The following is a 144,179-nucleotide window of genomic DNA, read 5'->3' on the forward strand; positions in this document are numbered from 1 at the left end:
TCCATTTCTCTAGAGCAAAGGGCTGGGGGCAGGAATTTTGTTTCAGTGTGTGCTCTTGCCACTGGGAAATTACTGCCCACGCTGCAAGAAACAAGCTGCTCAGCTGGGGCAGTGGAGTGAAAGCTTCTCCTGTTCCTGCTTACCTGGGATTCCCATGATGCAGGGGAGGGCAATACCTGTATTTCCACATGAGTGAGCACCAAGAGGCAGATTACTGCATCAGGCATGTTCTTCCGTAGCTTTGCTTGCTTGCACAGAAATGTGGACTGAGTCACAGTTTGGCCATAAACTGCCCACAGTTCATATGCTGAAAAGTCAGTTAGTCGAGGTTTAAGTTAGTATAGTCAGCATGGTCAGCTGAGGAGTAAATTTATATTGAAACCGTCTGCACAAAGGAAGATTAGAGGTGAGCTGATGTTGTTTTGGACAATAGGTATAACACCAGCTGCTTTGAAGTCAATGGTTCACCTCTTGTTGTTTACAGCAGGGTCAGGATTTCACCGCCATGTTTTTTTTCAATTAAGGTCTTGATTTTTTTTTTTCTACATATTGACATGGTGTTAGCCTTTAATCTAGATCAATATATAACAAAGCAACACTCTCAAAGCAATTATATTAAATAGCAAAAGAGAAAGACAAACTCACTGACAACGGTTCTACTGCTGGGAAGGGTCTAGGAGACTTACAGCCATGGAAACAACTCCTCCTACTGATAGAACTCTGGTAAGGCCTATGGCGTGCTAAGCTGTAACTCAGTTTGTAGAAATGCCTGGCAGCACTGACCAAAAAGGACACCCAGCACCTAGATTTGGGGGCTGTCTCTGTCTGTACTCCATCTAAAAGCCAGATCAGCTACTGCAGTGCCAGAGGTGGAGTTAAGCATGAGCTGTGCCTTCAGGAGAGCCATGGCAAGTTGAGACCTGCCACCGCGCAGAGCTGCCAAGCTCTGGGAGCTTACTTGGGGAAAAGAGGGGGCCAGAGGTGGCCTTTCAACCACTGCAGATCTACCCATCCCTTGCAGTCAGGAGGGAGCATCAGGACTTGCCACTCTTTCTCCTTCCTTCCTGCACCTCAAAGAACCTCTCAAGCAGCAAGTCCCACTGCTCACACTCAAAGCACATCTGTGCAGGTGCAGGAAGCCATATGGGGCTGGCTCAGATGCAGATCATCTGTAGCCCCTGCTGATCGCTGAGGAAGGGGCAATCCTCCCACCCTCCCTGGGACAAACCCACAAAGCACTCCCATTGAATGTAAGATGTTAAATTACTCCCATAGGTAGGTTTGCATTTTTTTCCCTAGTTTTCTGGGTATTGTTTGGCAGCTATCTGATAATTGAGCGCAAAGGTTAAGATAACATAATTTGAATAACAGCTAATGAAACCCTCTTCAATTATTTCTGAATGTTTTATCTGTCTTCCCCTCTCGCATGGTAACTGTGATTGCTTCCCTCTTACAGAAGTCTCTAGGCATGTAGGTGATAATATACTAGAAGTGTACACTTTTCATTTTGGTTTCTCCTTCTCTCACTTAACATCTTCTTAATCCACCTCCCGTCCCTCCGCTGGAGCTGACCACCAGCTGTATCTCTGCACAGAGCCCGCTCCCCACAACAGCAGCCCATTTGCGTCTCTCCCACCTCCATTCAGCACCTGCACTATACCAGCATGTGGGTGTGAGAGATGACTTTAAAAACAGGCCTGCGAGAAACATGGACTGAAAAAAACAGCCTGAGAAATAGATAAAAGCAGGGGGAGTGGAGGCCCTCCGAGCTAAAGAAGGCCTCAAACACTCACAAGACGAAACTATAGTCATGGGGTGGATGGTGTGGAGGTTGAAGCTGATAAGGCTGCCCCAGTAACACAGGATGTAGCTGGAGGGGGGAGCCCTGTGGGGACAGGATGGCTCTGCTCTGGTGCACCTGGCCAAATTTCAAGGGCCATCTGTCCGGTGAGTGACCTTTGCTTCATTATCCATGAAATGCATATTAAAGTTAACACCCCTCAATATGCTAAGGAAGACTAACACGGTCATGCTAATTACATCATCCCATGAAACACCTTACCCCTCCCCGTACATGGGATATGTAGGTATGTGGGTCGACCTAGGGGACGGACCCAAGGGAAGTGTGTATAAACCGAGGGGGAGGAAAGGGGTGGGGAGGCCGGGAGAGCGCAGTGAAGCGAAGAAGACGGATGCCTCCTGTAACCCTCGCTGGTGGGATCGATGCAGAAACCCAGACCGGTGATCTTATTCCTTTATTCCCTCTATCTCCCTCCTTTCGTTTCTCCTCTTTTCCTTCACTACCATTAAGAAATGCAAGGCATACTGTATTGCTTGCCACAACTTGTTATACACTTAGCCAATTATCATGTGTCCAATTAGTACATTGTGGAAAGTTAATAAAAGTTTGGACTTTGAGACTTGTCTCACTGTTGTCTGCTCCGTTGGGGATTTACGGATCTAAGTCACTTGTAGCCCTCATCTGAGCAGGATGTGACAGTGGGGCTGATGCAGCAGTTCTGCATAGGAGCTCCCTATGGGAAAGGAAAAGAAGAAAGATTAGGAAGGGGGAGCCACCACCCTCACCTCATAATCTGAGGACAGACAGGAGGAGCAAAACTGGCTCGAGGATTTATGAAAGGATAGGAAGCAATGCAATTTGCTGCCCTAAGGATGAAGATGTTCACAGGAGCTCCTTCTCTCACACCTTCATTCCCAGACTTTCCCTCCGAGGCAGCAGCAGTTCCACAAATACTGTGTGTAAAATTATATCCTTTGCTGAAGCACCTACACGCTTGTGCAGACAGCAGTCCCTATCCTGAAAAGAAGCTGTGACTTATAGCTGTACCCTTGAATTTTTCACCAAATTTAATTTGAACTCAGTGTGATGAAATCCTTGCCCACAGAGACATCTCAATAATAGACAACAACATGGCTGGCAAAACATAACTCAGGTGTTTACTTATAACAGCTTCACAAAAATTTTTCACCTGCAGCTTTATGGGTTGTCTGGCAAAATGAGGATTTGACCAGCTGGACAAAGAATTATCAGAAAGCTCCATGTTTACACTCTTTAGTATAGAATGACCTGCCTGGTTTTAGCTGATCTGTTTAAGGTAGCCACATCAATTATTGATAGGAGTAAAGTTTGAACAGGCAATATGAGAACCACCAGCACAAGAAACTAATGTCCAGCCTGTCTGGAGGCAGACCCAGAAGAGAGCTTGTGTCCCCTCTCCACAAATGCTGCCATAAAAGTGGCAGAAGCAGCACTGCAGGAAGGGCTGATGAAGACCATGCTGAATGCCACCAAAAAGCTGGAGACGTTGCAGGTACAATCACAGCAAAGGAAAGGAGTAGATCAGGACAGTGTATTTTTAACTGAGTGTGTAACTTAGTTTTGTTGGGGGTTTTTGTTCTTTGGCTGTTTTTTTTTTTTCTTCCAGAATTTACTACTCTCTAGAAGGCAAAAGAATGGGAAGTGCCATCTAAGTGGTGGGAGAATGACACAAGACAGACTGAACTGACACAAATCTCTGCTGGCATACTTGGAAACATAGAAAAGATTTACTGGAAAAGAAAAGTAGCTGAATTTAGGTATGAGAACATGCTTTAAGCTGATGGCTCAAAAGCACTATTGGAGGCATATCTAGAACTCCGTAAGAAGCAGTAGGGTTTAATTCTGTAATATCCAAACACAACCCCAATAGCAGGCCTCACCACAAAAATCTGCTTCACAATGTCAGGGCTCTCACTTCAGCATGCAGTGAATTGTTTCCCCAGTACTTTTGGTTCACATCTGCAATTTGGTCACTAGTTTACCCTGTCTTTAGCTATCCAGTCTGTAGAAAGAGCCCATATAACTAATGTGTACTACCCAATAGCGTTTTCTGTAAATAGCAAACCCAAACTGGGAAGATGACACATTTCTGTATGACTCCACTGGATCTCAAGTTCTGACATGATCTACAGTTATGAGGAGCTGTTACAGATCCATCTTTATAGAGTTACTGACTGATAAGGCTGGCCTGTTCTCTAGTAAATTGCCTATAGTAAATTAAAATATTGACAAAGGCTTCATTAACCCAAATCTGCTAGTACTTGATGCTAACCTGTAGAGGCCAGGAAGGGATTTCTATTGCTTTAAAGAGAATTTAAAGCTGCTTATATGATAAAGCATACATCTGAGCAAAGGGCTGCAAGAGGATCCCACTGAATTTTGCAGCAAACACAATCAAAATAATGGGATATCATCCCAAGTACCATGAAATAAAATGGGTCCCACATGTCTATAGCATTTTGCCACAAGATCCTGGCCAGGTTCACTCACAGACAAATTTACTCACACACACTCCCAAACACCCCCTAGAAACCAGCTCCATTCTCCTACAAAACCATTCACTCAAATGGAGCGAAAGCTGTGACTGAAGACTATAAACACAGCTCAATGCTGCACAGTTTTTCACAAGAACTGCAAAATCAACACATCACAAACCCCTTGTCCTGGTTTTAGCCAGGATAGAGTTAACTTTCCTTGCGCTGAGAGGGAGCACAGCTAGAGGGCTGGGCCCAGATCGGTCATTGGAGTATTCCATATCATGTGATGTCATGCTCAGTGTATAAAGGAGGAGCATGCTCTCTCAGTTCCGTTTTTCTGGTCGTCGTGGCGGGATCTTTGGTGCAGTTGGGATCGCTGCTGGAGGCGGGCTGCGTACCGGTTGCCAAGTGGTGAGCAACTGCATTGTGTATTACCTGTTTGGACTTCCTATTGTTACTATCACTAAACTGTTTGTTTTACTCAACCTACAAATTCTCCCTTTTTTTTGTCCCTCCCCTATTTCACCGGGGAGGGGGGGGAAAGTAAGTGACTGGCTGTGTGGTGATTGGCTACCGGTCAAGTTCAAACCACGACAGTAATTTTTCACAGCAATGTGGGGCACAAGGGTTGAGATAACGACAGATCAGGTCATAATGTTTATTGCTTGGCTCCTTAAGTTTTTATCACCTCACTTGCTGTACGTAGTCCCTATGCTGCTGCTCACCACCTGTGAGAGTTGCATTAAGATTTTGGTTTTGCTGTACTATGTAATGCCAATCTAGGACACAATGCAGTTGACAGCCCTGGGACTAATTACAATTCTGTTTGAGAATTTCACGAATTTCAAATATCTTTGGAATGCTGACATTAACATGGTCGTCTTACTGCTAGGAGCCAGTCTGTTCCTGCATGTGGTTCAGGTTTTGTTCAGGGTTAAGCAATTATTTAAGAGTATCACCTGGAAATCTACCCCAAGGTTGGAGAATTATGAGTGGCTGGGGGTGTGGAGTAGCATGGGCAACATGCTACTCCACACAGTAGAACAGTGGATGAATTGGCTCGCCGACTACGACAATATGAAGAAAGTCTCTCTTCTTCCCTCATCACGGCTGTGGAGAAATTATCTCAAGAATTCCAGCAATTTAAAGAGGACATGTCCTACTCCTCACCTGCACCGACTAGGATCTCAGCTATTAGGAGCATTTGTTTCTGTACTCGAGAGAACCGTTACACACCACAGGGGAAGCTGTGGCATCACCTGCGTGACCGTGGAGAAGACATGAAGAAATGGGATGGAAAACCTACCTACCTCCTAGAAGAGCAGGTACGTGAGTTGGAAGGAAGAACAACTACAAAATGGGGTTCTTTTAGGAGACATGCTGCTCCGGTTTGCAGAAATCAAGTGCCCAAACACAGCAGAAAGGTTGACTTTGCTCACGATCCTATGAGAAGAACATATGATTTGTATTCACAAGAAGTGAGGGATCAAGATGAGACTCAAACCCATGCACACCACACTAACCCATTTGCTGTTAGCGGGTATTATGACCAACATTAGAGGGGCCCTGCCTCCAGCCAGGCGGAGGACAGGGACAATCAAGTTTATTGGACTGTGGTGATTCAATGGCCTGGCACATCTGACCCCCAGCAGTATAAGGCTTTAGTGGACAATGGTGCTCAATGCACCTTAATGCCATCAAATTTTAAAGGGGGATTGAGAAAGCAATTGGAAAGATGACACAATATCTCAGTCTCCAGAGGTGACTCCAGAGTGTGAGGGAGAGGTATCCCTTCAAAGAAGATGTTGTATGTCATCCAAGTAAGTGGACTACTATGGAGAGAAGTATTCAATACTTGAGGGAGCTAGCCACGGGGGAGATGGTTTCTATGACCCAGATAATGCACAGCTACCCACAGTTCCAGGTGAAGTCTAGTGAACCTGGCCCATGTGGCGGAAGTTTGTACGGAGCACACCATCATCATATGCCAGTGCATTAGCAGTAATGGACTGGAGAGACAAAGAGGGACCAACAGCAAGTAAATGGGTTGCATTAATCACACAACGAGCTCGAACAGGGAGCCCCAGCTGTCCAGGAATACTGGAAGTGATTACAAATTGGCCAGAAGGCACAGATTTTGGAATGGTGCCAGAGGAAGAGGTGATGTGTGCTGAAGAGGCCCCACCATATAATAAACTACTGGATAATGAGAAGCGATGTGCCCTGTTTACTGACGGGTCCTGTCGCATTGTGGGGAAACAGCGAAGGTGGAAGGCAGCTGTGTGGAGCCCCACACAACAGGTCGCTGAAGCTGCTGAAGGAGAAGGTGAATCGAGCCAGTTTGCAGAGGTGAAAGCCATCCAGCTGGCCTTGAATATCGCTGAGTGGGAAAGTGACTCATGGATGGTGGCAAATGTGCTGTGGGGGTGGTTACAGCAGTGGAAACAGAGCAACAGGCAACACAGAGGCAAACACATCTGGGCTGCTGAATTATGGCAAGATATTGCTGCTCGGGTAGAGAATCTGGTTGTGAAAGTAAGCCATGTAGACACTCATGTAGCCAAGAGCCGGGCCACTGAAGAACATCAGAACAACCAACAGGCGGATCAGGCTGCTAAGATTAAGGTGGCTCAAGTAGATCTGGACTGGCAACATAAGGGTGAACAATTTATGGCTCGCTGGGCCCATGACTCCTCAGGCCATCAGGGAAGAGATGCAACATATAGATGGGCTTGTGACCAAGGGGTGGACTTAACCATTGCTGCTATTGCACAGGTAATCCATGAATGTGAGACATGTGCTACGATCAAGCAAGCCAAACGGTTAAAGCCCATTTGGTATGGAGGACAATGGTTAAAATATAAATACGGGGAGGCCTGGCAGATTGATTATATCACGCTCCCACAAACTTGGCTTGGCAAACACTATGCACTTACAATGGTGGAAGCAGCCACTGGATGGGTGGAAACTTACACCGTGCCCCTTGCCACTGCCCGGAACACCAGTTTAGGCCTTGCGAAGAAAGTCTTGTGGCGGCATGGCACACCAGAAGGGATTGAGTCAGATAATGGGACACATTTCCGAAACAACCTCATAGACGCCCAGGCTAAATAACATGGCATTGAGGGGATATATCACATTCCCTACCATGCACCAGCCTCTGGGAAAATTGAGCGATCCAATGGATTGCTGAAAGCTACACTGAGAGCAATGGGTGGTAGAACTTTCAAACACTGTGACATGCATTTAGCAAAAGCCACCTGGTCAGTCAATACCAGAGGATCTGCCAAGCAAGCTGGCCCTGCTCAGTCAAACCTCCTACATACTGTGGATGGGGATAAAGACCCCATAGCGTGCTTTAAAAATATGCTGGGGAAGACAGTCTGGATTACTCCTGTACTGGGTAAAGGTCAACCCATGCGTGGGATTACTTTTGCCCAAGGACCTGGGTGCACTTGGTGGGTAATGCAGGATGGAGAAGTCCGATGTGTGCCTCAAGGGGATTTGATTTTAGGTGAAAATAGCCAATGAATCGAACTGTCAAATAAGCCTGTTATTGCAATTAGTGCCCTGCAACATCCTCATGTCACATCCAAAGCCTCCTGCTGCACCGACTGAGCCAACTCCACCTCATTCCTTCTGCCTTAAAAACTGTCATGACAGATGTTACCCAAAGTTATGGACTAAATGAACTCAGTAGACATTTTGGAAGGATGGCCCATAGATTAAGGGAATGATATCTGTGAGACCTGGGAAAGGGGTGGTGCTTCCTTAGAATGCATTTGGAACCTGAGCATGACGTCAATGGTATGGAATAAGGGTGGAGACTGCCCTGGTTTTAACCAGGATAGAGTTAGCTTTCCTTGGGCTGAGAGGGAGCACAGCTGGAGGGCCGGGCCCAGATCGGTCATTGGAGTATTCCATATCATGTGACATCATGCTCAGTATATAAAGGAGACACGTGCTCTCTCAGTTCCGTTTTTCTGGTTGGCGTGGTGGGATCTTTGGTGTGGTTGGGATCGCTGCTGGGGGTGAGCTGCATACTTGTTGCCAGGCGGTGAGCAACCATGTTGTGTACTACACATTTGGACTTCCTATTGTTACTGTTGTTTTGTTACTATCACTAAACTGTTTGTTTTATTCAACGTACAAATTCTCCCTTTTTTTGTCCCTCCCCTATTTCACGAGGGAGGAGGGGGGAAAGTAAGAGACTGGCTGCGTGGTGATTTGCTACCATTTGAGTTCAAACCACAACAACCTTCCACATGTGGAAAAGGACATATCTGTAAACTTAATGGAGCAGTGGGACACTTGCCTGAGGATGGGAGTTACCTTGAATGGGTATCAGTCAGTTGAACAACGGTTTGACCTGAGGCAACGAACTAGCCTGGAAAGTAAAGAAGTAAACACTTCCGATTTGCAGGAAGCGCTAGAGTATTGCAGGTTGCATGGTAATAAATCATGTCTTCTAGAGGTGGGTATTGAGTGTGATAAATGCTCTTAAGATCTCTAAAGCACCTGAACACCTTGATCTTGCTGAACCATGCTGCAACAATCAGTGAAACCTTGTACCCGTTACAGGCTGACCCGTGACCTCTGGAGCACATTTGAAAAAAATTGTCAGTCTTTAAAAAACATTGTATTTTAACAGTTACTTTTCAATGGAAAGCAAAATATAGCAAGTTAAAATTTAAGACAGTCCAGGGTCTCATAAAAAGCAGTTTTCCTAGGCCACAATGCCGGTATTATCAGTGCTTCCAGCAGTCTTTTTGGTCCCCTACACACTCAGGTCCCAAAGGCAAGTCCTGGTCACATATGGGATGCAGCATGTCAAGGATATACATTTAGAAGGTTCAAACAAAAATTGAAGAACTCCTAATACAAAATAGAAAACCTAAAGAATGGATAATACATGCATAAAAAGCTGATGACTAGAGAATTGGTTTCATTAAAAGGTAAACATCCCTCTCTCCTAATGACATTACTGTTAATATTTCTTCATCGATACCACCGAGCTTATCATAACCCCTTTATATGACTGCGGAGTCATGTCCTGCTTTCCAAAACACCCCCTGCCTTACACCTGCCTAGGAGAAAGATCAAAGAATCTTGTTCATGACATGAGCTCTTCTTAGCCAGTACTTTTCAGCATGGCATGTAAGTGACATATAGCTACCTCTCATCAGGAAGAACTAGAAAATTAAATTACATCAGAAAGAACAGTAAGTATTCAAAAAAGGGGGGTATATAGAGAGAACAAAAGAGAACAAAAAAGCAATAGTATGAAATACATTTCCCCCCATGCAGTAACACTAGGCAGAAAAAAAGGTTGAAAACCATTTCTTTATTATATTTGTTAGCTTCAAAAGCGATGTGAAAAATCAATCCTCTTCAGAAAAGTCCAAGACATGCAGGACAATGGAATATTTTGAGAGAAGAACCCGGTTAGACTAATATGTCTCTATGTGATGTTAAAGTCAGAGAAGAATACTTGCAATATCATGAGTATATAAAATATTTTAAATATTGGGAAAATGTTAACTATATTTTCATGAGATATATTTTCTCTGCTATTATAAAGGGAGGATACACAGACCTAATACGATATTCCCTTTATAACTGTGATTAATACTCCTTTTATCATAACTGAAAAATTATCTGTAGTAAAAACATACAAAATTTGCTTTTTATGCATTGAGAAAGCTTGTTTATAATCATAATTTGAACCACACTCCTCCAGAAGGCAGTTTTGTTAAGCAAGGTTAGCCAACCCCAGGCAAGGAAGCAGAACATGCCACTCTCACAGCACACATATACACCCCAGAAGTGTTACGTTCATACTCCCCTGAACAAAAAACCCTGCAAGAAAAGCAAGACAGCACTCGCAGATAGCGTTTTGTTCCAAAGAAGACTGACAGTTGTAAGACCTTGTTATGGTCTTAACTGACTATCCCAACTGAAAATTCCCAACAAGCTTTCACTACACCCCAGATTGACAGCTGCTAAGATGATGGACAGGAAAGCAGTAACTCTCAATTCCAGTGCTGCAAAACTGGGTAACTGCCTTTGCTGCTCTGGATGTACAAGGGTCCATAACGTAAGGTGTTCCCCTTAAAGATAGTCTAAATCTCATCTGACCAATACAAACACTTACTCTGCTTTTGCACGGTAGCAACAGGACTAAAATATGAAGTATCTCAGTCTGTATTTTTTGTAGAGATTTACTTGGTTTTGGTTGGTTGGTTGGTTTTCCTGTAAGAACATGGGAGAAAGCCTCCCAGCCTTATTCAGCCTTTATGTTTACTGGCACCAGTTCATGCTTGCCACATCTTGGGATGAAGGCATTAGTGGAGTGAGAATGTAATGAGTGTGGCCACATTATCATCAAATAATAACCTGATCAACACACGAGATAATCTAAAACCTAACTTCGCTCCAGCCACAGAATCTTGTGCTGTATTTTCTGTCTAAACATTTCAGTGCATCTCCAGCTGCTGAAAGATTAAATAAGCATCAGCAATGGCACATTTGTAAAAATGCCCCAGTTGATTTCAGAAGCACCCTATAGCCGCTGGTTCTTGCAGCACTCTAGCACTGTTGCAAGATGACCAGAAATCTGGTGTATTCTAAGCTTGTATGTTTTTGAAACAATCTTCATGTTCTGAGATTCACACCAGGGCAGTCACCATTGACCAAAAGCAGCTCCTACAGCCCCCATAGGTCCTTCCTAGCCATGCATAATTAAAACAATACTCCTGTGCCAAAGCCATTTCCTCAGCTGCAGAGTAGTACACACACAGATGTGATACTTTCCTATTATAGCACCCCTGTTTGGGGATGGCATGGAGGCTGTCACACTCACTGCAGTCATTCTGCCTTTGAAGTTAGCGAAAAATATTAGGCACTAAAAAATTCCAGCAACTCCTTCCCTCGAGTTACAATAAACTTGCTTCCAATTTGTTGTCCATCCATTGCTAATTTTATTATCATTTCACACGTGGTCATGAGACACATGCTGGTCACATGACGTTCCCCCTTCCCTCTGGGGCCTAATGAGTATCTACCATTTATAATTAAGGAGGGCCTGCTTTGGTATACAAATTCATTAGTGTTCTAATATAAACATGCACTAAAGGGGAATTAATGTTTCATGACAACTAAAATAACCTTTTTTGCTAAAAATGTGACCACACTGAAACCATCTATTTCTATATCTATTTTGTTTTCTAATGAAGTCACAGTATTTAAAAATCTTCAGAGCACACCACTAAAGACTGAGTATTTAGAAAACTATAGTGTACAGTTTTTGGCAGATTTCATCCAGATCTCATAATGTTTCCTAACACTCTGGCATGACTGACATGAGTTTCTCCTATTAGTGCAGAAATTTCACTCCTTCCAACAGTTTGTTATCAACATTTGACATGGAAGTTGTAGCTTCAGTTCAAATGCCACATCAAATAAGATGATGAGGCTGTCATTTTTTATTTTTAAGGTATAATTCAAGTGCAGCCTTATATCACTGTAGTAAGAATCTCTTTCCACATCATGTAAGGAATCAGCTGTTGATTTGGGCTTCTCAAATTTTTAGGAGGAAAAATGGAAAAGTGAGAAAAAGTCTGGAAAGTTGCAAATAGTGACTTTGCTTTTTAACTCTTTCATGCTTGTTATGAGGATCTCTTAATACTGTATTAAGTAGTATCACCTGCTTGAGTGTGTGCACATGCCTGGTAACACTGTCTGCATTCCACCAGCCCAGCACTTAGTGATCAGCAGAACTGTTTTGGATATGACCACCCCCACAGCAAAGGCTCAGGGTGGCCAAAACTCAGTCTGACTTATGACTGAAAACTGAGGAAAATGAGAAAGATTCAGATGCTTTCTGTGAAAATCAGGGCTAAAATCTAAACCTGGTATGTCAGCAGATTTTTTTTTTTGTACACTTGGAACTGGACACCCATCTCCAGCTTTGCTGGCTTGAATTCTATATACTTTTACATTTTCTCAAAAACACAGAGTCACACAGAATCAGCCAGACTGGAAGGCACCTCAGGAGACCAGCCTCTTGCCCCAGGATCAACACTGAATTAAGACCAAGTTGCTCTGGGTCTTCTAGTCAAGTCTGGGAGATCTCCAAAGACAGAGATCCACACAGCCTGTCTGGAATACTTGTTCTTGTCTTTACAGTGACTTTTTTCCTCCTTATCTCAAGTCAGAACCTTGTCTCTTCCAATTTATGACCATTGTGTTGTGTCCTCCTGCTAGACACTTCCATAAAGCACCTGTATCCACCCTCTCCCTAACCTCCCCACAGGGCTGGGCAGCCAGCTGCCAGGACCCCCAAAGCCATCTCCTCACCAGGTTGAGCCTGCCCAGCTCCCTCAGCCTCACCGCAGAGGGCAGGGTTGCACACCACTACGGGGACTGGCAGATTCTTCAGGGATCCTCGCTAGAACGATGACACAAGTAGTGTTGTTATGATCAAACGTGTATTTTAACCTGGACCCTCTGCAGATTGGATCATTTTAACACATTAACATTTAACACACACAAAGCTCACGCAGTCCATGGAGGAAGCAGCCACCAGCAGCGTTGGCCTGCTTAGCCCAGCCACCCAGGACCCGTTTAAAGGCGAAGCGGGTACATGACCAGCTCGCCCACAGCTAATGGCCGCTTGCCCTATGAGTTGGCACACCTGGGGCTAGGAGTTAGGGGTCCCAGCTGGGTGCTTCAGCTCCCAGCCACCCTTGTGGACCTCCACTGAACTTCTACCAGTTTATCAACATCTTTCATTTTAATTAATAACTTTTCTTCTGCAAGTGTTAAGGAATAATTGCTGAAGTCTAGAAGTTGTGATTAAGTCCTGCTGCCTGAGGACCCCTAATTCCCAAGAGGACTCTGGGCCAAGAGTTCACTGCTTTCCAAAGGTCACCTCCAGCTGCCTCTCTCACAAGAGGCTGCTGTTTTCCTCGGTCCTCTCAGCAGGGCATTACACAATGCAGGAGGCAACGAAAGCTGAACATGCTCAGCCAGAGGCACAGGATTTCAGGACAATGCAAGCTTGAAGCTGATTGAGCTGGTAAAATGTGTCTATAGTAAGACTGTGTGCTTCCAGTGCCTTGTTTCAGTGCTCTTGCCAGTCACCTAAAAGTGCTGAAGCACTATGGTGCTTCAGCACACTATTTTTGAAAGCATAAGCAGTAACAAGTTTTTTAATACAGGTTTATGAAGACATACACTGTTTGTCTGTTTTAAAAGAGCTCTCATAACCATTCTTCAAAAAATTTGAGTGCCTTTATGCTCTGCAGTAAGAAGATGAAATTTAAGAGGCTGGGTTCAAGCATGCAAGACATGTCCTTTGCTATCCCTGTAAAAAATATTACCCGGTTCTGACTGAATTCAAGCCTCACTCAACAAAGGCTCGGCACTTTTAGGCCAGCAGCTAAGTTTTCCCTGGGCTCCCTGTACACCAAGTGTCCCTGGCTCACTGATGCAGTGGCCAAGCGGGGCTTGCCCTCCTGTGCCCACTTGTCTCCTGGGGCACTGGACCTGCTGCAAGATCATCCCTCGTACTGTTGTGCCACTTGTGCAGCATGGAGGCTGGAAGAAGTGGGCTTCCTGGGATGGACAAAAGGCAAAATCTTGGATGGAAGGCTGGTGATAGAGGGAGTAATTTTAGGACAGAACTGAGGAAGGCTATGACTTCTTCAGATGAGGATAAGAGATCTTTGGGCATGGAGGCTGGAAATGGGATCAAACAGTAGAAGAGAAGATCAGACAATACAAACAGTGGCTGCTGTGTCGTAAAAGGGCAGGAATCAAGATGGGAACACAGGACTGGCCCTTATGGGCTTGTCCTCTTCCCCGTGGTTGTTTCATCTGAAAAGGTGCATCTAATCCACATATCCCCACTTACCAAAGGCCAGAGCTCCCAAGATCCTAAGAGAGGCTGGGAACAAGTGGTCAAGGATGTGAAGATTCAGATGGGTAAAAACTGTAATAAGGAACTGCACTGGTACAAGCAGATACTGCTGAGGTTGAGGAAACAGAGCCTCTCCTGAAGGCTCCTACCTCTGAAGTGGAAGCCAGGTCCCCAGAGCTGCCAAATGTATGAGCTACTGGCATGGCACCTATCTGTGAAACTCACTGCTATCCTGTGCCTACTCCAGCACCTCCCCACATATTAGATGACAGTCTGCTACTGCTGTTTCCTACTCACTCAAGCAGCAGATTCTGTAGTGTGGATCCAAAGATCCAGCCCTGCTGTTAAGGAAGGTAATGCATAACACACTTTTGTTTTTTTTTTTACCTGCTAAAGCTTTTAAGAATCTAGGTGATACAGAGAAATGATTACTTGTTTTGAGACTTATTTACTTATAGCAAACTGCCTAGCAACTTATTTACTTACTTATAGCAACTTATAGTATTACTTACAGTATTTTTGAATATTGCTAAGAATCCTGCTTGCCCAGACTGTTCTGTGGAATTTTACCAAGGACTACTGTGTTCATCAAAGCAAAGCAGTTTACTGTGAAAATCTACCAAGAACTGCAGTGTTCAGCAAAATATCATAGTTTTGTCCTTGGGAAACAGATGTGCTCTGACTAGTTGGGTCCTGGTAATGAGTAAAGATAGCCATATACGGACGGTAGAAGTTCCATTGGTTCTCTTAGATAAGATAGAATGAGTAAACCGGCTGAAAAACACTCTTGTTATTCAAGAAATTGGCCAAGAGAATCTGCGCATGCTCCAGGGAAAAGTACAAGGTGAGAAAGACTACGAGCCTTCCTCCCAAAGACCCCCAAAGACGACCACCAGGAGGCAATGCGCAGGTGCAAAGATAACATTAACTGCTGACACCAGCCTCTAGAACTAACCCAGCCTTACTCATGCATATGTATGTTTATGTTATGTAATCCAATGAATATGTATATCCACACTCTATAAGTTTTTGGTAAAATGTGGGGGGGGGGGTGCAAGCTTTGTGGAGAAATCCCCTTGCACCCTGGTACCAGAGTAAACATACCTGCTTTATAACTCTATTCAAGTTGTAGAGTCTGTTTTCCGCAAGTCATAGGGAAAAAAAATGGTGAAAAGTTGAAGAATGCATGGTAGGATCCATATTTTGATGCAAAGACGGCATTGAATACATTTAGGGAAAGCTGTATCACCTTTTTTGTTAGTGAGAAAGGATTAAGCATTAAAGACAGACACTGAGTGCTCTAAGCAAATACAACACACATCTATCTCCCACTAGGAGAATTCCAGCAGAAGCATCCACCTCCTGCTAGTAAACCTCATACATCTAGAAGAAAAATGATGTATGTAACTATGTTATAGTCATAGCACATAGTATTCATTCCACCTAACTTTGGCCAACTATATCCTAAAAGAAGCTGTTCAGACTCCCCTTCATGAATGGCAAAGAATTGACTGATCCTAATCCTAATTCTTCTGTTCATAAAAAAAAAAAAAAAAAAAGTATTAAAAATTGAGATTAATCAATCACTAAATTGTCCCATCAATTATAAAGGAAAAGAGGATGAATAACTAAAATATAGTTGGTCTAGATTAGGTGAGAAGTATTTTGCCACTAACCACTCTGGAACCACTATATACTTTCAGCTCCCTTGAAAACATATTTCAAAATGAAAACATATTTTAAAGTTATTGCAGAATTTAGTTAGAAACACACATTCACCAGCCACTTGTAAGGTAAACTGTGAGCAGAAAAGATTAAATTAATCCTGTTGGACGTACTGAGGAAAACAAAAATTAAGATGAAAAATAGAAACAACAGGGAAAAACAGTTCAGGCACTGGCATCAAAATACTCAGAGAAAAATTCTGCTACTTTAAAGTAGCAGAAAATGTATGATGCTTCCTTTCATCAAATTGCATAATACTTCTATGGTAGAGAGGGCCTGTGAAAATAATAATAATTAAAAAAAGACACCAACCACTCCATGAAGTTAATGCATTAAGTGGGAAAAGAATAGTTAGTAGCCTTTACCAGAATCTTTTACTCCTCTGCAAGTTCATGGTGTAACCCTGGCCTCTCAATAGGTGCAAAGGAAGACAAAAAGAGCAAGACGGAGTAAAATAGTCATGGGTCCAGAGGATGACAACTTTTAGACTTTTGCAATTCTAATAATGGGAGTGAAAAATCAGCCACCAAATGGGGTTTGCGTCATGGAGGATGTGAATCCAGTGGCAGAAAAATTTGTTCTTGGAAAGGAAATTATGTTGGTCCTATAAATAAAGAAACTGTCAATGAGCCTGAGCTAACATTCACATCTGCAGCAAAAAGCCACAAATGCCACTATGGAACCATGGAACGTTAACAGAAGACAAATTCAAGGTCATCCAAGTAGCAAAGCAGAAATAATGAAGCTAAAATCCCTCACCTATTGACAAACTCACCCACAGGGTTTATTTAACTGCTAAACACTTAAAAACTATGAAATATATTTTAATGGACTGGCTTGTGAGTTAATGAACCAGTGCATTCCTCTAGATAGAATCAGAACAGATTGGTTGATATTCCTAAGCCGTGATGGTTTTCTTTGACTCATGTGCCAGATGCCTGTACTTTCAGGCCAGGTACTCTTGCGGTTTCTCTGAACTTTTAAAAGCCATGGCCTGTTGCACAATGACAATTTATAATTTCCAAGAATCAACTTCTTTTTTCTTTCTGATTTCTGATTCTTTCTTAGAATAAAATGTATTTTTTAGCTCTGTTTTGCCTCTACCTCATGGCCTTGCTCTGCTCAATGTTTTTTCTCTAATAAAAATGCATCATTTTTTAATAAAGTACCTCTTCATGCAATTAGGGAGAGTGATATTATACTGCAGTTTGTTTCTCAGACTGCAGTGTGATGTTTTTACATGCTTACCTGTAAGCCTTAACCCATACTGATTTTTAACTCAGCAAAACCTTTCTGGTCAGGGTGACTTCACTGAAGAATCCCCTTTTGGTGCACACAGATACAACCGTGCTCAAATGGCTCTCAGAACTGGAGTTCATCCTGTGGGCCTTGGGCCATAAAAAGACAGCCCTTAGTTGCTCAGCCTGCGCTCTGCTCCTGGTGGCTTTTTCCTCAGGACAAGTCTTGAGAGTCTAAATGCTGGGTAGATCATCATGGCAGCATCAGCAACCTACCATAGCTCTCAAGGTTGTTTGGCTTCCTTTCCGTCTTCTTCCAGGGTGCCCTGGATTTAAATGTGAACACACAGCCAAGCCCACAATGCTCCAAGGAAGTGAGCGACAGAAATGAGTTGAGGCTGCACAGCAAAAAGTGGAAGTAGCAAAAGTGTCATAGCAAAAAGAGGAAGGCAAATGCTTTCCCATAACCTTAGAGATGTTACCCCTTAGAGAAGTTCAGTGTTCATGCAGGAACACCTGACTGCCAGCTTGCTCCTGTGCCAGATGTAGAAAGCCTCTCAGGCTTTCTTTGCAATTTGAAGAGAGTGCTAGTACCAGGCAGGAGACACTGTCAGATGCAGAAAGTTTTAAGGCAAACTAATGGTGTTGGATAGTCTCCTGTTCTAATCTCAATTTAAATTAGTAACTAGAGGCAACACACCGGGAGCTTTTCTAGTCTACTTCCTCAAGAAGTAAATCAAATCTGTAATAAAATATTCAGCATTTGGAGGCTGAGCATAGAATGCTGCAAGTCTGAGCACAGCCCTTAGTGCGCACTGAGGAAGCTCTTTTCCTAAGATGCTGTAAATGTAGGCAGCTCAGTTTGATAGCACGTCCAGTTGTATTTGTTTTAGAATATATGATCCTCTGGAGGCATGCAAAATGATCCACGGTGCTGCAGGGTATTTCACCGCTACCTCTCTTCACCCTTGTACTTCTCCTCTTCTTTTCGATCTGTTGCTATCCACCACCTAGGGCTGACTTCAGATGCTGTACAAGCCACTATCTGATCCATCCTCTCCTATCATGTTGGCCACAGCCAGCCCATCCTACTACACCCAAACTGTTGATACTGGTGACAGGTCCTAAGTCAACACTTCATAAGCCAGTAGCTTTTATCAGAAGGAGATAGGAACCCAAGCACTGGTAGCAGTGCCAGCCCTGGCCAAAGATGTTTTTACAATTATATTCTTGGCACCTTGCAGCATCTTTAACAAAACTGGCAATGACAGCTGAAAACCTGCCAGGTAGATTTGCCCAGAAGGAAATGGGATGTGGTAGGGTGTGGTGATGAAGAGAAAAGAATATTTCGGAGCATATTCACAGTTTCTCACACATATTTCTCACCCCTTAGTATTTGGGAAGGGAGGGACATTACTTTGAGAGGCATGCCCCATTCGAACAAACAAGACAGTGGTAATAGAACAAAGAGATCCTTCAGCCTTGTAAAAACCACCTCTTTTCCAAGTCTGACCTGACAGATCAGTGCAATACTTCGGGGGCACAAGTCCTGTCCAAATCAATAGTCTGGTAAGCTCATAGCAAAGGCAAAATGGATTGTGTACAGACAAAGGTTCACACAGAAGATCTGGATTTCTTATCAAGATCTACTCACCAGCTGTACAGCTTCAGATACATATATGTAAAGGCTCCATGCAAGTAAAGCCAGAAGAACACATACCTACAAGATTAAAGCTCTATTATACTTAAAAACCACATGCTCAGCTCCAGTAAAGACTAAAACCTAAAAGTCTAAAAACCCTCACACCACAGCTACTTGCTGAAACTCAGTGATGCTCAGATAAAAATACACTAGTCTTAAGGGGACACATCCCTATAACCATTAATTTCAGTTCCTGCTCTCTGTAAGATGTGGAGAACAATTGCTTTTTCTTCTAGATACTCTGAAGTACAGTGTTTTAACATTTATGAAGTACTTTGTGGTCCTCATGCAGCAAGAAGTGCTGCTTTGGGTATTACATTATTTTACCAGGCAAAATAGTTGTCTCTCACAGCCAGGGTGCTTAAGTTTCTCTGGGGTAAGAGAAAGCAATCATATAAATTAAAACGAAAAACCAAATGGGAAAACTTCATGAAAAAGATCAAAACCGTTTTTGTAAAAAGAAAACAAAAAACCCTTCTATACACTGTAACGTTCCCCTGCATTCCGTGGTTGTGGCTGGTACATTTACAGAAATACCTGGCAAACCAGCTATGCTTCCAGTGTTATTGACTGGACAAAAGGAGTAGGGGCTGAACCACAAAATAGCCTATTTTCATGTATTCTCCACACCAAGACAACATTCAAAGAAGTTTTCATCAAGAAGGCCATCCAAGTTCTTACAATCACATTTACCACATTTACCACTCTGGAACTGAATCCAGAGATTGTTTTAGCTACAGAATAAATTTCTGTAAATTCCAGGAAGTCCATAGAGCCTGGCATATCAAACACAGGCTTTGCATTTATACTTCCCCCAGCCCCACCTTGTGTCTAGCACTAAGGACCTCTCTTCCATGCAGAAAAAACAGCCATGCCCAGGGAACCAGTTACAATGTGGTTCTCCCTGACACTGACTCAGCAGAACTTTATTCTGCAAAGTAAAGGAAAACTAAATGTTTTATGGCTTTACCTCTGGAAAATACTGCCTCATGTACCACTTGCTTTTTAGGCCAATAGCATGAATTGCAGGCATAGTTAGAGCACAGTTGTGTCTGTTCTGCAAAGCACACCTGGTTTCTCTAGTAGCTGGGACCAAGTCCAAAGGACACAGCTATTTATGCAACCACCTTCTGCAGCTTCTGGTAGGCACGGTCACACTGGAGAACTGTCTAGGACTTCTTGCCCCAGACTTGGACCCAGTTACCACAGCGCATGCAAGGATCACCATGTTAGTAATCCTCTTTTTCTGTACCAACTACTGTAGCAACGATATACAAAAGCAGAGTGTGGTTATTCTGTTTCAGAATAACACCATCAGGGAACAACCAAGATGGCTAACAACCAACCTGGTTAAGGCCAACTGTATGAGTTTCAATAAGGCCAAATGCCGGGTGCTGCACTTCGGCCACAACAACCCCCAGCAGCGCTACAGGCTTGGGGAGGAGTGGCTGGAGAGCTGCCAGTCAGAGAGGGACCTGGGGGTGTTGACTGACAGCTGGCTGAACATGAGCCAGCAGTGTGCCCAGGTGGCCAAGAAGGCCAATGGCATCCTGGCTTGTATCAGAAATAGCGTGGCCAGCAGGGACAGGGAAGTGATCTTACCCCTGTACTCGGCACTGGTGAGGCCGCACCTCGATTACTGTGTTCAGTTTTGGGCCCCTCACTACAAAAAGGACATTGAATTACTCGAACGTGTCCAGAGAAGGGCAACAAAGCTGGTGAAGGGTCTGGAGCACATGTCGTACGAGGAGCAGCTGAGGGAACTGGGGTTGTTTAGTCTGGAAAAGAGGAGGCTGAGGGGAGAACTCATCGCTCTCTACAACTACCTGAAAGGAGGTTGCAGAGAACTGGGGATGAGTCTCTTCAACCAAGTAATGAGTGATAGGACAAGAGGGAATGGCCTCAAGTTGCCCCAGGGAAGGTTTAGACTGGATATTAGGAAGCATTTCTTTACAGAACGGGTAGTCAGGCGTTGGAAAAGGCTGCCCAGGGAGGTGGTGGAGTCCCCATCCCTGGAGGTGTTTAAGAGTCGGGTTGACATAGCACTTAGGGATATGGTGTAGTTGAGAACTGTCAATGTTAGGCTAATGGTTGGACTGGATGATCTTCAAGGTCTTTTCCAACCTAGACGATTCTGTGATTCTGTGATTACCTCATGGTCTCCAACCAAGAAGATGCCAGCATTTCATAGTGGGCAATAATGTTGTCAGCTGGGAGTGCTGCGTCCCTATGCCTGACTTGCCCCTAACATACATCAAATAGGGACATTCAGAGGATTTCACAAAGCCCTTCAACATTGGTGTCTGGACCACATGACTGCATGTATACATAAGGCAACTGAATATTTTTTAATTATTTATTTCACACCCCTAGGAAAAAATCATTGGAAATGTTCCAGGAGTTGACTGTGCAGAGGCTGGGGGAGAGCACCTACATGGGAGTGAGTAACCTCTCGCCTGGCTGGCGAGGCTGTGGTGCGCCAGCTCTGACTGCTGCCTTGCAGAGCACATGCAGTCACTGGCCTCTGTCAAGAGGAGCTGAGCAAGGAGAAAGATGACTCTGTGAGAGCGACACAAGGAAAACACCCAACAAAAAGGTCTTCTTCCAATGCAATCTTCAACACGCTGCCAAACCTTCTTGCTGCCACACGACAAGTAGACAAAAGCCTGTTTTAGCTGTAACATGTTACACAGCCCTGGCCAACAACAGCAGCTATCTCCTAGTGCCTTGTGGGGACTTGAATGCATGTGCTGCTCTATTGGCAGGCCAAGTGAAAACTAGCCTTAGCTCTTATCAGACGTACGGGTACAAAATGCTTGTTGCAGTACTGCTGGCACTCAGCATATGGTTAGCCTGATTTATTTCTGCTGAAACAGAAGCCAGTGTCTCTTCATGCTGAGTCCTGCCATGATTAAAATAAGGGGCAGTCTGTGTCCTGGAGAGCTTAATTCGGTGATAAAGATGACATTTTCTCCTTACCCTTTCTATCATTTCTGGATGCAGGCACTTGAATAAAAGGAAGCCAAAGTACTACATATTATACCTTGCACATTTCATTTCCTAGAAACTAAGTGGCAAGTGCTGCTTATGCAGCCTTAAAATGAAAACATGCTACAGGAACAGACTGACCATTTTTGTGTTTGTACTGCTCATGAAAAACATTTAAAAGGATTCACCCAGCAGCAAGACATTTTTCCCACAGGACTGCTGAAACATTAGGTTTCTATTCTGTCTGTATACATGTTTGTATTTCTCACAGACACTCATGGGAGCTATGGTTTTCAACTATGTGCAGAGGCAGCAAGGGCAAATTAGCATAAGATTAACATGCCATGCTTCAGACTGTAATCCACATGAGGGGAATGACAAACCCATGCTGCCTCTCCAAACCCTGACTAGATCCCCAAACTTGACTTCATTTAACAACAAGCAGGAACAACATGGGAGAAGCGAGGCTGTGATCAGACCAAGGGATGGGGGTCACCTCTAGGTCATCAGGGCTGGTCTTGCTCCACTAGACCCATTCACAGCAGGGAGAGGGAAAACCAAGCATTAGCTACGGTGGCATCAGCTGCCCGTGCACACAGCTCAAACAGACTTGCGCCACTCCTGAGCCAGACAGTGGGGACGAGGCAGCTGTCTCCCAAAGCAATATACATCTCAGAGCTTCGTCCCCTTGGGCACCCACTGCAACAAACCCACTTCTTCAACTCTGGCCACTCCTGCCAATGTGTTACTGTGACAGCATCCACCTGTGTTACATGCAAATACCTTCAAACAAGGACATTGTTTGAAGCAGCATTTTGCCAAGGTATCGGGCCAAATGATAATGCATTGCCTCATGCACTCCTGCAGTTTAAACCACTAAAGCATTACTCTCTGCTGCCTGTCCTGAAGAGTTATCATGCAATGCGAAATAACTGCTGCATTGTGCCCTTACAGGGATGAACTGTTCCCAATATATACAACATTTGAATGTCTGAGACCAATTGCGATATAAGGTATTATAGAAATAGAGATTATTAATAACAACAGAATGATATGTAAAATTCAGTGACTCATTGTCAGGATGTACCTCACAATACCAGTCAAGTTATAAAATTTAAACACAGTTACATGCTAGTTGAATATATTTGCCTTATTTTGCAGTATACTGTATATTAAACTTTCCCCTTCCTGACTGCATAATAAATCTGAATGGAGCTTTCTATTGCATTCACACTTGGATGATTGCTTTTGGTTATTTTATAGCACATGCTTTGAATAGAGGGAGGGAGTAGAATTAAATTTTATTACAAAACTGTAAAACAAAATTAAATGTGAATGTGTGCCTGATGTAGAAAGGTGATAACATACTTCATGTTAACTGATGTGGCACTTTTTATCACTGACATGTAACTGCTGATGATATTATTGTTACTGTTGTTATTATTTTGGGGTATGTTTTAGTACCAAAACATAGAACAAAATACAGTTCCACAGTTTCATTTTGCTGGAGGTACACATGCTATGGTGAGGCAGCCAGCCATGAGCATCCCCCATGATTTGCCCACATAATATGTTAAAGGAGATATTGCGGGTGAACCTCTCCTGTTGGCAGAAGGCTGCTCACGCTGGTGAGCAGGGTGTTAACCGCATAGGTCTACAGAACATGAGTGGATCATACATGACTCAGTTGTGGTGGTGGCTCTCAGGACGGGTTAATTCCACCTTCTTATTTCTATTCCCCAATTTTGCAAGCTTTGCAAATACAATTCCAGAAACAGCTGACTCACCTGCCAAAATGTCAGTGAATGATAAAAGAAAAATTTGGGCTTTTTCACTCTTGCAAAACAGGGATGAAGAACCTGGTCTTTACTGGGGGTCAAACAGATCTTTCAAAGCCTTTTGGCAAGCCACATATTAACACACCCCAAAATATACATCACTTGGGAAAAAAAACCCAACCAAACAAAACCAACAAAGCATTAAAGCAACTCCCTCCCACCTCCCCCAGAGAAAAGCTGTCACAGTAAACTGCAGAATAAAGAAGGTATCAGGAGTAAAACATTACACTTGAAAACACAGAAATCCTGTATAAACAAGAAAATTTAAAAAAAGGCACACACAATGATAATAATGTTGGGGGAAAAGAGAATCTTAAGGGAAAAAAAAGGCATAAAATCCCATACAAACATTTCCAAACACACCAGGGACAAGGAATGTGAGAGGCAATCTATAGAACCAGTAAAAGATCAAGAAATACAGAAAAACATGAAACACTAGAAGCAAATGTCCATCCAACTGAGGGTCCTGTTTCTGGCAGTGATCTGTATCTTGTAAGGTGAAAAACAGGTTAAGAGAAAAACCAGTATATTTCTTCTCACCTGGCTCTCTGCTGGTTAGAGACTGTCCAAAACAAAGCTTGCATGTGCATCTTCCCAGTTTTATACACCTTTGTTATGTATCCTAGTAATCTTTTTTCAAACTGAAAGCACCGAGTATGAAGAAAAGTATGAAAAGTGAGAGGATTAAGAAACTGGGATTCTTCAAGTAAGAAAAAATATTGGCCTGTGGGCTGCTGGCAGAGATGTCCATATGGTCTCAGGCAGGATGGAGGTGAACAAGGAATGATTAGTGATTCTTTCTTAGAATGCAAGAAGCAGGGAGCATTAAAAAGAAATAGCACATACATGTGTTAGAGGTAAGGAAAGGCAGTATTTTTTCAAGCCATGCATGCATTGGGGAACTCACTGCCACAGGATATACAAAGTATAAACATGTTCCAAAAAGACAAAACTCACAAAAGAAGAGCCTGTCAATGGCTACCAGTTATCAAAAGCTCCATTTCTTCATAAAGTCCCAAAAGCCATAGATAGCTGAAAGCAAGGAATTTGTGTCCAGGGAGGTACGTCTTTATATACCCTGGGTTTACATTGTTTCTCTAAGCAGGTGCTGAGCTGGAGGGATCCTTGGCCTTTCCCAGCACCCCCAGATTTACATGGGAGTAAGACTGTCCCATTAAAACACACATAAATGAAATATCACAGAGCTGTAGTGTTATGAAATAAGCTTGTGGATTGTAGCTAGGTCCCAGGCTCTATCATCCATACTCCAATTTTCATGCACATATAAATATTAAAATACCAAAATAATGCACTTGAATTTGTAAAATGTAGGCTCATCACCATTCAGAAATGTACCTTTTGTTAGTATGATACTGTGTTATCTGACAAGAGTCATTTATTTGCTCATAGACCATCATGGTTTATGCAAACCCAGTCAAAGCTATCATGCCATTGTTTGAAACAAACCCTAATCTCAGTTCTTGGTTTCATACAGATGCTAATTATTATAATTGCAGGACAAATCAACACAACATGACCAAATAAATAAATTTTGCTAGATACATAAAAGAAAAAAACACACATCCTGTACTGGTTGGTTCTCCAGAAACACAGTTGCACAACATTAGTACAGTACTCATGATCTTAACAGAAAATAATGCCTTGAAAATTAATTGCCACTAAACATTAATAAGCACTTTGTTAATTAAGCCAGTAAGCCAATTAGGCCCAAGGTGAACTTGAGGGTGACGAAGGGAAAAAGTTAACTAATCTGTACCTTTAAGACTCTGAGCCCTTTTGCCCACCTAGCTGCAGAGAACTGATAAAAACAGCAGGTCCTCGAAGGTCTGGAGCACAGGTCTTATGAGGAGCGGCTGAGGGAACTGGGGGTGTTTAGTCTGGAAAAGAGGAGGCTGAGGGGAGAACTCATCGCTCTCTACAACTACCTGAAAGGAGGTTGCAGAGAGTTGGGGATGAGTCTCTTTAACAAAGTAACAAGCGATAGGACAAGAGGGAATGGCCTCAAGTTGCACCAGGGAAGGTTTAGACTGAATATTAGGAAACATTTCTTTACACAACTGGTTGTTAGGCGTTGGAATGGGCTCCCCAGGGAGGTGGTGGAGTCCCCATCCCTGGAGGTGTTTAAGAGTAGAGTTGACATAGCGCTTAGGGATATGGTGTAGTTGAGAATGGTCAGTGTTAGGTTAATGGTTGGACTGGATGATCTTCAAGGTCTTTTCCAACCTAGATGATTCTGTGATTCTGTGATAAGGAAGATATAGCCACCCTAGAAGACAATGGGATTGTAGAGACCGGTTCTGACCACCCACAGCACACAGCTCAGCAGAAACTAGCAAAAGGTCAGAAGTTTACCAGTGAGGAAGACTTCAAGCCTTCATCAAACAACCATCAGAGAACACCCAATGACCACCATCACATTCTACAGAGCATGCACGGTTGGGGCAGGAACTATATAAATGATTTCTGGGAAACCATTTGAATACTCCAGCCTTTTCTCGGAAAACTCATGCATCTGTACATATACTATCTATATAGCATAAGGGCTTTTTAACTCTTGTGTGTGTGTGTTAGGAGGAGAGATCCCACACACACCCGGCGCCATAATACATGAATACCTGAATACCTGCTTAATAACTCTGGTTATTGAGTTTTCACTACGTCAAGGGCAATCAGCTCTATAAACAGTCTGACCTAAGACTTAGAAGTGCACTTTAATTTTTAAAAAGCCTCGTTTTGGAGACTGGATAGCTTGTGGGATTGCTCATTGCAGAACAAAGCAACTGCCCAAATTCAGCCCAGGTCAGGAGGAGCCAAGAGCCATTATCACCCAGCAGCTTATCTGTGTCTTCGGAGCAGCTGATCTAGACCTCATTTGAGACCTTACCAACTTGTAATTAATAGCTTCTTTAAGTAAACTAAATCAGAAAGCCAGCAAAAAGTAATTCAAAACTGCCTCCCAGGAAAGAGTTTTAAGCCAGGGCATGGTGTAGAGAAAGCAATTTATAGCTGATTCCCTTTGACTTTGGGTAAGCATCAGGCAGCTAGCTATGCCTCTGGTAGGCTTTTACAGACCACTGTGCATTCACAAAACCTGAAGGACTGAACAGAAATGGCTCAAGCCTTTCTGAGGAGATGTAAGTAGTTAGCAGCTCTTACACCTCCAAAAGTCCACATTGTGTGGCCTTCCTTATTCACTAGCCATAAGCAGAAGCAACATAAGCAGAATTGCAGATTCCTCAGAAGCCACCATTTCTACCTTTCCTTTACAACTGAGAGCAACAGAACCATTCCTGGGTTTCCATTCCTGCTCAGAAACCTGTTTCTCAACACACTGCAAACAAGAAAGCTGATGCAGAGCACTGAAAGGGCTCAAACAAATGAATTTCTGATTAAGACAAAACTGTGATGCATGAAAGTTTTGCTTGTGTTTGTTTCCCAAGGACTCCTCAACTGTTTTCCCTAGCCCTCTTTGTCTGTCTAGACACTCCCTATATAACTCATTGATAGCAGACTCAAAGCCTTCAGTGGGCACTTGGGCAAACTAAGATAAGGGGAACCTGAACAAAAGGACACATCCTCTAGGGAGGATGATCTTGCTGATTTAGGAAGAAGACACCTGGACTTCACAGCGCATGCTCTGGAAAGAAGGTCAACTAGTGAACATCATGGAGAAGACTACTTACTTCTTCCCTCGACCACCGAAGACCCTCACTCTATTTTTACTACGCATGCTCGAACTATGTACATGAAAAAAGGCCTTTGACACCGTTTCCCACAGCATTCTCCTGGCAAAACTGGCTGCTCATGGCTTGGATGGGCACATGCTTCGCTGAGTAAAAAACTGACTGGATGGCCGGGCCCAGAGAGTTGTGGTGAATGGAGTTAAATCTAGTTGGCGGCCAGTCACGAGTGGTGTGCCCCATGGCTCGGTGTTTGGGCCACTCCTGTTTAACATCTTTATTGATGATCTCGACGAGGGGATCGAGTGCACCCTCAGTAAGTTTGCAGACGACACCAAGTTGGGTGGGAGTGTTGATCTGCTCGAGGGTAGGGAGGCTCTGCAGAGAGACCTGGACAGGCTGGAGCGATGGGCTAAGGCCAACTGGAGGAGTTTCAATAAGGCCAAATGCCGGGTGCTGCACTTCAACCACAACAACCCCCAGCAGCGCTACAGGCTTGGGGAGGAGTGGCTGGAGAGCTGCCAGTCAGAGAGGGACCTGGGGGTGTTGATTGACAGCCAGCTGAACATGAGCCAGCAGTGTGCCCAGGTGGCCAAGAAGGCCAATGGTATCCTGGCTTCTATCAGAAATAACGTGGCCAGCAGGGACAGGGACCCTGTACTCGGCACTGGTGAGGCCGCACCTCGATTCCTGTGTTCAGTTTTGGGCCCCTCACTACAAAAAGGACATTGAATTACTCAAGCGTGTCCAGAGAAGGACAACGAAGCTGGTGAAGGGTCTGGAGCACATGTCGTATGAGGAGCGGCTGAGGGAACTGGGGGTGTTTAGTCTGGAAAAGAGGAGGCTGAGGGGAGACCTCATCGCCCTCTACAACTACCTGAAAGGAGGTTGCAGAGAGCTGGGGATGAGTCTCTTTAATGAAGTAATAAGTGATAGGACAAGAGGGAATGGCCTCAAGTTGCGCCAGGGAAGGTTTAGACTAGATGTTAGGAAGCATTTCTTTACAGAACGGGTTGTTAGGTGTTGGAATGGGCTGCCCAGGGAGGTGGTGGAGTCCCCATCCCCTGGAGGTGTTCAAGAGTCAGGTTGACATAGCGCTGAGGGATATGATGTAGTTGGAAACTGTCAATGTTAGGTTAATGGTTGGACTAGATGATCTTCAAGGTCTTTTCCAACCTAGATAATTCTGTGATTCTGTAATTCCGGGAACTTATTATCATGACACCCCTTTCCAGGAAATCTAATGAATATGCATCATTTGTATCTATGTAAACCGATGTCCCTTGCTAGTTCTTGGGAGCCCTTATGGTGGAGAATCCCTAGGGTGTACCCAGCACTGCTAATAAAGAATATCTGTTTAACAGTTATATTGAATTCTGACTGTTGAGCCAATTTCTTCGTTTCAGCACCTTGCTGAAACTGCTCCTCTGTGTGCATGGCTGAAGATTTTATTTCCCCTCAAACTCCTCCTGATGCAGTTCTTTATTGTATGTCTCTTCAAAGGTCTCAGCAAGCTCAAATACTTCAAGCTAAAAGCATCAACTCTTCATTTATTCTTAGCTGAAATGAAGGGTGTTTGTTCATACAGTTAATTTGGCACAGCACTGCAGAAAACTCATTCATTTCTCTAACTGACTGCATTTGAAAAAAGATGCCATTATACTTGCATGTTTGTTGACAGTAATAAATCTGCCCTAGGTTTTGAGCATGTATCATAACGTCTTACAGGTGGGGAACTCAGCTCTAACACCACAAACTTTCTCACTTTTTTTTTCAGCAGTATGTTTCTAAATTTGAACTGACACAACATTTCTGACAGCAATAGGGCAGTCCATTGGCTGGGCTCCAGTCCATTGTACATTCAAATCAAAGAGGATGGGGAATCAGGTTTCACACCTGGACTTTTCCAGAGGATCAGGTGTAGAATTTGTGAAGGAAACTGAATCCATCAGACAGTTGGTATATGCTGGAGGAATAGTGCTATGCCTTACACTTCTTCTGGGCTAACCATGCCTGCATTACTTCTTCATCCCCAGCAGAAGCACAGACTGCAAAACAACATATATGAGAAAGTAATACCTATGTAGTTAAAACACCTTGAATTCAGAGGATATAAATGAGCAGCCAATTGTTCTGTGAATAATGATGAGCTGCTAAATTGGAATATGTTCAGGTATGTGCGTACATCTCTATTATCATTTTTATTAATTTTTAAGAATGCTGGATCATCTCATCTGAAGCCAAAAACATTAATACTTGCATTAATTAGTGTTCATAATAGTATACATTTTGAGTTTTACTGCAGTCATTTGAATCTTTCCTTACAATGATTTTCTAAAAAATATTATCTTGATGAAGAGGGTTTAGGTTTGTTTTCAGCCTGGTGAAAAGTATTTTTCTAGAATAGTGGTCTGGTTTCTGCCTTTGTTTTTCTTTTCTGAGGTTTTTTTTGTCTCTTCCCACCTTAGTAGCATATGGGAATAATGATGTAGGCTTGACTATGCATATAAATTGAATAATTTGCAATAATGCTCTAAAATGCCACCGGGATGGAATTCAAAGGGCTGTTTGCAAAAACAATAGCTTTTTAAAAAAAATTAATTTCTAAAAAATAAATGCAGAAAGTCACTAGATGGCTCAGGGAATTGAAAATGGCATAGAGAGACTTTCATTTCCCAGTCACAGCCTCAGAACCTACTTAGGCTGAAGAGCAACTAGAAGCTATTACTATGAGAAAAATATTTTGTGTCTCTGCAAATTTGAACATAATAATCTGTGGTGAGGTTATGAGCAAGGTTGGAGTTCACTGAGAAGAACACCAAAGTCTCAATTTTACTACATATTTTGGAGAGTTTGTTTTTTAAGTCATTCTACAATGAAATACAAATCTACCTTTGTTTTTAAATAGGAATCATTTAATCACAGACACTGAAGCAAAACAGCATTCATATCCTTAGTCATAACTATAACTGGTTACCCTTTCTCAGACCTCTATACATTTTTTCTAGTGTTATCAGTGCTGCTGATGTATTTTCATGAAAGTAATCACGTGTCAAGTTGGTTCTGTAACAGAAGAAGGTAAAAGAGATTTAAGCCACTTAGACTGAAAGAAAAAGGAAATTACGTTTTCAGGATGGAATCGTGCTTCAATGATATTAAGAACCTCAGGCAGTTAAAGATAAATGCACAATCACTTTATACTCGATCTATTTGTAAAAAGATGACAAACCCTTTTCTTACGTAAAATTGCAATATTTGGATACAAATTTCTGTCTTCTGATTTCTTTTCAGGACCAGAACTAGCATTAGAAGCCTTAAAATGATCCACCTAACTTTATGAATCGTCAATCTCGACCAGGCATCAGGTCCAACCCTTCCACAGAGAGAAACAGATGCTTCAGAGAGACGCTTCACCAAAAGCAGGAATGCCTAAGAATGGGAGGATGCCCAGGCCACTTTTGTGGACAGGAACGACAGGCCATCGCCTACAGTTTTCCACATGCTATGCCTGAATTTCACAACCAAACCCTGTGCTGATTTCCAAAGCTTCCTATAAGTAAATTGAAAACATCTAGAGGAGCATGCACTTCAACACTCGCTAAGGTGCATAGTAAACAGCTTAAAAATGTGGTTATTTATTCCTGGTAATATCTACAATATCTTAAGAGATTTCCAAACAGAAAAGGAGGAATGGACTGTGGCCTAAACAACAAACATTGAAGATTTAAAGGGTGCGATGCTTGAGTGTTCAAAAGCTGCCAGTAGCAGCTTTCTAGTAACGCAGACACGGTGAGTGGCTACTCTAATGTCAACACAGAAATTGGTTATATTTTATTTTAAGCTTGAATAAACCTGTTCCCATATATTCACATAACTGTGAATACCTATCTGCTCATTTCCTACAGAGATGACCTGGCAGAGATGCATCTTCAGGATTTCAGGCTGGCCTTCTAGAAAGAGCAGAGACGATTGGGTTGAGCTTGAATCAAATGAGATCCAGATCTGAGCAGAGCCAGTGTATTCCCAAGCTCTGTTCTGCAGTTGATGCTCTGTGGAGGGTGGAGCACCGTGCACCCAGCATTTCACACAAGTTTACACCAGCTTCATAAGTGACTTGGAAAGCAAGCTCTGGAGCCACAGCTCCTGGCTGCTGAGGACAATGCTGTCACTGGAGCTGATCTTTCTGCTGTGGGAACAGCAGCTGTCTGCATGGCCATGACTGCCCTCTGACCTCCCCCAGACAGAGCAATGCTCTGCTACAAAAGTGGAATAGCAAACACTCAGAAAAACACAACCGCCCAGAGGCAGGTGGGAGAGAAGAACTCAGCTGGCTTTCCTGAATGCCTTTCATGATTAGGGAGTCAAACACTGCATGTTTAGTCATGATGAAGGATAATAGAGATCAGAGAACCAGGGAGGCAGCTCAACTAACTCCAGACAGTCTCTGTTAAATGCCATATGATATAAAAATGGTTTATAGATCATGCAGCATACTTCCCCTGGATAAGGATCATCACACACTGAAATTAAAAGTAATTAGTGTTCCTTACGGGTTGAAAGAGAATTGTATTTATAAAGCATTTCCTTCAATCTTTATATTTAGCAAATATATATATACACATACATATACAGGAAAGTCATTTTTATGCAGAGTGGCATTTGTTTATATTTAACACCTTTAGAGATCAGAGTTGACTTTCAGACCAATTATTACAGCTACAAAAAAGTTGCTGTTAAACTCCCTAAATGATACTATTGAGACTGAGAGGCCCACAATGTGTGAATGCAAAACACACTGAAACCTGACAGTCCCACAGTGGTTTCAAACTGAGTGCAGAGACTGGGGCTCCCACTGAAGACTCCCAATCTGCACTCGCACATAGAGTGTGTAACCTTTGACTTGACAGCCCAGAGCTGCTCAGACCTGGGAGGTGGCACAGCTGTGGGAGTGTGGGGTACAGCCTGCCTGTCCAGACCAGCAAGTAGGAACCACAGTGCCCATTGTAGTAGTTGCCAGCAGCTGGAAAGCCAGCACAAACAAAGCCTTCACTACAAAATGCAAGTGCTGCTGCCCATGGGAGATGCAAGCCTTGGAGGAGGAAGGGGATACCCAGAGGAATGGACTTGTGGGGATCACGTGAGCAAGAGATGACCCTTACAGCCCTCATTCCATGGTATCCATACCAGAGGCTGGCACAGGGGAAGAATTCCCTATGCTTGTGCTCCAGAGATGGTGGGAGCACAGGGGCATTACAACACATTTCTCAAGGTTACCCCAAATCACAGAAGAAAAAAAAAAAGGCTAATACTAACAATACTAATAACAATCTGAAGCGTGTTAAATTTCATTGAAGTTTCAAAACACTACAATATGTCCATGTGTACAGAGCAGCATTTTTTAAACCACTGGATTGCTCCAGAATTTCATGTTGATTGTTAATGAACTCTTTCCCCCTCATCAAAGGTTTTGATTCAGCCACCTAGCCCAGTATTTCATCCTCTGCTTTATTTGTCAATTAATCTAAGAACTGATTTCCATACTAACATTTAAACTAGCAGTTTGATGCTGAGAACACAATGGCCTATGTTTTGCAACTCAAAGAATGGTTGTTGTACTTTATTTATGAGCTATTGGTTTAGCAACTTATAAAGATATCCATCAAATCCACAGAGGTTAAATAACATTAAGAAATGAAGTACAACTTAATAAAAACAAAAGCCCTGATAGATTCCCACCCACATTAAACCTCACATCACCACTGTAAAACCACATTCTCAGATGAAGAGTTTGAAAAGGTACTGAAATTTCTTTGCCCTCTTTTTAATGCTTTATTAGTTTAGATTCTACCACAATTTGCAAGATTTATGACCAAATGCTCCAGTGCTGTATAACAGTATGATGTCTTCTAATGCTCCACTCTTGCAGAAACAATTTCTAATTGCTATGCTGTATGTACTGCCAAAGCAATACAATGAATTGAGCTGGACCCCATCTTGCAAGGCTTTCCTACAATTACAATAATATTTACTGATCTTTAAAATTGTTTAACCCCCAGAATCTTTTCTGAGGTTAAATTTTAGGAGCTAGCCCTGGAATAATGGCAGTTAGGATTTCTATAAATGCTACTAGATTTTCCAGCATGAGAAATCGTACTTAATCACAAAATATCTCAAGGGCAACAGTAATGATGTTTGCTTTACAGTAACTAAATGTGCTTCAACTTCATCTGATAGTTCAGTTTACAAGCTTGTTTGATCCTTGAGCCTGCTATTGAGAAAAGTAATACAGCTGCCAAATTTGATGAGGTCTTTGAATAAACAAACACACAGCCATAATGCTGGACAGGAGCTTGAGAGTTTACATTCCCCACCATTCCTCTCCAGGACACTATCAGCTGTGCCCAAGCCCTTCTTCAGGTGCCTGTCACATCACTCCTTAGCAAGCAACAGCACCTATACAATCTGCCCTTGCACATCTGTTTAACAATGCATAACTATCATTGCCATTTCAAAGCTTTTCATTCAACATCTAACTCTCATCTTCTTGCCTGCAGTTTTAGTCTATTACCTCTTGTTTTACCAACGGAGAAACAGACACGTGTGTTTCTTTATAATTGTGTTTGTGCTGAAATATTAATCTCAGGATTTTGAAACTACAAGATTACTTAATCTTCTAAACACTCCTTTACTTCATTCACAGTGTTATGATTGAAGAGAACCCATCAGCTGACTGCACACACACATGCACATGAGAAAAAGAATTATAAGAACAATATTAAGCAGCATATAGTAAACCCATTTATGTCTGTCTTCCTATGGCAGGTCAGGTACTGAATGGGACTCATTTCCCAGAGTCATTGTTGGCAGTGTGGAGACTACAGTGGTGGGTAATGGCTGGAATACTGAGTGCTCTGTGACTAATTGCATATTTTATTTAATATTTGTGAATGTGGTGGTTTAGTCCCTGCCAGGGTCTGAGACCACACGGCCACTGCCCCTCCCCCGCAAAGGGAGTGAAATACAAAACCCCGGGGCTGAGATAAGGAGAGGTTTAATACAACAGTGCAACAGCAACAAAACAGACAACAACAACAACAATAACAATAACAGTAATAACAATGAACAGAGCAAGATATCTACCGATAAGCAGTGAGAGCAGAGAGATCACATAACACACGCGTTAACCGACTCTCCCGCGCTTGGGCGCCAGGAGGTGATGTCATCATAGTATTGAATAATCCGGCTAGAGCTTCCCCCCCACTGCTGGGGAAACTTAACCCTATCCTAGCTAAACCAGGACAGTGAGATAAATTAATTAGCTGCTTGTTCCCTATGAATAGCCTGGATTCAAATAAAGCTCTCAGATGTGAGGTATGGTAGATGTACATGTGTTAAAAATAGCTCTTAAGGTGGGTGTATGTGTATATATATATATATATATCAGTCTGATACTACAAAGTTTAATTTAGCTTTGCCCTCAGCTAGGAGTTGCCTGGAGACAGGCTAATAACAAAAGCACTCAAGATATTTTTTTCCTTTTTATTTCCTTTTCTTTTTGAATATTTTACCCCTTCAGCCTTGATACAAAATAGCTATAAAAGCTGTTCAGCATGGCATCATTTATGCAAAACCTATTCTAAACAGTGGATGGCAAAAAAAAAAAAAAATGCTGTGGCTTTTACCTAGTGAACTAAAACTGCTCCTAGTTTAAGTCCCAGTGATATGATTTAGCTGACAACAGTCTAATCTGGATTGGCTCCAAGGTTGCTTCCTTTTAAACTGGGACCAGTCCAGTACTGCTGGAGTGTCAGCCTGAAGTGGATTTAGTTCTTGGAGACTTCAGAAATCCAGGCAGCTGCCCTCAATTTGCAAAATGCCTCTCCCTCTTCTGCTGCCATGTGTCAGGGCTGTGGATTAGAGTCACAGCTCCAGTGACACAAAAGGGCAAGCTGCTGCACCATGTCTCCTCAGCCAGGGGTAGATGATGACTGCGTTTTGTTTGTTGTGATTTTCCTGTCAACCCGAAGTCCTACAGAAACAAGGTTTGTAAAATTACTCTGTCTGCATGCATTTCTGCTTGTACCCAGTGCCCAATAACTTCTAAGGCTTTTGCTCAGAAACACTGAAATCTGACAGAGGATTACTAGTCTCAAAAGTGAAAGAAGTTTCTATAATTTTCCCCAAAATAAGTGGCCAGGGTAAAGGGTGGAAATCTTATTAATATTCTCACTCATGAAAAAAATGCATCTGCACTAGCTTGTTCCTTAGTAAATACTGGAGAACACACATGTGAGATAGGCTGGTCAACCCCTGCCAACCCAGAAGAAACATTCACAGAGGTTTTACATTCTCAGGTACCAAACTCTATTGCACTAAGATGTAAAAGCCCAAATGTAACTAAATCTTGTTAGTGCTGGGGCTTGTGTAATTTCTCAACTGCTCTTGCAGACCAGACTCCACCATTGTCCATCTATATTTGTTTTGCAGTATCTGGAGTTCACAGCCAAGGTGAGGGCCTTGAGATTAGAGGTGTAAAAAGGCTGTGAATTCCACACAGGAAAAGTTTGAGATATTAAATACCACAAACTGTTTCAACTGAAAAGGGGAAAATGTGTGATTGAGTGACTTTTCTTGACTCTGTGGACTGAAGATTGCAGATTATAGAAAGAAGTCCTTTCAAAGTCTTCTTCTCAAAAGAGGAATATTAGTCCTGAAAAATGTGTCAGTAGAATACATCAACACAAGATGAGTATAGGATTATTCCTCTGTAACTGAATTTCTGCACCACTGACATTTCATAAAACATTTCAAGTTCAGCTATACTCCTTTTTCCAACCAAAAGTGTTTCTAGAGTGGTTCTCCCACAGCCCTACCTGCCTGTGTAACTGATGGGATGAGCTTTATACTGTCTCCTGTGACTCCACTTGGCTCCCACAAAGAAGAAAAGTACTGAATGGGGCAGCACACCTGGAGTTTATCTGTCCTGCTTTGTGCTGATCTAGGAGGATCTGAACACAGCTGGAAATGTTTGCAGTGCTTAAAAATACCTCAGAATCCTGGTGGGAGGAGGGAGGGGGAAGGGAGTCTAGCTCTGCTCTGCCTGCCCCACTTACCCTGTCCCTGATGTTTTATACCAGTCTCCACAAATCCAGCCCACTTCTATGTACATGTGCCAGCATGAATGCTGTCATTAACACCCAGCAACCTGATGTGCTCAAACCAGATGACACCTGAAGAACAGAAATTTGCATGCCAGGATCTCCTCAATGAGCATGGATAGCAAGACTTCCTACAGCTGTGTCCCAAGGAGAAGTCTTCATTTAGCTGGGGCAGTGGAGAAGGGGGTATTACAACACACTGAAGTACAGCATCAGGGCTTGTCTTGGCTACTACCAGTCTTTAAGGATTATGGTAAACATAACAAACTGAAATAAGGATCATTACCACCATCATGAAAGGAAATCCTCAGATACATATTCTGCCTCAAAGCTAACCTCCAGGGTGCAAGGAGGATATTGTATGCCTCATATCAAAGCAAAACCAATCTTGTAGATATTCATGTTTTGAGAATAATCAAAATGTAAGAGGAGAAAGGCAAAGGGATGTCATTTAAAATTACCCTGACCCAGAGCTTCCAAGTCTGAGAGAGAAACTATAACAGTTCAGGCTTGGGGGCTCAGCTTTTGTTAGTGGGTTTTGTTCGTTGTTGTGCTTTTCAAAAAAACTAAACACTAATGAGTTTAAATAAATCCTAAATTACATAGATTAATTACTTTAAGGAAAGTTTGAAATTATAAACAAATGGCTTTTTAATTACACATTTATCTGAATAGAACATCAATTGTATACCTTGCACTTCAGAAAATAGTTCCCCTTAAAGTGATTATATCTTAAACAGCTTTATCTGTGAAATTCATGGCTGCAAATATATTCATATGCAGCATTTTCCAGATGCAGAATAAATTATTGGCTTCTCCCTTCAGTACCAGATTTTCATTACAAGAAATTTATATCAAGAAATCAGCTTAACCTTCTGTCCTGGTTCAGCTAGGATAGGGTTAAGTTTCCCCAGCAGTGGGGGGGAAGCTCTAGCCAGATTATTCAATACCATGATGACATCACCTCCTGGTGCCCAAGCGCGGGAGAGTCGGTTAACGCGTGTGTTATGCGATCTCTCTGCTCTCACTGCTTATCGGTAGATATCTTGCTCTGTTCATTGTTATTACTGTTATTGTTATTGTTGTTGTCTGTTTTGTTGCAGTTGCACTGTTGTATTAAACCTCTCCTTATCTCAGCCCCAGGGCTTTGTATTTCACTCCCTTTGTGGGGGAGGGGCAGTGGCCGTGTGGTCTCAGACCCTGGCAGGGACTAAACCACCACACCTTCAAAGAAAAAACATAATCTAAACCCAAGGCTTTATTTTCAAATTGTCTAATCCACAGGTTACTAAAATAAAAATACTCTTCTGTATTCACCTTTTCTCATTTCCTTTATTTTTTAAATACAGGATTAATATGCATAATATCTTTGCATATACAGTGAATTTATAAAATAATAATAAAACCACAGAGGCTTGCTCACAACATTGGATTGCATGACTAAGCACAGCAATATCAGAAAGTGCAAAAGTTAAGGCTGTACTCATACTTTAACTGTGCCCTTCCCTCTCTTCAGTACAAGTTACAGGATAATATTAGAATCTGATTTGGCATACAGGGGCTGCTCAGTGCTCAACACTGAGTATTTTAATGTGATATCTAAACTCTGGTCTTGGATACATAACATGAAAGTTTCATGTCTTATAGCCCTGGCCATCACAAACATAAATTCTTTGAAATACAGGTGCGCAATTCTTAAATCAGGGAGGCAGCAGAGTGGCTTGAAGTAATTCTAGTTTATGTTTTCATAAGATTCCCAGGCACAGCCCATTCTGGTCACCTCCTCTTCTCTCCTAGCACAGGACATATAGCACCTGCATAGGTGACAGTTGTTTTATATGCAGGGGGAGTCCAATATTGAAATAACCACAGATCAGGTCAGGAATGAAACAATCACTGGCAGACCTCCCATGGAGGTGCCTGGGCTAGGAAGTCACATGAAATTCTCTGTTTTATGAGCACCAAACACACAGAAAGATCAAAAGTGAAACCAACTCATCTCTGGGGACCTGAATCATCTGTGCAAGAAATGCTTGACTGGGAATTCTGTGTTTCCTTAAAAGCTAATAATATTAGAAAGTTCTAAGACGTATTTAGGAGGGGATTTCTTAGAAAATAAATTACTTTTTGCCCAAGGATAGTACACTATTCCCATGGTAAACACTTGTAGAGCCTACAGACAAAACCAGGATTTAAGTATCTTCTACAAAATGCCCTCCACTAACAGCATTTTCTGTTGTTCATACACTTTCTGCAAATCAAAACACATGAAACCATTGCGCTTGGTAGAATTACAAGAATGGACCTGAGGTTTTTCTCTATGCAGCTAAAGTTTGGGCTGCGAGATCTGCAAGGCAGAGGGAGTCAGGTAAGGCTTTGGAAAGAGACACTGGAGGATCGTGCTCTCTTCCAGTGCCACCAGATCTCCTGTGCAGCCCCACTTGTACTGTCATCTACTGTCCTCATCTTTATGAATAAACCTGTTATGTTACTCTGTTGCTTATGTACAAACTTTCCTGACTGACAGCAAATCTGTAGGTTATCCAGAAATAATACAAGTCATTCTCTTAGAGCACAGAATCGCAAACCTCTGTTTTAAGTATTGGCCAACCTTTTTCTTTTTTTTTTTTTTTCCTCCCCCCCCCGTATTATTTTCTTACTTTAATAAATACACTAATAAAAATAATCTAGGGTCTTGGCAAATATATTGCTTTTATTATGCCAAGCAAAGAGATCAGCCCATATTATTCTTCCACTTTCCAGCACCTTCATCTCACAAACAATACAAGAATCAGGGACAAAGACTAGTGCGTCCATAACACAGCCAAGACATGGTTGACATGTTAAGATGTCTGACAAAAGGGGGACTTGACACTGTGCTCAATGCACACTTGGATTTGCTACTTTTCAGGTGCTAACAGTAAATGCCATAGAATTCTGTTTAATCAGCTATACCTCCTGTTATCAGTGTTAATGCTCAGCACTTCAGCAATTATCTCTTGTTTATCCCTGGCTCCCTGGAAAGTTATGGGACTGCTGCTTTCCAGATGCAGGCTGTGGGGGAATGTTTTTTTGTGCAACACCTCTGATGGAGGCTGACCTGAGAGTAGAGCAAACAGGGGCCAGGGTTAGAAATTTTTTCTCCCACAAGATTTTTCTGAAATAGCTCTGCTAAAGACACAAGTCTTCTTGCTGGCTGCAGCTGGACTAAATTCAGAGGTAACATCAGTGATTCTGAGAGCTATGGGATTTATTCAAGTTGAATTTAGGAAACTGAAGGGTTTTTTACAGTGTTGTTCTCCTTTCATATCACCAAACTAAGGTTTTTTCCACTATATTTAAATGTATCGATCCATACTACTATTTGAACTACTACTAAAATGAGGAGATCCTTGAGGCACAGACCAGACTTTATTTTAATGTTGCCCAGCTTGGTATCTTGACTAATGAGCCAGGCTCCAAGATATTTTCACAATACAAACACATAAATCAGAGTATTTTCTCCTTTTTTCTTCCTTTTTGCAATCAGCCAAAATCATCCTTCCACTAATGAAGTGCTAAGGCTTGGACAACCGGCCCAAGCCAGAGTTGACCTATAGATGAATCCTGTATATTTTATAACTGATAACCATTGTGATAACAGGTATTACACTAACTCATAACAAACCACCTAGTTCTGATGTAAAAGGTGGAAGTGTTGAAGCCTGAGCAACAGGCCCTGAACCGAAACTGTTAACTCAGTATGTAATCCCTAATGAAATATGCATGGAGGATGTAGCTATCTTAAATGTATCTTTCCCTTCCTTTGTATATGAATAGAGTAACAGAGTCATGGAGGCAGGTGCCTGTCCTCGAGGCCTGGTGTGAGACCTTGCGCATAATCCGATCAGATAAGCAGAGAAATTCCCTTAGTTTCTTCCTTGAGCCCTGGCCAGGCTCTGGGGGGAACCTACTGTGAAATTTAAACCAGATAGTTCCGCTTAAAACAAAGGTGCCAGCTATGCTGGCTTGCTGATTTTTAGCATATAAGGCTGGACCTGCTCACAGCGGCTTTGGCACCGCGTTTCCCACTTGCTGGGACAGGCTCTCCAAATCCTCACTGTAACCGGGGCTCCCCAGCGACTGCGGATCTGGATGATGGTAAAGTATGCAAGTGGTGATGGATCTTTCTTAATCACTATTCTCTCTCTCAGGTAGTAATGATTTGATGCATTACCCTGTATTTTCCTATTTGTTTAAGTGCACTATTCTGTCTTTTCTTACTGTATGTTTTCTGTATTATTCTGTTACATTATTTTGTTATTTCTAACTGCCTGTTCTAAATGCCTGCTCTTTTCACTCTGGTGTCTGAGTTTAATTGGTATCCCTGATCAGCAAAACAACTAAGTACATAGAAACACAGAAGGTGGGACAACTGGTGGCCCAAAGGACGAGCAGTTTAGTTATGGTGGACTTAGTGCTCAGCTAATTCTCACTGATGCTGTGAATGCAAGCATGCTTCCCTTAAGGGATATGCCCACATTTTGCACACATTGTATATTTATAGATTCACATATGTGCACAAGAATAAATCTTACAGATGAAAGGCAACCACCTGTTGGGTGTAACACAGAAGCTGACAATTGCCACAGACCTTTTGCTTCTCCTCTGAACAAGCAGGAATGCCCAGGGTGCTCCTGCAGGGACACAGCTAATGCTTCACACAGTCAGTGACAAGGATGTCCCTCTCATCAATGGGACTATGAAGCAAAACTCCAATCCAAGTACAAAAAATGTGTCTGAGGCAAAATACACTGTGACCAATGCAACTTCCATTGAACTCTGTGGACCTTGGATGAAACCCTAGCAGTATTATGGTGTTTTTCACTGCTCATGCTAATTTTTTTCTACCATAGTTCCTTCAATACTTAAAATTGCTAATTCAATGAAATCTGTTCCTGTAGTTTATATGCCCAGCTCAAGTACATCTTTCAAAACACAGGACTTCTTCATAAACCCCTCCTACTATATCCTGAGATGAGGCAGAAGAGATGATCTAATGATACAGAGGTTAAGATGTGGCATTCCTACCTCCCTAAGAACAACTGCATGAAAGCCTGAAGAAACTTTTCTAGAAAGATGTGGGATGTGTTACAGGGTATAGGTCTTTTCTTAGGCTTAAAGAAACTCACAGCACTTTAAAAATATTGCAGATAAGTTCATCCCACTTTCATAGCATCACTGGGACCTACTCAACTGAATGAGTCACTTTTATTTCCAGAAGTGCTTCACAGTATAACAGCATGAGCAGGCTTAGAAAACTGTGAGTCACAGCTAACTAACAACTCATAACAGGTCAGTGAAATGGCATGAGATTGCCAAGGAACATTTCCAGAAAACAATTATTAACAAGCAGCTATTCACATTTGTTATCAGAGTGATTATATCAGAGAAAAAATACTAGTTTAATGGCTAGTTTAATACGGGGGGGGGGGGGTGTGTGTAATCAAAGAATGGTTAAAAGGGCTCATAAGGGGACATTGACATATGCTATGCTAAACCTGGTCCCACACACTACCCAGGCTTTGTTCCTCTGATCAGACTATTTTACAAGAAACAATATGTAGTACCTGGACTGTCAGCTGTGGTCTACCCATGTTGGCACCCCCCAATCAACCCATATTAACTACCACAATAGGTATGTTAAATAACAGTTGTATACAAGGTCACTATCTGGATGCATTTTTATGAGTCTGCCTGTGTTATCCTTCAGCCTGTCATGAGTATTCTAAAAAACATCAGTACATGAATCCACACTACCAAATCAAAACCTGATAGTCAACTACAAATACCTGGCCTGGGAGCCTGGCAAACCTGTATTTTGTTGCTGAAATTGCTATTTAGCAGTACTTACTATTTCAAAAGATAACTTTTCCCTTCGTCCTGCTATCATGGAGTGGTATCCTGGATACCTCAGCCACTTTCCTGCCACTCACAACAGGAAAACAACTGACAAACTGGAAAAGTACATCCTGGCAAGCATCAGCGAGGACGGTAACTACTGCGTATTCCTACACATCCTTTTACTTATAGATACTTGCATGAACAGATGTGTAAATTAAACATTGCATTGAGGAGGCCAACATTTCAAAATCAGACCAACTGGTCCATGCAAACTTATTTGTCTTAGCCCTACACATGCCATTAACTATTAATACCCAAGCATACACCATGGGAAAAGTCTAACAAAATAAAACCAATTGTTAAATCCACTAAATTAGGGCATCCATCACCCCATGCTAATCCACTTATACTCAGCTCTTTTTGTTAATTATGCACTTTTTTCAGTTCTTGGTCTAAAAAAGTATCTTTTTTTTTTCCTAGTAAATGAAAACATCAGTGTAAGGGAAAGAATGTTGTTTTCGCATGATAAGCCTGAAGGGAAGGGCAGGAGCGATTCACTAAACCAATCAATGAGACCAATTCACAACCATTGAAATCCCTGGCCTAGGGCTAGAAGACAAGTGGTCTTTTGTCAACTGTGATGACCCAGTACTTGGAACTGGCTTTAGATGGATGCAGATACCGAAAGACTTGGGGCAAACTTTTCCATCTTAGTAGGCTTGCGTGATGAGCTCATGCATATTAACTTCTCCGCCCTGGAGAAAGCCAAGGTTCATTTCCATGAACATGCGATGTATGAACACAGACATGAAGGGGCGTATCGGTAGGCGGTTCGGGAAGTCTGTACACCCTGTAGTACTCAGCCAATGAGGAATCAGGGGAGGGAACTGGCGGTTGGGAGAAAGGGATATAAACCATTGCATGATGGCTGGTAGGCGCGTCCACTTGATGGGGGCGCCCGGTCTTGCAAGAACGTAATAAAGAGTGAGTGCTTCACACCGCATCCTGTCTGAGCCGTGGATAATTGGCGTTTCTCACAATTTGGGGGCTCGTCCGGGATTTGGTTATACGACTAGGATTACAAATCCACATTTATAAGGAATGTGTATGACTATTACTATGAAATACTCTGACAGAGAAAGATGAGGTAGATATAAACCCCATCGTGTGAGTCAAAGAGGGTAATAGGGGAGGACTAAAAACCCCCCCTTTAAAAAAAAAAAAAAAAAAAATTATTTATTTGCCTTTGAATGGGAAGACAGACGCCCAGACAGGGCGCAAACAACAGTTGAGGTGGACTGTTCTACCTCAAGGATTTACAGAATCCCCTAATTTATCTGGGCAGATATTGGAACAAACTCTGGAACAATTTAAGCCACCTGAAGGGGTCATGTTACTACAGTATGTGGATGACATTTTACTCTCAGGGGAGGAGCGGTCTGAGGTAAAAATAGCCACTGATGGACTCCCTTAATTTTCTGGGAAAACAAGGGGTAAGGGTCTCAAAGGCCAAACTCCAATATATATAGAAAATGAAGTTAAGTATTTGGGCCATTTAATTACAGAAGGGAGACGAAAAATAAATCCCGAAGGGATTCAAAGGATAATTACACCTCCCTGGAACTAAGAAAGAATTAAGAAAGTTTTTGGGATTGACTGGGTATTGTCGTCTATGGATTGAGGCCTATGCACAGAAAACAAAGGGGTTGTATCTTAAACTCCTGGATGAGGAACCAAAACCTAGCGCTCCTTCCCCTCCACCAGCTAACCAAACCCGTAATCGAGAAAAGCAGAAACAATTAGAAAATAGTGGGGCAGAGGTTTGGGGAGGCGTTGGCGGCGGCGGGCGGCCCCTAGGACCGCGGCACGACCCCACGTCAGGACGCAGCCCCCCCGCAGTGCCGCAGGGAGGGGGCCCGGCCGCGGCTGCACCCCCGCGGGGGCTGCGCCGAGCGCTCCGGTCTGAGCGCGCTGCTGGAGGAGCCCGGCCGGGGAATAAAGCGGCCAGCGAGGAAAAAAAAAAAAAAAAATTGTTACAAATGTATTCGGGAGTAGACCCTGCATGCATCCCCGGTGGGGGAGGCTTTATTAAAAACTTAATTCGTGACCAAATTATGGGGAGATACTAGAAAGAAGTTAGAAAAATTCGATGATTGGCAAGAGCAGGGTCTACAGGAATTGTTAAGAGAAGCGCAGGAGGTGCATGTTAGAAGAGATGAGAATAAGTTTCAGAAACTAAAAGAAACACTGGCTGAGCCTCCAGTGTTAAGTTTGTTGGATGTTAAAAAGCCTTTTCAATTATTTATAACTACCTCAGATCAAACTGCTTATGGGGTTCTGCCCCAAGATTAGGCTGGAAGTAAGAAACCAATTGGATACTTTTCAAAATTATTAGATCCCTTAAGCAGGGGCTGGCCAACATACTTACAGTCTTTAGTGGCAGCAACCTTACTGATTGAAGAGGCAGGAAAGGTGACTTTTGGAGCGATTATCACCGTGTTTCCCCCTCATGATGTGCGTGGGGTACTGCAGCAAAAGGCTGAGAAATGGCTCACTGATAGTCGGCTATTGAAATATGAAATATCTTAATGGAAGCACCAGAATTAGAACTGAGAGTAACCGGTGCTCAAAATCCTACTCAATTTTTATATGGAGATCCTAGGGGTGAATTAAGTCACAATTGCATTGAAGTAATAGAATTACAAACAAAGATAAGACCTGATCTAGAACAAACTGAATTGAATTCAAAGGTTGTTTATATGTAATGAAACAAGAAGTAGATTATGGGAAAAAGATATATAACCCTCAGGCGTTAACCGAAATTCAAAAATTGGGGACCACTGTGGTAAATGGGAAGTGGATCCTTCTAGACAATAGGGATACAAGAATTGCAGAGGACTCTGCAAACCAGACCAGAATTGAAACAAAACTTTTGGGTGACAGGTACAGTGTAAAAGAGATTAATGAAAACCAGTTAAGTATTCGAGCCACAAACAATAAGAAAGATCTTGATAGCTGTTCAGTGCATACCATTAATGGCACATCATGGATAAAAAGCAGGCACTCTGATCTTTTACCTGGTGACACAAATGTTAATGAATATGACCCTAAAATCAATATGTTTGAGAAAACTGAATATATGTCATGTATTTCTACCAGCAAAACAATTTCTGCAATGAATGAAAGGATCCAAATAGATTTCACAGAACTACCGAAAGTTAGGAGATGCAAATATTTACTGGTAATAGTAGATCAATTAACTCACTGGGTAGAAGCTTTTCCTACCACCAGAGCGACTGCCCAGTCAGTAGCTAAAATATTATTGGAACAAATTATACCATGATTTGGAATTGTAAAAGTATTTGATTCGGATCAGGGTACTCATTTTACATCAAAAATTATAAAGTTAAATACAGAAGATCTGGGCATCACTTGGGAATATCACACTCCATGGCATCCACAAAGTTATAGACAGGTAGAGCAAATGAATCAAACCTTGAAACAACAGTTACCTAAATTAATGATAGAAACCAAATTCTCATGGATTAAATGCTCACCCTTAGCCTTACTTCATATTAGGACTATGCCAAATTCAGAGACAGGCCTCTCACCTTTTGAGATGTTATACGGGATGCCATATTCCCTAGGTATGCCTTTAGGGCATCCATTAATAGAAGACATGAGGATTCAACAATATATTAAAACTATTGAGAAAAACCTAAAAGAATTAAGAATAAAAAGAATGTTAGCCCAGACAACTCCTTTAGGATTTGCAGTACACAAAATACAACCTGGAGATAAAGTAATAACCAAACTTGGAAGGAGGAAAGCTTATCTCCTAGATGGGAAGGACCATTCCTGGTGGTGTTGACTATGGAGACAGCTGTAAGAACTGCTGAAAGAGGATGGACTCATATTTCCAGGGTAAAAGGACCAGTTACAGGTGAACCCAATTAGAAGATCGAGTCAGCACCTGGAGATCTGAAGCTTCGAATACGATGGAGCTAAAATAAGACTGGACTTATCAAAACAGACCGAGTGACACCAATAGTAGTGAGATCCTGAATCATCTACATGAACCCTGTGTGTATGTACATATGTTAAAAAGTTGTAATACCTATGATTTTTGGTTTTAGACTGTTTTGCATAAAAACATAAATCAGTTGAACAAAGGAATTAGGAGAAAAAAAAAGTAAAAGGGAGTGAAGGAAAAGCTGAGGATAAGTCCAAGTGAGGGCAAGACCGGGTTGGCCTCCATTTTTGCTGTTAAGAAGACACGAACTCGACCATTGGCAGCAACCCAATGGGTCCAGGGGTAAACAGAAAAATGTGCCATACCGGACCTCACTATGGTAGCTGGCTTTTTCTCCTCAATGTGTATGTTAGCCTCATAATAGCTAAAAGGAGTCAAAATGCTACCAACTCATATGACCCCTTTGAAAATAATGAGTTTGTTTTATTAACAAAGACTATAAAAACTTTGATTTAAGTCACTGCTGGGTTTGTGGGGGACCTTTGGGATTGTCAAGCTGGCCGTGGGTCTCTATACCGCTTCCCCATCACAGATAGCAAACATGGAATGGCTGGAATGGCAATTTATGGTCCTGGTTACCTGGAACACTGTGGGTAAAACAGCTCTTATTTTATCTGTTGTGTACATTTGCTACCCTAATGTTTACACCATGTATGATTCCATGTTTTATTAAATGGATTCATTTAGTCATTCAAGGGATAAATGCAAACACGAATCAATTTAATAAAATGCGAGGGATTGTGAAGAATGTGGTGATTCATGTTAAAAATATAGTGACTTTAATGTGAGGAGCAGGTATGCTGCTGGTATTTTGCCATGTACATAAGTTAAAGGAGATTTACTGTGGTTTTGTTTTTAAAATGGTTCGGAGTTCTTTTTCTGTAAACACAGACTCCTATGGACTGCTATTGCGCAATGGAAAAGTACTGGAGGGACCCCTGTCAGAAGCCCCTGGCAACACCAGAAAGCCCAGGAAAGTCGAGAGACTCTACTGCGCATGTGCGGATGGGGAAGAACAAGGATGTCAAGATACCACCTACTTTCTCCACTGTCTCTGGTAACCATACAGCTTGTCTCTCACGACAAGGTGGCAAGGCTACTAGATTTGTGGGAGAATTCAACTTGTGCACAAAAACCTTGAATGTGACTAATGATGGTGCAGGAAACTACTCAGCATTAAGTATCCCCAGAGCAGACCTGTGGTGGTATTGTGGAGGAAAGATCCTGCGACCCATTCTACCAGCAGATTGGAGGGGAACATGTGCAATTGTTCAATTGGCCATCCCATTTACCCTGGCATTTGAAAGAAAATTAGAGCCATCAGATAGACGAGCAAAGAGGAACTTAGGAGTATCATTTGATCGAATATACATTGACTCTATTGGAGTTCCTCGAGGGGTCCCAGATGAGCATAAGGCAAGGAATCAAATATCAGCAGGGGTTGAGTCCTTCCTATTTTGGTGGGTAACTATAAACAAGAATGTAGACTGGATAAACTATATTTATTATAATCAACAGAGGTTTATAAATTATACCAGAGATGCATTAAAGGGGATTGCCGAGCAACTAGATGCCACAAGTAGAATGGCTTGGGAAAATAGAATAGCTCTAGATATGATATTAGCTGAGAAAGGAGGTGTATGTGTAATGCTGAGGAACAAATGCTGTACCTTTATCCCAAATAACACAGCCCCTGATGGGACTGTCACCAAAGCATTACAGAGACTTACTACCTTGGCAAATGAACTAGCAGAGAATTCAGGAATAGACAGTTCACTGAGTGGTTGGATTCTTGGTTTGGGAAATGGAAGGGAATGGTTGTATCTATCCTCACTTCTTTGATTGTAGTAGCAGGTGTCTTAACAGCAGTAGGGTGCTGCATAATCCCTTGCGTCCGAGGATTGGTCCAGCGTCTCATTGAAACCACCTTGTCAAAACAGATGCCTCTGGAACCATCCCCCTATCTTGACAAGATGCTGTTACTAGAGGAAGAGGAAGGTGAAGATGCAAGAGGTGACTTGTCATCAGAGAAAAGATGTGAAATCTTGCTGTCAACACTTGAAAAATGTTCATAGGACAATACTCTGAGAATATGCGAAAAGCAACAAGAGTATAAATAAAAACAGGGGGGAATTGTAAGGGAAAGAATGTTGTTTTCGCATGATAAGCCTGAAGGGAAGGGCAGGAGCGATTCACTAAACCAATCAATGAGACCAATTCACAACCATTGAAATCCCTGGCCTAGGGCTAGAAGACAAGTGGTCTTTTTGTCAACTGTGATGACCCAGTACTTGGAACTGGCTTTAGATGGATGCAGATACCGAAAGACTTGGGGCAAACTTTTCCATCTTAGTAGGCTTGCGTGATGAGCTCATGCATATTAACTTCTCCGCCCTGGAGAAAGCCAAGGTTCATTTCCATGAACATGCGATGTATGAACACAGACATGAAGGGGCGTATCGGTAGGCGGTTCGGGAAGTCTGTACACCCTGTAGTACTCAGCCAATGAGGAATCAGGGGAGGGAACTGGCGGTTGGGAGAAAGGGATATAAACCATTGCATGATGGCTGGTAGGCGCGTCCACTTGATGGGGGCGCCCGGTCTTGCAAGAACGTAATAAAGAGTGAGTGCTTCACACCGCATCCTGTCTGAGCCGTGGATAATTGGCAACTGAGCGTTTCTCACAATCAGTCCAGTTGAAACAACAACAAAAAATTGAAATTTTTTTCTAGCAGCTTGACTGAGCTGGCCTGATTGATGGCTCTGATAAAGTGCTCCATGCAACAAGCAGTACATGTTAAGATGTTAGCCCCTGTTGGTTTCATCTGAGTAATTCTTTTTCATTTTCTTTTTAAATAGTCTCTTATCCTTTATATTTTTTTTATCCTACATTAATAGGATTTGTGCAAGGTTTTAAAACTTTGAGCTATCCACACAAAATGGAAAGACAGAGGGTTACAATGTAAAGCAGTATGTGAAAATATCAGTGCTACTGTCCTTGGGGTAAAAAGCAAACAGCAGCAACAGAAACTATCTCCTCTCAAAGCTTATAGGTAAAGACAAAGAATCGTGTGTGTGTATGTACATACATATATATACATAAAAACCCTCATATACATGCACATCCACACACATTTCTAATCATTACTGTTCTTTAAAGTGAGATGCAAATGAATGGAAACTGCTGTTGTCTTCTAAGCACAGTAAAATAAACAGAACAAACAGAAAATTACCACACAGGCTGTAAATGTTGCCTGAACAATAAGAGCAAATAAAATTGTCAATAAATGTAATCTTTCTTTTTAATCACATAATGACCACAACCAAAAGTTTTAATGTATCTATTTGAATTTGTTTATCCAATTGTTCTGAACTCAATCATGTCTCAGAATATGAATACTTGCAAACTCTATGCTATGAGAGTTTGATTTGCAAAACTAGGATAGTTCCATCTGTGTTGTGATTGCTTAAGCTGTTGCTGGGTGAGTTTTGTTCTTTGACTGGAGAACGTCAAAATGTTTGGAAAGGGAGAAAGGTGGTGGTCAGAAACTTATAAACAAATTTAGAATTCATTTTTGACAAATTCTACTTGTAAATTTGCTTTATGTAATCACCCACACTGGCTGAATTTGATTGCTGAACTAAACATTAAAGGGTCAGAGGAGGATGAAAGCATAAAACTGTCAGCAGCATTTGCTTCTGGGAATCTAAGTTCAGCATCACTGCAGTCTGGATCAGTCTTTAGGAAATGCATGGAGGTCCCTCCATTGAGTTCAGCACATTTGATGTCAGATCTTTCTGGAACACAGATGTTAGAGATTTGCGAATTAGATACAAATAATCTTCCTTCAGGCAACTCCACAAATCTGCTATTTACCACAATCTGCTATTGTGGTAAAGGCTGAGCTAGTTTTGCTTATCTGTATCAGCAGATTGTCCCTTCCCCCTTATGGAAAGGCTGGCTGACACAAAGCCAGTTAAACCCTATTATGTATTCAAGAAGATAACTGGAACAGCACAATGGAAGCTGAAGAAATACTCCCCAAAAATCAAGATTCTGTAGAAGGTAATCCAGAAGTCTGAACAGTCTGTTAAAACCAAACCGGATACATGCATCAGCATTTGCAGACTCAAGAGTTCTGCTGGCATTTGCCTTTCTGATGACTATGCATTAAAATTGGAACACCAGTCTCACAAATTAAAGAAAACTGGTGTTAAAAAAATAACTATATTACATACAGGATAGATTAAATAAATGTTGTGCCAATTCACTTTGGTCTCCAATGCAATAGTTTTAACAGAATCTTAGAGCATATCCATCTAAGGCTTTTAAAAAAGCAAAGATATGCAGAATTCCTCCTGTGTGCTTCTTATACAGCCTTTGGTGTGAAAGCATGTTGGTCTATAACTGGTCTAGCCAAGGTGCTAGGGCAATACAAGTTATTATGTTTACTACAGTTACTTTTATTTCAATAATGTAATATAAACAACAATGATAAATAGAAAGGACTTCTCCCAGCTTTTAAGTACCTGTGAAAATAAACAACACACACAGCAGCTTCCTACAGAAGTTCAGCTGCAGCCTCCTCCCACAGATTCCTGCATGAGCTCCTAATGCTGCAATCTGCATTGGAAGGGGATGTTTTCAGAAGTGTCTGTTGTGTTAATAGATAACAATATAATCAACATGGCTCTTCTCCTTTAGATAGTTCATATGCAACAGTAGCATACCCTGCTGCCTAAAAGAAAAGGCAGTAGAGCACAATTCTCAGACGAAAATGTCTTTTTACTTTTCTAAGACTGTGTTATTTCTTATTCTCTCACATGGAATATAGTAGATGGGATCCCTAAATTTTTATCACAGAGCAAGTGCTAGGAATAGGAAAGAAAAAGTGCTATCTTAATGAAAGTATGTTGTTAGAGGACATCAAGCTCTTTATCTAGACATCATCAGTTAAAGTGATCTTGGGTCAGCTCAACAGCCAGAGCAGAAGGTAGTTTGGTGACCCATTTTTATGCTACAGATGCCAACATCAAAAGCTTCTTCAGGTCCACAAATAGCTAGAGTCCTTCTCCCAGCACAGAGGGTAAAGTATTTACATACACTGATAAACTCTTGGGAGTATTCTTTACAAACCAAAAATGAGACCTATTTGCATCACAAAGTGGAGTAAGTTTGCTTCATAGAACCAGATCTACAGCTGCTCTACAAAGTATGCAAAAATCAACCCTGAAGACCCAAGCTCACCTCCTGTTCCCAGGGCATGAGACAAAGAGAACTGGAGAATTTAGAGAAGCACACTGACAAATGCAGTATTTTACTCCTAATACACACACACAAGCACACATGCTACAGCTACAACCCATGTGTACATCAAGTAAAACAAAACCACTGATTCCAGGCTCTTTCCCTTTCCTGTTTTAACAGCATTTAGGAAGCTTTCAGCAAGACCAAATACAGAGACCTGTCTATGTACGGGGCTGAGATGTTGGCAAACATGCTGGTTATGTTACTAAAACTCCTGTTTACAAATTCAAGACTTTGGTGCGGCTCAGCAAGCATTTACACTCTTTGAAGTATGTTCCTAAGAGCACCACTCAGATATAACATGGTCATGCCTGGACAAGAAAAGACTTTACTTCCTTCTCAAGGAACTCCGTTATGGAAGGGTGTAGATGCCTGGTGTCATCCTGCAGAGTGCAGCTTACTGTCTACCACAATGGTTAGCAAAACCATCTCCCAACGCTCACTGCGGACTCAACCAGGTCTTTAAAAAGCTCAAGCTGGAATGATGCATTTTCTGGAACATACTGAATCAGAATTCTAAGGAAAAGCTGGCGGCCTAAATCACACACAGACTTCACAGACTCATTCCACGGACCCCAGTTAACCTGCCTGCCCTTGTATCCAGACTCATCCTGAGGATATTGTTCTAGATCCAGCTTTTCATTGACCTCTGCCCAAAAGCACCATGAGGTGAAAGAAGATTACTCACACCTCGACCTGCGGCAGGGTGGTGGTGGGATGTGTAGGAGGAAGTCTGGAGACCAGACTGCACATCGTACAAAAAACTGCCTGGATGGCTGGGCCCAAAGAGTTGTGGTGAATGGAGTTAAATACAGTTGGTGTCCCACAGGGCTCAGTTTTGGGGCCACTCCTGTTTAACATCTTTATTGATGATCTCGACGAGGGGATCGAGTGCACCCTCAGTAAGTTTGCAGATGACACCAAGTTGGGTGGGAGTGCTGATCTGCTCGAGGGTAGGGAGGCTCTGCAGAGAGACCTGGACAGGCTGGAGCGATGGGCTAAGGCCAGCTGGAGGAGTTTCAATAAGGCCAAATGCCGGGTGCTGCACTTCGGCCACAACAACCCCCAGCAGCGCTACAGGCTTGAGGAGGAGTGGCTGGAGAGCTGCCAGTCAGAGAGGGACCTGAGGGTGTTGATTGACAGCCAGCTGAACATGAGCCAGCAGTGTGCCCAGGTGGCCAAGAAGGCCAATGGCATCCTGGCTTGTATCAGAAATAGCGTGGCCAGCAGGGACAGGGAAGTGATCTTACCCCTGTACTCGGCACTGGTGAGGCTGCACCTCGGTTCCTGTGTTCAGTTTTGGGCCCCTCACTACAAAAAGGACATTGAATTACTCGAGCGTGTCCAAAGAAGAGCAACGAAGCTGGTGAAGGGTCTGGAGCACAGGTCTTATGAGGAGCGGCTGAGGGAACTGGTGGTGTTTAGTCTGGAGGAGGCTGAGGGGAGACCTCATCGCTCTCTACAACCACCTGAAAGGAGGTTGCAGAGAGCTGGGGATGAGTCTCTTTAGTAACAACTGATAGGACAAGAGGTAATGGACTCAAGTTGTGCCAGGGAAGGTTTAGACTGGATATTAGGAAGTATTTCTTTCCAGAAGGGGTTGTTAGGCGTTGGAATGGGCTGCCCAGGGAGGTGGTGGAGTCCCCACCCCTGGAGGTGTTTAAGAGTCGGGTTGACATAGCGCTGAGGGATATGGTGTAGTTGGGAACTGTCAATGTTAAGTTAATGGTTGGACTAGATGATCTTCAAGGTCTTTTCCAACCTAGATGATTCTGTGATATATCAAAATCAAAGCAAATTAAGCAAATTATTCATTAGCAAATAAAGTAGTCTCTAGAATAGCACTTTAGAAGCACAGTAGGGACTCCCATAAATAAACAATGTGGGGGGTTTTTTTAAACACAAATGCACATAAAACCTCTCCATAGGGTAAAGGGAAAGCAGGTGAATCAGCCCAGTCACAGAGTTGGTTGTCAAAATGCACCTACTTGTTATTCCACAGGGAAAGACATATAGTTGAGTGGAGGCAGCATAAATTTATCTATTCCACCCGAGGAGGCATTTTGCAGTCTAGCCAGCCACTGAATCAGAGGTGCCTGAGCTGTGCAGGAGACAACACCACTATCAGGTATTTCAGAGGAGTCTGTGGGTGCTGGCATCAGCTTTGAGGCTGAGAGCAGAAACTGCAGCTGGCTGACTGCAGGAGAAGTAGGTCATCTTCTTGCCTCTATCCTGGTCTCCCAGGTCTTTGAGGTATCTCCCACCACAGTTTCCCTGCTTTCCAGGTTGTTCTCGTCTCCTTTTCCCTTCTCCTAGGAGTCTCACTTGTGCAGGCCATCCATAGGCATTTCACCCAGATCTCTTCCCACCCAGGGCCATATTCCCTCTCTAGGGGTGACTCCTGTGGCTGGGGTTTCCCATAGCAGTCTTCTTGCTCCTCTACCTCTGCCTCAAAAACCAGACCACCTCTGTTTGGCAGCCTGCCTTACAGGACTGCGTTTTCTGTTCTCAGGGCAGTGGGGAGGATTCAGGCAGATTTGTGCATCTGCTACTTTTTATGGGGCTGAGGGATGCTCTTCAGGATTTTTAAGCCCTATACCTCAGACAGCTTTTAGTTTGGTTTCCCCCCACCAGCTTTCTTGAGACAGATCTTACAAAGGCAAATTAGAGATACTTCTGCTCTTGTGGTTTTTACTGTATTTACATCAAAAGATAACTAGATCGCTGGTGAAATTCCCTGGCTAACTATTTCCCTTCGGCACCACATTTTCTAGGCTTATTTTGATGGTGTGAATCAAAATTGATTAAATGAGACAGCCATCTGAAAGGAAAACATACAGGTATGTAAATATGCACACACACCCCAATAAACATGCACTGTGTATAAAGCAGTAAGTAGGTCTGATGTCAAGAAGGTGATTGTGGGTAAGTAGTGGTGTGTAGGCTGGATCATACAGGGGTTGTGCAAGGACACACAGGATTCATAAAACCAGGACTATTATCTGTTAAGGATGTACCTAGACCAGAGACTACAGTAAGAGATAAGCCTATGATAACCTCTCCTGTGCTGGCAAGCAAAGGTCATATCATTCATAGGCTTTGTCTGAAGACAGTTTGGGTTGAAAAAAGGTTGGGCTAAAACCAAATAAAAGTACAAAGATGACAAATATAAACATAACCCAGGATGAAATCAGAAAAGACATATATCTGTAGAGACTGAAGACAACTGAAATCCTCTCATCTCAGGTTGCTTCAATCCTCAGATGTGGTTTTATTTTGCCAGTAAATTTTAAAGTGTTCACAAGTGTTTGTAGGATTATGGCCTTTGATAAACAAGATAATAAACTGTTCTAATTCCTAATGTAATGCCACTGAGGACCACGGTGCCATCAGGCTGGTGCATTGTGCTAAGCACACGATTCATTTAACAATAACCGAGCTTAACATCTAATCATATTTGATCACAGTGAGCTAGCTAAGGTAGAAAAAGAATAATTATGTCTTCTGCTATCAATCATCACCTCATAAATTACCACAATTATTGGATTAACTTTGTCTATTGCTCTGAGCCCTGAGGTGTATTTTTTCACTTCCTACAGTATGGGGGAGGGGATGAACAAGTAGTAAAGAAGGGGGAAAGGAGTTATTAAACTGTACTCCAGACATAGATTACTGGCTACAACCAGACCTCTGGATATGGCTTGTCTCACTCTCTGGAAAGAAAAACATAGCCTGGAAAGGCCAGGATGCACAGGCTCTGCCATTTCCTACGTTTGGAGCATTTGGCATGGGAACCTTTAATGTTCAGTTAGCATAGTTCCTTGAGATACAGTAGGTATTTCTTAAAATTGCCAACAGAAATGAAAAATACAGAACTAAGTGAGACCATCTTGTCTGAAATGCTTTCAAAGCCTCCAGCAGTATGATAATAGTATTAACATTTACTGACTACTGATCTAGTGTACACCACACTGCGATGAGTGAAACTAGGCTCAACTGTTTGTTGATGCTAGGGTATGGTTTGGTAGGGAATGCTGACTCTGCAATGCCTGGGCATGTGTATGTGCCTCAGCACACAGCCAACCATCAGGCTTAATAGAGATCTTTTCCTATACTTCACCTGCCTACTGCCTCATTTCACAGCAAGTAAATTCATGGTCTCGTATGAGAGGAGACAAATCATAAAATATGTAGGGAAAAGGCTTTAAAGAATCATTGCATGATCCAGTAATTAGAGAGGTCATCTCAACATACGCATGAAAGCCGCTGAATTAACCATAAATCTGCCATTGCCTACATTTTTAATGCTTAACTTCGATATTCGTTTAGCTGAATCTAGATGTAGCACACAGCATTTTGGTTCCTAAATAATAGAAGTAAGATTACATGCAATGCAGGAGGACTACCTTTCTTGAACAAATAGAAGGTGCAGTTTGAGCATATATTTTGGGAAAGAAATAACTGTGCCACCTGATTGTTAAACCTCTCATCAGAAAAGCCAAGTCAAGACCAATACTGAATTAATTTACCATGACACTTAGTGCAAGGCTCGGCTAGGGATCCAGTCAAGGATCCAAAAGGCCTGTCTGTAGTCTTGTTTCAACAGCTCAGTTACTCCTGATATTCTAAATAGCTTTATCAAGACATTGATCACGCTCAATTTTCAGTAAAACGTGTAAGATTAAAGACACTGACATATCCCAGGATCAGGCCCAGTAGAACAATTATTACTCAAAGAAAGAGCTTATTTTAATGTAAGCATAGACAAAGAGATGTGGGCAATTACTGTGTTTATGTGAAGAGGATAAAAGGAAAAATTTCCTGTCAGTAGGAACTACTTAACTAGCTTAACTAGTGCATGGCATACTCAGAGGGACTAGCATGAACAGAGAAAATCAGAAACTGCTTATAATGGATGCTTTGCATGCCTAGTCATACCTCTGGTACATGAGCATATATCTACACATACTAAAGATGCAAACAGGATGTGGTAGGGGCGTCAAAAGCTGAGGGAGGTTGTTAAAAGTAACTGTTGCAGACATTTCTGGCACGTGGTATTTCTTGTTCTTGCCAAATCAAAATTCTCAAAGGAAAAGCAGTGAAACCTGGATGATACATATCAATAGCTAATGGGGGTATTCTCATGGACTCATTTATAGTGGAAACCTTAGTTGCAGAAAAACATTGAATTCTAAGTCAGGCCATAGTGCCTACTTCACAGAGTTTTGTTTATTTTTCATGAGATGCAGAATGAAATAAAATTAGGCCATGGGAGACTTCATATTCCAAGCAAATGCACTTATTAGTGGAACAAAGATTTATAACTGTTTTAAAAACAAAACACACCACCAGCATGCCTCTGAACTGCAGGACATCTACCAGATTTCCATGAGTTCCTATAGCCTCTCGCTGTGAGCCAGATAACAGAAACTGTTGCCGAACATTCAGCTCTGGGGTGTGCTGGCCCAGGTGAAAGGCAGCCACATGCTCTGGCATGTTCAAGGTCTGAGATTGGACTCAGAGGAGGAATTCAATGCCAAAACAGGCTGCTCTTAGCCTAATGCCTTACACGCATTACAGTCAGTTCTTACTGAGAAGCAACCAGAGGGGCAAAACTGTGAGCTGTTTGATGCCCAGGGCCAGAAAAGTGCTGATGTACAAAGACAGCAGTAGGAGGGCACAAGAACACCACCCGTGTACAGCAGCCATCAGCAAGTTTTCTCCTAAAGCACAAAGACTGCACCCTTTTACTCTCTCTGCAGCACAAACTCAAATGCGTTAGTGAGGGTGAGCACCCACTTCCACCAGGCTGCTGGTGGGGAGGCAGCCAGCCAGCTACGCTCCCTCAAGGGCTACCCCGAGACCCCTCACAGGCTACACCAAGACCCTTCACCAGGGCTGAGCATCACTTTGCTCAGTGATCCAGGCTCTGTTCTCTCCTGCACAGGCACCAACCCAGCTGAGCCTTGGGCAGACATCGGGTAGCTGAACATGGGCACAGACAGGTAGACTGCTACCTGGGCGTGCTGTTGCCCTAAGCACCCGGTGGTGTCTGCAAGGAGGAAGCTCGTTCCTTCACTCACAGGTCTGCAGGGGCAACACAGGGCTGCCAGACACAGGGTGACTGATGGCACGGCCCCTCTAAGGCTCAGCTGGGCAGCAGGGGTCTGGCACTGACTGAAAACCAAGATTTACTGCTTGTCAGCAGCTCTGAAGTTATCCAGTGCTTTCTCTGGAAATCCAGGTCTATCTTTGCAGAAACAGTCTCTTGTTTGCTTCAGTGAAAAAGACAGCTTATGTTTTCTATCCACCTTTGTTTATTTACAAAGGAGATCCTGACCATCAACTTCCCTTCATAATGGAAAAAACCAACAAGACTTAGAATAACAGGACAACAGGCTTTGGACAAAAAGGGATAACGGTATTTGTTGACAATAGAAATGGATTAAGCTGCACTTTAAAGGGTAGCTGGCATGACAAGAGACAGCCCAGAGCATGAGAGTTTTATGGTTCTGAGTGTAGAGACTTATGAAGAAAAATCCAAAATCAAAGGGTCTTTCCACACATTATCAGACAGAGTAAACATATTAGTGCTTCTAATTATAATTGCAAATAAAACAAGCATCTCTGAGGAAAGTCCATTACTGTCACTGTTTTTTCTATCTGCACAGAAAAAGACCAATTTTGGGACCGAAGGGGGGAGGAGTAATTGAAGTGCTAAGGCTTGGACAACCGGCTCAAGCCAGAGTTGACCTATAGATGAATCCTGTATATTTTATAACTGATAATCATTGTGCTAACAGGTATTATACTAAGGTATAACAAACCACCTGTTCTGATGTATTGAAGGCTGAACAACAGGCCCTGAGCCAAAGCTGCTAACTCAGTATGTAATCATTAGTGAAATATGTATGGAAGACGTAGCTATCTTGAATGTATATTTATCTTTCTTTGTGTGTGGATTCAGCAAAACAGTAATACAGCTTTTTCTCCTTGGGCTGGACTCCACAGGAGGCTGCTGCCTCCCACCAATCTGTCAAGTAGAGATGCTCCTTGCCGGCAACGTGGCAGAAGACCCTGGGGCAGGGCTGGAAAACTGACGTCACACCAACTTCCCAATCTTCATTAAGATTTACTGCAATAGAAGACGGTAACGCACAGATCCTGCTCCTCACTATCCCCACATTTCTTTCAGGAAAGGAAAAAAGGATAGGACCTCTCAATATCAGCTTTAGTGAAATAGAATAATAGTTATCCCTTGCCTAGTTCCTCCTTCAAGGGCAGGGAAAATGAAGTGCAAAACCCACATACTTATGAGTCAAGGCCTTTTTCTCATGACTCGTTTAGGAGATAAAGCATAAGGAAGGTGACAGAGGATGAATGTGTAATCACCTTTGGCTTGAAACAAGTGGAAGAGTGTAAGGGAAGAAGAGTCAAGACAGCAGTAGGAAACAAATAATGTAACAAGAGAAAGAGCAAATTCATGTTTAAACTGCAGCAACATAGAGTCTAGCACCAGAATATTGTATTAAAATGCTTCATATGCATGTAAGGAAGTATGCCTCTGCAGAGGGAATGAAAACTAGAGAATCTGACATGGTAGAGAATGAGGTGGAGAGAGATGCAGGGGTCTCTGGGGTCTGATGGAAGCTGCAAAGAGCAGTCTGGGATGCTTATGCATGTGCTGAACCAGTTCTGCTTTTAGACTGCACGGCCTGCCAGGCTTGGCTGTCTGGGAGCACCGAAGTTTTAAATAGAACATGACTTGCCAAAGGCAGATTATAGTTAAATACTCTTCTCTTCTTTCTCCCCTATTCTTGCATAAAACCTTTCCCCTTGACTTGGAGGCAGGGGAAGACCTCTCAACTGGAGCAATCACACTGTAGAGTTCAAGATTTTACATGGAACAGACTTATTAAAAAGTGCAGCTGTAGCACCCATACTCGTTCTCCACTCTGTAAACAACAGCTTGATGCAGCTCAGGAGGGAAGAGAAAGGGCCATGCCTCAGAGCCGTTTGGTGAACATTCACTTTGCTTTGTGATAACAATACAGGGATAAGATGTGCTCTGCACGCTAGATTTTTTACAGTCTCCTAAAATCTGCCTTCTTTCTAACTGATTCTGCACATACACAAATAGTCTATTGAAATTTGAGGGGAATGTAAAGCCATATTTTTTACAGTACAAAGTCTTTTTGTATGCATTTTCTGGGCAAGGATGATAAACTGTTTAAAACCAAGGTAACCATTGTTGCCAGTTGAAGGTCCCTTCTAACAGCCTTAATTCAAATCACTTTAACCTCTTCTCTCCTGACCTCCCCTCAGTAAAGTAATATAGGTCCTCCTTTTACAGCCCTTTGCAAACTATACATAGTAAGTGCTATAAAAAATAAGGATCATTATTATTTTGCTTCCTTGTTATCGTCCAGAATACAGGTATATATCTAAGGTTGTATAATGCACAAGTTATAGCTATCTGAAAAATGAGATATGACCATGTGGATTTAAATCATAATGCCTGTGCAAAGACAAAGCAGGTTTAGGGTTACACAAACTTTTACTCTCAGCTCCTCAGCTCCTGAGGGGAAGGGGAACATGGGCAACTGGCACAGCACTTCAAGGCCATCACGACAAATAAACTAGGCAAGTTGTCCACCCCCACACCCACCCTTCCCTCCAGTTTGACCCACTCCAAACTGTTTCTCAGGTTTGGTCTATCACTTATATTACTATGGACAGGATGAATAAAACTAGGGAGTAGAGTGCTACCGTTGCCTTTGACAGAGGTACAAATGTCTATAAGGACTCTAGGATGGTAAGGAAAAGGTCCTCAACTAAAATTTAAATATAAATTTAGCATGCCTAGTTTTTAGAAAAGTCACAATATTATGCAGTTATGTTATCCCTGAGGGAATGCAGAAATGCTATCATAATCTCAGTTTAGAATCTCATTTTCAGTCTTAAATTTCAGAGGGCCTTTAGAGTCAGGTTTACAGTTCTAGTAGAAATCCACAATTTTACTAATCATATACTTGAAAAATAGTAGATAAATTGTAACCCAAACCCACACAGCAAACACCTATGCAGGACTATGCCCCTGCACATCCACCTCCTGTAGCTTGGGAACTGCCCCTTTTCTGAAGGACCTCCTGAAACTCCTGCCCATTCTGCCTTTGAAGAAGAGGACAAAGCCAGAATAACACAAAAGGGAGGAAAGCTAATTTGAAAGTGCAGCTCCCTCCTTTCTGTGACCTGCTGGGTTGTGTGCCTTTTGTAAATGGCTCTCAGCCCCTCAAGCTGCCACCTTCGAAGGGTGTGCGGGGCTTTGTCCTCCCAGCTGGGCAGCAGCCTTTCCAAACACAACCCTATTATTTCATGGGGTAAGTGCAATAGCTCATCTCATTTTCCAACAGGGATGAAAATTAACGGCTGCTGCTTATGTGCCACACTTACTAGACCTTACATAAGTGACAAAGACTGTTCTGGCTCTGGCTGAAAGGAAGCCGGGAGAAATCATCTGGATAGCAGGAACTAAATAAATCTCATGCATGCACACAAAGAGAAGTTCTCACCCACACTGAACACTTTTCTCCAAGCAAGGTGTCTGCTTTGTACTCCATGAACAGGAAAATCGTATGTCCTGAACTGTAGATAAAAAATGCTCTGGAGTAAGAGATGGGATAATCACTTACTCCAACTATCACAGTGAAAGCCTTGAAAATTAGCCCAATGACTAAATTCATCTGTATTTCTGGGAGGCCTAATGCCCATTCACTTAGAAACAGAATGGCATTTTGTAAAGCACCTTTTACACTGTCTGCGCTTAATTTTAAAGGGCTCATTCACTCCAAATTACCTCACCACCATTCTGAAAATTGTTGCACATCATTTTCTGCAGCCATCACTTTCCTCCCTTCGAGTACACGAGGACCCCATCCAGCAGCTATCGCACACATCTTCCACTGCAGCCAGACAACCAAGTGCTCCTCCCCAGCAGTAATCATGCTCCTGAGCCGCTCCCTGACAGTTTGACTGCATATGAACCATACATGGGATTAAACTCCACTCAGCTTGACCACTGTGATTTTACTGAAGCAGCACCATTTTGATGTAGCATTAGCAAGAACAAAATCCAACCATCGATACAAAGTTGTACTCGACCATACCAGGACAACTCTGTGGCTCTAGGCTTCAGCAGCTTACTCCCACCATGAGGGCTTCCTACAGATTCAGCTTCTAATGCTAGCACAACATTTAATAATTCTCTTACCAGAGAGAAAACTATGCTTTTCTGAGATCAGTTCAGAGGTAACAGTGTTATTCCCAATTCCCCAGCACTGGCTCTCTTTGTGACCTTATGCATGTCACTTTGGCTATATCTGAACAGCAGAATGACAATGTAGATTGGTGCCTACTTAGTTGAACTCCCATGCGTAACTGTAGTAGTGACAGCAGCTGGCACAGACTGTCCTACTCAGCTGGCACAGCCTTTAATATACACCATCTACCCAGGGCCCACAGAGGCTCTGCACAGTGCTTGCCAGCACAGGCTATTCTTACCCTTACGAGCATGGTACAATTAACACCGTAGCACATCACATCTTTATTCTGCAGTGTAGCCAGATCTCAGCCTCATCTATAAAATAGCAGTAACTGTACTTCCTACCCTGCAGGGATACCGTGGGGTTATATTTGTTCAGGGTGGTGCAGGTCTCAGATAATATGGTAACTAGGGCCATGGGACTACCCACAAAGGACAGATGTTCTTTATGAACAATCTAGTTCATAGATGCAGAGACCCACTGTATAAAAAGCAGATATAAACCAGTCTGGCAACGGCAATGCTGCTGCTATTTAAACTAGGTGTCATTTCAGGAAATAAAGTCTTTGTTGGAATTCATGATACTGAGTCAAATGCACACCTTTTAGCAGTCCATCAGCCTTCCTGTTTCTCACAGTGTCACAATTTTTTACAATGCAAGGAATGGATCATTGTGGAGAGAAATGTTTTAAGTAGGAGTCCAAAGGAGAACTCACTGTATGGGGAAGAGGATCTTTCAATACACACATCTGGCATCAGCTGTGAGCATCCCATCTCCTCTGGGCACTTCTAAATAAGACCTGAAAGCCAGGAGCTGAAAACTGACTCTAACTTTTCTTTGTGACTGCATCATCCCAGGAAAAAATTATGTTTCTTTGGAGACAACATTACACATTTGAACAGCTTTCAGAAATTAGTCACAAAGGCAACAGCAGTGTAATGGGAACCATAAAGTCAGGCCTGCGCTGAGCAACACAGAATTCAAGACTGGGTCTTCTGGTTAGCTGGGGTCCTCTGAAGAGATGCCTTCAGGTAGCAAAGCTCCAAGGCAGGCAAAGGGATGACTTATCAAACTCAGACACACTTCCATTATGCATCAGCCTGCTGAGACATAATACTGAATTTTGCCATGGTTGTTACTGCTTTAGCTTTATTAGCTCAAAATACACATTACATTATTATCCCGAGCATAAGAGTGTTTATCACTGTAATTTTATCTCCGAATTTCCTAAAACAACAACAAAATACCAAAAGACTCAAGGAGGAAGGGGAAATAAAGAAACATATTTTAGTCCAAAAATATATTATCTTTTAAACAAATGGCTCAGTACCTATTGTGAAATCCATTCAGAAGCTCAACCAAGTCCATGCCAGGGCTCAAGTCAGTGCTCAGAACTGCTTGGCTTTTATTCCTGTGTCCTCCCTTCCAGTGGAGGAGGATTGCATTCCTAGGTATCAACATCTGATCCAGACTCATTTCGAGACCAAATTGACATTTGGAATAGTTTGATGTTTATTGGATCTTTATCCAGAATTAACTATTTGAAGCTCTTGGTTTTCCTCCTGCTAATAAAGCAGCAGCAAAAATAATGCCAGTTGCCATCATAAGAACTTGTTTAACGAAGGTCATGTTAACTATTACTATACTTATCAGCTTTAAGTTCTTTTATTTACAACAGTGGAGTGATGCTCTCATTTCTTTAAACACTCTCTGGGATTCAAAGCCATATTTTCCCATCCCTTCCTTTAAAACATAATTTTACTGCCATCCTCAACATATCAGTCAGCTCAGGAATCAGAAAAGAAACAAGTTATTCTACATGATAATAGTAAAAATGAAACACGGGCTGAAGTTGAACTGCCAGGAGATTAATTAAAGTCAAAGATGCTACTACTCACAGGGTAAATTTCATGGGCATTCCCTTCCTTGTAAATCAGATGAACTGGTAGCCTCCAAAGAGAATTAATGCTAAAAAGATTAAAGTATTTGATCATATCATAAAATCCACTTTCCAACCCAAGTGCCCTAGGCTTCTAGTATATATGTTGAGGAATGGAAAAAGATCAATGGAAAGTTCTCAGTAAGACTGAAATGAGAAGAGCCTATTGGGGTAAAAAAACCAAAACAAACAAAAAAAGCAGCTGTAGGGGTACACTGTCCCTTTTCTGCTTTGCTTCCTGTTAGCTGGGAGATTCCTCCTTTTTAGCACCCTCCAACATGGAAGGAAGTTTTTGCTGGTCTCTAGCACCTTTTGCCCTGCTGCTCTTCCCACATCCCAGTCAGTTATTCCCTGGGTAGCAGACACCAGTCAGGTAGAACTGGAAGATTTATCTTTGAGAGGCTTTACCTATCGCATCCCCTGAAACACTTCCTTTTGGTAAGTGGCAAGGAGAAAGCTGCTTCTCCCTCTCAAAAGAAACGTTTCCATTCAGGATTTGGCTTTCCCTCTACCACATCCTTGGAAGATGTTCTTTTGCAACCTTTATGGTGTCTTGTAAGACGAGCAGCCTAGCTGGACTCTTCCACTGAGGCCTCATTTATTATTCAATACAGTTGCATGGACCAAATGTACTGCAACACACTGGCTCTTTCACATTGTCTAAATAGTGTAAAACAGATGAAACCACACGAATGAGTTACACTGAACATCAAGAAATACTCCAAGTCAGCTATATGACCACTTTGTAATAAGGGAGAAGTAAAGTTTAGCTTGGAGTAGAGATACGCAAAAGAAAGGATAGGGGTGGAAGAGAGTGTCTCAACAGCAGAAACAAAAGCCGGGGAGGGTGTAAGCCTTCACTGTTGATTGAAATAGGTTGTTCGGTCCAAAACCAGAAGTTGCATTTAATTTTCATCTTAAAATATTTTGTCCAATTTCTATTTAAAAAAAAAAAGTTCTTTTCACATGAAAATGTTTCATTTTTAAAAATCCTTCTACATTTTTGTTTTTTAAACAATTCTTCCGTCACAGCCTAAAACACCTTATCATTGAGCTAGACCCATATGAATAAATATTTTTAACAATTCTGAAATGCATAGCCTGGATTCACTAGAAAGTGTAGGTTGTTCAACAGGGAAGACAGACATTAGAAGAGAAGTGTGCTGGGATAAGTCTGGAATACAAAAAATATCATTGCCACAGAAGAACTACTGAGCTGGCAAGAATGAAATAAACTAGTAAGTGAAACCTACTCAAAATTTCTTGTTAGACTGACTATTAATAGCATTTATTTGTGCCCAGTGTGACTCAGGACATACCATCATAGTACAGTAAGAGAAATTTTCATGTCATCTTAAATTTTTAAGGCATGACCTATACAAAACCCTCTCAGCATTACTGGCAGCAACAATAGCTATTTATTTTGTAATATTTTACAAGAAGAGGGTCCAAGTAACCAGAAGCAGATGACAAGATGAAGACATGAGTGGCTGGAAGCAGCAAGCATCAGGAAATTGGCAACCACAGAATCTGAGATAGCAGCCTTATTTCCTGACACTTAAAATAGGATATAATGCTAGTATTTATGGAGTTACAATGCAGCAGCTCATTGCAAACATTGAACCTTTTCATAGCAATCTCCACATAAAAGGTGTCAACCACAGACTTGATTTTTAAAAGGACTAGATGATCACAGACCATGCCATCTGTTTACATTTTTCAAAAGACTTGGACCCTGAAAGGAAAGCACTGGGGCCAAAGCAGCCAGTAAGCAAACATCTTCCCACCTTCCCCAAGGGTACCTCAAAAGTTCTGCAGCAATGAAGCTTCTGCTGCAACCTAAGCAGAATTTTCTGCCTATTTAAACCCTATTCACAGCTTTATATTTAAGCTGCTCATATGGTACAGGTGAAGTGCTGTTTTATTACCTCATGACTGTAGTGGACTAAGAGAGATCAAGAGGAGCCATGAGAAGAGCTGAGCTGCACAACACCCTTGCCTGGGTGGGTACTCGGCATAATCCTGTTCACAGCGTGTCACAGCCTTCAGGGTGCTGCCAGGCCCAAAATGACTCACACATCAAATAAGAACCTGTCATCCTACTGGTGTCCCCAGCCTGAAGCAAGCATTCACAGCCACCTCACCCAGGAGCACCCCAGAAAGCAGAAGATGACCTACCTCTGCTAATTCCTCCAAATTCAAAAAAATATGTACCTTAGGTCAGCAGACAGTGCCACTCAACCAGTACCATGACACCTCTGGGTGATTTAATGAGCTGGCCACTACTGGTATAGTCCATATAGGTAGACCTCCACTATCTATATTTACACACACACAGAGATTGCTCATATCTTTGAACAGTGTATGAATAAAAATACAGGATTTAACTGAGGGCAATATTCATGAGTGCACACAACTCAATTGGTTCAGCAGCTAAACCAAGACCCACTGCTATTACAGGGCAAGTTAGAGGGATATCAGCTGCACTGGACTCATCCAGACACAAAAGCAGAGATCAGTATCAGAATCCAATAAGGAAAGAAGATTCATAAGTAATAGAAATAAATGCAAGTAGTCTATGTAATAGATCAGATAATTCCTTGGCTGCTATTTGATATAATGTTACTATATTTTCTAATGTCAATATTATTCCTATTTAACAAATTTCCAGATGGTTTCCCATCCGACTGTGTGAAGAAATTACAGTAGAGATTTTTTTATCAGATTGGCAATATCAGAGGAGATAATATGATGCCCCTGGCACCATAAAATATTCAACATTGTGAATAAAGTTCTTGATAAAAGAGCAGCAGAAAGTAGCGTTTTATTAAAGCAGTGTGCTTAAAGCATGCTTTTAAATGATTTAATTTAAAAATTAAATTGCATTTGAATCATTTGATTACTGTTAAATAACAATGTATAATTTATATCCAAGTGACTGCCTAAAAAAAACCCCAGATTCTGCTCTGCTACGCCAATAAAAAAAAAGGATTAGGAATTATAAATTTTCCCCTACAACCAGCCAATTCTAATACTGTATCTTCATCCTGGAGAGCTGCTTTCTTAAGTTGCATCTTAAAAAGTCAAGAACTTTTGCAGCTCTAAAAGGAAGCCATAGTTGGGCACCATGACCGACCTCCTGCCCCATGGAGCTCAGCTGTACACCTTCACTGAGTAACAAGCTCCTGCCTCTGCAGTCAGCAGCAGTGGCTCTGCTGCCTTTAAGGGCAACAAGTGAGCCCCGGCTACAAGGAACACAAGAAAAAGCCAACACTCAGCATTTCACAGCAGTGGGTGTTCAATGATCAGTCAGACACTGCACGCAAGACCATGCTGCATTTTGTGGCTGCTGGTGAGAATGGACGCTTTCCAAAGAAAAGCATCTTTCACTTAGACTAAAAAGAGCCTTCCCTCACCTGAGTCGCAGTACTGTAAGATTTTTACATTTAGGACAGTTGCCCATCTTCCACCTGCAGGGCAGGTTAGATGTCCCAAGCAGAGAACTGCATTGATATCTGTGCACCAGTGCACTGTATATCAAGACACTTCTAAGGAGAATTGCTCCAGCCTCCAACAAGAAGCAAGTCAGCCCTGGGTAACCACAAAGAACCAGGAAAATAAAAGGATGCTTTAAAAACTGCATTCTATTTCCCTTACTCTCATTTTTTATACCAAATTCATCTGACAGTGACAAATGTGATATATTAACCTATATTGAAATTAGTCCCTTTTTTTGTCACAGGACAAAGACAAGCATGGAATGGAAGAGAGAAAGATACGGAGCTCAAAAAAACTAGGCAAAGACATTCACCACTTAGTATCTGTTTCCCAGAGGCAAAGAACTGTTAGACTTGGTTCATAAGAGCCACCACAGGATTTCTGTTACAAACTTTCAAAGATAAATTTGTATTCATAAATAATATTTAAAACTATTCCAAAGCAAAGTACTGCAAGAAGAGTTTCTTTGATAAAATTTCATATGAAGTTTTGAAATACTACCATCTTAAAACAGGAAATAAACCCTGGGTTTGTTCTTTTACCTCTACCTACAGGCTGCCTCTTTTCCTCCATTTAAAAAAAAAATAATAATAGAGTGACAGAAAAAATGAAGATAAAAACACAATTAAAATACCTAAATTTAGAGATATAGAGGGAAGAAATGGTCCAGCTAGCTTCTAATGAAAAAAGTATTAAAAACCCTATAAATATTTTTGTTGGGGTAGATGATGACACACACCCCATTTAATCTTCGAAAACAAAAGCTGTCCCACTTATCTGGACTAAATTAGACTGTTTCCTTTCTGACAAATATCAGTGTTTTAAACTCACTGCTTGCAAGTTTGAACCATAGTTCATCTTTAGAGGTAACCTGCCACAGAACATAACTTCATAGTTCCCACCAAAGGGAACAACAACTTCAAGTCACATAATGCAGAAACAGCTATGCCTCCAGGCATTCCATAATAAGCATTGTTAAATATTAGCCAGCCAGGGTTATATAAAACTTCAAATATTCCCCTCCTGCCCCAGACTAAACCATATGTAATTCTATAACTGAAAGCACAACTTACTTCTCTTTCAGATTAACTAAAAAAATTGATCTATAACCAGACCAGCTGTCTCACAATTAAATCTGTCCAAAAAAGCATATAAATCTGTGGGGAAAAGCTGTCCCATAAAGTAAAAACACATGCAGAGAGCATTACTCAGCAGACTGGTAAATAACAATAAATGCTTAGGAAGGGTTTTAGTTTAATCCACTTCTTGCAAATACGCAGGCAATGAAAACATTGTAAACTCAAAGTATGAAATTTAAAGCAAGACTTTGACTGAGGAAGCTTTCTGGCCACTGAGGATATTTGAAGACTAACATCATCTACTCTGTTCAGGTTTTAGAGTTGGTTGATCTACATGTGTTTTACAGTCACATCTTCGGAAAAACTTAGAAACACTAAATGGGGATATAAACTATGCATTACAGATGCTCCCCCCACTCCCCCCCAGGAAAACAGCTTCTTGCCTTCAGTAGATGTGGGCTGATTTATGCCAGTCAGGCAGTCAGGATTCAGGCTCTTTGTATTTCTCTACCCCAGAAGACATTTGTACACTTAGAGAGGCTTTGTGCCATGTTATAAGTTCTTTAATTTATGGAAGTTTCTACTGTATTTTCTTTACACTTTCCACTTGAGAACATTTTTATGAAGAAAACATCATTTTGCATGGCTCCATATGATTTTTAATTATACTTCTCAAGTATCAGATAAACTTATAAAGGCACACTGTGCATGAGGGTGTTACCCTCCTCTCCCTTAATTAATTTTTAATGCTCAAAAATTGCAATTTTCAAAGAAACCAATTAAAATGATTCATCAAAAAAACCCAACAATGCCCTTTCTGGATGACTCAACCACTTGCACTTATTATATTAGCTCAAGTCAGTGAGGGGAAACTATTTTGGAAGCTGGAAGTCATGGAGTTATGAAATGGAAAGGGGATACCACACCTAAACAGCCCACATTGCTCAGCATTTTTAGAACCAGCAGAAAGAATGGCCAAGGCATGACATGTGAAGTACAAAGAAACCTGAGGGATCACTGAGAAAGCAATAACCAATAACAGGCATAGACGCATGGGAGTCATGGTGAGAATGAAGTAGAGTCAAAGGGATAAGCCAGTATTTTGATACTTACTCAGGCAAGCTGAACCAGGAAGATTTCCTCAGATACCCATCCTCATTACCCCTCTCAATGGGCTCTCTGGGCACTAACTAGAGACTGCTCCTTTCCAGCTGCTGCTTGAGTTGCAGCACCTAGCTGAGCAGGATGCTCACACTGACTCCTACTCTGCTTCAGGCACTGCAAAGTTGAGTCCCTCTTGGGTCTGAACCCTTGTTTTTCCTCCAAGGACCAAAATGCACTGTGGGGAAAATGCTAGATTTAGCATTCTTCAGTTATGCCTTTATTCTTCTTGCCCTTTACTTCCTCTCTCCTCTCCTTCCTTTTCCATTTTTTAAAATGGGATTGCTCACTCATATAGTTTCGCAGTTAAGTGTAACTAATCAAGTGTGATAAGGATGGACTCAGTGAAGGGGTTCCTTGAAGGTCAGCTAAAAATGGTCCATGTAAAAGAATACTGTACCCATTTGAATCCCTATAAAGTTAATCCAAGCAATCAAGAGATAATTTCAAAAAGCCAGACCTTGGACAAAATGTGACATCATGTTATGGCACTTGTTCAGTGACAGCTTCACGCAAAGCTGCCACCTACTGAATGATCAAAAACGATTCTGGTATTTTCACCATGTCTCCTTAGTAACTCTTCCCTTTAGTCTTCAAGGGGATGCCCAGAACAGAAGAGATCTGAAAACAATCCCAAAGATTACCATATCTGCAACCTACGTATAGTCACTTGCACCCTTATTTTTAACAGATAGTAGCTTCATTTTTCTAGGCTCTTTTTGAAACAATATGTTATCAAAAAATCACTACTGAAATCTTTCATCTCTAGTGGACTTGTGATTTTAGGATACAATTATATAGTCTTGCAAAAAATTACGGCATCCCCTTTTCATGCTCCCCTTACATAAAAAGGAAGCCCTAACATGTTTACATAGGTCCCCAAAGATATTGGGCTGAAAGTAGCTTAATGAGAAAGGAATGGCAGACACCAAAGGAAGGGTCACCTTCAAGACAATGATTGGAACTGACAGTGTCATCACACTCTCAGTGAAAAAGAAAGGATGTTCACTCTTCACTACTGGCAAGCTAAAAACCTCATGTGATGTCAATTGTTATGTTTTGTGCAAGCAGCAAATCATAGTTCTCACAGTGCAATGACTCCACAATAATTTACACATACACGAGAATAAGTAAAGGACAGCATATAACTAAACAGGACAAAATACCATGAAACAGAAAAAATAAGCCTGCTGCACAGAAGCCAGAAAAAAAAAAAAAAATCCACATTTGTTTAGAAAAGCAGTGTGCTGCTTTGATATTATGCTTCTATTTCAATCTGTTCTATTTAGTTATATCAAGGAGAATGTCCAACTAAGCAGATTTCATATAGTACACATTGAAAAAAATCCATGGCACAATGGCCAAAGCATCAAAGGTTTTCTCACTAATTAAAAAAATGCATCACCAGTAAACTCTTCTAGAGCACTGTGCAAGAGATCTAGTTCCAAAGGCTCAGCTCATTCATCATTACTTTTCCTTTAATTTTGAATGAGAATATAAAGTTAGCAGAGGCTGGAAGATTTTGCTTAGTTGCTATATATAACTATGGCCAAGTCAAATACTCCTAAAACTTGGCATACCATTCACAAACTTTCTTTGACCCTTAGTTTATCTGATTATAATTTTTGGAAAAAATAATTTGATACTTAATGTATATTCAGGTCCAGAGCTTGGGTCTAGGTCTATACCAATGAGATGCAAACAGATCTTATTTTTCATTGCATGGTTACAAATTTTGTTAGTAAGCATTAAATTATCCTCTTAATTAAGCAATTAAAATAATTGCAGTATGAATGTCAATTCCTGATGCTCATTAATATTCCACTCTTTAAATAAGCATCACTGTACAGAGAGTGGTATTCAATGAGGCATTGGAGTCATTAGAATAATTTTCTAAATATAGGTATAACTGTCACCTAAGTGGCCAAATTCCTACATCAGTTTCATCAGCATGATCCAGAATAGATCTGTAAGCTAAATATAGAAGCAATGAAAATAAAGGATAGGAATGAGTAGGCTGCAATCTAAGCAGAAGGGGAAAGCAACACAACTATCTGCAAAATGTCTAGCTCTCATGTTTTACTGAAATTGCTTAATATGCCAGGGAGGGGAACAGATACAGAGTGCAGTTTTACAAGCCATATATTGTCAAAGAAACCACACTGTTATAATGCACATACACGTAATACGTGCACAATGCACAGAGGGAATATCATCACTTCATTGTTATTTACTCTCAGAGACAAAGAATAATACATAAAATACCCAGAAATGACAAAACATACAGCTTCTCATAACTTCAGAAAAGCTGCAGGAATTACAGAGGAGACTCTTCTCCACTAGCATTGGCAATATTGTCTGGCTGGGAGCAGGGTCACCTACCTGATAGTTGCAGTTGTTCATTGCAGTGGAACAAGTGGTTTAACTGATGACAGCTATGGTAGCAGGAGCTATAGGAAGACTAGAAGGGTGAGATTTCGCTGTCATCCTCTCCTGCCCATCCCCAGTTGCCACAGGCTGTTTTTTCCCCTCGTCCTAAAGCACTCTGCTATGATGGGGTTGCATTAAGGCAAATCCAGAAGGATTTAAAAAGCCTGTGGATCAAGCCTTCACAGAGAAAGGAATAAGGCCCCATACGTCTGATCATGTGCTTTAGGTATGCAAACAGCTCTGCCCATCACCGTATTATCATATCACATGGTCTTGTGGGCATCCCTTCCCACAACAGCTTTTGATGTAAAGGAGGGTTTACTCAGGTGCTTTTATAAATGCTGAGGCCCAGAGAGACTAAGGTGAAGACAGTAACCCTGTGATGCAGCATCAGCCTGAATCTCCTGAGAATTAGGCTACAAACCTGGAATGTGCCTGTGGGATCTCATCAGTAACTGACAGACAAAAAGGACAGCAGATCTCTCAGCAATTTATATCAATGTGCTCACAATCTCTTTAACCATTTGTATTTAGCCTTCTAGCTGACACAATGGAAATTAGAAAGTCCTGAAAGCCCATATTCCAGTACTTTACCAGACTACAGAATTCCACTTATGGAAAACTAAGACCTCGGGTACAAAAGACCAGAAGTTGCAAACTACAGCACATTACAGGAAGATAAGAGAGACTATGAGTATCTCCAGAGATGCCTCACTCCCACATTGGAGCATTTCTGTGCAAGTTGCCCATATGCCAGGAAGCAGTCTACGGTCCATGTCACAAAGTACTCCACAGCCTTTGGCAACCTGAAAATTCCTCCTTTGAGCAAGACTTGAGACCAAAATTAACCTAAAAGCTTGAAAGAATTAGAATTATTTCATTAATACAGGGGCTGAACGTCAAAGTTAGATCCAAACCTACCCCCTATCCTAAACTCTACCCCCACTGAGAGTGCTTGGATTTGATGTTTGAGCTCAGGGCCAAGTCCAATTAGAAAACGTTTTCTGTCCCACAAAATACCTATCACTCTGAGCTTCTACTTTTGTGGCACGTGGCAAGGGGAAGAAAAAGGGAATATGGATATAAAGGAAAAACATTTTCAATTTAGGAGATTCAAGCATAAAAGTGTTTCATTCTGAGTACAAACCTGAAGACATTTTCTATTCCAGTGATGTGCATAATAGAGTTATGCTGAAGTCTCTCAAAGTCATTCAATTCCCGACACACATTTGTTTTCAAGAGAAGCAGCAGAAAAATCAGAACTCCAGTGCTGCAGATACATATGTCCAAGACATGTCAAAACTAGCACATGAGGAGTTCTCTTACACTGCTACTACAAAACTCAACATTAGACAAGGTGAGAAATGGCAACTGGAGCTGCACACGAACCACTGCCTAATGCTGGCAGATAGGCCCAAGTTAGCTGGCTGCTCTTGTCTTTCAGGCTCAGCTGCATAATTCAGAACCAGGTCCAAATCTTAAACTCTCTAATGCTTCCCCACCTGGCTCAAGGGGCACTTTTTCCATTTGAGCCTCTATACCATCTCAGCAACTAATGAAGAAAAAAATTCACCCACAGACACCTGCCCAAGAGCTGGCACATATCCATCAAGATATAGGAGTTGATCTCCATATACTTTCTACTCATTTATCCAGTGAGTAAAGAACAGTTACATAAGTTGCACTGATATCTGCAGGGATGTAGTCAGAGTCCTTCATTTCAGAGAAGCTAGGGAGGGAGCACTCAACTTATCTTAACTCATTCATGGGTTACTGTTCTGTCTTGGCAATGATAGGAGGGGATGCAGGTTACTGATTGGCTTTAAGTTAGGTTCTATATACAATACAGGCAGATGAAAATGAAGTAACATTCTTTTAAGTTACTTCAATTAAAAAGTTACTTTTACTATTAAGAATTAATTATTAAAAATTATTCTTTCTCTAACTTCTAACAAATCTCTGAAGCTTCTCTTCTCCCACTGTTCAGCACCCCAGGTGACAAGATAGTAACAGCAAAGTGCCAACATACTAGGCTGAAAAGAAGGAAAACAAGGTTCCTTTGATCCCAGGTCACTTATACCTTCTAAACTTCACCCAATGCACCAGATGCTGCTGATTAGGATAAAGATCAAGCCAAGCCACTGCACAGGATGTGGCTTCACAGGGGAGAGTGCTCCACAAACGTGCTGGGCGCAGGCCCACCCGCAAAGGAGCACAAGGTGAGAGCAGACTGCATGGGCCTACTTCCATACCTTTCCAAAGCATCAGGGTCTTACAGTTCAGCTGAAGCCACTCGTTTCAGTTGAGTGCAGTTTTCTTTTGGGGTCTCCTGGCAAGATTCTGTAGCACAGGTACAGAAATAGTAATTGAAAGCTTGAAGCAATCTCCACAAAAATAATCTACGGAATATCCCCCATGACATTAGAGCCCATGAAGTGCTTTGGGCTCAGTCCTTATCAAAAGGACATCCCTATGGTGCTATACAAACAACGCACAACTGTAAGGAAAGTAGCCTAGTTACTAATAGAAAGCAGTACTGGTAGCAGCAACATAAAAACAAAAATATTTCTAGGATTAATATAACATAGTACATCATAAAAGCAAGCTTGGTTTCATATCAAACTATTGATGCTATGTTGGATAACATCTCTGACAGAACTCTCAATTTCACAAGTCAACAGCAGGTGACCGCATTGATTGACTTACAAACTAGTATCTGCCCCAACAGGAAAAATCCTGGCATGATCACACATGTAATCAGCTTTGGTAACACAATACATTTTATGTCCTGTCCTAGTGCATACCGTCCAGTCAGACTAGGTTAATCAACTCTATAGGCTCAAAGACAAACTGTCCAAATGCTCATTACCCTTTTTTTGCACTCTGCAGTATGTTTCATTTTCCTTTGAGACAAGGTGCCAATCACCACATTGATAGTTAATACCAACTCTGTCTAGGAGCTTCCTATCCCTCAATTAAGGGCATACCTGTAATACCAAACACGCACCCAGCTGTCAATGTGTCTGGAGAAAGAGGTCTTTGTATTAGCATTTCAGTTGGCACCTGCCCACACTTCAAGCAACATCTAACAATACCATTTTCCTGGTATGAAGCACTCCTTATCTACAGATCCCAAAGTGCACAAAAGGGAGACCCTTCCCATTTCATAAACTATCACAGATATGGGTATCAAGGCATGGCCAGGGGAAGAACTGAGATTATACCTCGGATGTCCCACCACTCCTCCAACAACTAGGCATCATTGTTCTCTTCACCACTTACATACCGAACTTAGGCTCAGAAACATATTTATTGGTACGGATAGAGGCTCTGCCATGGGGCAGGGGGAAGTGGCACTTTCCTGTTGGCTCTGTACTTTGCCTAAATATGGGTCTTTCTTACCTCTGATCTACAGATGCTCAGTAAAGGCAAGCTAGTCCTTAACTATCACAATACACAACACAGGAAGACCTGCAAGGTGTAGAAGAAACTCTGCTAAGAAAGTGGGGCTCTGTCCACAGTGGGGGGAAAGTTGGTCTGAATTTTAGTTACTGCTTCAGCATCTCCCTTACAGGGCAGGCAGAGAAATTGATTTAGTGCTAAAACCGTCAAGCAGACTGCTTTCCCTTTTAGCCTAACTGTTTTAACGCTCCTTATTTAAATATATTAAAACTAGAAAAAAAGGAAATAGAAAAGGTGAGGTTTTAAACAAAATCAAACACACAAAGCACACAGTAGCCACTGAAATTCCTCCTGCTGGAGCCACAATTTCTTTTTGTGAGAGGAAAACTGCACGCCTTTTGGCAGCAGCTACGCAAGTTCTCCTAGATTACAGGACTCAGCACAGCACATAAAAGGGAAAACTGAAATAAAGCCAAAAATGTCCTGGTCTGTTGATACCCCAGTTTCTGTTGGCCAGCAGAACAATGGACAGGCACTGCTAGAAGGCAACGGGCTTGGCCTGGCATTGCACTCCCACACTGCCCCACAGCTTCTCAGAATGCTGAATATGGGTAACATGCTCATTGCATTACTCTAGGCTTGTGAGCTGTTTGTCAGCAATAGGACATCACGGCACAGTGCACCTTGGAAGGACACTACTTCCTTCAGGACTCTAGTTGTGTAGGTCTGTCTATCCAAACGTGACCTTATGTTACTGCTTCTTCTAGCACTGAAGTCCTGAAGCAATCATTTACTAAGTGTGTTACACACACAGATTTATAGTTATGTTTCCTAACCCCATGAGTGATAAGGGTTAAAAAATAATAAGTCTTAGTCTTTTCTTGGGAAAAAGTAAAGGTCATTTGTCTCATCAAATTTCATCCCTGTCCCCTCAAGGAAATTTCTAATTGCTCCTCATTAATTTCAGTCTTTGGCTTCGATAACATTACTGAGCAGTTATGCTATAGCTTTTATGAGCTTCTTCAGGAAGGAGTCCCTAGTTTGCTCTGAACAAATTCAAAGAGTAATCCATGCATCGTTTGCCATTGAAAGATATGACAAATGTATAGACGCAGACTGTGAAGACGACATATGTACAATGACATGCTACTATAGTGTGTGATGTATCTCTCAGCACAGGGAAAGGTACAGGTGATATATTAGCTAATAGAATCCATAATTTCCAGTGAAAAGTCTCTGGATATAAAATTATCAATTTCATTTATTAGGCCTCTTGCTCCATAAGTTGATTTTCTCCCTTATATATCAGCATCTGCATTCATCTGCTCTATGGAGTCTAATCTCTTGCAGGGCTTTCTGCAGCCAAAGGCAAAAGATAAAAGATGTTTACTCATGAGCTGAGGTACCACAAGCCAGTGCACCCCACACAATCTCCTCTTTCTTTCTAGAGAGGAGATTTTGGAGTTATTACATATGTCTGTCAGTGGAGTGCCAAAGCCTTCTCTCAGTAAAGAGTCCAGCAGTTACAATGAAGAGGCAAGCACACACCTCATTCCACAGATAGCCACTCAGGTGCTTCACTAAACCCTATTTATTGGGTTAAATAGTAAAATGACTCAAGTGTTTAGGTGAGCTATGTGAATGAGTGTCTACAAAACACCACTTGATCGCTTACAAGATGTAGCCTAATGTTTGTAAGACATCCTGGCAAGTTATGTCTAGTATTTTATAGGTGCTGTATTACAGAAATCTCTCTTTACCATTAAATTCAAAATGGCAAGGGGAAGAAAATTCCTTTTTTTAGCATAGTAAGACTCTTATAACTGCCTATCACAAAGGCTTCAATGGAAAGAAAGGTGCATAGCCTGCAAAACAGTTGATTGATTTTACCCAGCATTCATCTTTAATTATAGGACACCCTAAAGGCTAATAACATAATCAAATCCTCACTGTGGTAGACTCTGAATAATCATATGTTGTGTTGTGGTGGTTCTGCTTCTCCAGCAATGGGAACAGAATGCCAGTTTGAACACCTTTTTCTTTACACATACTTCACACACATATTTCACTGCTGTGTCTAACAGAGCTAAGACTACAATGACAGTGTATGGGACAAGGTGCAGGGCTGCTGAACTTCATGCATTTTCCTACCATGACAAATATAGCAGGCTGGGCAGAGCTGCCTCGTGACTCCCTTCTGCAGTTACACAGCTGCATGCTTGCTTTTTGGGAAAGATCACCAGGCTGAACAGACACAACCAGAAGAGGAGCTGGGTGGGAAGAGATTAAGCAGTCCGCCCAAAGCCAGTGCCAGGCCTGTGAACACAATCCACATTTGCTGCCAGCCCACTCCTCAGTGCCCACACTGATGCTTCAAGATTCAATTGAACGATTTGACATTTATGCTAAACATACCCTTGACTTACCTATAGACATTGGCTAATGCATGAAAATAAGTTTTCCTCTTTGGAAAACACTACGGACTTTGTTTCAATTCAGCATCCTCTTGTCCTCAGCCCCTTTGCTGTGAGAGCCCACTGTATCTATACGTAGACAGTGCGTACATCAGAAGTACTTTAATGTCAGTGCTCAACTTTTGTAAGGATTTTCAGGCAAGTCTATGATTAAAAGCAGATATTCAAGCAGAAGATGAATATATTATGTCCTCAGACTCCTTAAGTCATGATCCATATTTATAATGCAAGACTAAGGTTTCTGTTAAATAATTACATTTTTTGCCTGCTCATTCTTCCTCCCCACACCCATATGTATACACACATGTGCAAATGCATATATAGCATTTAAAGTGAACAATTATTCACCTTAAAGACAGAATAATTTTGAGTATATGCATGCTAGAGTTTAATTCTGTAATTATCGTGCAAGAGTTGCAGTAGCAAACCTAGCTCAAATTGAGACACCTTCCTCTTACTCATCATGAGTAAAACTGAGGACAGCGTGTTCCAGAGGGGCTAGAGCACTCTGTAGTTAACAAAGCCAAGCCCTAGGGAAAGGACTGTAGTAGTCACACTCATTACAACTCCAGGTAAATATTTTCTTCCAAGCAGAAGTCTCTAATTTGAAATTCCTGAGATCCTAATTGGTCAGGGCTTCAGAGTGGAAGGGGCTTCTTTATGAATCAATGAAAGCCACTTTAAAATGTTTGATAACCACTGAATTCAGAAATCATATGAAAAAAATTCAACAGTATCTGAAATATTACTTTTCAACTAATGTTGATCTCCCCTCTCTTAAGTCATCTTTCTCAGCAATAAGCAGTGCCACTGGATGACACAAAGTCAGACTGCAAGAATCAGCTTGCCGTTAAAGTCAGAAATCTGATTAGAAGGAGCATTTGGACCCATATCCTAGAAGCTTAAGCCTGTATTTCTTCACACATGCTCCTCAGGGCTACAGATTTCCTTATAGAAGATGGAGACTACCAGTGTCACTAAGAAGGATTCCACACAACAAAACAGACAAGCACTGCATTCATTACAGCTAGCTGGGAAATGCAGCTTTCATGCATATGTGCATGTACATGCAGGCACACACTTCCAATTCATCAGAAAACTAGAAGCTTTTCTCAGTAAATTGAACACTCTCAGTCTTTAGTAATCCAGTTCTGGAAGCAGAAATGCTGTCAGCAACATCAAAATAACATGCTGTGAACAAAAACGTTTCTTGACAGAACCCTGTGTTTTGCCAAAAAAACTTTATTAAAAAATTCCTAGCAGCTCTCATCACTCTTTTCACCTCTCCTAAATTTTGCCTTCCAATATGCAAAATGAGGAGAAAGCAGTGGGAGCCCCTACAGCTCTCTCTCATGGTCTCCAGTTACCCAAAAGCAACTTCTATGGCAAATTTGTCACCATAGACCTAGTCTCAGATAATCACAGTCAATGAAATGTATTTGGCTAACTGACGTGTCTCTGATGAGATTAGTTTAAAATCCAAATCCCTTAGTCAGGCAGAAGTATAAATCACAGCGACACTGGTCCACTTAAAAAAAAAAAAAAAGCCACAGCTGCAACTATAGCTGTCACATATTCTGGTTGTTGACAGAGCCAGACAAGAGGAACACCCATGGAGCAGTCTTTAATTTGAAAATTACGCACTCCAGCACTGAGCAGGTCATCAAGACTTCACTCAAAAAGTAGAAGTATGGGAAATGCAAGTGATAGCAGGGGAGGGCAGCAGGCAGAGCATCATGGAAGAATCTCCTGGCTTCTTGTTTTATTCATACCATTGCTCAGAAAGACAAATGAAAAAACTGCCTTGTCCCCATTGCCTTGCTTGTGGCTTAGCAGTATCAGAGCAATTTGTTTTTCCTCTTTTTCCCATCCACCTCCAAATAGACAAAGTGTTACTTCTCTTCGTGAAGGGCTAGACTGGAATTTTACCACATGCCCTGATCAAGAAGCAGGGTGTAACCAAGCTGTCCCTGAGCTGTCCTCCCATCTCTCCTGTCAGCAGAGAAACAGAGACTTACTGGTCTTGACCTGCAACAAATTAGTTCAGCTCAGCACTGTAGCAGATGAAGTCAAGGCTACACCTACAGCCTCTACAGAGGAAAGACAAAACAGAAAAGTATTGCTGAGACTGCAGCCTGATTTCTCCCTGTAAGACTTTTTGTTAATTCAGAGAGGCTCCAATTTTCCATGCAAGCATTTGTGTCTGCCAGTAGGGCATACACACCACAAAGAGAGGTTGGGCTGTTGAACTTTCACAGGGTAAAGTTAGGCCTCTAGAATATTTAGTATTTCACCAATAGGATTTATATACACACATAAGATAGATGTATTGTCTTTCACTGCAATCCAAACAATAGTCTATTCTGCATCACTTAGCACACTGCAGTATTTCACACCAAAGGATATATTGTTTCTACCACGCACGGTGATTGCACCTGAAGAATTCAGTTTCTAACCACAATTTAGAAGACAATAAAAGCAAAATAAAAATTTTAGTAACCAGTATGCATTTGCTATTATATTTGTACTTTATCTTGGTTAGAAATCAGGCTAAATTCCTGGAATATTTTAATATATTTTGCTGCTGGAAAAAATCCACAGTGCAGTCATTGCATTTGCGACACATGTCCTCTTGCACAGTCCTAAAGATGATCGCATTTTTCATCTCATGACATACAGGACATGTGCTCTGCATTTCACTCATTCTGCCAGCTACTTGAAGTTTTATGTTGCAGGTTTCCTCATCACTGCGTGTGTCTAGTTCTTAGAGCATCATTTATGACTAGTCTTTATTTGGTGAGGCAGATATGGGATGCAGTCCCATTAAGATACAGGAGAGCATCTGCATCTGAGACTTGCTTCTGCTTTGTCATTATGAATATAAAATACTACAGCCTTTGGAAGGAAGAAAGCAGTAGCATCCTTGCAAGCGTGTTTTATGGGGCTGGTAAATCTTGCTTATAACAATAATTGATGTACTTCTGGCATACTAGTATTGATTTCTGGACACAGTTTTGCACTCACAGTTTGGTGAGGTGGGGTAGGAGTTCACCTCACCAAGCCAAGGGGCACAAAGTGGTGACAGCTAAGTTACAGTGTGCTAAATTGAACAAAACTTTTGCAAATCACCTCTTAATAACTTAATTGCATCCAGGCTAACATCACAAAAACATTAGTGATAACTGCAGTCCCACTCTTGCCAGCTGGCTCGTCTATGGCTGTCACAGAGTTCCACTGCTCACAAACCAACCCCATGTGGACTTAACTGGCTAGGAGCAGCTTGTCTGACTGATGTCTCCAAGACTGTCCTCAAAGCAGAAAAGGATTTCTTCAGCCATTCAGGTCTCTCCGTTGGGAAAACCTTAGGCAACCCTGAAGAGGAATATCTTTACGGGTGCTACTGCTTTTGCCATCTACCACTGTGAGCCCTGGTGCTGCCATGAGCCAAGCCTTGCCCTCATCCCAGCACAGGTCTGTTCACCTGAAATGCAAACTTGGGGACTGAACTTGCCTCAGGCAGAACACCCCTGGGGCTGCCAGCACCTTTGCTCTCATTAGAGCAACTCCACTGCCATATAGAGTGCACACACACTTCACAAGAGGACACAAAAATATGCACCCAAAAACATATGCCACAAAAGAGTAGAAGGAAAGCATACAAAGAATTCATGGAATAGTTACTGAACGTTCATATCAAATATCCACTCCTTACATACATGAAGCATGAAACATTTCTGACACTATTTCCCCACCCCAGATTTGGTCCTAGCTGGCAAATGCAGAAAAAGCACGTGTCTTGCACATGTGCCAAGCCTATTAGATGAATGCAGTGAAAATCTACCAAGTGTCCATATCCCAAAAGAAAGTTTATGACAGTTGTAAGAACTGTTTGACTTCAAACTCCAAAATACAAATTTAAGTGTAAACAAAACTTAAAATGTCTCAAAAACACCCAGAGAAGTTTCAGCAGCACCTATATTTGTTTAGCATTTAGTAAAGGCAAACTAGCTCCACTACAATAGAAACAAAGCTCCAAAACCAACCTGGGATTTAAATCTTAACACACACTTTTATTCATGAAATGGCCAGTCCTGTTCTGGCTGATTAGAATAACAGAATACCCTAAGAAAGACTGCTCATAAATTTCCTGGACCTCAGCAAATCAAAATCCAATCAGTTTTACTGAGATTTCACACTCCTTCCCTAAGTGAGAAGATGAAACTCCAATTAAAAACAAAAACCCACAAAAAACAACAAACAAAATCCCCAAACTTTTTCCAGCTACAAACACATGAGTTACTTCAATACTTCGATTAACCCATACAACTGTATACTGCTTTAGAAAGCCTTATATTTTTGCCAGGACTGTATAAAACTTGCTTTTTACCATATCAACTCCTCCAGAGGCACCATCTAGAGGAAGAGAGAAATCCATTCTGGAGAGCTGGTGGGTTTTCTCAGCGTATATCAAGGTGTATGCAGTAAGTGACCTTTTGTGATGCCCACAGCATGTTTTTAGCAGAAAACTGACCCAAGTGATCTAGCATAGCATGACATCACAATCACTGTGACATCAGAGCATGGTAACACCTCTGCCAACACATTTTACCACACACTGTACAGTGATCTGACCTAGTACAGTCCTTTACCTATGAGAATAGCCTTTATTATATCTCAAAAATAACGTAAATTTTGATATGTTGACTTAAAATGTACTTCCCTTTGATTTTTAAGTCATTACTGGATTGTTTGGGCAATTCTGCTCTAAATACTGCTTCATAGAATTATTTTCCTTGATTCAATTATATATTTATTAAAATGAACTCAAATATATTTTAGGTTAAAATAATTTAGTGATCTGTATTACTTTTCAGAAGACATTCATTTAAGAGAATCTGAACCATGAGGTTATAGACTATTCACTGAATAACATATTAAGATGCAGCCAGAAGACTCAAAGTTAACTTTTGAGAGTACCTGGGCAACACTCACCTTCATCTTTTTATGGGCTTACTCTTCACAACACCATTTAGCTAAAACTCCTCTAATCACCAGAAAACTTGTCAATGCAGTTTATCAAGTTCCTACAAGTCTCATTTATTTTGCCTTAGACATCACCAGTGCCCCTGAAGCCCTTCTCCATGCACACCAATGCATCCTTTTTGCAGCTTTGTCAACATTTGTGTTTCACAGTGTTAACAAACATACACCAAGGAGGTGCTCCTCACTTGCCTAACCCAAAACTCATCAACCCCCACAGGGTCCAGGTCAAGGCTGAGACGGATTTCTCAGTACTCACCTCTTCACCTTGCCACTGGATCCCCTGGGAGCAGGGACTTGCAGATTTGCATGGCAAGGACAGGGTTCCCTATAATCTCTCCTCCGAATGAGAAGAGGGCCCCATTCTCTTACTGTAAACCCTTCAGTCTAAGGGATGTTTCTGACAGTAGTACAGTGTTTGCTGGGAAAGTAATTTTAAGGGTCTGACCTTGACCTTTGAAATGGAGACTTTGCTGTCCTTCCACATGAAACTGCTTCTGCATCTGTTCTTCATACACACAAAAGACTGACTTCACAGCAGCACGAACATCACAGAGAAGAGCTACGTACAGATCACAGACCTACTATCAGGGGCTCTAGCAAGAAAGGGAAAAAAGGTTCTGTAGCCAGTCTACTGCACTTTGGCCAACTTGAAGCTGGAAGGGGAGTTCACATACTTCTGCGTGAGCAGCATAGAGACAGTTTCAGTGCTGGGGAGTAGCCCTCCCTCCTGCTTCAGGCTGCCTGCCCAGGTCCTGGTTCTGCAGCAGCAGCTAGTGACCAACAGCTCGCAAGAGCGAGGTGTGCTTCACTATGCAGTGAGCATAGGATTGCCCTTCTGTATCAAACGTTGTCCAGCTGCCAAGTCAAACAAAATACTGCTCTGCCTACAGAAAAATAGAAAATTCTCTAGCAAAGGAAGAGCAGAGCTATCTTTGAACACATCATGCACGTGCATTTGCAAAGGCTACCAGCATCATAGTTCCTTTAATATTCATTCATTTAGATGAAGGCCCCCCACCCCCAAAAACCAGTGGAAATTAGTACTTTGCCTTGATGTTTTTCCAATAGTCTCTGCATCAGCCTTTGATTAGCAAGGTCATCTTTTTAAAAGCTACTACACCATCCAGGCAGAGAAGCCCAGATATCTGCTTTTTATTTCTTGCAATTACTAGTAGAAACTCAGGAAGCAGATGTGCATGCCTCAGCAACATCCTCAGGACAGAGGAAGCTCAGATTGTTCTTCAGCACTCTGGTCTACTCTAGCTGGAACATTTAAGTATTTTATCAGTAAAGCCAAGCACAGTATCAGAGGTCTCCTTTCCTAAATATGCAACAAGCATAGCGACATCAGACTTGATAGGCACCCAGGGTTCAACTTTTAATGAACTGTGAGTGCAGCCTGGAGACACAGCAGCTGACACTGCTATAGGACTACACTTGTAAACAGATACAGTCAAAAGCCTCTGATTTGTGAACATCATATTTATACTGAAAATGTCTTTTAAAAAAGCAAACAAACATTTTTAGGTGCCGAGTACTTAAGACATTTTTAATGAAGGAGGATTTTAGATTATTTAACAAACAGATGCAATGAGCTTATACCAAGTTTGAGAAAATTGTTAGTCCTTTTGCCATTTACATGACTACATTCTTCTGGGTTGCCAGACGTACCCTGGTTTAAAATAAAGATGTTTAAATATCAGCCTCTTTGTTTCTACCTTAGTCTACAAAAATCCAGCATGTGCAGCATAGCAATATTCATGTGGAATTCAATACCATGACTATTACTTTATGGTAACAAAGGGAGAAAACTTTAGTCCAGTAGGCTCAAAAACTGTTTTTCAGATACATTGTTGCTTCCAAAGGGACAAACAGCACTTCATTTGTTCCACAGATACTAATGTAATTTCAGGATGTCTTTGATCTTGTCCAGACCAAGCTAAAAGCTATTCTTTAAACTATACTCGTTAAAGTGTTTTAACCCACTTTTAAACAAAATGCAGTTTTTGCACAACCTAACTTTAAGCATCTAAGGTATGTGCCTAAATTACAAGGACAACATCCTTAGCTATCTCCTCCAGAAGCTATCCTCACTGGACTGGGGAGACTGGAGACAAACATCTCCTTACTTAACTTGAACCCTCTGGTCATTTAAGCACCCTCTACAGTCAAAAGCGAAGCCCCTCCAGAGAGAATGATTCCTCTGATGTTACAACAGGTATCTGTGGAATGACTTGCCACATCTACACTTCCAATGACTAATGAGAGGATGGAGAAAGCTCCAGGAATTTTAAATTAGGAGAGATTAATCCCACTGCACTGATTACAGAAGGAGGATAGATGTCAACCTAAGAACCACTTGATTCTTAACGTAAATTTAGGGGAGATTAAGCCAGCCCTGTCCTTTTAATACAGGCACTTACATATTCGACCAAAGTTGACTCCTCTCCTGCTGCCAATGCTTGGTCTCCATACATTTCAGGAGTTACACATTAAGCTATGCCTTAGGTAAGAAAGTGTGGAGGTAGGAGAATTAGGAGCAGGACCCAGCGCTCCAGTTCCCAGTTTGGGAGCGCAGCTTGGGAAGAGACACAGTGTGTAACCAAGGGCTGCACTTGATCATGTTCAGTCACATTTCCCACTTGCACCTCTATCTTCCATTGCAACATGCAAGTGCTGCTTTTCAAAAAAATCTTGAAAATATAGCCATTTGTTTTGGAGTCTACATGGATGTTTGACACAAGCTAAACAAGCTGGAGGAGTATCAAGAGTCTGGATTGCTGAACAGATGAAGAACAGCTTTCAGCTCTTCCACTGTACATGCAAAACTTAATATTAAAGCACTTAACACTAACTGCCTATAAAGTACTCTGTTTCCAGAGACTTAGCAAGACAGAATCCATAACCTCTTGCTACATATCTTCACTCAGAATCAGGGCACCTACATTTTAAGCAAAAAGCATAAGACAGCTCATCCCAAAATGCCTCAGGGGTAGGAGACAGGGTTTAAATCCACCTCACCAAGATTAACAGAACTTCATCCACACATGCTACATGCTAGGTAAATGCTGCAACCTCAGAGCTCTCAGATAAGAGAGGGAGCAGCACAGCTTCCTCCTCCTCCTCCTCTCTGCATTTTGTGAACCTAGCCTTGAAGCTATATTTCTTTTTCCAGCTGACACTGCTGAGCAAAGTCGCAAACAGTTTGAGGACAAGCAAACTGCAGTTTGCAGCAAATTATCCCCTAGTCTATTTTTTTAAGGTCTCAGCCCACCATAGAGATATATGGTGTTACTGATCACAGGAGACAATATCTTCAGTTTTGACCACATTGAGATATGCATCCTCCTCCACCATACAGTCTTCCACACTGCTGTGTTGTGGCTTTGGTCAGATACCAAGGCAGACAAATCCCTCCAGAGGCACAGAGGCCAGCAGGGAGGGCACTGAAGGGTGGATATGTGCAAAACAGCCAGCCACAGAGAAGTCTCAGGGGCAGCTGCTGACCCCTCAGCCTTGCACCATGCACCCTGATCCTCAGGTCCAGCACTTGGAGTGGAGGCCCATCATTCACTTACACTTAACGATGGTTCCTCACGCACAGGGCTACAAAAACATTGAAACATGTGTAAACTTGGCAGTATTTTATCCTTATTGACCATTCTGTTGATAAAGGAATCCATAGACAACACACCCTACCCATGCACTAATCTGATCAAAACCAGTCATTTTTTTGGAGGAGGGGGGTCAATTACTGCCACTTAATACAACACAACCAGGTTTCATACATTTTGTAGCTCATATTTAGGCCAAGATGTATAAACTATAAGCATCCCTAAGCAATTCCTGAGAATTTAGTCACGTGCCAAACAAATGTATTATACTATTACTGCATGAAATCTACCAGACTGCAATTTATTGAAGCAGTAGTCATAAAGAGCAGAGGATATCTTCTTGCCTACAACAAAATTCTTTCCCCTCCTCCAGCCATGAAAAGGTAGAGCACCTCCCCCATTTTAAATAACTGCTCAGTAATCTCCCTTTAAAGAATGAAACTGTATCAGACTTCAGCTCCTTTTAAAAGAAATAAAATCAAACCCACAGTAGTTTCCCAACTCCCCTCTGGATTATTCTAGGTACAGCAATGACAGACAGTTAAGGCAATGTTGCATTTGAAAGCTTTCCAAAGATATATATGACTGAGAACACCAGGTTATCTTTTCATAAATATTCAAGTAAATAGCATTATGATGTTAGTCAGACAGTGAATTATGTTCTGAAGCATGCAGAAAAAACGTACCCATACAAAACCTCAACTGTATAAAAATCTAATGGTGGTTTAACCTGCTCCCAAGGCTCAAACATCCAAACAGCCTCTGTTATTCTTATATTGGTCTCACCATTTTCTGCAGTGCCATAAATGCAGCTGTCAGACTAGCAACTTGTTGATTCAAGCATTGGTTCTCCTCTTGTACTTGTTCCAGCATGACTTGGTCAGTGCATAATCTCATTTGTAACTTGTGAAACTGCAATAAACAAACAAACATACATACATGAGGGACTTGTCAAACAAATCAAGCTGTATAATTATCAGAGAGCAAATGCCAGTATTGACTGTATGATGCGCCACACCTCAGCTGGCAAATTTCAAACACACAGCACAATGAGAAGGAAGAAGTGGCTCCAAATTTCTCTATATTAGCAGCAACTGTGGGAGACAAGTCTCATTAAAAACAAGCCTGGAAAGCATTTAAGAAGTAACATGTGTGCACACATTGGTTTGAATTTCCCTTAACACTGCAGTGCATGTTTTCAGAAACACTTTCTTTCAGCAATTTAATTCTCCTAATAGAGCTTCCAGTTAAACAGTATAACTACATTTCCCTTACCATACATGAAATTTTCACACATGTAACATTTATTTCACTTTCATTTCTTCTTCTTCCAATATGTTTTCCCATCAACACAAGATTTGAGCAGATTAGTGAGCAGTACTATTGGTAAAGTAACACACTGAGTATTAGTTATGATGGGTTTCATCATTTTCCTCTGTATACAACGAGCAACTGCAACTGCCAGTCTTGAAGATTTATTCTAGATTAAGGACAACAAAGGAAATAAAGACAAAGATGGCAGGTGAGAATAAAGTAAGCAAGATAAGCTTCATATCAGCTAAGGGATTTGTTCCGTAGGTACAAAAGGCATCCAGGGAAAGGACGCAGAGGTAGACTGTAAACAAGTGCCAGGCAAGGGAAGGAAAGTCCCAAGCAAACCCTTGGGAGGTAAATGGGAACATAAGAAGAATGCATTTTTCAATTCAAGTCAGCAGCACTGCTGAAGGAGTAGCCTGGGATGTTTGCCTGCTATCCATATTTGAGATGGTAATTATTAGTTTTAAGGCCTTTTTCCAACTATAAGTGTATGGATACATAGATAACTGGAAAAGTACTTTTTATAGGACTTTATATATGGAAAACAGTAATATTTGATCCATGTATCAGTCAATGCATTAAAAAAACCTCAACCCAGTACTGTTAGCTTTTCTTTTTCTGTGTAGGTATAAAAGTACATTATTTTCTTATTAACATGCTGCTAGTTAACAAATTTTCATTTGTTATTCAATTTGTGCAATAATGATGAATTAAGTCAATTTTGGATTTAAGAACAGTGTATTAAGGGAACCCACTTGGGTAGCCTCTAACTATCCCTCCTAATTGGTTAGAGATTACACCTCAGAAATCTTTAGGTCTGACTTCTTATGCTACTTTCAGACCTGTAAGACACCCAAACTCTGAAAACCTGAGTTTAAGACACAGCCAAGAAGCACACAGATGTTGCACTGGATCTCTATCCTGGCATGAGTTTCAAATCCTTGTTTGTATTTCTGCCAGCACACCCAAACATCACACTGAGTGTCTCATTTCTTGGGTAACTAGCCTAAGGTAACATGTACCTAATGTGCTGAAAGTCTTGAAAACCCATGTGGAAGCAAAGCAGCAGCTACAAACCATTCCTTACTTGGTGACATCTCAGGATACCACCCTGTTGGCACCCAAAAATAAAGGCATTTAAAATGCACACATGAAATCAGAGAACACATTCAAAGAGTGTCTGAACACTTTCAGCTGCCCCACAATCAAGCTTTTTCACAGTAAAAGCTTTTTCTTAGAACAAGAGATGCTCTGATAAGCCACTAGCTGCCCTAACCTTCTTCAGGTCATTTTACAACATTCCTGTTTGGTTAGCTTTTGAAATAATTTCAGCAGTAAGAGGAAGACGAGGTGAACACTAGCCTATAAGCTCATTTTAAGGCAACATATCTGCCTGTTTATATCAGTCTGTTTTGTCCTTGTGCTATTTACTGTAATCGGATGCTGTCCCAAGAAATGGTAGAGTAAGTTTTAACACCATCTGGAAAACTACAAATGGGTTTGTCTACATACAATCACCTGACCTCAAAACTCAGAGCATCAGCTGACAAAACTAGGTGGGAGTAATCCTCAGATGTCAAATTCTTCAGATTTAACAGTGCTCGAATCTGAAGTTTCGGACAACCAAGACTGCCATTGTGATCACTAGAAACTTGGGGTTTGCGCCAATCAGGAGGAAAAAACACTGCCTGAAGAACAACAGACATATCACAGAGCTAGAGCCGTAGCTGGAGCTAAAGAGTACCATTAAAGGTCTGAGAAACACCGGTCCAGCAGCTCCAGAGACAAAACCATGATCAAATTATGTCCAGCTCTGTTGCTTTTTTGGACATATAGATAACACTGGGCCCTATTCTCAACTCTCCTACAGTCCCACCACAATGCTTTTCTCCTCTCTATCACCAGATGGTATTGTAGCTGGCTCTGCATCTTTAAGCCTGCCTATCCACCTGTTGGTGGCGCTCAGGTCGCAGGGCCAGATACCGCAGGGGGTTAAGACCTTCTCGGGGACATCAGCACAGACACCAATGTGGTGGATACAAAATGTCCGTTTATTGAACTACGCAACTTGCATATATATGCTCGCTAAGCACCTCCTCCGTGGGTGTGCCCTTGGCATTACAGGCTTACCTATTACCTTATTTAGTAACAAAGGAAAGGAGGGGAGGTTGTAACTACTCTTTCCGTACATTGCGAGATCTTCCAAGTGCCATTCCCTACAAGATGGTGAAAAGGGGTGCCAAGGGGACAAGCAGAGGACTGTGGTTAAATATATTACACTATGACTTATCTGCTTCCAAAGACCCACAGGCGCAAAGAAAGTAGAACAGCAATCAGCTTTGAGATTGCTCTTTGATAGGCTATGAGCCGTGAGAGATCCTGGCTGTCCCAAGATGCAGGGACCACAGAAGACAGCTTAACACCATCTTTCATCCTCTCAACTCTCACTTCCCCTTTTGCACATAGGAGAGGAACAGATTGTGGTCTTCAAAAGGACAAGAAACGGCCAGTCCTTGTATGAGTAGCAAGCACACTGAAAATGCTAAATACCAAGGAAGTGTTGGTCCCAGTAAGACCTAGACTTGTATTAAAACAGTAAATGAAGCTTCAAGTGAATTAAAATATAGTAAGGGATCTAGCATTCAGTCAAAACATCATTTGCTCAGCACCTACTTTTGGGAGGTGGGGAGGGAATACCATTAGGTGCTGGAAACAGAAAAGGTTGTATGTTCTTTGAATGTTGTTTTCCAAAGGTTAGAAATGTTTTCACTGGTGGTTTTACTGGTCTGGGGACTATACTACCACCAAGGTAAGACAAAGTAAGAACTACAAATATTAATACCAAAACAAACAAACAAAAAAAAAGACTTTTTGTCTGCAGCCTTGCACAGGAGAAAAAAAAAAAATCAGACACAAAAGAAAGACTTCAAATCAAATGCCATGTATGTTTGAGGAAAGGTAAGTGGCCTGGGGGTTACAACAGCAAATGAACAACCCAATTCAAAGACCTCGCAGCCGCTGATCCTGCCAGTTGAAGCCATTCCTAGCTGCATGTCCCAACAGTGCCATGGGATTGCTGCAGAGCATGCAACAGGCTGTGCCTTAGATTAACCATTTGTACAAAAGGACCATGCACCGTTACCTCCCCCAGAGAAGCTGGCCATAATGGCTATAGTACTTATGCACCACCTTCATCCTTCAATGTAAAAACACGTGGAAAGTGAAAGGTGGGATTATTCTTCAGTGTCATATCCAGTCAAGTATTACAAAGCTCAAAATTAAGGCATGAAGAAAAGCATCTACAGAACAATTTTCTCTGTAGAAAAGCATCTACAGAACAATTAAAAATAAAGCATTGCTGCTTCTCACAGATTTTAATTTACTAACGCCTTTTCCAGTCATGCATCCTGGTCAAAATGTAAGATCCCTTCTGTCTAAAAGGAGTCATTTACTGAACTTTATGAGCAGAAGAATGCTGTTACTGACTGATTCTAGAAACTAATAAACAATATTCTAAGTGATACTCTCCTGGACTTATCGGGGGCGGGGGGTGGGGGTGGGGGGGTGGAAGTGTAGTCTGAGGGAAAAATGCAAAGTTACAGGAATAGGGTTGTTTTATACTGCTGCTTAAAAGAAAAAAAAATCCCCCCCATAGTGGGAGGATCTTTTATTACATGCCTATATGCAAGATGCACAGTGCAATTAAGACTCTTTAGTCTTTCAATATTATAATGGTCTCAACCTGTTATATGTTACCTTGAGTTTAGAACGTGCAAAGCAACTAATTATATATAAGGAATGCCACTCACATCAACTAGACAATGTGTTTAAAAATGTATAGTTAAAAGCAGCAATGTTGTTAGAACAGAGCAAAATTAAGAGGAACACCTGGGTTCTGTTTCCATACAGTACTGACTGAGCTCAATCCTGCAAATCAAATTTAATCCTCCTCACCAGAATTGCACTCAGACTTAGTACAGTCATTATGAAAATTAATACTTCTATATATAAAAATAAATACATACATTTTAAGATGTGAAAATATACCAACAACTAAATTGCTTTCAAACCTGGGGTGATAGTTCACTTTGAATTATTAGTTATTGCAATTTAAAATGGAAACCTATAGATTTAATTTGGAAAAGTTAGCCCAATTCTCCAATTCAGTCAAGGAACATTCAACATTTTAAAAAAAATAAACCAATCATTCATGTCTTCTGGATTTTTGTCTTTTAAGCTATATTTTTGATTATAGAGTCTAGCTGAGTTCTATATCTGTCCCTTCTAAATTGGGGCAACTGACAGGCCCAGAACAACCCTGAAGGTGCTGAAAATCCCAAGAAGTAGGTAAACTGATACTGGATCTTTCACTGGGTGCATCCCCGATGCTGACAGCCTAGAAAAGTGAATGGCATGGGAGCTACCATGGCAACCTTACTAGGCATAAGATCCTCACAACACCAGGAGATACTCTCCAGTGATTACTTGATCTACTATGAAGTCATTTTGTACTTTCTGAGTGCTAAAGAACAGCTTCAATATACTGGCGAATCAGACCGAAAAGCTATTTAACTGCAGAGAGTACTGGAAAGCACATGTAAATTATCTTTTCCCAGGGAAACAAATGCTCAGATTCTCTATTTTCCACACACACAAAGGGATGTTTTCAATACTCTCTTGGTGGTTATTACACAAAAAGCTCCTCAGCACCTTCAGTATTTGAAACAAGCATAAAAGAAATAAAACAAAGACAACTAACAGACTACTTGTCTACTTATCAGTAAGGTCTGTGGGTAAGCTACAAGCTAGCCAAAACCATACTGCTGAGGTTCAATCCAGTTCTGTTACAGCATGGGAACTGGGTGAGGGATGGCAGAGCTGCTGACCCTGTCTTGGGTTAGGGAGACATTCTACATCTGCCTGTTCCTAAAGTGAATTCAGTCTTGTGTTGATACTATCACTGGCTGCTATAGAAGCAATACAACTTTACAACTGGTGGTATGCACTGAGCATCAAGCACTGAACAGAGATCCTTACCAAGGGTTTATGGACTGCAGGGAACATACCCCTCAGGGCCTTTCCTCCCTAAAGAAAACTCAAACATGTCTGACCCTTCATATAACTTACCACAGTTTTTAGAGGACCCGAACTGACAGCAGGAGTATTCAGTCCCAGGGTAATACTTGGCATATAGCCTTTCAAACTCACAAACTGCCTCCTGGCTAAGTCCCTGTTTTACTGGGCATTGGCAAAGCAAGCTGAAAAGGTAGGGGGGAGTGACATGTCTTTTTGTCCCTGTCTTTTTGTCCATCATCATGGCTGATCCCCTCCTCCAAGCAGTCAAGTCAATCCCCACCCTGCAGGAAAAGGTGTCTGCAAACCCCTCTCTGCCCTTGTCACAGGTATGCCAGGGAGGAGATTCTGCTGCTGTGCAGTCCACATGTGCCACAGTAGTAAGGGCAGCCATGCTCTAGAGGCATTCATGGCATCTCCAAAAGTAACATTTGTCCTGAGGGTTTGAATCCCCAACAAGACCTAAATCAGAAGAAAAACAATTTGACTTTCAACACCCAGGAAGAATCTATGGAGTCAGCAGTTAGGGAAAAACATCTCTGCAGGTACGTGGAACGATTTTATTCTGAAAGTCAATAAACACAGCACCCTGGGATGCCGTTTTCTAAAGAGCTTCTCTTCAGGGAAGAGGGGAAGTGACTCACAAGCTTTGAAGGAAGGGCCAGGCACAGAGAGGGGCTTCAGAGAGAGCAGGCACCAGCAGTTAACCAGCTTGCTGCTCATGTGTTCCTTATCAGGAGCACAGCTTTTAACAGCCAGCATCTCTCAGCACTCTGCCTGTCTTCTTGCTGTATGTTATTGGCATCAGTCATGTTGACAGTAAGTGTGTTAGTTATGCTACAGGAATTTGAATTGCTGTACTCTCTGCTTAACAGTTACTTTATATCCTTCACATAAAGCTCTATGTTTGAGTTTTCTTAGGTCCAGGACTAGTAGTGAAACACTAAGTAAAATATCACATATGGGGTATATGTCAGGGCAGGGCAAGCAGGGACAGAAATACAGCGAGTTTCCCTCAGAATTAGTCAAAGAAATAAAATGCCTATTTTTAAAACAAACAAAGCACCATTTCTCACACACACACACAAACATACATCTCTATTTTCTTCCCAGCTCTAGAAGGTCCACAAATATATGTATATTTCTGCTTACACAGCATTTTTGACCCTCTGCCAGCATACAGAAGGTAAGAAAACACATTCCCTATGAAAATCGCTACAGGCACACGTACACTGCATAATGCAGCAGTAGGCAGAGGACCCCAAGCCATTCCATGAGATCTGGTCCACCTTACTGCCCAGTGGTACCCGGCAGAACATTGCACTTGAATCCTGGAAGTGCTTATAGTGGGGGGTGAGCCACACCACAGAATTAACTGGCACAGAGCATATGGTGACATAGCTTGCTTGCTCCTGGTGCCCAAGCTGGGTCACTTGGCCCTAGCTCAAATGCCTCTGCCCAGTCCTGCACCACACAGTGCAGACAACCCCCAGGGCATGAAACAAGGCACACCTAAATTTAGAGGCCACACAATGGAGTGCTGTTTTAAAAAAAAAAAAACATGATCAGATTTTTAAACAAGTTCCCTAAATGTTAAAAAGCATCCATCAAAACACCCACACCCCACACTATCAAGTGCACAGGCAGGGGAGCAGTTTTTCAAATAGTAAAAAAATGCTCCATTTTTGTTAGTTTAGACCCAAGGCAAGAACTCTTCAGCATGAAGAGCTAGCACTCTCTGTTCCTGTCTATGTCACTGTTCGCAGTTCAGAACAGTAACAAGGGCATTTCTCCTACATACAGTATCTGAAGTAATGAAAATACTCAGACATAGGTGGGTCCAAATAACTTCTTAACTACGTAGAAGAATGTCACATATATACAGAGCCAATCTGCTTAGGGCCCAGGGAGCCATCACAGAAAGTGGGAAGAGCCTGGAGAAGAATCCACCTACCCAAAAGACACACCTTGTGATGACTGTATCTACGTTGACAGGTTGTACCTTTTGCCTACAGCAAAGGGTGGTACAGACTGTAGTAGGACGATGAACTGGGCTCCAACTGAAAAGCAGTAAAACTTGAGAGAATGAGATAAAAGAGGAGTAGGAGAAGGAAGGTCAATATGACCAAACTCTGAAAAACCTCCAGAAGCCTTATTGTAAGGTGCCTGGTCAGAGGTGGTTACTTTCAACTTGCAAAGATTTTAATGTTTTGGGTTTGAGATAACTAAGGAATTTCTTCTCTCCTGTAGGAATAGGAACATAGATCTCACTAATAAGCATAATGAAAAGCCCCACATTTGTTTATGTCCCAACAGGGAGCTCCAGAGCAAGCACTCCTTTTTTTGCCTCTCCAGATTCTCATCCTCAGTTAAGAATGTTTAATGACCTACAGGATATGTTGCAAGCTCTCCCTGTTTTTAGGAAATCACCTAAGTACACTACTTAGAAGATTCAGTAACGGCTTATTGTGGTCTGGACAGTCACCATCAACTAGATTTGCATATTCTATTAATGCACTTAAAATACCTGGAGATTAGTTTAGTACCTAGATCTTTACAAGAGACACACAGGAAAGACACAATGGAAAACTCATTTAAAAACAATGATTTTAAAAGATCTGCCTACTTTTGTGGCCTTTTTTTTTTTTTTTTTTGAAAGAAAGAACATTGATTAGTGAATGAGAGGCCATCAGCTGAGACTGAAAAAGGCAGAATATTTAAAATCTGTTGCACAATTAACCTATAGAGCCCACCCTTACAGGTGACAATTAAGATATATGAACAGCCATGAAGACAACAACATTAAAGTAAAATAAACATACTCTTAAGTATAGAAGGGGTAAATCCTCACATCCCAATGTAGAGCCAACTTCCAGCTATCAGAGAGGGGGAGGAGCTTTCCCTGAGGCCGTTTATCCAACCAGTGCCCCCAGTAGGGTCTCTGCCATTTCCCACTGAAGCATCTGGTAGGGGCCACTTGCAGAGGCCATAGTCCAAGACCAGCAGACCATTACGGAAAATTCTATCCATGACAACTAAGAGATGCTGGTCACAGAAGTGTTGTATTTATTTACTCAAGGAAAGTCCCCCCACTTAAGATAGCATAAGCCAAATTCCTTTCTTCTATTCCAGTGTTAGCCAAGATAAACACTATTATAAATGCTTCTAGCTTGACACTTGGGCAAACCTAACAGTATCAGAATGAGATGCTGTAGTAGAGGGTAACAGCAAAAAAAGGGAACTACTGACTTGCAATAACAAACCCGTTGGAGTGCAAAACAGACTCCCAGAGGAAGTCAAAAGCTCTATATAGCTGATAAGTAAAGAGGAAGGAATAAATTACTTTTTTCCTTAGACATTCTCATCACTGAAGAAATAATTGGACAAAATGAAGAGAAAGACAAGACCATAATCTTCCCCAATCCCCAAATAATACTTGTAGCTCTGCTATTCAGAAGACAATGAATTTCAATGTGTTTCTTTACAAGTCACTGATACAGATGCTGAATTTAAGTGTTTAGAACAAGTAAGAACCTCAGTCTTACCTAGACTACCACTTAATGCTATATTTGGGAATACAGAAGTGTAAATGTACAGCATTAAGTGCTTTTCTTAAAGAGATCCCTATTGGTAGTATTTGAGGTAAGATGTTGCTACAAACATATCCTTCATTCATTTCAAGCAGGGCAGATAAAAAACAGCAGAATGCTTCTGACTCAGCAAACTATTTAATTATCTTCCAAATATGGAGCATGCAGGTAACTTTGTTAAATTCAGCTGGTATTATCCCCTAGCTCTAACAGTAACATTAGGCTTCAACACCTCTCCAAACCAGGATTATTGCTTCTATGGCATCATAAACAGAAAAGACATACAAAATATTCCCTGTAACCAATTTTAAAGAAAATTTGTACAAGTTGGAAAAGAATCAGTCCATCAGTGGTTTTTGAACACAGTGACTCACAAACAACTTCTGCCTCAGGAAGGCCCAAAGCAACAGCTTGCCAGAAAGAAGGAAGGTATTCAAGGGAAAGGCTGGCATGCCCTCTTGCTTTAGCCTTTGCTAAGCATCTGCTACTTGACAACACCAGGAGAGAGTTCCGACATTTAATTTCATTTGAATCATTAAGCATTTTTCTAGCATCTCTGGAGAAATTTATAGTCCATGTACTCTCTCTCCCCACAATCAGAAATGTTTACAAAACCACCATTAAACACAAAAAATTTGTGTTCAGCAAACAAGTATTTTTCAACAAGACAACCTGCTGAATGTATGCTGACTTGCTCTGGCAAAGAAAGCAAAAAAACTGCAGCTCATCTTACCTCAATCACCCCTGAACCTATGGTGGCAGATGCCTCATCATGAATACAACAGAGGCCAACTAACAATAATCAGCAGGTAATAAAAACAAGTAACAGCTGCATTTTTAGGCTTTGTGACTAGCAGGTACAAAGTAGAAGCAAAGGGGAAGGGCTGTCAGCTGCTGCCAAAATCGAGCCATCATCCATATACCTGGATGGTGGAATACAAGAACACAACTTTGCTACTTTTTCTTGTCTTCACTATTGCCTAGAGGTAGTAGAAGCATAGGAGGTGGTAGACTCAAAGGAAACGTGATTTCCTTCCTTAATGTTTACATGTTGATTCCTACCTTTAACAAATAATTACTTCGTTCTGTCTTTGCTACAGGACAAAAAAAAAAAAAAAAAAATCACTTCTTATTCCTCAGGGGAGCGCTTTTCAATTATTTCTGCACTTCTTTCTTTACTTGACCTCTGTTAAGTGACATAGATGCAAAGAAAGAATATTGTTGAATGGAGCAAATTGACTACAGGAAGAGAACTGCTTGAGAGTTAAAGCCTTTTTACCTTGCTCTTCAGTTCTCCGTAAAACAATATTATGGAAGTCAAATGCAAGTTTAATTTCCTTCCGCCTATACCCTTTAAATTTACTCTATTCAAAGCTCCAAACTAGGTATTTTTGTTTCACATTTCTGCCCTTTCCTCTGTCTCCCATGGGCATCTGATATCCAGGTACCTTCACCCTCAGACTGCAGGAAACCTAATTTACCCCAATAATAGCAGAGCACAGTGCTGGTTTTAAAACAGCAACTACATCCTGTGCAGAAAAAAACCCACCCCAAACAAACATAAAACAAATCCCCACATTTTTATATTTAAAACAGGTCTGGTGTGCTTATAGCTACTAACACAGGATACAGAAATCTATAGGCTTCAGGAGCTGTATCACCTTTGGAAACAGCCCTGTGTTTTTTCTTGCTGCCAACAACACTACTAGAATAGAAGACGACAATCCAGCTGGGAAGCTACTTGAGGAAAATCTCAGAAGAATTATTGCTGCTGGACTTGTGGGTACTTCATACTTCTTGAGTCAAAGACAGACAGACACAAGTCTGTTTAAAATACAATTTTATGTTTCGATTTCTTTAACCTCAACATGTTTCATGTTTTCTTACTCTCCCACCTTTACCTCTCTTCTACTTCAAATGCTTTCCTTACTTCAGACACCTAGCTGAGACACTTGACATATACACCTCTCCCACAAACCCTTTTCTGGTGCTATTGCCCCCAGTACAGAGCATCTTTCTTTTGAGACCTGAGATGGCCTGAAGGCAGCTGGAAAGTTATCTCAGCAGAAGATCCTCAGTAGCAGAGCTTCTCTTCTCTGGGCAAGTCTCCTTGGAGAGCTGCAGAGAATTCATTGTTTTCCTGCCTGTTTTAGTTATTTGGTTCTGTTGCTGTGGCCCAACTGTCCCTCTGGGGAGTCTGGATGCTCAGGGGATTTGCGCTGCCATCTTCTGCACTGAAGCACAGACTCAACCATAGCTCAGCTCAGTAGCAACAGCAAGTACTTAGCACCAGCAGCTGCACTGGAGCCCTTATGAAGGAGCAAGTAGTCAGGATTGTTGATACATATCAGAATCAGCCTTTACAAGTGGTACCCATTAGTGGTTTTGCTAGTGGCCCCAGCAAGGCTAAGGATTAAACAAGAATCAGCAGCAGTCTGGTCCCACGGGAGGCCACCCAGCTGATCAGGATTGAGCTGGAGCAGAGAGGAAGCCTCTGGTACTCATGCCTGGCTGTAGATTTAACGCATCTTCAGAGCTGTCAACAGACCACCTTTCACCAGCACTAAACCCACAGATATGCTAGTTTAGTGCAGCAATTGGGAGCATGCAATGAGAAGGTGAGTAAGGGCTCTAAGGGAATCCCCAACCAATAGCATTTCTAGGGTGGGCTGAAAAGTGATCCAAAAATCCTTGTCACAAGAAAGAGCAGCCTCAGTGCTGCTTTAAATTGCAGAAACTCTCACTCCTGCAAACAGCACAAGCGTGTTCTTGTTTGGATTCACCTTCTCCCCTCACTCCTTTTACTCAGGCCTATTTTGGAAGACTCTCACAGAGGTGAATTAAAATGCATGAGTGGAGAGAGGTTCTCAATGCAGGCCTCAGCAGCTGCACAGCATGTACCATTTGATCAGACAACTATCAGCTTGCCAGCCTGTAGCTTCTAAAATACATTATAAGTGTGCCCAAAAAGAATGTTATCATAGACAAGGCATCACTTACTGCTCAGATAGCTCTCCCTCTCACCTTTGTGAAGATTTAGTTATGGACTGCACCTTCATGTCACCTGTTACAAAATGGCACTTGCCACTTGACACTCTTTAGTGTAAATATACTACCCACAGAGATACTCCATGCCTAAATCTAGAGCCTGACTCCCTTCACATTAACAAATCAAGAGTAATTTTATTTGTAACAAGGAAGAGTAATTTCAGTGTAAAGTAACTGCAGACAGGAATTGAATCATTTTTCCTTTCAACCTGTATTACTAGGTTTAGAAATAACATACTTTCTAGTGTCTTACTTATTTTTAATGACTAACTGATTTATAGAAAAATTAATGAGTATTTATTAGAAAGTCAGTAAACTAGCCTATCAGTAACATCCTTATAAAAATCTCTGAATCACATGATCATCTTTTAAAGACCTTAACACACAGTATTCCTGTACTACTTTACAAATGTAATTACTGCATCACATTACCAAGTCCTTAGAAATATGTCCCTTTTCTCTCTTGAGACAGATTTAATCATTCTGTGACTTCCTTTCACTCAAATGCACAAGTGCCCTGGGAAGCATTCTTATCTTCTTACACTACTTGATATGGTTTATAATTTCCCACTTTATCTAGCTAAATGGTCTTTCCATGGACTATTAGTTTCTCATCAGGTCTGTTTCCTGAGTCTGTTCCTGCCTGCCATGTCAAATGAACAAGTAGTGTTGACCATCATTTCTCAGTCTTTCAGACATGGCAACTCACCTCTGGCTCAGCAGCCTTCACAGACACCCACCTGGGCAGCAGCCTGGCTCTGCCCGGGGGACAGGGGAAAAAGAACTAGCTGCAAACACCAATTGCTACATTTGACCCTCTCCCAACCCCATAGGTGCAGAGTTCCTACCTTCCATTAAATGCTCTTAGCAATTCTCAGGCCAGTTTACACATTTTCAGCCAGTAATTAAAGCCTGTTCTCACCCCTTTTACCCTGAAATAAATGAACTACTGCAGACCTCCAAAAGAGCAGCCACATAATTCAGTGGCACAAAGCTGGTTGAAGAAGTTTGTGCTTTTTCCCTCCGGCCTCACAGAGCCATACTGTTCCAGCCACTGATTCTTACCCCTATGCTTACTGTTTCCAAAACTGTCAAATAACCCAGTTCAGAAAGAAGCCCAAGACGCCTCAAATATCTTTAACAGTATAGTATCAAACTGTCACACTATAAAAAAACAAGAGATCAGTAACATGCCATGTAGGGCCAGGAACAACACTACGAAACTACAGCAGATAGTGCCGTACCTGTGCCCAAACAACCTGGGACCTCTGAATCACTGCAGAACTCAGCAGAAGTCAGGATCCACCATTTGGGACATACTAGCTTAGGTTTAACAGTACTGTCAGGGCCATCATTCTTCCTCCGCACCCACTCACTCACTAATGAAAGCATCCAAGGTCCTAACAAGTTTATGGCAGACATATAAACATCTGCCTGAGGGGTTGTTACTGATTTGTTATTAATTTGAGCTGATTTTCATGATTTTTTGGTGATTTTGATAATGAATGATTAGGCCTAATCAATTAAATGGAATTTTACAGGAGTATTGGTTTTATAAAAAGATAGTAGTGTAATGTTTTAAGTAGTTCTGGAAATACTGTATTTAGTTTAGAGTAACCATACAACCAGTTATGCTGCTACAAAGTCCTTTGTAAAATCCCAGGCTAAGACTGCATAGGCTAGTAATAATTATTAACTAGATTTCTAGTCAAAGAATAAGACTCATGACGAGGTACCATTGTTAGACTGTTCAGTAAGGACATTTTATTGCCCTGTAGACCAGGTGTTCGAAAAGATACACTGTGAAAGGGCCTCAAAGCATGTTAAAATTGCAATGTGAGCCAAAGTCCTTGAGTCAAGGGCGTTGGAGGGTCTTTCTTTTAGGTCAGTAGTCAGTGGTGGTTACAAAAGCAGCCCCCCGACTCATTTCAGGACTCAAGTGTGCATGACTGGAAAGAGGTGGGAATAAGAAAATGAGTTACGGGAATTATCATGTTTATGTGTGAGAACTTGATTAATATGTATTACTGTCACTAAGTTCTTTTATCCCATTTTGGCTACAGGGTCACAACCCACTGCTTATGTTACACACTAAGACCAAGCCAAACAGCCCACTGCAGACTGCAGTGCTCTGGAATGCTCAAAACACCACTGCAACTGCTCATTGAATGAGCAGTTCCCAAGACACCTACATACACATCCATTTTTCTCATGATCACCACCTTCCTCCTATTTAGGCAGCAAACATCGATTTGACAGCTTGTCATCTCTGCAGTTGCTCACAACATGCATTCAGTAAGCACACACTCTGTTCCTGTAGGGATATAAGAATTTGCTGTTGGTCTGGAAATTGGTGAAACACAACTTTTCGTGTAACAAATCCTTCCTGCAGCATTAAAACAGCTGACTGCTGCTATGGGGGAGCTGCTATTTACTTGGGAGCCTAATTCACTCTACAGTAAGCTCAACAGAGAAGTTCTGTCAATTGAAGTGGCCTATGGATCAGACCCCTTGCTCCCTACTGTAAGTGCAATGCCATTTCCACAGCGAGCTCTTATTACTACTGCAGATGCCAGTGTCATTCACTAGGCTCAAGAGTTAAACTGTACCTAGCCTGCTGAACTTCATAATCATAAAAGTATAAATCCAGAGAAACAGGAATTCAAATGTTACAAAACTAACCGTCAACAGTCCTGGCAGAGTTGCTATTGCAAGTCTCCTACACTCTCAAAGAGGAGACAAGGAGAAGAGTGACACACAAAAGGAAGTATTCATTTTCTCCTCCCGAGTAAATGAACAGACCAACAGCTACAGGAAACACCAAGGAGTCTCTCCTCTTGGTGTTCCACAGGCAGGAGAGGGGACATTCAAGAGACAATACCCTTCAGCCAGCTACAAGGAGACGACATCACCCCACCAGCCTTTACATGTTTGGTTTAGGTCTTCAGGGACCAATTCATGCTTATAACAGAGTGTTAAAAGCCCGGACCTTGTCTGGATCCTTAGAAAAGTAGAAACACTTCCTCCTCTTTGAAGAGCTGGGTGTTAGTGGGGTGGAGAATGACAACATACATACAAAAGTATTCATCAGGGTTGATCAGTGTTTTGGGAAAGCCATATAATATCATAAAAGTATCTGTAAATGTTTTAATAAAGGTTCTTTTACACTGAAAAAATATTACTTTTTTTTTTTTTTAAATCCAGAGTAATGTTTGAAGTGTTCTGATCTTACCAGGGAAACTGTTGACTTTGGGAGTTAATAGCTAATATAATATTAAGTACACATTTGCAGCTCATCAGGAGAAGCACACCCGCTGATCAGAAACATCATGTAAAAGAAGAGCTGTTGATGAACTGTGATCATTTACCTCCTTAAATTTCCTCACTGACACAGAATGTGAGAGCCCCTGCAAAGAGAGCCAAGGCTGCTTCCCCCAAATCAAATAGCAAAGGGGAATTTTATTTTTGAGAAACCTAACCAACTTGGGAGCATAAACCTTGCAGACTATTCCCCCAGGGTGGAATTCATTTTACCCATGCCAGAGCTTTGCAGCCTGGGTTCCCCCTTCATAGTTAAGAAAGGGAATTAAGTGCTATAGCATGCAGTTCATCTCACCTGAATATATATGACAGGAGATCAGATTAATTTCACATTGCAACACACCTTTGAAATTGCCATTCAAAAAGTAACAGGTTATAGTGGGAAGAGAAACGGGACTAGAACTTATTTTCCAAACTAAATTTTTCACTAGACAGACCACTGTGAATTTCACATGACTGCAGTGGCCAGAAGTAAAGCAGTCCTTAGCCATGTTTTATACTAAAGATACATCTATAACTAGCTAGGTAGATGTACTACAGCAATAATTAATAGATGTTATACATGTTTCAAATATACACAACTTGTAGAGCTGGCCAGAGAATAAGAGTCCCATCAACCACAACTTTTGACGCTTTGGTATCTGTTATGCTTTCATGTTGGAAACCAAACAAGAGCCTGAGATAAATTATTACATAAAAGTATATGAAATATCCATTTATTGACAGATTGGTGGATTTTTGCAGTTCAGGCCCCAGCACACCCTCTGGATTCAAGAACCTTTCCATTGGAAATTTCATAAAAGCAGTAAAGGTTTACATCCTTAGTAGAAAAAAGCATTACAGAAACTATCATCCCATCAGTGACATGTTACTAAAACAGAAGTACTGACCTTCCTCTTGGAAAAAAACCTAAAAATTATTGAAGTAGTTTAAAAGAAGATTTTATATAAGTGAGTCAAATATGGTTTTCATCTACATACACATTAATATGTGAAAAAGCAAAAAGTTTGTTGAAATTATCCCAGTTCTGTGGATCTTCAGAGCCTGTAATGAGAGTGGGGTAATTATGGTCATGGCAGTTCTTACTCTTGCACACGCACATTCCACTGAGGCATGTAAATTAAGATGATACATAGTCAAAAAAACCCCAACAACCTAAAACACAACTGGATGAAAGATTTGAGCAGGCACACAAATCATAACCTGACATGGCAAATAACAGTTTTGTTGCTATTAGCAGAAGAGCATTCTGATCTATTCCCTCCCATCCATCCCCTAATAAACATTCCTTCAAATCACAAGGATTCATTCATCTGTGAAGATGTCATATACCATTATGCATTTACAGCATGTAGGTTGCTAATACATGGCAACTGCATGGGGGGCATCATAGGCTGCTTAATTTATCATTCAGTATCTGTTTCTACAGCAGTTCAAAAAAAAAGTTTTAGTCTGATTTTCTTGGGTCATTAGCTTTGTTTCATAAGGAAATTAAGCTTAAGCATCTTATTAACACATGCACATGTGTGGATGGGTATGCACACACACACAGAGTCCCCCTCACCTCCAATAGCTTTTGAACTTACTGGCTAATTTCAAACAGGTTTTATAGAGCTGCCAAAATTAAGCTCAGGACCCAGACAGAGAGGAAAAAAGCAAAATTAACACCTGACTGAAGGAAAGGCTACAATTATTAGTCACCAGAGAATCAGCTCAGAGGTGCGTGACAAGAAACAAGACTTTGTAAGCTCTACTGCTGTCTCCCATATGGAAGTTATGACTGAGGATATTTGAGAGACATGATGAGTTCCTTATAGACAAGCCCAGAGTTATTTAAAGCACTCATTTCAGACAATTTTGCATTTGTGAACCCTTGTACTTTTTCCAGTGGAAGTGCAAATCTGTTTAGGGCACTTAAACCTGTTGATAATTATTTTTTATGGCCTCTCAGAAGGAGTCCATGGATCCTCCAAGACTGAAATACTGCAAGTTGTAAAATAACTCATCTCAAGACTTCTTGTATCTGTAATTTGGGGATAGAAGTTTCAGGAAAACCCAAGGAGATTTGGATTGAACTAGAAATATGACTGAGCAGCCTCTTTAATAGTGTTTCAGCATTTCTGATCATGGCTGAAACAATAAGACTGACAGCAGGAAGTAACCTTAGCTTTGATTCACATCCAGCATGATTTTTCAAAGAAGATTCAAGCCCACGTTTTAACAGGTATTTTTAATGAAAGCCCTTTCCTGTCTCTGGGTAGAGGTCCTCTAGTCCTCTGTTGTGGGATAGGTTACAGCAAAGGCTTAGACCTTCGCAACCTCTTCCTCTCTTCCCTATCCCAAAAGGGTCTGGTAAGCTTGGGCTTAAGACTTCATATTGCAGCCCAACTCTATGCAGTAGCACACCCCTTCATACACAGCCCTAATGAGAATTATTCCTTAAAAAAGCTGAAAGTCCTACTTTGATTCCTTATTTGATTCCTTATTAAGCTAAAAACAGAAGACTATACAGATTCATTTGGACAGCATTTCAAAAGACTTAACATTGTTATTTGTTTGTCAGATACTCTCACATAGATCTCCTTATTAAGGTTCTTTTGAAGAGAAATAAAATTTGAAATGAAGATGCATCTATTAACTTTCAGAGGCATTACTTATTTGATAGCAGAATTAATGCTTTGCTAATCAACTGTTAACATAGGGAATTGAAGAGAAATCCATGAAAATGTGAAAAGAATAGGACAAGAGACACATGGCTTAGAATAATATAACACCCTTCTTGGACCTTCTTAGACTTTCTCAAAATTTGCGTATTTTGGAAGAGCAAGACACATTCAGAACTTCTGTTTGCATGACTGGCTTATTTCACTGGGCCACAACACTTATGAAAAATTATCAGAAGGAATATATTTTCAATCCTCCTATAGGATCAGCCAATTACTCCTATTATCCTTCTGTTTTGTTTCTCATACACACACACACACTTCATTGGCATATTACTTTCACTGGGTTTTGACTAATACATTTTTGGTGCCATTTTTTTAGAAAGCAGGCTGTTGATTAGGAAGAAAATTGTGATTATGCTTTCTCTTGAAAAAGGGAACTACAAGCTATGCATGTTGACTAGTTACTGCTTTTTTATAAAAACAAAAATCCCATCAACTCTACACTGTATTAACAGAGTTCTGTCTCAGAGCCCTGAGGGCACCTATGGCCTTAATGGCCCTGGCCAGCCTCTCCTGGGACCCCATACTCACCCCCTGCCCTTGGGCCCTATTGCAGATCAGCCCTAAGGCTTCAGTCCTTGCTGGTGGTGGCATGCCTGTGCCTAGCCCCATCCTAGCTCCCTGACAGGTCCTCCCAAAAAGCTCCAAGCCTATGCTGTAGGTAGCCTTATTTCCAGTCTTGTTTCTGATCCTGTATGCTGGATAATTCTTGTACCAACACTCTAGGTAGCTTCATCTCTGGTCTGGTCACCTGCTGTTCCTGACTGGACTCTCCTGGACATACCCCAGACCTGACTCATCATCTCACCTTGTTTAGGTCTGTCAATGGAGCCTGCCACTGTCACCAGGTACCATAACCCTGGGCTCTGGGGAGAGAGGGCCTTTCATGGCCTGTGCTGGTGTGACCCTTGGTCACAGCTCATCACCCCCATGTAGGATAGCCCCTATCAGGCTGCTCCATTACATTAGGTTGAGACAAAACCACAAGAATTTTTGTTCTGACCTGAACTGAATAACAAGGTCATGTAGAATATCCAAAGAGAAACACCTTTCTTTCCCCTCAATCTACTTGCATGCTATGTATGGACAACCCATACTGCCTGGCCACAGCTAGTCAGTGCTGTAGCAAGGCAAACACCGCTCATTCCAAACACGCAAGAGAAGAGATCAAAGTCTTGCTTCAAAACACTTAACTGCTGCTTTCAAAGGCTTACAGTCAGGAAACAGGAAACAATGCACACAGAGAGGCAGGTAGAACATAGACTATGGAAGTTCAGACCAGAATTTCACCCACTGACTGCTATCACTACTTATGGATAAGTGAACTGGACAAACTGAGATAACAGAAAGCCCACTGGAAAGTACCAGCATACCTGGAACTAACAGAACAGAAAAAAATTTAGAGGAAAAAAGAGGAGCTGATGTCTCAAATATCTTGAGATAGTCAATTATCCATATGCACTAATGGAGAGGACAAATAGCAATATTTCCAGTTCAGCATCAGCACATACTTAAGGTCCTGTGAAAAAACACCAGAGGTGTGAAACAGCTGTCAGGCATATTGTGAAAAGGCAAGATTAAATACTTCTCTCACCCAGCAGTCTTAGTCTAAGGATAGCAATCATGAATCAGTCATTCAAAGCACACCAAGGTCTTATTCCAGGAAACCGACCTTAAAAAAGACAAAGATGGTTTGTAAATACATACAGACAAAACCACATGAACAATCTACCCACAAATGGATATTATATAATCTATAGACTATACATATACAAACAGACTGTTCCAAGCCATGCTGGGTGTGGGGCTGGGAGCATATCCTCCTATTCTGTCTTCTCCAAATGAGAAAGTGAGGATCTCACTAACACAGGAAATGGAGAGGAAGGAAACCTCATACCTAATCACAATGGGCAAGTCCAAGAAAAGTAGGGGTTTATTTACAGTCTTCTAGAGTCCCTGCCTATCAGATGGTCCTTTAGGGTTCCTTGGTGTGGCACAACTTAGAGCAGCATTAAGACTCACCAGAGCTGGGCTGACTCCACAGCAGGAAGGAACCAGGAAATTGTGTCAAGTGCCAACAAAATGAGACCACACTGTATCAGGTGTGGATGAGCTAATTTTCTGTAGATGACATTAAGAAGAGAGCTGTGTTTTTTTCAGAGGTGGTGTAAGGTAGAAGGAGGTTACTTTTTAGGGGAAAAAAAACCAACCAAAATAATCCTGGGAAGTACCCCTAGGAGGTTATACTAGATAGATGCCTAACTAACTACCCTTTGTTCTTCTGGAAATACCTTCTTCCTCCCATAGCAACCAAACCAGGACCCTATATTGCCATTCGAAGTTAAACATGGGCCCTATTGACTCTTGGGAGGTGAGGATTTGAACCTCTTTGTTTTCATAAAGCAAAACATACATGCTTTCAGAAATCACTCTCTCCTGATTCATTTCCTCCGGCATTGTATTGTTAAATTATTTAAACAAAATGTTCAGTTTTCCCCTATTCCTCCCCCTCTCCTTCAGGGCCACTTTTCCCCCCAGCTGGGAGAAAGTCTAACTTTCTTAATAAGCCGTTACTGTAGCTGATAGCCTAAAGGGAGAAAAACCCCCTTGTGAACCCTGAAAATACTGTGTATTAGCGCTTGTAAAGTAGACAAATGAAAGCAGGAACACATGTTATACATTAGAGGCTCAAATTTTGATGGTAGGCTGCTGCAGCCTACTCTTGAATTCATTTCACCCCTGCTTTATTGGCTTCTCAAGTTTTCTGAACTTTAGCCATTAAATTTGGGTTTGTATCACTCAGTTTCTGAAGGTTTCATTCTAGGTGGACAGAGAGAGCTTCTGACCACATGAGCCCCACTCATCTACTGGGATCTCTAGCATTTTAAGAGATGAGAGATGAATTGAGACAGTCTTAGGAACAGGCTGTAAAAAAAGTAGTCAAACATAACCATATACCATTTATTACTACAAAAAAATGAAAAATAAACGCACTGAGGTTCTATAGCCATGCATCTGCTTAAAGAAACCAATTATCTGATCGCTAAGCCTGGTTTTAAGGGAGTAACCTATAATATGCTTCTTGTTAGACTCAATTACTAACTGCTGTGGGCAAAAGGGCAGGAAGAGAAAAAAATCTAGCCACAAATGTAGTATTTACTATACTTTTCATGTCAACAGAAGAAAAATGTTTCAGTTGCAACCTACTGCTTCCCAAGGACTAAAGAGATACATTAAAAGTAATGTAAAACTGTTCAGTTAATTGCCTATAAAAGTCTATGGTAGGATTTAACCCCAAGTAATGAAAACTTAAAAATGCTTTTATCACCATGGCCCGCTTCCGCACAGCTCGGTCCTGTGCAGCATCTCTTGCTTTTCAGAGTAAGGGATGGCTTGTCACCACACACATGCCAGGCCACATTAGCTTTCATAAGTTGATGTTTTTAAAAACAATGGAAGATGATCTCACATATCACAACATTGTCTTGGTGCAGAGCTGCAAATTACAGGACAAGTCCATGGTCTTATTTTCACAATACATTGTGATAACACACAAGGAAAAAAGAGACCACCAAAAAAAGGAAATTTGGGATTTAATTCAAAAACAAAAAAGTGGGGAAAAAATATGAGGAGTTCTTAGATAACATTTCATTCATGTAAAAGCATCTTTATTTATGCAACAATACCAGATATTAATACCGCAAGAATTACCTTTTCATAACAAGTTCCAGCTATTTGTTTTACATTGAAATGTACGATACTTATTGTTGGTGAAGAGATGAAATTCTACTCCACTGAAAAGCAATTTTATTCATTATTATTACACATAAATACATATGATATGAATTATATTGAGTAGCTGGGTCAAGTGAATCATTGCTCTTTCTAGCTGCCTCAAAGATTTAGTTGGGGCTAAACTGCTGGTAATAGCTTATGCTTCAGATGAAATCACTCTTCTGGAGTGATAGTAAGCACTAGCAGAGATTCAGATGGCCTAAACGTTCTGTGTACAATGTCAGAAGCTAATCCCATCTCTGTGAGGGAGGAGCAAGGGAGAAATAGCAGTCAGCATTGGAGAGAGAGGGCATGCTCAAACTCCCTGGCTGACGAGATTCACAGAGTTCTAACACGTGCGGGGCAGTTACATCATACACATTGTTCTGGTTCCAGCAGTCTGCTTAATGCATCAGAAAAAGCTGCTGTGGGGGAAAGGAGGCAGAAGAGCAAGCAAACTCCTCATCAGCATGACCTCAGTTAAAGCTGCAGCCAACTCTGTTGAGGTTTGGATCCAGAACACCTCTTCCCAGCATCCAGATCTAGAGACTCAGTTACTGCCATTACAGAATGAGGGGCCAACAGGGGCAATAAATACATAAAAATCAAGCTTCAGCTGTGACCATCTCCCTCACGCACAAACCTGAATGTGCTTTGATCTGTGTCCATCTCTCCTTGGTACAAGAACTGTCCAGACAGCAGCAGAGGAAGATGCTGAAGATCTTTGGGAAGATCAGCAGAGATCTTCCCCTTCATACCAGGGGAAACACTTCTTGGCCTTTGGCATTTCCCCCCCACATTAATTCACCTCATTCATGCTTGAAAATAAAAAGATGAAAAAACGCATAATCATTCAGTAACAACAACATCAATTCACCAGGGGAAACAACAAAGGCAGGGGAACACAGGGAGGAAATATTTACGTATGCATAGGAACAGCCAACAAAATCAACTAATGAAAAAGACAGAAAATAAGCATATCCCATCCTCCCTACTCACCCCCCAGCTCCAGCTGCAAACCATCCAGGACTTTGTGTCAACCTGGTGCAAGTGCCAAAACTTCCTACAGGCAGCCATCCAGTCGGCATGGGGTTTTTGCTCCCCCAGGGCAGAGGGAGAGCAGGCAGCTGCCTTGGGCAGCAGAATAGCATAGACAGTTAAAATCACCATGCCCTGTTATTTGCTTTGCTTGTGGTCCACTGGGCTCGCTGCTAACAGCTGCCACAGAGGAAACCATCCCAGTGCACGAAGCTGCTCTTCCCGTGACAGGGGTGAGCAGGAGGCAGGGCAGGCAGTGGAAAAGGAAGCGCTGTAAGTGCCAGCCAGCAGGCTGTCCTTCTGCCCCAGACGTCGGAGACAGTGACAGCAAGCTCCTACCTCCCTCACATCTGCGAGCACACATGCCATCCAAGTGCTGCCCTAAGCCTCATGGAAGGGGCAGCCAACTCACAGCCTATCCCTAAAATACCTTCCTCTAAAGGGATTTTGTTTTTGTCACTGAGAGCCTTTCATTTCTCATGGCTCCTTCCTACTCCAAGGGCTTTATCATACTCTACATTAGAGTAAGCACCTTGGATTTGGAGTGCCCCACACTAGGCGATACTGCCACACAGTGTCTCCCTGTTGACAGTCATTCAAGGGTGGTGGCAACAACAGCCTTCTAGTAGCAAGTCATCCGTAGCTGGCAACAGCTTTATAAATAGACCCAGGAACCGGTACTGGCTGAGCTAAAACAAAACCCCAACTGCCGTCAACTCACTTGAGCTGACCCTCCCCTACCGAAACCACCTTATATCCATCCAGGCTTTGAGATCTCCCACAGGCGTGGGAGTTAGTCATGTAACTGTGCCATAGTCAGCTCTTGTGGACCCAGGTCCACAAGAGAAAGGGGGAGAAAACACACAAACAGAACACATTGCACTCAAAAAGCCCAACAATATTCTGTGTTCCAGCCATACACAGTGCACATTGCAAGAGACCAGTCACGTTTTATCTACCTGCTTGCAACACTAGAGTGTTAAGAATCAGCTCTTTCTTTTAGACCTGTGTTTCTTTTTTACTCTGCGTACAGGCTGAAGTCATGTTCTTGTTGATGTTCCTATTCATGTATGTACCTGGAGTCAAATCAGAGCACTGAGTTGTACCATAGGAGAGAAGAATGAAGGCAAACCACATTCAGACTATCAGTGACTTCCCAGTATGCAGGGCTACTCAAAGTTACATACAAGACAAGACTAAGGAATAGAAGAGACTCATCTTGTTTCCTCTGTCTTCATCAGTCTTCTGTTGGCTTCTTCATTCTATGTACCTTTGATATCACCAGTGTTTTGAAAGAAGAGTTGCTGTTAAAACATGTAGACTTCGATTGATAAATGCTGTAAATAGTTAACCATTGCGTAAAGGGAAACCTTGAAGGTTTTGTCCCAGGCTAACTGAAGGACATATGGCTCCTCTCTTGCTAAAGCTGCATCCCTTTCCCACTGGAATTGCATAGTTAGGCCAAATGTTTGTAAATAAGGAAGCCTGTTCTGAGACACTATTTCTGAATAGAATAGATAAAGGGGGTGGTACTAGACAAACTGGTTTTGTAGAAAATCAGGTGTGTATACTAGGTAAGAAGTAGGATTGAGCATGCACAAAAGCTGAGTTCAACTACCAAACACAGAAAGGAAGAGTATTTACTTCATCCCTCGACCACCAGAGAGAACCTCTGCACATGCAAAGATGAATATTTGCATATAGTAATGAGTTCCAGGAAATCTTCTGTTTAGGTGAATTAGTTCTCGGAAATCTGTTGAATATGTTTTGCAATATATATTCCCTGTGATTTTGCCTGTTCGTAGGAGCACTCATAGTGGAGTAATCCCCAGTGCTGCTAATAAAGAATACCTGCTTAACAGTTATATTGAATTCTGACTGTTGAGTGAAGCTCTTTGTTTCAGTTGGCAACCCAGATGGGACCCTCTCTGCTTGGCTGCAGGACCCATTGAGAAAAGGACTACCCTGGGCACTCCCAGGACTTTTCCCAGAAGGACTCCCTGCCTCAGTTGGATCGCTGCAGGAACAGACAAGGACCATCTGAATAAAGGTATTCTTTAGATCTTTTTTTTTAGGACCTGGCTGTTAGGAAGCTGTTCATAAAATCGTGAGATGAGATCCTACGTAGAACAGCATTTATCAAGTTGCTAGCACCTCACTGGTATACATTTCGGTACACTTTGGTCCTGATGTTGGAAATTGCAATCTTGGATCTTGCAATTTCTGTAATACACAGATAATGAAACACTGTTAAAGATCTGTGTGCATGAATGAGATATGCAATTACGCAGAAGCGAGTGCAGAGTCTAGATCTCCAGCTCTGTTACTCCGCAAGGAAAACAGCCGGAGAAGGGCAAAACGAGAAGATAAGAGTGAATGGTGATTACAAATAATTTATATTTTGTTTGTGTTTGTGGAGTATTGTTGGTAGTGATTATAGTAATAATTTATGTTTGTCATCATTGTTGTAAAGTAAATGGGTGGTCAACAGAACAGGGGAATTTTGAAAAAGAGTCCATTAGGATGTATTGTGGCACATTGGAAAGATATTGGGAGTCCACCAGGAGGGAACGTAAATAAGAAAACTTTAATCAAATATTGTAATCAGTGGTGGCCGTTATATAAATTGGATGATGAGAAAAAACAGTGAAATAATGGAACTTTGAATTATAGTACTTTATTGCAATTATTTCTCAGAAGAAATGACAAATGGGATAAGGTGGTATATGCTGATATGTTTTCACCTTAAGAAATCATCCTGAGTGGCAAAAGGAATGTGGTATAAATTTGGCCCCTCAGGATCCCCTTGTTTTGGTATAAGAACAGGATAAAAAGAAGGAACAAGGAAAGTTGAAGCAATGTTGTGCAGCAGGTAGTACTGGAGAAAGATGTCAGAAAGTAAAGGACCAGGGAGATGAAGAAAGGATTGAAGATTATGTACTGCCACATCCTATATTACCCACAGGGTTTTCAGATGAGGAAGATGACTTGGGAAAAAGGGCAGGGGCAGTGAAAAGATCAACCCCAATTACTGTAAAACAGGACCAATTCTCCAGGCGCCACTTAGGAGCTGTGGGATCGGTGGGGCCGACAAGAATTAAAGTCCCTTTTAATATGGGAGATTCAGATGCTTGGAAGGAAGTGGTTAAAGGTTTTAGAGATGATCCACTGGGAATTGCTGAAAGATTTTAATTAATAATTAAAAATCAAAACCCAGACTGAAAGATATAGGCATAATGTTAGATGCCATGACTGAAACTGAGAAACAGTTAGTTCTAAAAACTGCCCAAACCCATGTCCAGGCTCAAATTACAGCCAGAACATTGGCAGGGAAAGTTAATCAGTATGCCCCCCTGACTGACCCAAATCAGGATCCAAATGATAATACATAATATTGCATATTAAAGCAATATCAAGATTGGATAAAATTTGGATTGGAGAATGCAATCCCAAAGGCTGTAAATTGGTCAGCACTTCGTGCTGTGAAGCAAGGGCAAACTGAAACCCCCATGGAATTCTTAGACAGATTGCAGTTGGCAACGCATAAATATACCACCTTAGACCCCTCATCTGATGTAGGGCAGCAACAATTGATATCATTGTTTTTGGGCCAGTCATCAGAAGATATTAGAAGAAAACTCCAACGACTAAAAGAGCCTGAAGTGCAGGATTTGAAGAAGTTTATTGAAGAAGCCTGGAGGGTGTATAGGAATAGGAAAATAGTGATAGGTGAAAATTAAGTAGAAGAACAGGCATGGCAACAACTGCAGCTTTAGGACAACAAAGTGCGGGACCCCAGAGACCCCCTGGAGGCAGAGGAGAGCCTCCTGTGGGAGCTCAAGGGGGTTTCTGAACAACATTGCAGTCAGACCAGTGTGCTTATTGTGGAGAACAAGGACATTGTAAAAGGGAATGCCCTAAATTAAGAAAAGTAAAGCCTGAAATGCTTGCTGAAGTCAAATGACAGGGACCTGGGGAATCTACCCTAGTGGATCCACTGGTTAAATTGAGGCTAGGGAACCAGAATGAGGAGGTAGAATTTTTAATAGATACGGGTGCCTCATATTCTGTATTAAATCAAGAACTCATACCCATAGGTCATGATTTCATAACTGTAATAGAAGCCACTGCCCAGCGGAAGGCGGCTTTCTTTTTACAGTCAATTAAATTCAAGATTGGAAAACAAATGGGGATTCACAAATTCCTTTATTTACCAGAATCTCTGAAACCTTTGCTGGGATGGGATTTATTAGAGCAGTTGGAGGCACAAATAATTTTCAAAAAGGGTAAAACAAAATTCAAAGTAAAAGATGATCGATTAATCGAAGTCTTAAGTTTGGCTATGATTCAAATTGAAAAACAAATTGAGGGTACCCTGAAAATTGAGGAAATCCTAGATCAAGTGTATCCAGGGGTATGAACTTCTGACATTCCTGGTAAAGCCAAGAATCCTGTACCAGTAAAGGTGGAATTAAAACCTGGTTCTGGTACAGTCAAAATAAAACAATACCCTTTAAGATTGGAAGACCAAGGGGATATAAAAAAAAATAATTGAAAAATTCCCAGAGTTTGAGTTACTGATTTGTGGTGGTTTAGCCCCTGCCGGGGTCTGAGACCACGCGGCCGCTGCCCCTCCCCCACAAAGGGAGTGAAATACAAAGCCCCAAGACTGAAATAAGGAAAGTTTAATACAACAGTGCAATAGCAACACAACAAACAACAGCAATAACAATAACAGTAATAGTGATAGCAATGAACAGAGCAAAATAGCTACCAAATACAGCAGTGATAAGCACGATGTACAAAACCACGAGTGCACCGCGCTCCCGCACCAGGAAAAATGTGTCCTGCCAGGATGTGACATCGGCATGGTATCTGAATAACCCGACTAGAGCTCCCCCCCCACTGCTGGGGAAACTTAACCCTATCCTGGTTAAACCAGGACAGATTGAATGTGAATCAGAATATAATACTCCAATTTTACCAGTAAATAAGCTGGATGGGAAATATAGAATAGTACAAGACTTGAAGGCAGTAAACAGAATTGTGGAAGATCTATATCCAGTAGTAGCAAACCCATACACCTTATTAACTAGCCTGAAAGAGACGTATGAATGGTTTACAGTATTGGATTTAAAAGATGTGTTCTTTTGCCTCACCTTGGCCCCTAAGAGCCAAAATCTATTTGCCTTTGAATGAGAAAACCCCAATTCAGGATGTAAAACTCAGTTCATTTGGATAGTGTTACCCCAAGGATTTAAAAATAGCCCTACAATTTTTGGAAACCAATTGGCAAGAGAATTAGAACTTTAGAAAAGGCCTTCAGGTAATGGTATCCTTTTGCAATATGTGGATGACATTTTGGTAGCTACGGAGAAGAGAGAAGAGTGTAAAGAATGGACTGTAAGTTTATTGAACTTCCTTGGATTAAGGTGGTTATTGAGTGTCATTACAGAAAGCCCAAGTCCTGAGGAAGGAAGTGGTCTATTTGGGATTCCTGATCTCCAAAGGACAACAGCAGCTTAGAAATGAAAGGAAAGAGGCCATCTGTAAGACTCCAGAACCAACCACGGTAAAATAACTTCAACTTTTCTAGGAACAACAAGTTGGTGTTGTCTATGGATTTATAATTATGGACTGTTAGTGAAACCTTTATACAAACTACTGAAAGATAATCAGAAACAATTAATCTGGACCGATGAGGCCAAAAGAGCATTTAAAGAGTTAAAATTAGAATTACAGAATCATCTAGGTTGGAAAAGACCTTGAAGGTCACCTAGTCCAACCATTAACCTACCACTGACAGTTCTCAACTACACCATATCCCTCAGCGCTATGTCAACCCGACTCTTAAACACCTCCAGGGGTGGGGACTCCACCACCTCCCTGGGCAGCCCATTCCAACGCCTAACAACCCCTTCTGGAAAGAAATACTTCCTAATATACAGTCTAAACCTTCCCTGGTGCAACTTGAGGCCATTACCTCTTGTCCTATCAGTTGTTACTAAAGAGACTCATCCCCAGCTCTCTGCAACCTCCTTTCAGGTGGTTGTAGAGAACGATGAGGTCTCCCCTCAGCCTCCTCCAGACTAAACACCACCAGTTCCCTCAGCCGCTCCTCATAAGACCTGTCTTCCAGACCCTTCACCAGCTTCGTTGCCCTTCTTTGGACACACTCAAGTAATTCAGTGTCCTTTTTGTAGTGAGGGGCCCAAAACTGAACACAGTAATCAAGGTGCGGCCTTACCAGTGCCGAGTATAGGGGTAAGATCACTTCCCTGTCCCTGCTGGCCACACTATTTCTGATGCAAGCCAGGATACCATTGGCCTTCTTGGCCATCTGGGCACACTGCTGGCTCATATTCAGCCGGCTGTCAATCAACACCCCCAGGTCCCTCTCTGACTGGCAGCTCTCCAGCCACTCCTCCCCAAGCCTGTAGCACTGCTGGGGGTTGTTGTGGCCGAAGTGCAGCACCCGGCATTTGGCCTTATTGAAACTCCTCCAGTTGGCCTTAGCCCATCGCTCCAGCCTGTCCAGGTCTCTCTGCAGAGCCTCCCTACCCTCGAGCAGATCAGCACTCCCACCCAACTTGGTGTCGTCTGCAAACTTACTGAGGGTGCACTCGATCCCCTCGTCGAGATCATCAATAAAGATGTTAAACAGGAGTGGCCCCAAAACCGAGCCCTGGGGGACACCACTCATGACTGGCCGCCAACTGAATTTAAATCTGTTCACCACATCTCTTTGGGCCCGGCCATCCAGCCAGTTTTTTACCCAGCAAAGCGTGTGCCCATCCAAGCCTCGAGCAGACAGTTTTGCCAGGAGAATGCTGTGGGAAACAGTGTCAAAGGCCTTACTAAAGTCAAGGTAGACAACATCCACAGCCTTTCCCTCATCCAATAAGCAGGTCACCCTGTCGTAGAAGGAGATCAGGTTTGTCAAGCAGGACCTGCCTTTCATAAACCCATGCTGACTGGGCCTGATCATCTGGCTGTCCCACATGTGTTGTATGATGGTACTCAGGATGAGCTGCTTCATCAGCTTCCCGGGCACCGAAGTCAAGCTGACAGGCCTGTAATTTCCCAGATCATCCTTCCGATCCTTCTTATATATGGGCATCACACTGGCCGATTTATAATCTGTCGGGACCTCCCCAGTCAGCCAGGACTGCTGGTAAATGATGGAAAGCATCTTGGCGAGCACCCCAGCCAGCTCCTTCAGCACCCTCGGGTGTATCCCGTCTGGTCCCATAGACTTGTGTGTGTCTATGTGATGCAGTAGGTCACTGACTATCTCCTCCAGGATTGTGGAGGGGTTGTTCTCCCAGTCTCTGTCTTCTGACTGAGGAGGCTGGATTCCCTCAGTACAACTAGTCTTGTTATTAAAGACTGAGGCAAAGAAGACATTAAGCACCTCAGCCTTTTCCTCATCACTCATTGCCATGTTTCCTCCTGCGTCTAGCAGGGGATGGAGGCTCTCCCTGGTCTTTCTTTTGCTGTTGATGTACTTATAGAAATATTTCTTGTTATCCTCGACTGCTGAAGCCAGATTAATTTCTAGCTGTGCCTTAGACCTCCTGATTTCTGCCCTGCATAGCCTCACAGCATCTTTGTAATCATTGTGAGTGGCTAGTCCCTTCTTCCAAAGGCCGTAAATTGTCCTTTTCTCCCTGAGTTGCAGCCAAAGCTCCCTGTTTAGCTTTGATAAGAGCTCCTGCTTCAGGCTTGCCAGATGTGACTAAACTTTTCTGGTGGTTTACATATGAAAAACAAGGGGTGGCCCTGGGACTTTAGCCCAAAGATTGGGACCCTACAAGCAAGCAATAGCATATTTTTCCAAACAATTGGATGAAGTCAGCAAAGAATGGCCAGGATGCCTCCAGACAGTGGCAGCTGTCCTCATAATCATTCAAGAGGCTAGAAAGTTTACCCTGGGGCAGAAGATGATCATTCACACTTGCCATGCAGTAAGTTCCATCTTGGAACAAAAGGCAGACATTGATTATCACCGTCTAGATTTTTAAAATATCAGGCAGTCCTAATGGAGCAGGACAACGTGGAAATTATTACGTCCACAATAGTTAACCCTGCCTCTTTTCTAAGTGATAAACAGGAAACTGATCCTGTTATACATGACTGCATAGAAACAATTGAAACCATCTATGTGATTAGACCTGACCTGAAGGAAGAACCATTGAAAGAAGCCAACCAGGTATACCTGGTATACGGATGGAAGCAACTTTGTGAAAAACGGAGTCCGAATGGCTGGGTATGCGGTGACAACAACAGATTAGGTAATAGAAGCAAAACCCCTCTCAAAAGGTACCTCAGCACAGAGGGCGGAGATAATCGCGTTAAGGAGAGCACTGGAGCTCACTGAAGGACTGCAAGTAAATACATGGACAGATTCAAAGTATGCCTTTGGTGTAGTGCATGCTCATGGAGCGATCTGGAGAGAACAAGGACTTTAAACCACATAAGGAAAAAGCATTAAACATGCAGATACGATATTGCAACTTTTGGAAGCAATTCAACTTCTGACAGCTGTGGCAATCATGCATTGTAGGGGACATCAGAAAGGTAACACTGACAAGGAGGTGGGTAACAAATTGACTGATTATGAAGCAAGCAAGCAGCAGAATAAGGTGAGGTATTGTGTTTGATCCCTGAAAGATCTCCATCAGTACCGGAAATAGTAAAATATGATGAAAAAGATAAAAAACTAATTAAAGACTTAAAAGGTAAGATTAATCCATCAAGATGGACAACAGTAGAAGACAATCGAGTAATAGTTCCCTTTAGAATACTGTGGACATTGATAAAAATTGAGCATGACAAAACTCATTGGGGAACAGAAACTTTGTATAATTCTCTCTCTAAGCAAATAATAGCCCAAAGCTTGTTTCAAACTGTGAAAAATGTGGTTAACAAATGTAAGACATGTTTAATTAGCAAAGGATGTGCTCCACATCAAAATCGGCAAATTGACTTCTTGGAATTGCCTAGAAAAGGGGGGTATAGATATCTGTTAGTATTAACAGATACCTATTCCAGATGGCCTGAAGCATTTCCCTGTTGAACTAACAAAGCTTGAGAAGTGACTAAAATTCTGTTAAGGGAAATTATCCCTTGGTTTAGAGTCCCTGAAGTAATCTCTTCAGACAGAGGGCCACGTTTTGTGTTGCAAGTAGTACAATCTGTTAGTAAACTTTTGGAAATCAGTTGGAAATTGCATACAATCTATCGCCCTCAAGCAAGCAGGCAGGTAGAAAAAATGAATCACTTAATACAATTAAGAAAAATTTGCCAAGAAACCAGCTTGAGATGGGATCAAGCCCTTCCAATTGCTTTATTAAGGCCTTGAACCAAACCAAGAACTAAAAAATTGAGTCCTTTTGAAATTTTATATGGGAAACCATTCCAAACCAGATATCAAGGGCAAGATCTCACTCAAGTTGGAGAAATGAGTTTACAACAATATTTGATAGCATTAGGAAAACAATTGGAAGAAGTAAACAAAATAGTTGTGTCTACCAGGGCATGGGGATTAGAATCCCCGGTGCATGCATTTAAACCTCGGAACTTGGTTTATGTTAAAACTATTTCAGGTCACCCTCTTGAGGAAAAGTGGAATGGACCATTCCAGATATTGCTGACAATATCTGCTGACGGCAATCAAAATTGGAGAACAACCTGCTTGGATTCATTATTCCCAGGTGAAGAAAGCACCTGAGGAACAACAGACAGCCAAAACTACGGGACCAGCTACTATAAGACTAACCCAGTGTTAATTGTCTTGATTCTGATAAGTATGATTGAGATGGTAAACACTTTTACCCCAGGATGGCCTTTGGAAGGACCATGGCTCACACCGTTCACATGGAGTTGGAAGGATACTAAAAGAAGACAACAGGATAATTTCAGATGTGAAACAAATGTGAACTGCCATATAGTAAATCTTATTTTCTGGTGCAAATTAACCAAACTAGCTAAAAGAGTTTGGGCTTTACCCACAGTCCTTAAGCATGAACAACATGAACTTTTGCAAAAGAATTTGCAAAGATATTGAAAAGGGGGGACTGAAAGAAGACTTGCTGTTAAAACATGTAGACTTTGATTGATAAATGCTGGAAATAGTTAACCATTGTGTAAAGGGAAACCTTGAAGGCTTTGTCCCAGGCTAACTGAAGGACATATGGCTCCTCTCTTGCTAAAGCTGCATCCCTTTCCCACTGGAATTGCATAGTTAGGCCAAATGTTTGTAAATAAGGAAGCCTGTTCTGAGACACTATTTCTGAATATTGAAATTCTTCTGAATAAAGGGGGTGGTACTAGACAAACTGGTTTTGTAGATAACCAGGTGTGTATACTAGGTAAGAGGTAGGATTAAGCATGCACAAAAGCCGAGTTCAGCTAGCAAACACAGAAAGGAAGAGTATTTACTTCATCCCTCGACCACCAGAGAGAACCTCTGCACATGCAAAGATGAATATTTGCATATATTAGTGAGTTCCAGGAAATCTTCTGTTTAGGTGAATTAGTTCTCGGAAATGTGTTGAATATGTATGATTTTGCAACATATATTCCCTGTGATTTTGCCTGTTCATAGCGTTACTGTTTTGTTATTAATTTGAGCTGATTTTAATGATTTTTGGTGATTTGGATTTAAATAAGGAATGATTTAGAGTAACCATACAACCAGTTATGCTGCTACAAAGTCCTTTTTAAAGTCCCAGGCTAAGGCCATGTAGACTATCACAGAATCGTCTAGGTTGGAAAAGACCTTGAAGATCATCTAGTCCAACTATTAGCCTAACATTGACAGTTCTCAACTACACCATATCCCTAAGTGCTATGTCAACCCGACTCTTAAACACCTCCAGGGATGGGGACTCCACCACCTCCCTGGGCAGCCCATTCAAACACCTGACTACCCATTCTGTAAAGAAATACCTTCTAATATCCGGTCTAAACCTTCCCTGGTGCAACTTGAGGCCATTCCCCCTTGTCCTATTGCTTATTACTTGGTTAAAGAGACTCATCCCCAGTTCTCTGCAACCTCCTTTCAGGTAGTTGTAGCGGGCGATGAGGTCTCCTCTCAGCCTCCTCTTCTCCAAACTAAACACCCCCAGTTCCCTCAGCCGCTCCTGGTACGACATGTGCTCCAGACCCTTCACCAGCTTCGTTGCCCTTCTCTGGACACACTCGAGTAATTCAATGTCCTTTTTGTAGTGAGGGGCCCAAAACTGAACACAGTACTCGAGGTGCGGCCTTACCAGTGCCGAGTACAGGGGTAAGATCACTTCCCTGTCCCTGCTGGCCACGCTATTTCTGATTAACCAGATTTCTACTCAAAGAATAAGACTAACGATGAGGTACCATTGTTAGACTGTTCGGTAAGGACATTTTATTGCCCTGTAGACCAGGTGTTCTAAAAGTTACATTGTGAAAGGGCCTCGAAGCATGTTAAAATTGCAATGTGAGCCAAAGTCCTTGAGTCAAGGGCATTGGAGGGTCTTTCTTTTAGGTCAGTAGTCTGTGGTGGTTGCAAAAGCAGCCCCCCGACTCATTTCAGGACTCAAGTGCGCATGACCAGAAAGAGGTGGGAATAAGAAAATGAGTTACGGGAATTATCATGTTTATGTGTGAGAACTTGATTAATATGTATTACTGTATCCTATATAATCAGCATGCTACGTGAGTTAGGTGTGCGTTGTTGGTGAGATGACTCCCCTGTGCACCCGGCTGTTAATGTGTCTGCTTATCTACATCACATTGGTGTTGATAAGTTCTTTTATCCCGTTTTGGTGATAGTAGTAGCACCTGTTCATAGTACACTCACGCTGCCCAGCGCTGCTCATAAAGAATACCTGCTTAACAGTTATATTGAATTCTCACCCTTGCGTGAACCTCTGTTTCAGTTTGCTCACGGTGTTAAAACCAGCGAATGCTAGTCGTTGCCTTTGCTGTGCCCATTCAGATCATTAACCTAAAGACAATGGTCCTGCTTTTGTCACTAGCACATATCCTATGCCTCCCAGGGAAGGTTGAAGACTTCTGTATGCACACTGTAAAGGAGCTAATGCACAGTGAGAACAGGAATTCCTTTCTGGACAGTGCTAGAAAGCAACAGCTTCCCTAATCAACAAGTTTAGCTCTTATCTCACGTTGTGCAGTTTTAAATGTTCTAGGGCACAGAGTGATCCCCCACAAAACTATACATGATAAACTCCAAAAAAAGCCCTAAGCAGTTACTGGCATGACTCTTCTACTGTTCCCGCAGAGAGTCTCTTCTCAAAGTGAATGGCTGTTAAAATGAAAATAAAAGGAAATAGCGTGTAGACTGTGCCAGAGTAAGCTTAAAAGGCAAGTGAAGTTATTTTAAAAATAAAAAGCCTCCCCTGGGGCAAGACAATCCCAAGAAACACTCTCACATTTTCTTCCCACTTTCCAAAAGGCTGCAAAACTCCAGCAACCTCTTGTCCATCTACACAAAGAATCTAAGTGACAACCATTATCAGACCATTCAAGCACCTTACCATTTTAGCCAGCAGCCATCTAAGGCAGGGAGTATCTCCCTTTTGACAGAAAACACAGAGATATACCAAACACAGGACACAAGCATACACAACCTACCTGTCCCCAGCCTAAGGGCAGAGCAGAGCAAGCCACAGTTTAATAGCTGTTCTGGAGATGTCAATGGTGTTTAAAATCAGCTTATGCAAGCCTCTTGTTCAGGCCTGCAAGGCTTTCCATGAGCTTCATTTCTTGCAGAAGTCACCAATATTAACCTACTAATGAGACCTCATGGCCTCACAACTGGCTTTTCCCCACCCAGCTGTGCTCTAAAGCTGTTCTTGCTTGTGTAGGTGTGAAGAGCTAGAGAGAAGTACTCACTCGGGTCTCTAGACTACAAAGCCAGAAGCCTAATCATGGAACCACTCCTTTTCCTTCTGTCCCGCTTCATTGTCAGTGTCATTATGGATCAGCAGGGTGACTACCAGAACACAACAAAGGGCTTTTTGTCTTTTGAGTTTGACGCCATTCTCTTAAATGTCTTTCTAATACAGATGCTAATTCATTCTGTGCTTGTTCTTTTTAAATCCATGCACAGGAAAGATTTCTGTTGCCAAATTGTTGTTTTAGTGGTTTCATCAGAAAACAAAGGCAGACTAAACAGAAAAATTAACCCTGAGGTTTCAGGAGGAAGCCTGGAAAACCTGAACCTGACAATACTGATCACAACTGACATAGTTTCAAGAACACTATTTTTGGCAGAGTATCTGCAGCTTGACTTACTGACATTTGAAGGACCTCTCTTTCACTTCCCTTTGACCTCAGGTTTTCATTCTTGGGTATATTTTCTTCTTCTCCATCCCCTTCCATTATTCCTGCCCCACCAGCTCCTGTGCCTCAGCTGTAGTAAGTTAAGCGACCACAACGAAAAATCATCATCTCAACAGGGAAATAGTTCTGCTCATTTACAAGATGGATGGAGGCAGTTCCTGAACTAACATGAGCTTAAACTCCCTTCAGTCCTGGTGGGATGGGAAACCATCAGTCCAGGTGGAAGTGTTCCCATGGTGCTCACCAGGAACAAGATTTAATATTAAAACACATTTTAATAATCTAAGTGCTGACAGATCCTTTAATGAAACAGCTCTAGCACTCACTTTATAGCAAGCTAAATAATAATCTAGCTCTGAAAACTTACAGCATAAAACCATTAGTAATCTCTACAACTCTCAAGTAACTTCTTCACAGAATTTTAAAACAACATTTAATGAATTAAGCATCACATCACCTTCCAAACTAAATGACTGAAATCACCATGATAACATACTGACTTTTCCTGCCTGCACTTCAGGTTATTCAAACAATTTGCTTTCTTATCATTCTCCTCAGATACAACACCTGCTCTTCACTTAGCAACTAACGCAGTTGAACATACTACAGATGCAGAGGCATGCAGACATTTTGAATCAATGAATTAAAGAGGGATTTACACCTTTTACAAGCTCAGTCATTGCAAAGTCCAGCATTATTTTCCCCACCATCAGCAGGTGGGCTCCAGAGAAGTAATACTGCATGATGGCCATAAAGGTTGATCTATATTAGATGTTGTTAGAACAGAAAATATGCTCAAAAAAAGCAGGCTTCCCATCATCCCCACTCACTGTACTTTGGTTGATAATACAGAGGGGCTGAAAGCCCACAGAAAAGACTTCTTTCAAGTAAAACTAAACAGAATGACCAGCTCCATTTGCTAAGGGACATTCAGTCTGCTAGATGAAGCTAAGAGTAACCCAAAATACTGTAGACACCAGGTCCTAAGCAACAGTTATTTTGTCCTACAAATCACTTCCTATTGGGCCACTTAATTTATTAATAGAGATATAGCCACAAACAACCTACTCCTGACAAGAAGTAAGTACTGAGGGTCTTTAAATTTGCATTAGTAGGGAAGTCAAAGCATCAGAACAGAGTTTCCAGGTTTTTTTTTTTTTTTCACACAGCAATTTGCAGAGTAAAAAAGCTTGCTTAAATTCACGCAGAGACAGAGCTAGTTGCCTACATCAGCCAGCAGCTAATAGAGCCATGGCTTTCTGAGCACTTTGAGAATTCCAGAAAACCAGCTAGAGAACTGGCCTACATCTATAGAGTAACACTTCTCCCGGCCCCGACAATTTTCCCTCCTTCCTGCAATAAGAGCACCTGCACCACACACAGGTTTGAATTCTACATATAATGCTAAGATGTCTACTCAAAGGATATTTACTCCTCTTGTAGAGGACCTGTGACAAGTCACCCACAAATAAAATTAGTAAGTGAAATAGAACAGAGCTGGCACATGCAATCTGACATTAGGTAACAGCTAGCATCTATTCACTGAACAAATACACCTCTACAAGTAACTGCATAAAGCACAAAGTGAAAGCAACTTCATATTCATGCAAAATTAGTCAGTAGATTAAATCACAAGAGTTACCTAAGGCCTAACATATTGATAGAGAAAGCTGCAAAAGAAGCCAACTATATCACAAGCAGACTGCAAGACCACTCTACCTAAAAGACAAATATGAGGAAAAAAAATCTCTACCAGGAAGCGTAAACAGCTGTGACTGATACAGCAATGAGGCACAAGAGCTTAATTTGGGCCAGTCAGCACCAAAGATAGCTTATTAAATCCCAATAATGCAGAGATCCAGCTGACAAGAATGATGAGAAGGCCTAGAGCTAAATTTTGCACTTGTGGGGAGTTTCTTGTACCTTAGTATTTAAGAGTTTGGCCATTTAAACACTCTCTTGTACCACTGCTGCAGTTCAGTTGCATTAGGTCATTCAGTTCAGTTGCATTAATCTGTGCTAATCTGCTTTTGAAGGAAAGCCAGCTCTGGGGGAATAACAGCATAATTAAGGGGCACTGAAGATGCATGTTTTAAAGGGAAGGTTATTTTCTCACCTGTAAACAATTTTGTCTTTGAACTTCTAGCTGGTGTTGGAGTTGCAGTACCCAGTCCTTTAATTTCAGTAGCTAGAAAAAGTCATTCTTGTGCCTAATGTTGGGGGGGGGGGGGGGGATAAGGAGAAATAAACTGATGTTTGATTTGTTTTTTCAGTGAATCAGTTCCAGTGAGTACTGTTGTGAAAGCAAGAGTCACTAGCATTGGGAGGTGGGGGTGGAGAAGGCATTGAAATTTGTGTGACCAGGGTTGCTTTGTCTGTCAGATGCCCTAATTTGGGTCTGTTGAGTAGTAGCCATGGTGGCAAGGGGGCAGACTTTTCAGGAAAAACACGTTCTCTGGTCACCTTCCTGCATACCTAGTGCCTTTTGCAGTATGTGCCCCTGATCTGGGTGAAACCTGGTTTTCATTCAACAAGGCTTTCCAGAACAGACTTCTGTGAGCCTTTAGGGGGTCAACATACCCAGTACAGGTCTGCTAGTCCGTAGGTTAGTTTTGATTATTTATAGAATAGATGTGACAGAAAAGCAACAGTTTTTATTGTTCTTTTAAAATACACCAATTTGACCATGCAAAGAGACAAAGAGAAACCAAACAGATGTAGATTCTCCCTTCTTTGTTTTGTAACAAGTCTGTTGGAAGCACTCACTTAGCTGAGAGGAAAATAGATATTTGCATTTGGACCCTCTTAGTCACCACTTCTTTGCTCTGAATAGATCATGAGCCATTGTTTTTCTCCTCTCTTTGAAACTAGTGCTGGGGGCCACTTTTCCTAAAGTGACTGTGGAGGAGGCTTTTGTCTCCCTGGCAAGCAAACTGCTGGTTGCAGGGTGGTAGACCCAGATAGATACCAGTGTAAACTTTGTGTAGATAAGAAATGTAATTACACTGAACCCCAATTCAACAAGAATTTAAAGACACCTTGCTTACCAGACCCAAACTCTTCTTTCTGGGAGTATTAGAGAGAGTGTAAACAAGTCACACATTGTCACTGAAAAAGATTAAAAACTGCTGCTTGTTTATTTTTAATTTTAATGAGTGGAAAAAGCTATGTAAAACATTAGCTTGAGGATCACAGAATTTGGCCCAAGATCTTTCCCAGTTTCACTGTCATGGTTGAATACACACTCCAAAAAGACAACTGAGTCATGTAACATAGCTCATTGCTACATAGAATATCTACCTACAGGAATGATTCAGATGCTGAAGGCACTACAGAGGCAAATAAAGTTCACTCTTTAGGGGTTACTTAAATCCCTATTATGCTTCTTTTTCTGAAGGGGGAAAAGTGCTCTTGAATAAGGAAACATTCTTCTTATAAGGCATCTGTTTTCTTCAAACACATTTGGAAAAAATTCTCTGCTTTGTACTACATAATCATAATTTTTCTTCTATGTTGTAGGAGAATTTGTTTCTAGCCTTGTTCTTGAATTGTTGTTTGGATTGGCCTCAGACATATCTTGTGACCTTGCTTTTCCCTGGGGTTCACTGGACTGTGGATGGGACCTGTTGCTATCACTGCTCTTGCTCTGCTCACAAAGCTCAGAACCAGTGGGTCTGTGCCCCACGGCATAGGGAGCGCTGGTCCTGGCATCACCCTCGGCTCTCCGCTTGCCCTCCTCGCATGGAGCAGGTCCCTTGGGCTGCTCCCCAATGCTGTTCAGCTCACTACCTTGCCCTCTTCTTGGTCAAGGAGTTTTCATGCTGTTGCTTCTTTATTGTATGACCAAGATGTTACACAGCTGTGCAGCAGGTTTTTCACTGGTAATATTAAGGCAGAATACTTAGCAGAAGGCACGGTCATCTCGAGAGGTTACAGCAAGAATTCAGAATTCTTGATTTCTGTTATTCATAACACTGTATTCATACCAAACCAAATTCTTAATTTTCCTGGTACCTCACTCTTACTCCCTTGGCAGGACTAACACTGCTTAGATAAGTAGTAGATACTGGCTGGCTTGTCACAAGGCTTAAATGTATTTTACATTCTTTCAAGGTCTCTAGATTAAATGAAATATTGTCATTGTGAAAATAATTATTTATACCTGCTGCCGTGCCATCACACAGTCAAATTGCTGTTATTATACACAAACACCAGGGTATATTCAGATCTGATTTCTACAGAGAGCTCAGGATGTGTAGAAATGCCTGGGGTTATGCTGACACTGGGTACTTCAACACCTAGCTCAATGTTCTTGAAGTCCCAGGACATTCAGCAGAGCAGTGATACCTGAAGGCAACTCTTGATGGCTTTTTGGCAAGGAAAAGACTTATGAGCTTCAGGAGGCTTTTGCTTTTTTTTTTTTTTTTTTTTAATAAGTATGCAAGGAACATAGAGCCATGAGAGAATTTTCTGTTTACCTAGAAATGCACAATAGCTACAATGGAACTCCAAGCCATGACTGCTATTGCCCCAGGTGATGGCCGGAGTCTGGGATGAGTGACATTTTCTACCACACCAGCGCTGTTGACTCAACAGGAGCTAAGCTGAATTCTCCATGTGTCACTCAGACAAAATCCCCTTGACTCCAGAGCAAAACCTGCCTGATCAAAGCCTGAAGGATGCAACCCTGAAGTATACAGTTCACTGCTACTGCCAATTAATTGAGAATACCATCCCCGTCTCTGACTGGGGATCATTTCCACTGTATCAGTATCAACCTTTATAGGTTTTGCCAGTACCTAGAAGGCTTAATTGAGTTTGGAGAGACAATGTGCTAGGCAGGGTCTCAGTAAAGAGATAGCATCTGTCTCCAGAAGTCAAAGGGCAATACCTCTAGGAACAAGGGAAAGAATAACATGCAAGTCCTCTCACTTTCTGCCCTGGGCCCTATCCATCAGAATGCATTGTCTTCCCCATACTCAAACCAAAAACCAAGGTGACTAACTTCACCTCCCTCTGCTGGAAACTGCTAAGGTCATCAAAGTCCAGTCTGCTACAATCACAGAATATACTTTTTAGTCAAGCTGGTCCTACAACATACGCAATAGCTAAAAAGCTTTTTGGCATTCCAGCATGGAAAAGACAAAAAAACACAAATAGAAGGGGAAATAGGGTGTAGTAAATTGCTACATTGCTAAAACCTAATTTTTAAGATTTTGCTTTCAGCCCTGGAGAACTGCCAGGTTGCTTTACAATGAAGTGTTTTCCTTGGTGTTTTGCTTTCCTGTTACCAGGTGCTAAACTGGCTAGGCTTCACGCTTGCCTCTCACACAATAATCTTGGATCTTTGAAGTAATAATACATGCATTCAGATGTTGCACAAATAACCATGTCATGTTTGCCAATTATACTCTGCTTGTCTGTTGTTAACAAACCATGCAATTTCAAGTTTCCTGTAATAAATTCAAGCATAATTATCTTGTAATCTTACAGGTATAAATGTAGTTAAACCAGGGAAACATAGTAATAATTGTCAGGTAGATACCAAAGACACTATGTTGATCCTAAATGCTTCTGTATGATGCTAATCATGTCACACGGTACTTGTATTTCTTTGATACTTTCCTTAATATCTTTGCGAACAGCCATGTGAAACTGATTATCTTGTACATTATTAACTGGGGCCTTCAATTTAAATTGACTTTCCAGCTTGCAAGGCAATCACAAATCTTACATGGGACAGAGATGTGACAATTTCATTCCTAGATAAAAATGCAAATGTGACACTAAGCTGTGAATAACAATTGTTGTCTCTCACACCAAAGTAGTTTCACATTAAATTGCATTGCTTGGTGAGTTTTTTGAGATAGCAGAGATTCCTATGCCTTGTGTCAACTTCCTGACAGAAAACATCATCTGCCAAAATTCCTGCTTGCCACAGTGGGAAAGAAGATGACAATAAACATTTTCTTTACTAGGGCCATTGCATGGCACAGGACATCTGTGGGGAACCGCTCCCAGCTGGACAGGAAGAAGAGTGAACAAACAGCAAAAAGGGATGAGAAGAGACAGGTACAACAAGGAGGACAAGTTCAAAACATGTGGGACCTCTGAAAACAATTCACCTGGACACCCCTTCATTTTCTAATACAGTATGAAGCTGAGACTAGCATGATTTTGTGAGTGTCCCTGTACTTTCTGAAGACATAAAACAGTTCAACAAATAATAGTTTTTAAAGCCCACAGAACTGCTCATGTTTCACAGGGAAAAATAAGGACTTCTCAAACATATCCTAAGGTACAGTAGTAATATGTCTTCATAATAGGCAAAGTCAGAGTTGTTAGGTCACATACGCCTCTACAGAGAAAGGACAGAAGGTGAAGGCCCAGTGCATCAAAGAGCTATTGCTCATGCAAATGCACACATGAAGGCAGCAGTTTTGTCTAACTGTTAACAGAAGCTCTGCTGGCTTTTCATCTCCCTGGGGTTCATTTCCACTTCATCTGCTAATATAGCAAGTTATACTGTATTGATTCTCATCAAAGTTTGCTGATCAGGATCCAGACTTTCAAGCTGGCAGCAAGCCTTGAGTATGGATTTATCACAATCATAAGCAACGCTGGGATATTTTGAATAAACATGGACTCCCCTGGTGCAGCGCCAATTTGTCATCTGAATATGAGAAGTGTAGTTATGGGTAGTAAATGCCAGAACACTAAAAGCTTGGAGACTCCTGAGAAACCTACTGTGAGTCAGCCCCCCTATCCTGTGAGCCTAAGCAAAGCAAAAGCGAGAAAAACCCCAGACGGTATTTGCATTTCAAAAGCATTTACATTTAATTTAATAATATTTGTAATGCATTCAGTGAATAAGCTGCAGTGAATTTCAACAAACACTTTTATACCTAAGCAAACTTGAGCTCCAAAAGTGGTTGCCAACTCAAGTTAAAGGCCTGAGCAAAGCGGACATTTACATGAGGCAGCAGACTGTTGAGGGCAACGGCATGGTCCTGCTGCCCACTGCTTGCAACACCAGGCTGCTGCCTGCTGTTGCCCACAGTGAAAAAGGGCTCCACATGGAAGGGGCAGCTGTAACTGCTGTCTCGGAAGAGTCAGAGGAGGGGGATTCCTTCTTCAGGAGGAGTAGCCACCCTCTCATGCTCCCAGTGATATAGGATAAGAAATGTTTAAGTAAAATAAAATTTAAAGTTACTATATGTTAGCATTTCCTTTTCCATATAATCCTAAACTAAAGTAATCATTAACTGGTGGTCTATTTGTAAGAACGATTCTGTAACAGACACCATTGTTTAGGTGCCTGCTAAAAGACAATTTATTACCTTGCGATCAGGATATTCTCAAGGACACATTGTAAAGAAGCCTTGAAGCATGTTAAAAGTACAATTCAAGTCAAAGTCCTCGAGTCAAGGGCATTGGAGGGTCTTTCTTTTAGGTCAGTGGTCCATGACGGTCGCACAAGCAGCCCCCCGACTCATTTCAGGACTCAAGTGCGCATGACCGGAAAGAGGTGGGAATAAGAAAATGAGTTACGGGAATTATCATGTTTATGTGTGAGAACTTGATTAATATGTATTACTGTATCCAATATAATCAGCATGCTACACGACTCAGGTGTGCGTTGCTGGTGAGACGACTCCCTGCGCACCCGGCTGTTAACAAAGAATGCCTGCTTCTTAATACTGCAATAGCGTTAAGGAGTTTCTTTATTCCTGATTTTGGTGACACCAGGGTGAGAAGGAAAAGAAAACCCAGCTTTCAAAGACTTCTTTGCATTGTTCCCTGTCTCTGTACCCCATAGCAGCTTTGTTGGCCCCTCTCCCAGACCATGGCCTCTCATGCCCCAGCCAGCAGAATTCACTGCTACCTGAGCAGCCAAACAGGAGGACATCTCTTTAAAGGTCACATGCCCTCACACAGGCATAGGTGCTGTTTGCATAGTCATGCAAATAAGATTGAGCCTACACAGTCAGTGAGGAGTGCATTAGGCCCAGGCTCTGGTTGCTCCCACTGAGCTGATGGCAGCCAGCCAGCCAACTAGTTTTTAAGGGCAGCGGATGCCATGGCAGCATGGCTGATGCAGGGTCTGGGGCAACAGCAGAAATGGGGCTCTTCAGCTAGCCAGTAATTCTTCTGTTTTGGAGCTGATCAGCCAGTGCCTGAACCCCAGCCAGCCCCCGACATACATGCTGTGCCTCCTGTAAGCACCAGCTGCAGAAAAATGTCTCTGTGTGCCATGAGGTGTGTAGGATCCACCCTCACCCAGAGCCAGGGATGGGACCCCCCCGCCCTGATGGCAGTGAGCAGTAATTTATGCCCAAAGTTATTATCAAACCTGGGTGGTGCCAAGCACACACAAGAGAAGGCTGAACATCCCATGCTTGACAGCCCCTTGCCAGTTAACAGCTTTCTGTGAACACCCCAGACATGAGAAAATCAGTGTGCCCTCTTCTGAAAACTCAGCTTTGTTTCTTCTTTGAGGCATCACGATGTGAATATTTCACTGCTTAAGCTCTGTCCTGGCAAGATCCAGCAGCATGGAAGATCCTCTTCAGGTACAATTTGATACATAATTTTCTCTGGGGTTTTGCTGCTGCTAATCGGTCTTCTCTTGCTGCTTGCCATAGGTAACTACTTTTTGCCGGGACTGGCAACCATCTCATCTTCTAAATGGTAAGTGCTGGAAGAAGGATTCATCTGCCAGGGGAAAGTGAGCATGTGTGACCATTCGCCAATCCTAGAGGATAACTTAGCAAAAGTAAGCTACTGAGCCATCAACTGCTGCTTTCACAGTGCCTCAGACATGGCCCTGCAATGGCAAGTCTCTGACTGATGGGGTATAAGATCTAGCTCCCCTTTCTCTCCAGACATCTAAACTATCCAAACTGTAAAGTTTTATCTTCTGTTGCATCACCTTGCTGCAGCCTTCACATGCTTGGCCCAGAACAGTCCTATACCTCCTGATCCAAGTCTGCAGACTGGTCTGTCGCCCTGAATCAGGATGAGAGACTCATCTCAGAGACTTCTGTAGTATCCCTGAAGAAACCCACTCTTGCTCTTCCTTTCCATGTGGGGAAAGGCTACCTCTCCCCAGCACTTCAAAAACTCATTTATTAAGCTTATTGAATAAGCACAGCACAAAGCCTGCAATACGAACTTTCACTAACGTAACGCAATCATTTCTAGCAGTAACTAGCCATACCTAAAGCACATCATGTTTCCCACAACTGTCAAGCAAGAACAAATCTGCTGCAAGGTAGTCTTGTTTCACTTTGAACAAAATTCTACCTCACTTTTAATATGAGAGTCTCCAGAGGAAAGGCAGCAGAGCTTTTTCTGATGTAGAACAGCTGCTCCAACTCATTGACTCATGCGGGACACCCAGAAACCTGCACAATGGTTCTTTGTTACAGATGCTGTAACACAGGCTGTTAAAAGCAGTTGCAACACGACATTACCACCTCAAAGCTTCTATGGAGAACCAGAGTAGTGTAGTGAGCAGGCTGGTAAAACACACATTAAGAGATAAACTCTTCTCTGAACAAATTACAAACTAAACATCCAAGGTAGACTTTATATGGAGTTATTTTGATGTTTACCTGGAGGACAACCAAGGTAGAGTGAAGAAAGATTTTCCACAGGAATGCACATAATTAATTCTGTTGCATGTATGTGGGTCTTTAGTTAATGTACACTGATGAAGCTCTTGTGAATTAGATGGAAGATGCAAGCCTACTTTCATCTGAAAAAGAAGTGTATGGAACAAAATCTATGTCTTCAAGCACTGTCACTGACTGTTGCTACCCTGATGTCCCTGACTTCAGTGCTACAGCAATCATGGACAGCTCAAAAGGAACTGATGCCACTGCTCATGTATATGCAAACACTGCTCATGTATATGCAAATGCACCCTTAAGCAGAAAGATCTGGGTATTACATCTCACTTAAGCCTTCAAATGATACTTTCAATGATACATAAATGTTGTGAATGAATTGCACCCCAAGACAGCAGTGTATCAGTACCAAAATCTTGATCTAACAACTTCATTCCTCCAGAGAAACCCCAAAACCCAAGAGGTCAAGAAGCAGCTTTTATTCTTGGCTAGGTGTAGCTATGAGCATTAGAACATCATGACAAATCTAAATCCTGATGAAAAATTGACAGAGGCCCATAAAGCTGCCAACAGTAGGCAGGCTTTTGCATTTGCAAGTCTTCGTTTCTCAAATGCCCAACCTGATTGACCAATTAAAGTGTTTAATTTTCTGAGAAAGAGTCTGTCATTAACTGTAATTTGTTCTAGTCTCAGCAGTCCTTTCATGGCTGCCTCTTGTGAAAGAACCATTATGTATGATCTCAATCTCCATACTATAATGTGGAATTTTTGATAGTTTGCTATAAATAGCAAAGGATTCATAAGGAGAATAATGAATTCATTGCCAATCCTTTACCAACTACTTAATGACTGTCAAGATACATTAAACATCCTTAGCCCTACACTGGGGCCCGAGATTATTCTTGGCTACCATATCTGACTGTGTTCTGCACTCAGAGCATTAATGCTAAGTAAAAAATCGTCTCAGTGACTATGAATAAATTTTAGAGTACTTTATTTAATCATAAATATTGACACTGATCATTATAAATGCCTTCTAAAAGAGGTGATCATATTGACTAGATAATCTATCATCATTAAAGAGAAAAAAAATAAAAAAACAACAAACAACAAAATAAAGCACCCAGAAAACCCAACCCAGTCCAGCATATCATATTCTTACCATGCTCTCCTGGCTATTCTCACCTGAGCAAGCTTGTCAGTGTGCTAGGCCCCATACAAGTAAAAGGCACTTTTTAAGCTGTACTACTTGCTAGCTGATTAGCAAGATAGTATAAATCCACTTGTATCTTTTCTCAAACCTCACTTTCATGCCATGTCCATGCATCAGTGTATTAACCAAAGTGTATTGACCCCCACATCTAACTTCAGAATACAGCAGGCATTGCTTGAGAGTCACAGACCACATTCCCTGCTCTTGCCCACCCAGCTGCAAAGAACCAGCTGCAAAGATTGAGCTGGGGTCTGAGAGGATGCACAAGCTCCTTGATCTTCTATACTATCCAGGTGTTCCCTTATGGCAGGCTCATGGGTCCCCAGGGAAAGGTGCTGGAAAGGTGTCCAAAAAAAGCCTAAGATCTGGCCATTGCAACAGGGAGAGCCTAGGGGACAGGAAAAATATTGTTGAAGGTTGTGTGTCTCTTATACCAGTGTTCATTTCCAGCTCTTGCATTTACAAGGCCCAAGGAGGAGTATCTGTATGCTACAAGAACATAATTCCATAGCATGTATTTTTAAAGAAAACTGAGTGGAAATAGGCAATCAATATAGTCTACAGGGAAGGTCTATGATGTACAATTACACTATGGAACATTAGCCTGCATAATGTATATTGGTACTGTGAGCAACCTGGAGCCTTCTCTGTAATTGTTTATGAATTCAGCATGAGACCTCATTATTTGTTATATGCACTGGGTACATACAGCGTGTTAATTCAATACCGTGTTGCCAGGGAGCACAGGGAGGATGGATGACTACAGTCCAGATTACAGTCTCTCAATACACCTCCAGGATTACTAGGTTGCTATCTTTTCTTTTTCCTTTCTCTAATTACTTTTAATAAGCTGAGAATGGAAGAATGATAGTCTGTGGATCCCTTCAAAGACATTTCCTAAGAGAAAAGGGAACCCACCCAAACTTTAGGGTCTAGACTAAATCAGAAGTTAGAGCTAGTTAAAGAAGCCATCCTCAGAAAGATGATAGCGACAATTTTCTGAAGGAGCTAAGGGACTTGGGCACATTACTGAAAGCAGCTTGCTATTTTCTAGTGGAAGTGACTGTTGCAGCCAGACAATTGCTCCAGGAAACTGTGCTTGGACCATTCCTGTTTTTTCTCACAGGAGCAGCACCGGCTCTACCTGACCTGCCTCCTATCTGCTCATGCTCAAATAGGGCACCCTGAACCCATCTCTGACCCATGCCTCCTCTGCTGGGAGTCCACCACTTGCCCGGTTCCTAACAACACGCAGTAGAACCTAGTTCCTCACATTTCTTCTAAGGTCCCACCTTACCAGATAGTAACAGCATCATATCTGGGCAAAGAAGAACATCAGTTTGTGACTTCCATATACTTATGCTAATCCCTGCAAAACATTTTCTGCTGTGGTACCTAGTCTCCCACTGAGCTGATCAATGTCAAATTAAACTTATCCTTGAAACTTTTAATGAAATTTACCCATGACATTTGAATATGGTACAGACACTTGAAGCTTTACTTCACTTAGTTCTTCAATAAATCATGAAGAGATGGAAATAACAAGCCTGTAACCTGGAGAAAATATATATACCGATTACAAATCAAAGATAAAGGAAAGTCTTTAGTTAATATTCGTGAGGCAAAAGCATTAAAAATATATATTACCTTGTATATATTGTGTTATGTACAATAAGGAGCTGACACAGCTTGCTGGCAAATAACACTAAATAAGCTAAGAACTATTATCCCAGTTTATTGAAGCACTCACCTTCCCCCAGATGCATTCACTAATCAGTGACAATCCAAGAACTGTAATCCTAGTAAATTAACAGTATTTGCTAAATTGGAGAGTATCACATTCAAATTATATTATTTTCTAGCTATAACAGGCCCCATGTCCTACAAAAGCTGCTTGCATATAACAGCAGTACAAATAGGAAGAAAAGATTGGAAATCCAATTATTTAAATCCTGATTCAAATGAGACTGAGAAAGCCACAGCAATAAAACATCTCAAAGCACAAAATCCACTTCTATGGAAAATCTGGAGTAGGTAAAGAAGCAGCAGGTGTGAAAATAGACCCCTTCTGGTGCCCCCAACACAGAAATTTATACAATAGACAGGGTCTAACATTTACACAGATACTGAAACATGACGTATTCCAATTAAGCCCAAACGCTGTTTAAAATTATCAGTGACTGTTAGGACAAGGACTCTGATTGCTAAGTGCCATTTGTCTGACAGGTGGATACACAGTCTTGAGTAACATCATTTACATTTCCCTCTCCTTTGTATCCTTTCTTAAAGAAAGTGTTCAGAAGCCAGTAGCAGAAGAAAGACATGTGACCTAAATAATATTCCTCACAGTCACAATGCCTTGATCTGCAGTAGAATCTTTCCAGAGGATGTTTAAATCCAAATAATGTCAGCATTTATCAGCAGATACACTATTATCTGGCCAGTTCTCTATTCTGAGAATAAAGACTATTCCAAATATTGGAGCTGTCTCAGGAACACTGATGAATGTCCTTCTCCCTGCAGATGGCTAGGGATGGAGAACAGGCTCAGGCATGAGAGTGGATGTTAGGGAGCAGGACTCTTCTGGGCTCTGCCACCAGCCTACTGGGGTACCCAGAGCAAATCACTTCATTTGTCTGAGCCTCAGATGCCTTAATGATATGACAGAGATAAGAATTAGAGCTGCCTGAAAGCTTATGAGACCAAAAAGAAGCCTTGGGTAGAACAGATGATGTTTGCAAGAAAATTTCTATTTTTGTATAAATGTTTTGACAGTTTGTAATAAAAAATCACATAAGCCATCTTTTTTTTTTTTCTTCTCATTTTTGTCAATGAAAATCCAAAGCTTTTCAATGAAGACCAAGAGAAAAATGAAAACTAATTTTCTTCCCTAAAACCTGATTTTAGTTCTGTGAAAAAACAACAGTAAGTAAGTAAATCTTTGACTAGCCTTATTGAATCTTACTTATCACAGAAAAACACTTTGGCTGAAAGGCAGCACATAAGAGACAAATGCCATTACAAATCAACTCTCTCTTGATAGTACAGTTATGTTCAAGCCATAGTCCAGCTGACAGCATCCTGACTTTCACAGGTCAGGTTGGTCACACAGGTGGAGACAAGGTCAAATTGTGTTGAAAGCACGTTAAAGTCCCATGCTGAACCATTTTGCTCCCACTTACACAGACAAGATTGAACTGAGCTATATCAAGGTTAAATCACTATTTTGTTTGAGCCAGTGACTCAGACATTAAATAAAATGGAGGGTTGATGGTACCTAACATCTCTTTTTCATGACGGTCAAGGAAACCATGCCAGACTCCTGCTCATTAAATCCTTGTTTAAACACAGTTGTTACTAGCTTCAGTTTCAGGCACACTGAAGGCTCTGAGAAGAGTGAGGAACCCAGGGCTGTCTTAATAGACCAGTAAAAACAAACAAACATAATCATGTTTTAAACTGTGTTCCTATTCTAACACAGAAAAGTAGCCTTACTGCATGAAATGTCACAGACACAACATTAAGAACATACGGTGTTTGCATGTTTAGACACCCAGCAGCACTGAAAACCTATCAGCAGAGTTGTGAAGGAGACAAAGACATCTTCAGAATACAAATATTTCATAGCACTTTCCCAAAATAATTTTAACAGACATGGTGGTTAGATGTTCTTCCCTCCCCCAGGGATTTAATTTGGATTGCCCAGGGTAAATGATTCTGATAATGTTGCCTCTGCTTTCTGTGGTTTGTAATAGAGCTATTATTTCCAAATGGACTTTTCAAATAACAATGGAGATGAGAGCCCATCAAACAAACACTTGCTGTAGGCCTTAGGGATGCTAACTGGAAATGGTGTCAGAGATGTTGTTTGAATAGGCAGTCAAGAAAATGTGTGTTTTGATGAATGTATACAGGCATTAGTCTCAATCATCTTTTCCTTCCAAAACAAAGATCTTGGAAATGAAGCACCTGAACCCAGCTGTATATACTGCTTCAGACATGTTCATAATGTCTCTTTCAAAACAAATCTTGCTGGGCTACTTTCCTTGACCTGTCAGGAGAATAGACAATAATCTGAAGTATCCTCAATGCAGCTAATTGCTCTAACCTGTCTAGGCACATAACAGAAATAGAAGGTATTTCTCTTTCCCAGTAGGAATCAGCTACAGGAATTATTCATGTAGGGGAGAAAAGAGTGTTGGTCATTTGGCATAAATCAGTTCCCTTTGATGTTTGCAAAACAGAGCAAGATCACAACATACAAGCAGACTTAAATTACAGCTGAATAAATTTATAGACTTGGTTTTATTCATTTTAAAATGAGATTGTAATGTCTGAAAGCAATCAACTGATGGTTTTGGCCCACTTCTGTCTAATCACTGCTTCAATTGATGCATCTCCTAAAAATACTTGAAATCAAAACCATCATATATTAACAATATCTCTTCTGCTGTTAGATAATATCCAATCAGTGATTATGGGCAGCAATGAAGCTTCTTAATTCAATGACTATATGCCATCTATCTTTCCTATTTTGCTGACTGAAGATCCAGCTGTTTCTGGTTCATGTCAATGCACTTCAAAGATTGGCAAGTATAGCTATAAAGCTAAAAATAGGAACACTCTGCATCCCACATCAGTCACCCTTTTGTAGTACAAGAATTTTAGAAAGTTCTTGAATAGGACAGAAAGATGAAATGGGATTTATTTTTAATAAGCAGTAGACACTCACACTGGTAATCACTATTATATATTTTCTCCAAGTAACAAAAAATGACACCCTTATTGGTGGATGGGTTGACTCTTGGGCTGCTTTGCCTCCAAAAGAATTATCCTATACAAGGAGACTGCTACATCAATCTTTGAGCCAATTTCTGCTTGCAAAGTGGCTTAGGGTTTGATCCATGGAGACAAACAGTTCAGCTGTTTTTTCTTCCTCTGTTCTTCTTCCTTCTGTGAGGCTATGTTCACTGTAAAAGCTTAACCTAATAAAGTACATGGGAAACTCAAATCAGAGATAGCATATTCACCTTGATTGATACTGGGCCTTTCTTGATGTGAAAGGTGGTGACACTTATACCACATCAAAGCTCAGGCAATGATTTCTGTAACCAAAGAGTGTTCCCACTCTATGGATCTCACTGGTGGGACTGCATAAAGATGAGTTAGTACATGTAGGTGTCAAAATGACTGTACAGCAAAATCAACTCGCAAATAAGTAGGCCTGCTTTGAGGATAAAGAATATTATTAACTTTAAAATGTTCTAAAGAAGTGTTGGACCACCAACTTCCAAGAGCTGAGAACTGTTTTAACCACAGTGTGTGCAGGACAACTCCGGACACTGTGTTAACTCAAGGCAGTCTGCTTTAGTCTCTGCTGGTTTTAGATGTCTGTAAATAGGGCTACTTGAAGCAGTGATCATGATTACTTTATGCATTTATTCAGGGTTTGTGCGGTATCCTGAGCTCCACTGGCACATCTGCTCCTAAGTCACCGAGGCTCATCCATGAGTACCCACCATGGAGTATTTCTGTTGGTAGATAAATTTATGTACAATGAATGCAAAACTGAGGGCCTGCCCAAATCAATTTTTGTCAGGTCTCTGAGGGCACTGCCAGCCATGACTACTCCTTCACAGCCTTCCCCAGGGCTCCTGTCACTCTGGCTGTGGCCCAGGACCACATTTCTGCCCAGCCTGGTGCCATCAGTCCCTGCCCCAGTGACACAACAACAGTGGTACTAGTTCTATGTTGGGACATTTTGATGCTGTCAAAAGGAGGCACATAGCATCATGGGCAATACTCCACACCATGCTTCTCAAACATAGGGACCACAGGAGGCACAGAATCAGAGACCATGAGGGCAGTATTGATGCCTCTTCCACTTTTCAGAGTAGAGGTGCTCCTCTAGATCTATCTGTAAGTCCAAGAAGCTGCTCTGATTTATGGCACCCTCACCCGGCTGCTACCAGATTTTCTTGGGTACAGGTTTCTGGTCTGTAGTGTTCCCAGGTCATTCCATCTCTTTCTGCCAGCCCTCCCATGCTGTTGATGCAGTGAGGAAGCAGTGTGGAAAGCTGTGATGTGCTTTTGGGTGGGGAGATCCCCTCAGGTCCTCCCATCCTCTTTTTGTCTATGGACAGAGACCAAAAGGGCTGCAGTCTAGCCTAAGGTATTATATCTGCCTTGTCTCTAATAAATACCAGAGTCCCAATAGCAATTTCTTGCAGAGAACTATTTATGGTCAATTCACAGCCTGAAGAATAAATGACATTACAGAATTAAAATGCTTTTGAATTACAAAGCTGAAGAAATTGTGTTCTGCTTTCAGGGACATTACAGGGAAAAAAAAAAAGAAAAAAAAAAAGGAGCTGCCTTCATCACACAGCCTTTACTTGCAAACTCTTGCAAAGAGGGAGAAGCAAAAGCAACACCAACAATGCTCCCAGAGATCTGCTACAGGGTCTGCCAGGTCAGCAGGGTCTGTAGGGCCCCTGGAGCCTGCCTGGGAGCATTACGCTTCCCAGAACTTGCTTATCCCTTGACTGGCTTCAGTCACTTCTGTGCCTGTTGTTTGTCTCTTGTGGCTGGTTTTCCTTCTTCCATCCCTGCTGGGTGTCGATTTACTACTAGGAGCAATACTACTGAGCCAGGAATGTAGCCCAGCGTTTTATTGCATTGTCTGTGTCTGTGCACACAGATGCATGTCAGCCCGATCCCCTTTTATTTGCATCCCTTTCCCACCATGGGAACTCAGGATACGATTTGGATAGGACTAACATACATATGCCTGCATTTCTTGGATGTGACCAGATTTTTCTAGCCAGAAATTTTATCTCATAGGTTAAAAGGAGAGTTCAGACATATTCCTAGGATCTCTTTACTTTTCTGGGAAGTGAGTCAGAGCAGTATTTCTGGTTCTGTCAAGACAGTCTAACATTTGACTATGCTGCATAGTTGGTCACTATGCATATACAGATAACTCTATTACACATTTCCAGTGGGTCCTACACATCTTCACTGCAGCAGAATTACTGTGCATGCACAAAGCCGCTGTGCAATGGATGCCTTCAGAATCTCTACAACATGCTGGACCATCCACATGTGTGCAGCCCAACAGAAATGGTGATTAATGCATACTTATTCAGAAAATACCAGAAAACACTATAATAGCCACAAAATAAAGGAGAAAAAATTCACAATATTTTTAAACATATCTGAATGCAAGTCACAGGTATGTATCTATATTTCCCTTTAAGTCTAGCATTTTTTTGTACACTGGGTACTCGTCTAGCACATTGGCACACAGAGGGCTAACAGGACCTACCTACTATTCTCTGTCCCAAGGACTGTGTGGCATGCAGAAATATGTGAGAAACCAGCACTGAAATTGGGCTGTCCAAAACATGGCAGCTTCAATTCACAGAACTTTGCAGGGCCCTCTTCACTTTTAGCTCAAAACTATGGTAAAAATAGAGCTGAAATAACTGAATTTACCTCATTTCCATGACATGGCTAGAGGACTATCCCCATGGATGGGTTATATTGTGGGGACAAAGTTTCCCCACATGAAGTAAAGCTGTGTTTACTTGTGCTGGAAACAGATGAGTCCTCAGTACTAAGGCAACCAAATGTGAAATTGGTATTTTCTGAATCAGATAGGAGTGTTAAAGCTGCTTTAGCTCTGCCTCCTTCCTTGTATGCCTTTTACAGCAAAATCCCTCCATCCTAGGCTCAGATTTTTCCCTAGATCCATGATACTGATCAGTCCAGGTCCAGATGCTAGATGTATAACCACGATCTGCTAGACACAACTGTTTTTCTCCATTCCAGCCATTTTTGGAGCCTTTGTATGGAACAATACAAAGCTTCTTGTTGTCATAAATTAGCCTTTGCTCAAATGAGATTTTCCTCAATTATTAAATGTGTTTCCCCTTTCCCCTCCCTCTTTGATTCTTTTCTCTATCTTTATGCTCTAGGGAGATTTTCAGAGGTCTTGTGTGAGGATTACAAAGGCAATAAGCGGATTATGGAAAAGTACCTTTTTGATGTACCCAACATAATACAAATTAGGATTGTTTATAACTTTATTCCCTTATCAGTTATTATTGAGTGTATTCTGATGTACTTTGAGGTCTCTAAATAAACCGAGGGCCAAAGTTAACTGAATTATTTTAGTTGGCACATTAAAGAACGGACTCGCTAAAGAAGAGATCATGTGTACAATACTACTAATAAGTAAAGTTTGTCTTATTATTAAAAGAATCTCTGGAAAAAGGGGTAATCTTGTTCAGAAGGACACAGGACTTCTGCAGGTCTAATTTATCTGTCTGTGAAAATAGGACTGTCCCTGACTTTGATGACTCTCTGGTTTCTTTAGGTTTTAAACTCTTCAAAGAAAGGAGTGCCTTCTTACCTAGCCCAGCAGAGTGAGATTCTGAGCTTGATAGAGACCTTAAAATGTTCACCTAGTGTTAGTTAAGAATAATATTGTTTAACATCTCCCTTTATCTGTTGGGAAATGTACTGTATACATTCACTTCAGAGTGAATCTAAATAAAAATTCTCCATCCTATCACCAGGAAGCCCAAAGAATGCAAAACTGGGTATATTATTTTAGGCTATTCTACTTCTGCTTTTGCCTCTGCAGCTCCTGCTATGTTCAGGAAGGATGTTGGTGCCCAGACCTACCAAATGATAAACCAGATGCTCAGGTAGCAGAACCTATGCAGTTCCTCTGGCTACAGGCATTCCTGTACCTTTCAGACAGGTGTAAAAAGAGGGGGGGTGTCCTGGTTTTGGCCAGGATAGAGTTAACTTTCCTTGGGTTGAGAGGGAGCACAGCTAGATGGCCGGGTCCGGATCGATCATTGGAGTATTCCATATCATGTAATGTCATGCTCAGTGTAAAGGCGGACGCGTGCTCTCTCATGCCCTGTTTCGGTTTCCGGGTCAGCATGGTGGGATTTTCTGGTGTGGTCAGATTGCTGCTGGGGGGGGCGGGCTGTGTACTCGTCGCCGTGCTTGGTAAGCCACTGCCCAGAACACCATTTTAGGCCTTGAGAAGAAAGTCTTATGGTGGCATGGCACACCAGAAAGGATTGAGATAATGGGCCGCATTTCCAAAACAGCCCCATATGGCCAGTGTGAAAGTCTAATGGAGAGTGGAGATTGACAGTGGACTATCGTGGCCTGAACAAAGTCACGCCACTGCTGAGTGCTGCCGTGCCAGACATGCTAGAACTTCAGTATGAACTAGAGTCGAAATCAGCCAAGTGGTACACCACAACTGATATTGCTAACGCATTTTTGTCCATCCCTCTGG

Source organism: Strix aluco, chromosome 5, assembly GCF_031877795.1.
Source record: "Strix aluco isolate bStrAlu1 chromosome 5, bStrAlu1.hap1, whole genome shotgun sequence".
In the NCBI taxonomy this organism is placed as follows: domain Eukaryota; kingdom Metazoa; phylum Chordata; class Aves; order Strigiformes; family Strigidae; genus Strix; species Strix aluco.